The 144,179-nt window shown below is 35.6% G+C and overlaps 1 long non-coding RNA gene across 3 annotated transcripts; it reads left to right on the forward strand.

Moving 5' to 3' along the window:
- The first annotated feature begins 34,702 nt into the window (after positions 1 to 34,702).
- Positions 34,703 to 104,744, forward strand: LOC107129814 (uncharacterized). 3 transcript variants are annotated; one of them, XR_010586963.2, is made up of 6 exons: positions 34,703 to 34,793; positions 77,915 to 78,171; positions 82,366 to 82,416; positions 83,244 to 83,309; positions 91,591 to 91,693; positions 103,014 to 104,744. It is a non-coding gene; the product is annotated as an uncharacterized lncRNA (long non-coding RNA). The 3 variants fall into 3 exon arrangements; XR_010586964.2 differs by lacking the exon at positions 77,915 to 78,171; XR_010586965.2 differs by lacking the exons at positions 34,703 to 34,793; positions 77,915 to 78,171 and adding an exon at positions 35,755 to 35,963.
- Positions 104,745 to 144,179: the final 39,435 nt, after the last annotated feature.

Consider the following 144,179-nt stretch of genomic DNA (forward strand, 5'->3'; position numbering starts at 1 on the left):
AAGGCATAAAAGTTAACATTCACTTGAAAGGAAAAAAAGAAATCATAGACATGCATGAAGCTGGAAACCATCATTCTCAGCAAACTAACACAGGAGCAGAAAACCAAACACTGCATGTTCTCCCTCGTAAGTGGGAGTTGAAAGATGAGAACACATGGACACAGGAAGGGGAACATCACACACCGGGGCCTGAAGGGGGATGGAGGGTAGGGGAAGGACAGCATTAGGAGAAATATCTAATGTAGATGACGGGTTGATGGGTGCAGCAAACCACCATGGCACGTGTATACCTACATAACAAACCTGCATGTTCTGCACATGTATCTCAGAACTTAAAGTATAATAAACAAAGAAATTATAACAATGTTCATTTTAAAAGCTGATAAATTCCACAAACATCACAACGCTTAGAAAATTAATACTTGTATTATCTTTTATTATACATTTGTTACCATTTTTGGCTGTATACTCTTTGATAGTTTTTTTACATGACAACAATTTTGAAATAACTTCTGTAATAAACATAAAAGTTTTCTGGCAGGGTTAATTAAAATTCGTGCTTTTTTAATTTTTGGAGGTTTAAAAAATTGCTTTCAATGTAGCAAATTATTCTTGATGATGTCATGTACATTTTTAGGATAATTGTCAAATCTGGGGAATTCTCTATGAAGTTTCTTTCATATTTGAACTGTAATATTTACAGTGTTTGAAGTTTTCTTGTTTGTTGAACAATATTAACTATTTCTTGAATTGATGATACTTATTGCCATTTTGTCTCCAGTGTCGTTATTGAGGCGACGTATGTTTGTGTATGTTATCTTTAATGATATCGAAATTTTGTGTTAATTTGATATTTTATTGTGTTTACTATGATTCATAATTCTACCTATGTGATCTATAATGATTCACTATTCATTTTGGTTAATATTTAAGTTTTAGGCTCTCAGCCTTGCTATCCACGTATCAACAAGTGTATTGTTTTGTGTGTGAATTTATAAATGCAAGTGATCTTTATTAGAAAATGTCAGGAAACAAATCTTTAGAGAATTAAGAAGGTAGGAAAAATGATTTCTGCAACAGCAAGAAGACAGATCAATGCCATTTGGGGTTAAAAATTGAGACTAGAGAATCCGTATTGATTAATATTTATTGTTATGGCTTGTATGACATAATCATTCACATAAAATGGTTGTGCTAGTTAATTGGTTGTCTTGTATAGTAATTCTCAAACTGAAATCTTTTATCAATGAAGGCAGAAATATTGGCTTTTTTATCTCAGTAAATGAATCTTTAAAGTTTTATTTCCTTCCCATTTGTGTATAAATATGAATAAATCATGGCTCTGATGAATTCCTTATTTTAAAGGTATATTTATGAAAGTGCTTTTCATTCAAAGTAATATATTTGACTTTATTAATGTGGTACTGTGATTTTTTTAGTTGATATTTTATTTGGGATACTTTTGTTGATGTTTACACATGACATTGATCTATCTTTTTCAACATTTTCATTGTCAGGTTCTGGTTTCAGTGTCATAAAATTTCAAAAGAAGGAAATTGGAAATTTTATTTTTCAAACATTACAAAAAGTTTAAATAGCATTGTAATTATGTAGACATTATAGCACAGATAGAACTTTGGGCCTTGTGCTTGGTTTTGTTCTGTTGGGAGAGGAGAAAGTAATGTTAAATCCTTAATGAGTCTCTTCTGGGTCCTTGTATTGAGTTAATCTCTTCTGGAGTTAATTTAATTATTTTTTTTTTCCTTGAAAACTATTCATGGTCAGACGCAGTGGCTCACACTTGTAATCCTAGCACTTCGGGAGGCCGAGGTGGATCACTTGAAGTCAGGAGTTTGAGACCAGCCTGGCCAACATGGTGAAAGCCCATCTCTACTAAAAATACAAAAATTAGCTGGGCATGGTGGTGGGCACCTATAAGCCCAGCTACTTGGGAGCCTGAGGCAGGAGAATCACTTGAACCCGGGGGCGGAGGTTGCAGTGACCAAGATCGTGCCACTGTACTCCAGCCTGGGCAAAAGAGCGAAAAAATACAACTATTCATTTCATCCACATTTTCAAATTTCAATAGAAATAAGTAAATTATTCATATTAGTCACTGGTCAGGGAAATATAAACACTCCAGATATTTCAAACAGAGGACATTTAATACAGGAAATTGGTTGCATAAGTGATAGAAAAGCTGAATGACTAAACAGAATACAATATGGAATCCTCCAGAGAGCAATAGCATGATGCTGCTTCCCGGAGACATAGAGGAAACAGGTAATGTTACCATAGTCCCAAAGCCAGGGCTGTCAGGTGGGAACAAGAACTAAACAGAAGAGGCTTAGGAGAAGCTAGAACCATGGAAACCAGGGCCTGATGTGTGAAAGCAAGAATCACTGAGAAGATGTAGATGTTTTCTAAGGCACTATCTGAATGAAGGAGTAAGAGAATACCCTGGATTGTACTTGGTATTTTCCTAGGCAGAATATTCCCAGAAGAGAGAAAACCAGGGAGAAGGAAAAATACAGTTCCCACTGATAAAGAACAAAACAAGGAAAGACCAGGGAATGGATATGAGAAAAATCAGATAAGTTTTTAATTTTCTGTTTCCCCACTACTTTCTCTTAATTTATACATCAAAACCCAGAGATTTCACTCTATGTTCATGTTTAGGATAGCTAAATGATCTATTTATTAGCTTTTCTTTAAAGACCTAGGCAGTTTCCATTTCTAGCACTATAGTACAATAGATGCTGGATAAAACCTACTGTTTTAAAAATTTTACATATAATATGTGATTGCAGTTTGCAAATAGCTGCCAGCAGAGCCTAAGCCAGCATACAGTATTTGATCAATAGACAAAGGATTCTGCATATTATTACATGGAAACAAGAAATCCACTTTACAAGCGAGGATGTGTGGCATTGGGCATATTGCCATGGGATTCACTAGCTTATCACACACCATACTGCTCAGGAGCTGCCTGCCTAACAGATGAAATGAATGGCTTTTGGAAGGTGCATTTGCTGTCTCAGTTTAGACATGATGCCCTGAGAGGTTTGCACCCATCCACAATGATACAGAATACATATCAACAAACACTATATGTTGTGTGTTCAGCAACTATAATACATGATACTTGCAGCCAAGAGATGAATATAAACATTCCCTTCTAATTACAAATTCACATTGCCTGCCTTAGGGAATTTGTTCTTCCTATATCCCCCACTTTAGGATCTGTACATGTTACATACTATGTAAGTGTTCACAGTTATTTTATATTAATAATAAATTATTACATTAGCATTGTATGAAGACAAATTTAGATGAATGCTTTTCACTATAGTGAAGAAAATATTCTAGAAAAAATTCATAATATAATGAAATCACTAAAATGCAGTACTCCGAAATATAATAATATGTGAATATATTTCTTATATAGTGACTAAGTCGTCATAATCTCGCATTTCTTGCCCTCTACTTTGTCTTAAACAACTTTGTCTCTCTAACTGTTAATTTCTAACCCTAATCTTTTAGAAATAACCTCAAAACTTTTCTTGAAGACTTTGTTTTCCTATCTTGATTTTCTTACAATTTCATTTGACAAATGTATACTCTCACTCTTTTAATCACGTCTTGTTTGTGAATTGTAATTTATTATAGAATTAGTAATGATCAACTGGTAAACAATTTTGTCAGTGAAGATACAAGCACAGTTAGTCCTCACTTAACGTCATCAATAGGATTTTGGAAACAGAATTTAAGCAAAATGACATATAGCAAAGCCAATTTTACTAATGATATAAACAAGAGTTAAGTTGCTATGGAATATTTCTAGTTATAATAACATTGCCAAACTTCTAAATAAAGACCTGAATCATTCTTGATATTAAACATTGAAATAAATGTAAGCTACACATACATTTAAGAAAGATTAATAAAAACAGGTAAGATGGTTATGTACCCAGTTTGGGGGGAATCAGTGAGTGATGACAGTCACAGTGGTGGTGGGCGATATCAAGGAATCAATGTTGGCAAAGGAAAAATTGTAAAGAACACTTCCTCCCACCACAGTTCAAAAACAATCAAATACAGTAGGCTCCCTGAGTGCCTTCTTACCACATTGTTTATTGTTTTCCATTTGCATGAGTATGATATACTTTACATATTTCTATTTTGCAATAATCTGTATTTACTCATTTATTCATTTTTCAACCCATTTATTCCAGTTCAGGGTCATGGGTGGCCAGAGCCTTTCCTAGCAGCTCAAGGTAAAAGGTGGTAATCCCCACTCCCACTGCAAGACACACCCACACTCACTCAGACTGGGACCATTTAGACACATGGAAGAACCTAACATGCACAGTGCTGGGACGTGAGAGAAAACTGCAATACCTGGACAAAACCCACACAAACATGGGGAGAACATTCAACTCCACACAGACAGTGATCCAGGCCAGCAGGAAATGAATTTTTTTTTCATCAAACTTATAATAAAACAATGTGGTCTGAGGACTGGCAATGCGCTTGGTAGCCATAAAAGTATCATCAGAAGTTAAGGACAATAGTCACACCAGAACATATTGCATAGTTCAAATAGTTACTTCTATCTACCTTAAATTACCAATATGAGAATCCCTAAATACATATCTTGACTAAGAAGACACGTTTTCAAGAACATAACATGTTAAAAATTAGACTCTTAAGAAAAACACGCCAAGGGTAGAAATGAGCAAATAAACTGCCATAAGAATTATCTTTATCAATGCTAGTTATTGCAATGAAGGTTTTGTTCAAATATAGAAAGTATGTGGGAGGTTATAAAGAAAAATGTTTCACTAAGCCTGAAGGCTGTGTAGGGTTTATAAAAATTACAGCAATTTTCTAATATGAATAAGATGAAAAAAGATGAGAAGGAAGTGGAAAAAAGCAAGTTTGTCTTCCAAAAGGTCAAATGACAAGTATCGATGCCAATTTTAAAACAATGACCATTGTTTATACTTTAATACAAGCAAAATTTCAGACATAAGACCAGTTCCATATTTAAATTTAAAAATATATTTCTAATCCCCATGTGCTATTGATTGGCATGGGAATGATTTATTGACTTAGGAAATGGGAATTTTTAAAAGTTGGTCTTCTGATAAGTTTAAAATTATACTACAACATCTGTCTAAATGTTACCACATGATTAGCATAAAGTATAATGCATTACTTACAAAAATTTGTAATTCAAAATTCCAAAATCTCAGACTAACCATGAGGAAACACTAGACAAACCCAAATTCTACAAAATTCTGAACAAGTACTCTTCTAAAACTATCAACGTCATAAGAAACAAAGAAGACTAAGAAACTGTCATAGATTGGAGAAGATAAAGGGGATATTATAATTAAATGTATAAACACAAAATGTGTTATCCTGGATTGTATCTTAGAACAGGAAAAGATAATTAGTAAAAAATACTGACCAAACCCAAATAAAGTCTGTAGTTAATAGCACTGTACTCCTACAAGTTTCTTAGTTTTGATTTTATGTAACACGTTGACATTAGGGGAAGTTAGGTAAAAGGTACACAGGAACTCTCCATACTAACCTTGCCACTTTTCTGTAGATCTGAAGTTATTCCAAAATACAAGATTGTTAACTTTTTATAAGACAATAATAAATGTAGTGGTTTTCTTTGTAACATATTTCTGGGTAACCTTTGTCATTCAGGACTAGGTATTATTGTGGTTTCATGATTAAGGCATTTTATTCACAGTGAATTTTCACTATTGACACTATTATGAGGATAATGAATATGTAACACACAGATACACAAACACACACGCATATTACATATCCTGAGTAATAAAGATAAATAATCTTTGTGCACGGAACAAAATAAACATTCTCAATGACTTACAAAGTTCTTAAATTTTATGATAATAATTATTATTATTATTACCCAGCATTAATCAATATCACTGCATATCTGGCATTATTCTAGGCACTTTATTCACTGATTCATTTAACAAATTTTTAATGAGTTCCCACAACGTCCCTGATGCTTTTCTAGACAGTAGGGATAATCAGTAAACAAAAAAGCCTCTGTTATGAAACATAGATGCTAGTAGGGAGACAGAGAGTAAATAAATACATGACATATTTATAATATAAAGCAATGGTAAGTATAATCAAGAAAAGTCAATCAGGGTGATAGGGAGCAGTAGCTTTTCAATGAAGGTGTCATTGGAACAGAGACCTGAGTGAAGTGAGGTAACAAAATACAGAATATTTTAGGAAAAGATGTTCCAAGCAGAGAAATGAGTAAACTGGAAAAAATATATAAAAACAACAATACTTTTCATGATCTACGGTTGACAAATAAATCACTGATTAAACATAACAGAGTTTTGAAGGTCAGTACCAAAATAACTCATTATGGAAAATGCTTACAAATGCCTCCAGGAATTGAGAGCATTACTAAGGAAGGAAGGGTAGAGAGGTTTCTTATCCTACTACAAGTCCTTCTGAAATATTAGATGCTGTATTACAGGCCTATTTACTTTGCTAGAATTAAAACATTTTATCTAACTCTAAGTCTTCACTCAGTACTTCCACACATTTTATACATTAAAATTATCTTATCAAATTCATACCTAATAAGGGTGGGGCCATGTCTGTATCAAATATCAAATTTTAAGAGTTAAGAATCCTTACGAGTAATTTTTCAGAAATATATATATATATATGATTTTCCATCTATTCTTCCTATTCCTCTTTGTTCTCTTTTTTTTCTCTCTAATTCGGTCACGAATATGCCCAGCTCTTATATCCACTTCTTATTCTTCAATCCTACTTAGTCTCAGCTCCCTTCAGAAGTCTTATATGATTTATAAATTTCTGACTGAAATTCTCAATCCTCATTGGAACTAACAAACATTAACCAAAACTTTAATTCTCAAACACATTGTCTGGCTAGGAGTTTTAGACAAGCGCTGAACATATTGCGAATATATCAAAATGCATATTTTCTTTCCTCTGTGTCAGTGTTTTATAGAAGACTCTTAAAGAGTTCTGAAGGAGAACAGTTTGTAATAATCCATGCAAAATAAGAACAGGAAATATGATAATAAATTCTAAATATATTTAGCATGATTAATCTTTGTGAGTTGCACATGTACCATTTTCTACATAATTTTTTGAATATAGTACTTGGGAGAAATTTGTCATAGGCATTCAAAATTAATGTGTCAGGTTGTCATGAATAAATACTGAGATCTATAGAGCCAGTGCTTATTGTTTTGATTCTGCATCAAAGGCATTTTCAAATTGCCTTCAAAAGAGAGCACATCTTTTGCAGAAGCTTTCCAATATTAATTGACAGCAGGACTGTGCTTAAATATAAATTTTTTTTTCAAAAAATATATGAATAAGTTGAATTACTTAAGAACAAAAGTAAATAAAGTTAAATAAATTTTCATTACATTAAAATCTATGGGATGGAAAGAGTTTCTATTTTTTAACTCTTTACATAAAACTCCTTAAAGTTTTACTGTTTATTAAATAATATTACTTAAATATTTATATTAAATACTCATCTTTGTCTCTTTCCTAAAGTATCCAACTAATACTATATATTTATTCCCAGGTGTTCATGATCAAATTTCGTCTCTTTATTTTAGTTAAGTTCATATCAGCTTTTGTTAATTGTTGTTCAAGTAAAACAATCAAATAGCAGAAAGATAAATTTTTATTAAAGTGCAATCTATTATCTTAACAAAGCTAGTGTTTTCATCCTGTCATATCAAAAAGAAAGCTTTATTTTTAGCCAATTGGTGCAAAATTAATGGTTTTGTTTTGTTTCTAACATTGGTGTTTGTAAAAGCATGTTCGACTCATATAAAAATTATTGGAGATTAGTACTTATATCATACATTATTTTTTAACAATATGACCTTAAATATAAAGATATATGTACATAATCAGTGATGAAGCACTGTCACTTCTAGGAAGTTCACATTCAAATTAATGAGAAATTCAGACCAGGTGCTGTGGCTTATGCCTCTAATCCCAGCACTTTGGGAGACAGAGGCGGGTGGATAACCTGAGGTCAGGAGTTCAAAACCAGCCTGGTCAAAATGGCGAAAACCCAGCTCTACTAAAAATACAAAAATTAGCCGGGCACGGTCGTGGGCACCTGTAATCCCAGCAACCCAGGAGGCTGAGGCGGGAGAATCACTTGAACCCAGGAGGCCGAGGTTGCAGTGAGCTGAGATTGTGCCACTGCACTCCAGACTGGGTGACAAAGCAGGACTCCATCTCAAAATAATAATAATAATAATACCGAGAAATGATTTAAAGAATGCCTAAAATACACAAATGTATTTAATAAAGATATTCATTTATTCATCAAATGTACCTTATATGTCAAATATGGGCCAAGCATTATCCAATGTGCTACTGATTCAGTCAGCGAGGCTGAGCCCAATGTTCACAATCTATTTTAGGAAACAATCAGGCCAGGCTCGGCGGCTCACGCCTGTAATGCCAACACTTTGGGAGGCCGAGGCAGGTGGATCACCTGAGGTCAGGAGTTCAAGACCATCCTGGCCAACATGGTGAAACTCCGTCTCTACTAAAAATACAAAAAATTAGCAGGGCATGGTGGCGCACACCTGAAATCCTGGCTGTTCAGGAAGCTGAGGCAGGAGAATTGCTCGAACCTGGGAGGCAGGGGTTGCAGTAAGCTGAGATCTCGTCATTGCACTCAAGCCTGGACAACAAGAGTGAAACTTTGTCTCAAAAAAAAAAAAAAAAAAAAAAAAAAGAAAGAAAGAAAGAAAAAAAAAAGGAAGGAAAGAAAAGAAAACAATCAAAAAAGTATCTTCCCATCTTCCCAGAGGAAAGGTATTCTAAAATAAACTTTTGAGGAGTCAGCAGAGAAGAGCATTCAGGCAAAGGAAGCCACAAAACATGATTCCTGAGGTTGCATCGTACAGTTATTTCAGAGGTGCCATGGAGGGTGGATTTGGGTGAGCTTTAGAATGAAAAGTGGGAAATCAAGAATAGAAAACTGGACAAAACGTGCCTCGCATGCCATGTCAAAGAATTTGAACATTATCAGATACATGGAAACTGGTATTGCATTGCAAGTTTTTAGCAAGAATTTGACTTATGATATTCCAGAGGTTTCTAAAATCAAAGAAAGATTGAATTCATCTATGTAGGCAAATAAATTGTAACTTTAAGAAATTTATTTTTACAGAAAATCAATTGTACCTCTTATAAAACATAGCAGTTCATTCTACTTCCTCTTGTATTTCTTAGTTATTATTTATCTAAATAAACTGACATGTAAATGTACCTTTCTTTAAAATTATGATTGTTAGGGCTTCCAGAGTCCCTCCCACCTCAACTAACTCTTCCTAACCATATTTTCAGAACACTAAGTTGTACCAAAAGATGATATAGAAATTTGGAATTTTCTAGCCACCTTCCTCTTACTTTAAAGATCTGAAAACTGGAGGCCAAGAGGAGAAATTAATTTCCCCATGTCAAACAGCTTTGTATAAAAATCAAGTGTCCCTAAAAAGGGAAAGTTTTTCTATGTGTAAATTATGCCTCAAAAAACTTGACTTTTAAAAAAATAAGCATTATGTTAAGAGCATACATAGATCTGAAGGAATTGTGTAAGTCCATTTTCACACTACTATACAGATACCATCTGAGCCTGGGTAATTTATAAGAAAGGAGGTTTAATTGACTAACAGTTTTGCATGGCTGGGGAGGCCTCAGGAAACTTGCAAAGGGAAACAAGACATGACTTACATGGTGGCAGGAGAGAAACAGAGTGATGGGGGAAGTGCTAAACACTTTAAAACCCTCACCTTTCATGATAACTCACTCACTATCATGAGAACAACATGGGGGAAACCATCCCCATGATACAATCACTTCCCAGCAGGTCCCAACCCTGACACATGGGGATTACAATTTGAGATAAGATTCAGGTGGGGAGACAGAGCCAAATCATATAAGGAATATACTAGAGAACATTTAGACAGAAATTATAAATAAGATAACTACTTTAACTTGTATGACATTTTCATATTTGCGTTTTCTTATTTCTTCTTTTTACATACGCTGTTCTCAAAAAGCATGGGCATTGAGCAGAGAAGATAATATTATTTCATATTTACATGTAGAGATAAGTGAACCTCAGAAGGACATATATGCACCCAATACAGAAGCACCCAAATTCATAAAGCAAGTTCTTAGAGACCTACAAAGGGACTTATACTCCTACACAATCCTAGTGAGAGATTTTAACACCCCACCAACAATATTAGACAGATCATCAAGAAAAAAAAATTAACAAAAATACACAGGACCTGAACTTAACTCTGGATCAAGTGTACCTGATAGATATCTATAGAATATACATTCTTCTCATTGCCAAATGGCAGTTACTCTAAAATTGATTACATTATCAGAAGTAAAACACTCCTCAGCAAATGCTAAAGAACTCAAATCATAACAAACAGTTTCTCAGACCGCAGTGCAATCACATTAGAACTCAAGAATAAGAAATTCACTAAAAACTACACAACTACATGGAAATTGAACAGCCTGCTCCTGGTGATGAAATTAAGGCAGAAATCAAGAAGTTCTTTGAAACTAATGAGAACAAAAAGATAATGTACCAGAATCTCTGGGATGCAGCTAAAGCAGTGTTAAGAGGGAAATTTATAGCACTAAGCATGCACATAAAAAAGGTAGAAAGATCTCAAGTTAACAACTTAACATGTCAACTAAAAGAACTAGAGAACAAAGCAAATGAACCCAAAAGCTGGCAGAAGAAAAGAAATAACAAAGATCACAGCTGAACTGAAAAAGATAGAGATCCCAAAAACCCTTCAAAAAATTAACAAATCCAGTATCTGTTTTTTGGAAAAAAATAATAAAATAGAACACTAGCTAGACTAATGAAGAAAAGAGAGAAGAATCAAATAAACATACTCAGAAATGAAAAAGGCAATATCACCACTGACCCCACAGAAATACAAACCACCAACAGAGAATACTATAAACACCTCTATGTGTATAAATTTAAAAATCTAGAAGAAATGGGTAAATTCCTGGACACATACACCCTCTTAAGACTGAATCAGAAAGAAATTGAATCCCTGAATACATGAATAATGAGTTCTGAAATTGAGGAAGAAATAAAGAGCCTAAGGACCAAAAAACACCCAGAGGATGGATTCACAGCTGAATTCTACCAGCGTTACAAAGAAGAGCTGGTATCATTTCTTCTGAAACTATTCCAAAAAAATTAAAAAGGAGGGGCTCTTCCCTAATTCATTCTATGAACAAGCATCGTCCTGTTACCAAAACCTGTCAGAGATACAGTAAATTCAGAAAAGAAAGAAAGAAAGAAAGAAAAAACTGCAGGCCAATATCCTTGATGAACATCGATACAAAAATCATCAATAAAATACTGACGAACCAAATCAGCAGCACATCAAAAAGCTTATTCTCCACAGTAAAGTCAGCTTCATATCTAAGACGCAAGGTTGGTTCAACATATGCAAATCAATAAATGCAATTTATCACATAAACATAACTAAAGACAAAATATACATTATTTTCTCCACAGATGCAGAAAAGGCCTCCAATAAAATTGACATCCCTTCATGTTAAAAACTCTCAATAAACTGGGTATTGAAGAATCATACCTCAAAATAATAAAAGCCATCTATGACAAACCCACAGCCAATATAGTAATGCACAAAAGCTGGGAGCATTCCCCTTGAAAACCAGTACAGGACAAGGATGCCCTCTCTCATCACTCCTATTCAATGTAAAAGGAAAGTTCTGGCCAAGGCAATCGGGCAAGAGAAAGAAATAAGAAGAGAGGAAGTCAAATTATCTTTATTGCAAATGACATAATCCTATATCTAAAAACCCCATCACCTCATCCCAAAAGCTTCTTATGCTGATAAACAATTTCAGCTAAGTCTCAGGATATAAAATCAAAATGCAAAAGTCCCTACCATTCCTGTACACCAACAACAGGCAAGCAGAGAGCCAAATCATAAATGAACTCCAATTCACAATTGCTATGAAAAGAATAAAATATGTAGGAATACAGCTAACAAGGGAAGTGAAGGACCTTTTCAAGGAGAGCTACAAACCACTGCTCAAAGAAATCAGAGAGGTCACACACAAATGGGGAAACATTCCATGCTCATGGATAGGAAGAATCAATATTGTGAAAATGGCCATACTGCCCAAAGCGATTTATAGATTCAATGCTATTCCCATTAAACTACCACTGACATTCTTCACAGAATTAGAAGAATTAGAAAAAACTACTTTAAAATTCACATGGAATGAAAAAGAATTGGAATAGCCAAAATAATCCTAAGCAAAAAGAACAAAGCTGGAGGCATCATGCAACCTGACTTCAAACTAGACTACAAGGCTACAGTAACCAAAACAGCATGGTACTGGTACAAGAACAGGCACATAGACCAATGGAAAAAAAAAAAAACAAAAACAGAGAATTCAAAATAAAATTGCACACCTACAACCATCTGATCTTCAACAAACTTAACAAAAACAAGCAATGAGGAAAGTACTCCCTACTTAATAAATGTTGCTGGGAGTGCTGGCTAGCCATATACAGAAAATTAAAATTGGACTCCTTTCTTACATCATATACAAAACATAACTGTAAAACCTAACAGTTTAAAGACCTAACTGTAAAACCCCAAACTATATGAAAAAAAAAAAAAAAAAGAAAGGAAAAAAAACATAGAAGAAAACCAGGCAATACCGTTCAGGACATAGGCTCAGGGAAAGATTTCATGATGGAAACACCAAATGCAATTGCAACAAAAGTAAAAATTGACAAATGGGATCTAATTAAACTAAAGAGCTTCTGCACAACAGAAAAACTATCATCAGAGTGAACAGATAACTTACACAATGGGAGAAAATTTTTGCAATCCTTTCATCTGGCAAAGGTCTAATATCCTGAGTCTACAAGGAAGTTAAACAAATGTATAAAAAAACCACAAATGACCCTATTAAAAAGTGGGCAAAGGATATGAACACACACTTCTTGAAAAAGACATTCATGCAGCTAAAGACACGAAAAAAAAGCTCAACATCACTAATCATTAGAGAAATGCGAATCAAAACCACAATGAGATACCATTTCCCACCAGTCAGAATAATGATTATTAAAAAGTCAAGAAACAACAGATGCTGGTGAGCTTGTGAAGAAAAGGGAATGTTTTTATGCTGTTGAGTAAAATGTGTTTTACTCAAGTGTAAATTAGTTCAACCATTGTGAAAACCAGTGTGGTGGTTCCTCAAAGACCTAGAAACAGAAATACCATTTGATCCAGCAATCCCATTACTGAGTATATACCCAAATGAATAAAAATCATTCTATTATAAAGATGCATGCACATGTATGTTCAATGCAGCACTCTTCACAGTAGCAAAGACACGAAATCAACCTAAATGCCCATCAATTATAGACTGGATAAATAAAATGTGATGTGAGATATATACATATATATACCATGAAATGCTATGCAGTCGAAAAAAAGAATGAGATTATGTCCTTTGCAGGGACATGGATGGAGTTGAAATCCATTTTCCTCAGCAAACTAACATAGGAACAGAAAACCAAATGCCACATGTTTTCGCTTATAAGTTGGAGTTGAATGATGAGAACACATGGACACAGGGTTGGGTGGTGGAGTTGGAGAGCATCAGGAAGAATAACTAATGGATGCTAGGCTTAGTACCTAAGTGATGTGATGATCTGTGACAAACCACTATGGCATATGTTTACCTATGTAACAAACCCGCACATCCTGCACATGTACCTAAAATAAAATTTCAAGGAAAAAAAAAGATAAGTAAATAAAACAAAACATAAATGCACTTGAAACATTGCCTGGCACATAAACAATAAACAAAAAATTTAAAAAAACTTTTAGACAGAATCAAAAACAAGTGAAACCAGTTTATAACAACAGAACTCATACTAATAGTTACCCTTGGGAAGGGGAAATAATCAAAAGAGGGTGAAAGGGGAATATTGATTTTTGGTAATGTTCTGTTTCTTGATCTGGTCCTCAGACGGATTATTTCATTTGGGAAAATTTCTTGAACTACACACAATGAGTACACCTTTCTCTATGCATGTTATAGTTTAATAAAAAGTTTTTTAATTATAAGAAAACACAAAATAACAATGATACAATTTTATAGATTTTTTCCCATTATGTTTAGAAATTGTGGCTAAAGATATCCATGGTTTTATGGAGATGAATAAACATCGAATGGGCTGGAAACTTCCAATTCTAAACATGTGTATGGGTTCTAAAATTATACACCAAAACTATACATGTATTTGAAACAATTTTAAAACATCTGTAGAAAAACTAAAACTTTTTATGCTAACTTCATAGTTTTTGGTATTTACTTTTAAAAAATAGGAACTACTACTATATACTTTAGTACTAATTAATTTTACAAAACCAAATATACTTAATAAATGTATAAAGATGTATTTTAAGGATTCTGCTTTGTGTTTATTTGCTTATATGCCTCCTATCTTACTACACTAGAAAGCACTTAAAGGCAAAAGCTGCATCATTTATTTTGCTATTTCCACCATCTAGCATAGGTTCATAGTATCTTGCACATGTTTTTGAATTAAAGAATAGCATGGCAATAGGTGAGTTAAGATACAGAGAAGATGAGTATATTTTCTCCATTTTTCTTCTTATCACACCCCAGTCAATCTTCCTCAGTCCACAAACCATGAGGACAATCAAGCAGCACTATAGAGAAGGCATCACAGAAAGGAACTGAAGTCTTCGCCAACATCCAACACTAGCTAGACAGCTGTGTGAGGGAGCCGCTAGGTAGGTGGACCCACAATTCCAGTCAGTACTTCAAGTACTTGCAGCCTGACCAATATCTGGCTGAAACCACCTGAGAGAGTCTCAGCTAGAACTACTGAGGTAAGCCACATCTGAAATCCCGAGCAACAAAAAGGAGAGGTAGTAACCATTTTTGTTCTAATGTGCTAGTTAAGATAATTTGTTACAGATGAGGAGGCAATCACATGGCTCGAAATACAATACTTTAAGTACACAAATTCAATTATTTATAGCAAAGTATTAGAAACAAGCAAATTACCCAACCATAGAAGATAATAAATTATGGTACATTTGTATGACAGAGTACTACGCAAGCCATGTAGAAGAATGACAAATGTCTCCGTAAACTGATATGAAGTAGTTTTCCATATAAATAATTACATAAACTAAAGCAAAGACCTTTAAAAATACCTTAACAACATCACCCAAGAAAGCAAACAACTGAATAAATGAAGCAAATGTCGCAAAATCTGATTATTCTGGAATCTGTACTTTCATAACATTCTTGTTTCATTGAGTATTGTTGACTTTTTCATGCTAAAAATTTTAAAACCTAGAAAGTTAAACAAATTATGTAAAATAGTTTTATTCACTATGAAAACTTCCTTCTGCTTACATAAGATTAGATCTACAGTTTCAAGAAAAGGAATCATAGCTGTTTAGCTACCCACTCTTCCTTCCTTAAGGTTTCAAAAACAAAAAAGTTGAAAGATGCAAGATGGGCCAGGGGCTCATGCCTATAATTCCAGCACTGTGGGAGGCTGAGATGGGTGGATCACCTGAGGTCAGGAGCTCAAGACCAGCCTGACCAACATGGCAAAACTCCATCTCTACTAAAAATACAAAAAATTAGCCAGGCACAGTTATACGCAACTGTACTCCTAACTACTTGGGATGCTGAGGCACCAGAATCATTTGAACCCAAGGTGGAGGTAGCAGTGAGCCAAGATGTAGCCACTGCACTCCAACCTGGGTGACAGAGCAAGGCTCCATATTTTAAAAAAAGAAATAAAGATGCATACATTAATACCTAATCAGGTTTTAATTGTTCTCAATCCAAAATGGTAGAGAACCACTCATTTGAAAAATTAGGTTCCACCATCTTTTTACTCATAAGAATCTCTAGAGACCACCAGGCATTACTCCAGAGAGTGCAGGAATGAATGCATGCATCTTGGCAGCATTTGTTGACCCTGAAAATGTGCTATTAATTGCCCAAGCATTGAAACACATTCCACTCTGTAATTATTTTAAAAATAATAATAATAATCTCACTACTTTGGTAAAAAAATGCATTGGGTTTAAAAAGCATGAATAGTTAATGAGACTTACTAAATTTAATTATCTTGATTGAAGAGAAAATGTAAGTGCTTTACCTATAACTTTGTGGAAAATTATCTGTCAACTCCCTCCACTGGACCCACAAAATACGCAAAATCTATGACTTTATTTTTGTAAGAATAAATTGTAATAATTAGAATTTGAACACTGGGGAAAAGGAAAATCCTTGAATCTTATTATTTAAGAGATAATTGTCCTGAAATTTTGAAATAGAGTCTTTTTTTTTTTTTTATTTTTTTTTATTTTACTTTCCATGCACTGAGAAGGAGATATTCATATGTCACCCTTATACTACAATTCACAAGGCAAACATTCAAAATAGGTTAACCAGCAGGGCACAGTGGTTCATGCCTGTAATCCCAGCACTTTGGGAGGCCGAGACGGGCGGATCACAAGGTCAGGAGATCGAGACTAGCCTGGCTAACACGGTGAAACCCCGTCTCTAGTAAAAAAATACAAAAAGCTAGCCGGGCGAGGTGGCGGGCGCCTGTAGTCCCAGCTACTGGGGAGGCTGAGGCAGGAGAATGGCGTAGACCCGGGAGGCGGAGCTTGCAGTGAGCTGAGATCCGGCCACTGGCTCCAGCCTGGGCGACAGAGAGAGACTCCGTCTCAAAAAAAAAAAAAAAAAAAAAAAAAGCCTGGCCAACATGACGAAACCCCGTCTCTACTAAAATACAAAAATTAGCTGGGTGTGATGGCATGCGCCTGTAGTCCCAGCTACTCGGAAGTCTGAAGCAGCAGGATTGCTTGAGCCCAGGAGGCAAAGGTTGCAGTGAGCCGAGATCACATCACTGCACTCCACCTAGGTGACCCAGCAAGACTCCATCTCAGAAAAAAGAAAAAAAGGTTAATCTTTTATTGAAATATATTTAGTTAAACACATGCAACTGGAAGTCCAAAAAGGAATCACAGAAAAGAGACTGGCTTGCCCAAATACGGTAGAAATTTAGCATCCTTTCGATCCTAAAACATTCACAGAAGGAGCTGACCAAAGGACACGGATTTGGGATCAAATATTTCCATACCACGGGCGTTGTTCTAAGGTGAGAGTAGAGGAAGCTGTAGGCCTTAGTCCCAGTATAGGAAATGTGTCCATTAAAAAAGCAACCAATACAAACAGCTGAAATAAGTCCAGCATTGTTCTCTGTGATATGCAGTTGCTTCCTAGGTTTATTATCAATAATACCAGCCATTTATCTCCAGAGAATATAATGTCCTTTTGTGTTATCACAGTCGTGATTTTTTTATCATAAAGATTAATACTGTCTAAAAAGTCTTTAGCTCCTTTAACTTTACTCAAACAACTAAAGTATTTAATGAGAAATGTTCCAATCCTTTCTAGTAATTTGAATTATTAGACCCAGTACCATAATATTATAATCTCAATTTATAATAAACTCTTCTGAATATTTTACTCTAATTTTATTTGTTTATTTTTTCACAGATTTATTAAGGAATATTTGACAAAGAAAAATTGTGTAGATCTACAGTGTACTATGTGATGTTTGGACATAAGAATACATAGTGAAATCTTTAAATCAAGTTAATTAGCATGTTCATATTTTTTGTACATGGTGAGAACAGGTAAGATCTACTCTGTTAGCAATTTTCAAGTATGCAGTAATTATTAGCTAGAGTCACCATGCTATACAATGGATCTCAGGAAAGAGGAACATGTCAGTCAAAGAGCACAAAGTATCTTCCTTAAAGCAAGTGTTAAATCCTATAAAGAAAAACAAAAGAAGTAACAACAAAAACTGAAAGACCTATAGCTCTGCCTTTATATATGTATATTTGTTTGTTTGCCTATTCCTTTATTTCTTTTTTTTTTTATTATTATACTTTAAGTTCTATGGCACATGTGCACAACGTGCAGGTTTGTTACATATGTATACTTGTGCTATGTTGGTGTACTGCACCCGTTAACTCCTCATTTACATTAGGTGTATCTCCTAATGCTGTCCCTCCCCCCTCCCCCCACCCCACGACAGGCCCCGGTGTGTGATGTCCCCCTTCCTGTGTCCAAGTGTTCTCATTGTTCAATTCCCACCTATGAGTGAGAATGTGTGGTGTTTGGTTTTCTGTCCTTGAGATAGTTTGCTCAGAATGATGGTTTCCAGCTTCATCCATGTCCCTACAAAGGATATGAACTCATCCTTTTTTATGGATGCATAGTATTCCATGGTATATATGTGCCACATTTTCTTAATCCAGTCTATCATTGATGGACATTTGGGTTGGTTCCAAGTCTTTGCTATTGTGAATAGTTCTGCAATAAACATATGTGTACATATGTCTTTATAGCAACATGATTTATAATCTTTTGGGTATACGCCCAGTAATAAGTAATAAACTGGTAAAAATACCAGTAACAAATGGTATTTCTAGTTCTAGATCCTTCAGGGATCACCACACTGTCTTCCACAATGGTTGAACTAGTTTAAAGTCCCACCAACCAGTGTAAAAGCATTTCCATTTCCATAACTTACTTTTTAATTCACCATTCTAACTGGTGTGAGATGGTATCTCATTGTGGTTTTAATTTGCATTTCTCTGATGGCCAGTGATGAGCATTTTTTCATGTGTCTGTTGGCTGCATAAATGTCTTCTTTTCAGAAGTGTCGGTTCATATCCTTTACCCACTTTTGGATGGGATTGTTTGATTTTTTTCTTGTAACTTTGTTTAAGTTCTTTGTAGATTCTGAATATTAGCCCTTTGACAGATGGGTAGATTGTAAAAATTTTCTCCCATTCTGTAGGTTGCCTGTTCACTCTGATGGTAGTGCCTTTTATATTTTTAACTGATTTAGATTAATATGAATTGCAGGCTTATTGATAGTGATAATGCTTTTCATGTTCTGATTCTCCAAAATGATCTAAATCATTTTTAATAGTGTTGCGACAAAGAACATGATTCATTATTTCACTCCTTTTATGGTTGCATAGTATTCCATGGTATATAAGTACCACATTTTCTCTGTGCAATCCACCATTGATGAGTACCTAGGTTGATGTATTGTCTTTGCTATTGTGAATAGTGCAGCAATGAACATACAATGAACGTATGAGTGCCTGTGTCTTTTTGACAGAACAATTTATTTTCCTTTAGGTATATACCCAGTAATGGGACTGCTGGGTTGAATGGTAGCTCTGTTTTAAGTTCTTTGAGAAATCTCCAAACTGCTTTCCACAATCGCTGAACTAATTTACATTCCCACCAACTGCGTATGAGCATTCCCCTTTCTCTGCAACCTTGCCAGCGTCTATTGCTTTTTTTGACTTTTTAATAATAGCCATTCTGATTGTGTCTCATTGCAGCTGGAGGCCATTATTCTAAGTGAATTAATGCAGGAACAGAAAACCAAATACTGCATGTTCTCACTTATAAATGAGAGCTAAATACATGAACATAAAGATGGGAACAATAGACACTGGGGACTACTACGCAGGGGAGGGAGGGAGGGGTGTGGGGTGAAAAAATACCTATTGGGTTATATGCTTTCTACCTGGATAATGGGATCCATACCCCCACACCTCAGCATCACACATACACACCTGTAACAAACTAGCACATGTACCCCCACATCTAAAATAAAAGTTGAAGAAAAAGAAAAGAATGTTAAGCCTCTCATCCTTCTTCTAAACACTTCAGTACTTTGCCACTCAATATCTTGTTCTTGAAATTTCTTCTCCCTCTCTTCCCCTTTGATATCTTTCCTAATCATTCTTATATCAGCATAGAAAGTTACATTTTTGTCTCCTACCTCTTTTAATATGCTGTCCTGCGTGATAAGAAAATGAAAAACAAACTCTTTTTTACATTATAATGATTTACATTTCTTAATTAAGTGATATATTCCAGTGGCAGTGGGAATGGGGCATTTGGAGAAGGCTGGAGGGAAACATTTTGATCTGAAAGTACCAAGGGGAAATAAACATAATGATGGCAGTAACGCTACAGTGCTGATTTGGGGAGAATTTCAAAAGCCATAAACTTCATGGAAAGCTGTCACATCAAGAGTAATCATATTCATCATCATACACATGGCAATGACAAAGTATTAAGTGGAAGTATTATATTCAAAGAGAGATTTTTGGTCATCCTTAACTATGATTAAAACACTTTCTTAGAGGCCCCAAGTTAATCCAAGAGAAATAGAAATATGTTTTTATTAATTTAGTATGCAATGTGATTGGAGAATTAAAGAACATCAGATTGAAGCAAGCATGTGACATACATCCTTACTATGGATGTAGGCATTAATTGCTATTGACTACTAAGTCTATCCTAGTATATACAATTAGAATAAAATTAAATTTAAAAAAACTAAGTTATGAGTAACGAATGTATAAAAAGGCATTGTTAATTGATATATAATTTTATTTATATGATAAACTTAACACTAGGTGAGAAGTTCAGCACATTTGCAGAATATATCTGCACTTCTAAGTATCACTTAAAGGCAGTTTCACTAAAATTCACTACTAGGTGGCTAGAACTTTAATGTATATAAAAGCTAAACTTCAAATTTCTTTTGCTATATAAATCATAAAATGCCTTTGAAAATGTCTTTGAAAGCATCGACTGTTTTAAATAACGTGCAAGCTCTGTTATAAAATGTTAGTGACAAAAATTAATTTCAAAAAGTAAATAATTTCAGAAAACATGTGTGCTTATGTATGATTCATGATCATAAAAAGAATTAAAAATAACTCTAAAGTTATTGATTTTATCCATCCTCTTATAAACACTAGAAATTTAATTTCAGAATTTACAAAGAAAATGTCTTTAAATAAGGCAACAAATAAGAAATTTCTGCCTGTTTCCAAATTTCCATAATAGAATAAGTGTATCTCTAACTTATAAATGTGCATAATTTCAGTTATTTTATGATAACCCTTCACTGGCCTTCTAGATATTCTTACCATTGCATTTTGGTGCATTGTATTAATAATGTCTTGAAGTATCTTGTGGCTTAATTCAGTGTTGTTAAAGGTGACCTTTTGATTTGATTGTTTAGCTGACTTTGGTGCTAATAAGATAAAGAATGAGGTGTCTAATGAACCTTGTATATGGAAATAATGATAGATGGCTTATTTGGAATTCTACAGATGCAGCACTGCCAAGGCTACCGAGGAGTCTTTGGATCCTAACTAATTTTAGAGAGGTTTTATTGATTACACAGAGACAGGGCACATTTTAATCATTTTTACAGTACTGTATTGCCTGAGGTACCAAAATCCATTAAACAAGGATTATAAACTTTATTTTAAACTGGATCCTAAATTGTTTCTTGATGTATAGTCAACAACAGCTCTGTAATATCAATCACAGTTACTAAGGCATATTAAAATCAACTCGTTTAATTTTAATTGCTCATATGCCTGACCCTCTGAGATGCAGCTGTTCATGAAGCTAAATTACTTTTCTCCCAGATAGGAGTTTCATTTTAGTTTATGTTGCAATCATTTCTTTCCTAAGGCTACCAACATGTTCTGTTTTTTACATGTCTACTTTTAATTTTTTCTTCCTATCTTTAAAAATGTACTAGAAATGACTCCAACACATGACATTTTTTGTCATTCTCCACATCTTTTAATCTTTCTAGGGAATAAGTATTTCAGTGAAAGTATTTGAGTTGAATATTAAAATCATACAAGAACATATGCAAATGTTTCATGTCGATGCATTCTTATAGAATAGAAGTAGGATAACTAGATCATATACCTGGGAGCAAAAATATTTAGTTTGTTTAACAGAACGTGAGTTTTCTTATTTTAAGTCAGCACTTTATGTGTTTGATGTATTGCATAGATTTAGTATAAGCATGTGTACTCATTAAATCTTTATTAAAATGCAAAGGATTATGAATCAATACCCATATTGTGTAACACTGGAGAAACAAAAGGGGATAGAAAATAAACCTATGAGCGTGACTTCTCTGGGAATAGATTGCCTTGAACAGTAAGAATACCTGATTTGAGACCTGGTTTTCCCAATAAATTATTATGTGACCAACAGGTTAGCTAATTCATTTGGAAACCCATTTCCACATTTGTAAAATAAAAATAAAATTTTTCTTAAGTGACAGGGAAATTTGAATTTTATTATGTCAGTACATCTGACATATTTTAGAAATGTTAATGTCCTTTCTTAGTGTTCATGTGCATATATACACGTGTTGACTCAGATATAATATCTACTCAATTTGTCAAAGAGTTAATATATATACAAATACCTATAGAGAGGAAAGTGGTGGAGGAAAGAATGCAATATACGGAAGAATTAATTTAATCTTAAAACCATATATTTTATGTTAAAACGAGCTTCATGCATTTTCAAAGCTATAGGTTCAAAATAACTAGGTCAGCACTTAAAACCACTATCTTGCTAGTTTCATAGTGGCCTAAACACTAAAAGTGCGTTACCACAAAATACATCCATTACATGTATATGAAATGAAATCTTAATTTTCTTATTTTTTCTTCAACTCTTTAGCTTCAACTCAATAAAAGTGTTTAAAAATTAACTTTAATGTTTTGAATTTCAAATGAAGTTGAATACCACTGTTGGTGACATGTCCTTAAACATAAGTTGAGTAGGAAAATTACTAGCATTATCATATTTAGTAATATGTATATTACCTCACTTTTTTAATATCAAAGTGTGCCCACTTATGCATCAATTATAATTATGAGTCACTGATTATTCTGATCAAACCATTAAAGATGCCGGAATGAAATGTCAATGTTGGATTAAGGTTTTTCTTTTTTTGTCTTTAAATGCATTGCAAGTTAACATCAGTAAAACACTTTGTCAATTTCCTAAGGAAAAGAAATAAGTATAGCACAATATGGTGTACCACTTAGTGTTTGTTAACTGGTAACCATCTACCCCAAGATGTATTATGTATCGGCCAAATTTAACAAATAATTATTATTTTTCATAATGCGTAGGTTTGGTAGAGCAATTCTGGCAAAGGCAACTAAGCTGAGGCCGATGTATAGGATCATCTCATTCACATGTCTGGTGACTCACCTGAAATAGCTGAGGCTGCTTTCTGCATGGTCTTTCATCCTTCCGCAGGCCAGCCCAGGCTTCTTCACATCATTATAGAAGTAGGAGGGGGGAGTTATACCTGATGTAAATGACGAGTTGATGGGTGCTGACGAGTTGATGGGTGCAGCAGAGCAACATGGCACAAGTATACATATGTAACAAACCTGCATGCACATGTACCCTAGAACTTAAAGTATAATAATAATAATAATAAAAAAAGAAGTATTCCTAGGAATAAAAAACAATTCCTGAGGGGTAAGAATTTTTCTCACTTTTATTTACGTCACTTTTGCTGTGGTCCCATTTAGCAAGTCACATGGCCATGCCCAGTCAATGTGGGAGAGGATGTGGATACAAAGAAGCATGAATACATTAAGGTCCAGTATGATATAGTCTATCACACAAGGCATCATGTACTATTCTTACACTTTTTTACATATTTATATATGATTAATACTGTTCATGTCCACTTACATCCCTTTACCTGAGGGGTGCTTTTATACGCCAGCTGCCGTAGGCAGTACCTACAAAGAGTGCATAGTTTTGACTAGTTGGTTTGAGTTATTTATTTTTTACAATTATTAACAACCAAAAGAATTCTAACCAGTACTTTATTATTTCTGTTCTTTAATACAACAATAAATATACAATTGCAGCGAAGTATACCTTAAGTACCTAGTTTGATATCAATTTTTAAGACTAAAAGTAAGTTTTTATCATCTAATTTATTCTTCTAATTTTTTTCCATACAATTTAAGGCTGTTATTAAGCACTATGGTGGGTCACATTTATTGTTTATATGAAAAATCAGGAAAGTAAAAACAAAATTCTTACCAAGGCCAAGTGGTAAGAAAAGTTGGTATTAAAGAACTGAGGTCATATTTCACTTTTAATATGGTAATTGAGAAAAAATGAGTATATATTAATATGTAGAAATAGGTTAGCATTTAACTATAATTTAAGAAAGTTAAAAATAAAACTCAGAAATAATTAAACAATATAAGGACTTTTTAATATGCTTATATAGGACAGTATTTTATATAATCCTCTGTGAAATTAAATATTGAGGTACCTAAATCTTTTTGAACTCATCATATGTAACTGTCAACAATGCTTCTGGCAATAATATTAAAGTATCTTCTTTGTTTATATTTTGCTATTTAAAGGGTATTTTTTTCCCTTTGAGAGTCTTTCATTGCAATTCTAACTTCCCAATAAGCACCATTCACATAAGATACAACTTTTCCTGTGTATTAAATTTTAGACCTACGTAGATCCCTCTGTTTGTATAGCCCTGCAATGTTACTTTAAAGGCTTCATTTCTCTAACACTGTTTTGTTAACTCTTATCACTTAAGACTATTTTCTCACTTTATTTAAAATCATTCAAGAATAACATTGATAAGTTATTCTTTCTTAGGTTTTTTTGTCTTATTGAGCCAGATGGTGTCAGTGTGTCACAAATTAAAATTTCCAGAGCAAATACATTCATGATATTGTTGTTTGGAAAACAAGTTTGTTAGGAAATAAATAACTGCAGTTGTCCTTCAGTATCTGCAGGGGTTCCAGAACTGCTGGCAGATACCAAAATCCACATATATTCAAGTTTCATTGTCAAGATATCAGAAGCCACAAATACAAAAATCAACATTCCGTTGAGGGGGGTTTCACATTCCATGAACATTGTATTTTGGATCTGCTTTGGTTGCTGATGCAGAACCTGCCAATATGGATAATCAGCTGTATTTACTGAAAACAAAATAAAACTCCATGCAAGTGGATCTCTGCATTTCAAATCTGTGTGGTTCAAGGATCAACTCTGTATCTTAAATTTCCAGACTTATTCCTCATCAATGCTATTTTCTACATATAGACCAATTTCTTCAAATGTGGAGCAAAACTGTCTGTATTAAAACCTTTAAAAGAGTTTAAAATGTCTAATTAATCTGTTTCCCAAAATTTATGAGAAAAAGGAGTTTAAAATTAAACTGCACTAAAATAAGTCTTCTGAAACCATGCCTCTAAGGACGTTAAGGAAAATTCATTTTTTCTCTTAAAATGCAAATTAGATATCTAAATAAATAGTTTGCTTACCTCAGAGCTCCAGATCATTAGATAAGTCCAGCCCACATTGTGGCTGTGTGGATAGCCTCACACAAAATAGAATTTTGTTCTATCTTAACATTCTTGAAGGCATGTCAAAGAACACAGGACCAAAGAAAAATCAACATTATTATACTGTTTTTAAAGAAAAAGATTGTTCTACATTATATATGAAATATTTATCACATCTGATTCACAGCCTTGGCTTCTTAATTTGGAAAACTAATGCATACATTTGCCTAAGATATCAAGGCCCAACCTACTCCACAAACTGTGGTTTATAACTTCCAGTTTTAGGAAGGTGCAAACTCAGAACCAAAACTTGAGCTCTCCCACCTCTCATCTAGCATACTTTTAAAGACACTGTCAAATGATTTCCTCAATGGTGATTCTGACATCCAATAAAGGGGACATTTTATATATATATATGTATTTTTTTTTTTTTTTTTTTTTTTTTGAGACGGAGTCTCACTCTGTCACCCAGTCTGGAGTGCAGAGGCTCACTGCAAGCTCTGCTTCCCAGGTTCACACCATTCTTCTGCCTCAGCCTCCTGAGTAGCTGGGACCACAGGCACCCACCACCATGCCTGGCTAATTTTTTGTATTTTTAGTAGAGATGGGATTTCACCGTGTTAGCCAGGATGGTCTCAATCTCTTGACCTTGTGATCCACCTGCCTCAGCCTCCCAAAGTGCTGGGATTACAGGTGTGAGCCACCGTGCCCGGCCTATATTTTTACTTACTAAAAAATCTCCAGCAACTACCATAGTTTCTGGAATATAGTAAGTAGGCATTCAATAAATTCAATAACTGTATTAGGTTGGTACAAAAGCAATCACAGTTTTTTTTTCATTGCCATTAAAAGTAATACCAAAAACAGCTATTGTTTTTGCACCAGCCTAATATTATGCTAAATTAATTTAAGTTTGGCCAAAAGCTGCCTCTGATCTCCAAATCCCTGTATTCATACATTCCTAAACTGCGATTTAACAAGTATATCCTTGTAACAAATAGCTGAGTTTCAGCCAATTACAGGCAGCCAACTGACCAGGTCATGTGTGATATGATTTGGTTGTGACTCCATCCAAATCTCATCTTGAATTGTAGCTCCCGTAATTCCCTTGTGTTGTGGTAGGTACTCAGTGGGAGATAATTAGATCATGGGGGCAGTTTCCCCCATACTGGTCTCGTGGTAGTGAATAAGGCTGATGAGATCTGATGGTTTTATAAGGGGAAAGCCCTTTAATTTGGTCCTCATTCTCCATTGTCTGCCACCATGTAATACTTGCCTTTTGCCTTCCACCACAACTGCGAGGCATCCCCAGACACATGGAGCTGTCAGTCTATTAAATATCTTTTTCTTTATAAATGACCCAGTGTCAGGTATGTCTTTATCAGTAGCATGAATACTGACTAATACAGTAAATTGGTACCAGCAGACTGGGGTGTGGCTGTAAAAATACACAAAAATGTGGAAGCAACATTAGAACTGGGTAACAGGCAGAGGTTTGAACAGTTTGGAGGGCTCAGAAGAAGATAGGAATATGTGAGAAAGTTTGGAACTTCTAGACACTTGTTGAATGACTTTGACAAAAAAGCTGATAATGATATGGACAACGAAATTCAGTCTAAAATGGAGATGAGGAATTTGTTGGGAACTGGAGTAAAGGTGACTCTTGCTATGTTTCAGCAAAGAGACTTGCAGCATATTGCCCCTGCCCTAGAGATCTGTGGAACTTTGAACTGGAGAGAAATGATTTAGGGTATCTAGAAGAAGAAATTTATAAGCAGCAAAGCATTCAAGATGTGATTTGGGTGCTGTTAAAAGCATTCAGTGTTAAAAGGGAAACAGAAAATAAAAGTTCAGAAAATTTGCAGCCTGATGATGCCATAGAAAGGAAAAACCCATTTTCTGAGAAGAAATTCAAGCCAGCTACAGAAATTTGCATAAAAAACAAGGAGCCAAATTTTAATTGCCAAGACACTGAGGAAAATGTTTCCAGGTCATGTCAGAGACCTTTGAGGCAGGCTTTCCCATCAGAGGCCTGAAGGACCAGGAGGAAAAAATGATTTTGTGGTTCAGGACCAGGATCCTTCTGTTGTGTGTAGTCTAGGAACTTGGTTCCCTGTGTCCCAGCCACTCCTGCCATGACTAAAAAGGGCCAAAGTACAGCTCAGGACATGAATTCAGAGGGTGCAAGCCCCAAGTTTTAGCAGCTTCCATGTGATGTTGAGCCTGTGGGTGCACAGAAATCAAGAATCCAGGTTTGAGAAAATCCACCTAGATTTCAGAGGATGTATGGAAATGCCTGGATGTCCAGTCAGAAGTTTGCTGCAGGAGCAGGGCCCTCTTACAGACCTTCTGCTAGGGCAATGCGGAAGGGAAATGTGGGGTGGGTACCACCACACAGAGTCTCCACTGGGGCACTGCATAATGGAGCTGTGAGAAGACGGCCACTGTCCTTCAGACTCCAGAATGGTAGATCCACCAACAGCTTGCACCATGTGCATGGAAAAGCCATAGACACTTAATGCCAGACTGTTAAAGCAGCTGGGAGGGAGCCTGTACCATGCAAAACCACAGTGGTGGAGCTGCCCAAGACCACGGGAACCAATGTCTTGCATCAGCATGACCTGGATGCAAGACATGGAGTCAAAGGAGTTCATTTTGGAGCTTTAAGATATGACTGCCCTGCTGGAATTTGTACTTGCATGGGGCCTGTAGCCCCTTTGTTTTGGCCAATTTCTCCCATTTGGAATGGCTGTGTTTACCGAATGTCTGTACACCCATTGTATCTAGGAAATACGTAACATGCTTTTGATTTTATAGGCTCATAAGCAGAAGGGACTTGCCCTGTCTTAGATGAGATTTTGGACTGTGGACTTTTGAGTTACTGCTGAAATGAGTTAAGACTCTGGGGAACTGTTGGGAAGGCATGATTGGTTTCAAAATTTGAGGACATGAGATTTGGGAGGGGCCAAGGCAGAAGAATATGGTTTGGCTGTGTTCCCACCCAAATCTCTTCTTGAATTGTAGCTCCCATAATTCCCAAATGTTGTGGGAGGGACCCAATGGGAGATAATTGATTCATGGGGGCAGTTCCCCCTTACTGTTCTCATGGTAGTGAATAAGTTTCATGAGATTTGATGGTTTTATGAGGGGAAACCCCTTTCACTTGGCTCTCATTCTCTTTTGTCTGCCCTCATGTAAGATGTGCCTTTTACCTTCTACCATGATTGTGAGGCCTCCCCAGACACATGGAACACATTAAACCTTTTTTCCTTTATAAAGTATCCAGTCTCATGTATATCTTTATCGGCAGCATGAAAATGGACTAATACAATGCACATATATAAAGTAAATGTCTCATCATACCATGTTCAAACAAAGCAAATGCCAAGCAGTAACCAATCAAACTCTTTCTGTACCTCAGTTCCTTTTTCTGTCTATAAACCCTCCCTGTCAGTGTTGCTGGATGGAGACCTCTGAACCTCTCCTGGTTTTGACTGATGCCGGATTTATAAATTCTTCATTGCTGGCCAGGCACAGTGGCTCACGCCTGTAATCCCAGCACTGTGGGAGGTCGAGGCAGGCAGAATACCTGAGCTCAGGAGTTCACAACCAGCCTGGGCAACATCATGAAACCTCATCTCTACTAAAATACAAAAAATTAGCTGGGCATGGCAGCATGCACCTGTAGTCCCAGCTACACGGGATGCTGGGGCAGGAGAATTGCTTGAGTCCGGGAGGTGGAGATTGCAATAAGCTGAGATCACACCACTACACTCCAGCATGAATGACAGAGCGAGATTCCATCTCAAAATAAATAAATAAATAAATAAATAAATAAATAAATAAATAAATAAAAATTTGTTGCTAAATAAACCCTTAGAAATTTAATTTGTCTAAAGTTTTTCTTTTAACACTTCATTGTCTTTGGTTCTGTTTAGATGCTGGATTATGTTTATTGATTTGCATATGTTGAACCAGCCTTGCATCCCAGGGATGAAGCCTTGCATCCCCTTGATCCTGGTGGATAACCTTTTTGATGTGTTGCTGGATTCGGTTTGCCAGTATTTTATTGAGGATTTTTGAATTAATGTTCATCAGGGATATTGGTCTAAAATTCTCTTTTTTTGTTGTGTCTCTGCCAGGCTTTGGTAACAGGATGATGTTGGCCTCATAAAATGAGTTATGGAGGATTCTCTCTCTTTCTATTGATTTGAATAGTTTCAGAAGGAATGGTACCAGCTCCTCCTTGTACCACTGGTAGAATTCAGCTGTGAATCCGTCTGGACCTAGACTTTTTTTGGTTGGTAGACTATTAATTATTGCCTCAATTTCAGAGCCTGCTATTGAGTCCTGCTATTGAGTCCTCAATTTCAGAGCCTGCTATTGAATTCCTCTATTCAGGGATTCAACTTCTTCCTGGTTTAGCCTTGGGAGAGTGTAAGTGTCCAGGAAATTATCCATTTCTTCTAGATTTTTTAGTTTATTTGTGTAGAGGTGTTTATAGCCTTCTCTGATGGTAGTTTGTATTTCTGTGGGGTTGGTGGTGATATACCCTTTATCATTTTTTATTGCGTCTATTTGATTCTTCTCTCTTTTCCTCTTTATTAGTCTTGCTAGCGGTCTATCAATTTTGATTACCTCAATAGATGCAGAAAAGGCTTTTGACAAAATTCAACAGCCCTTCATGCTAAAAACTCTCAATAAATTTGGTATTGATGGAACATATCTCAAAATAAGAAGAGCTATTTATGACAAACCACAGCCAATATCATACTGAATGGGCAAAGACTGGAAGCATTCCCTTTGAAAACTGGCACAAGACAGGGATGCCCTCTCTCACCACTCCTATTCAACATAGTGTTGGAAGTTCTGGCTAGGGCAATCAGGCAAGAGAAAGAAATCAAGGGTATTCAGTTAGGAAAAGAAGAAGTCAAACTGTCCCTCTTTGCAGATGACATGATTATATATTTAGAAAACCCCATCATCTCATCCCAAAATCTCCTTAAGCTGATAAGCAACTTCAGCAAAGTCTCAGGATACAAAATTAATATGCAAAAATCACAAGCATTCTTGTACACCAGTAACAGACAAACAGAGAGCCAAATCAGAAATGAACTTCCATTCACAATTGCTTGAAAGAGAATAAAATATCTAGGAATCCAACTTACAAGGGATGTAAAGGACCTCTTCAAGGAGAACTACAAACCACTGCTCAGTGAAATAAAAGAGGACACAAACAAATGGAAGAACATACCATGCTCATGGATATGAAGAATCAATATCGTGAAAATGGCCATACTGCCCAAGGTAATTTATAGATTCAATGCCATCCCCATCAAGTTACCAATGAGTTTCTTCACAGAATTGGAAAAAACTGCTTTAAAGTTCATATGGAACCAAAAAAGAGCCCACATTGCCAAGACAATCCTAAGTCAAAAGAACAAAGCCAGAGGCATCACACTACCTGACTTCAAACTATACTACAAGGCTACAGTAACCAAAACAGCATGGTACGGGTACCAAAACAGAGAGGTAGACCAATGGAACAGAACAGAGTCCTCAGAAATAACGCCACACATCTACAGCCATATGATCTTTGACAAACCTGAGAAAAACAAGAAATGAGGAAAAGATTCCCTATTTAATAAATGGTGCTGGGAAAATTGGCTAGCCATAAGTAGAAAGCTGAAACTGGATCCTTTCCTCACTCCTTATACGAAAATTAATTCAAGATGGATTAGAGACTTAAATGTTAGACCTAATACCATAAAAACTCTAGAAGAAAACCTAGGTAATACCATTCAGGACATAGGCATGGGCAAGGACTTCATGTCTAAAACACCAAAAGCAACGGCAACAAAAGCCAAAATTGAAAAATGGGATCTAATTAAACTAAAGAGCTTCTACACAGCAAAAGAAACTACCATCAGTGTGAACAGGCATCCTACAGAATGGGAGAAAATTTTTGCAATCTACTCATTTGACAAAGGGCTAATATCCAGAACCTACAAAGAACTCAAACAAATTTACAAGAAAAAAAACAAACAATCCCATCAAAAAGTGGGCAAAGGATATGAACAGACATTTCTCAAAAGAAGACATGCATGCAGCCAACAGACACATGAAAAAATGCTCATCATCACTGGCCATCAGAGAAATGCAAATCAAAACCACAATGAGATACCATCTCACACCAGTTAGAATGGCGATCATTAAAAAGTCAGGAAACAACAGGTGCTGGAGAGGATGTGGAGAAATAGGAACACTTTTACACTGTTGGTGGGATTGTAAACTAGTTCAACCATTGTGGAAAACAGTATGGCGATTCCTCAAGGATCTAGAACTAGAAATTCCATTTGACCCAGCCATCCCATTACTGGGTATATACCCAAAGGATTATAAATCATGCTCCTATAAAGACACATGCACACATATGGTTATTGCGGCACTATTCACAATAGCAAAGACTTGGAATCAACCCAAATGTCCATCAGTGACAGACTGGATTAAGAAAATGTGGCACATATACACCATGGAATACTATGCAGCCATAAAAAGGGATGAGTTTGTGTCCTTTGTAGGGACATGGATGCAGCTGGAAACCATCATTCTCAGCAAACTATCGCAAGAACAGAAAACCAAACACCGCATGTTCTCACTCATAGGTTGGAATTGAACAATGAGAACATTGGACTCGGGAAGGGGAACATCACACACTGGGGCCTATTATGGGGAGGGGGGAAGGGGGAAGGATGGCATTGGAAGTGATAACTGATGTAAATGAGGAGTTGATGGGTGCTGACGAGTTGATGGGTGCAGCACACCAACATGGTACAAGTATACATATGTAACAAACCTGCACATTGTGCACATGTACCCTAGAACTTAAAGTATAATAATAAAAAATAAAAAAAAATTTTTAAAAAGGAAAGACATGTAAAAAAATTAAAAAAATAAAATAAAATAAAAAAAAATAAAAGAAAATGCAAACCAAAACCACAATGAGAAGTCACTTCATACCCACTCGGATGGCTATAATAAAAATAATAATAATTTTTGATGGCAAGTATGTGGAGAAAATGGAAACCTCATATATTGTTGGTGGGGATGTAAAGTGGTGTAGAACTGTGGAAAACTGTTTGGGAGTTCCTCAAAGCATTAAACATATTACTACTCAAAAAAAAAAAAAAAAAAAAAAACCAGTTCATTGTCAGACTGGAATCCTAAGTAGACATCTAACAATCCCTGAAACCACTCAGTGACCAAGAGAAAGTACCCACCAGGGCCCATTGTGCCCAGTGATCTCTCACAGCAGTGGGAGTGGGAGTGAGTTCTCTCGTCTTCAAGCTCCACAAACTTGTGTTTTGAGTTCTCTGAGTTTATATGTGCACTTTTGATCTAGAGTGGGTATGGAAGTCATGCAGAGACAGGATTGGGTCCTGCAGGGAGGCTTCAGGTGTGTGACTAGATTAGACATAAGCTAAACTGGGTTCAATAGATAGGTGGGTTTACTACAAGACAGAACCATGGGCTCATCTGGATCCAAGGAGTCTAGAACTCTTCCATCTGGGGCATCAGCCAATTACATTTATAAAATCTGTAGACCCAGAATCACTGCTTTTCTAGAGAAACATGTAAATCATACTAAGATAACTTTGAGTTACAATGTCCACAGTAGGAAAACTTCTTACAAAAGGTGAATAGATGCGTATTTTTATAGCTACATCAATACAGGTGTTAGCAGTGGTGAATTTGTATGGATCTGCAGCAACCTCAATTCTTGCTTCCTTGGAATAAAGAATTTGATGGAGGGACATAAAGTCAAAGGAGAGACCAAAGCAAGTTTTAGAGCAGAAGAGAAGGTTATTAAAAAGTTTAGAGCAGGAATGAAAGGAAATAAAGTACACTTGGACAAGGGCCAAGTAGACAACTTGAGAGATTGTGTAATGTTTGACCTTTGACTTGAGTTCTTATACATTGTCATGCTTCTGGGTTTGAATGACTTCTCCCCTGATTCTTCCCTTGAGGTGGGCTATCTGCATGTACAGTGGCCTGCCAGAACCAGGGAGGGGCTGCGTGCACAGCGTTTTTACTAGAGTTATACACATGCTCACTTGAGGCATTCTTCTTTTACCTGTCCGAATGTTCCCATAAGGTCATCTATCAGTTAAACTCTTCCCTTTTTTCTCTTAGTGTGCATACATGAGTCCACTCGCCCAACTCTTGAGATCTTATCAGGAAGCTACTGGTTACCAGTTTCAGATGGTTCTATCTATTGGGAGGCTGCCTTTCCCCGACACTGGCTGCAACCAATTATTATTTTAGAGAGACAGTTAACAATCACCCAACCATCATCTGGTGGTCCCTTGACATTCCTTGAGTGGGAGCCCTCTCCTGCTCTGCTCATATCTGCCTGACTACCTACCTACCAACTAGTCAGGCAGGGACCAAGAGAATGTCTTTGTACATATTTTAAACCTAATCCAGTGGGTCTTAAACTAAAACACCCAGTGCTCTGGGATATCTGCCTTTATTGTAAACAAGCCATTGGCAGAGTGTCCACTTTTACACCAGCCATCAGAGGGAGCCCTCCCTTTGTCACAAACTATTAATTTTATTTATTTATTTATTTATTTATTTATTTATTTATTTTACTAGAAGAAGCCCTCAAAGTCTTCACTCCCAGGAAAATAATTGGCCAAGGTCTCAGAGAGAAAAGAGAATACTTTTGTGGTGGGAGTTTCAAATCAAGTCCAAAAAGTCTCCATGTCTGAACCTATCCAATTGACACTTGGACCATTTTCAGAGAAAAATTTCTAAGAATTAGTTTTCCCTTTTCTCTAGTCAATTTTGCTTCTTTCATAAGAAACTCAAGGTTGATGGATACCCCTCTTCTCAAACCCCTGATGACTATATGGACTATATGCTCTGCCAACTCTGTTCAACACTTTCCTATTATCGTGGTCTTCTCTATGCCCCAACACTCCTTCTCATGAGGAGAGTGGTGGAAGTGGGTACCTGAATGAAACTGTGATAGGGTTTGACTCTGTGTCTCCACCCAAATCTCACCTGTAGCTCCCATAATTCCCATGTGTTGTAGGAGGGAGCCAGTGGGAGATAACTGAATCATGGGGGTGGGTCTGTCCCATGCTGTTCTCATGGTAGTTAATAAGTATCACAACATCTGATGGATTTACAAATGGGAGTTCCCTGCACAAGCTCTCTCTTTGCCTGCTGCCCTCCGGGTAAGATGTGACTTGCTCTCCGTTGTCATCTGCCATGATTGTGAGGCTTCCCCAGCCACATGAAAATGTAAGTCCAATTAAACCTCTTTGTTTTGTAAATTGCCCAGTCTCAGGTATGTCTTTATTAGCAGCGTGAAAATGATCTAAAACAGTAAATTGGTACTGGAAGTGGAGTGTTGCTGAAAAGTTACCTGAAAATGTGGAAGTGACTTTGGAACTGCATACCAGGCAGAGGTTGGAACACTTTGGAGGGCTCAAAAGAAGACAGGAACTTGTGAGAAAGTTTGGAACTACTTAGAGACTTGTTGAATGGTTTTGACAAAAATGCTGATAGCGATATGAACAATAAAGTCCAGGCCGAGGTGGTCTCAGATGGAAATAAGAAACTTGTTGGGAACTGGAGCAAAAGTGACCCTTACTATGTTTTAGAGAGACTGGTAGCATTTTGCCCCTGCCCTGGAGATCTGTGGAATTTTGAACTTAAGAGAGATTATTTAGGATATCTGGAGGAAGATATTCCTAAGCAGCAAAGCATTCAAGAGCTGAACGGGTTGCTGTTAAGGGCATTCAGTTTGTGAGGGAAGCAAAGTATAAAAGTTCAGAAATTTTGCAGCCTGACAATGCGATAGAAAAGAAAATTTCATTTCCTAAGGAGACATTCAAGCTGGCTGCAGAAATTTTTATACGTAATGAGAAGTCAAATGTTAATCCTCAAGACAATGGGAAAAATGTCTCCAGGGAATGTCAGAGGTCTTCACAGCAGCCCCTCTCATCACAGGCTGGAAGTCTAAAAGCAAAAAGTGGTTTCATGGGCTGAACCCAAGGTTTCCATACTTTGTTCAGCCTAGGGACTTGGTGCCCTGGGTCAGAGACACTCCAGCCATAACTGAAAGGGGCTGATAAACTAATACATTACTAATAAACTAATACATTAACCATAAACTAATACATTAACCATTACACATGCCAAAGTCAAATCCTCTCACAGTTCAAGGTAATATCTGGCACCCTCAAAAGCCAAAGAGGTCAGGTCAGGTCATGCAATACAGGAAAGAAGAGCTAAGAAGAATCTGTCCATGACTCTTGGAACTTCACAAAGCAAAATGAACACCCCAAAAAGGGATGAGCATCATCTTTTTTTCTGAGTTTTAGGGGTTCAAGTCATTAGAAGCCTTCTCTATACTTTTTCTTGGTACCAAAGATGATGATGAGGGAAGGAGAAATGAGGGAAAGAAAGGTAAGTGAAAGAACATTTGTTTTTTTTAAAGACAGGAAGCTAACACAGAAACCAAGTGCGTGGTTCTGTTTTTCTTTGCTTTGTTTCTCTTTTGCAGCTCAGAGGAATTTTAGCCAATTCAGAGAGGTCTTGTTATCCATAATCTGGAATTCTTATAAGGATTTGACCAAGTAAGGTAGAGGTGGTAAAGTCTGATGCAAGAAATATTGGAACAAACAATGGCAAAAAAATGATTGCTGAGTGTCCTAATCATAAGGAGAAGTTAAGATCTACTGGTTCTTAATCTTAACTTTACTCAGAAAAAATAAAAATAAAAATAAAACAACTTCAGCTACTTATCTAGGAATGGGTCTCAGGCTGAGGACTGCTCTCCATCATCCTAGATAGGAGTTACTTGCCTTCCGCCATCATGGAAGCAGGAAAACTTGCCTTCATTGTTGGAATCAAGTAAATCTCCAAAAAAGTTTTACAGCAAAATAAACTTTAGATCTCAGTCAAAATTTGGGAGATCAGGGATCCTCTTGGCATTGGGGGCAGGTCTGAGAAAATTGTGTTATTGGTTTGAGCCATAAAGATAGCTCAAGCTGGTACCAATAGGAGACATGTCAAAGGTCAGGGGAACCTCCACTCAGAGTCCCTTCATCTTCACCAAAATGTGAACCTCAAATATCTTAGACAGGACTCCGTCAGCTTAGAAAGTTTATTTGGCTACAGGATGTGTAGCCATGATATAGGCTCAGGAGGTCCTGATGACATGTGCCCAATGTGATTGGGGTACAGCTTGATTTTATACATTTTAGGGAGACATAACACATCAATCAATATATGTAACATTCACATTGGTTGATCTGGAAGGGCAGGACAACTAAAAGTAGGGACTTCCAGATCATAGAATTTAAACATATTCTAATTGGCAATTGGTTGAAAGAGTTATTGTCAATAGAAAAAAATGTCTGGGTTATGATAAGGGGTTGTGGAGACCTAGGTTTTATCATGCAGATGAAGCCTTCAAGTAGCAGGGCTTAGAAAGAATAGACTGTAAGTGTTTCTTATCAGACTTAAGATTTATGTTAACATTAACACTGGAGGGGAATAATGAGGAATGTCCAAACCCCACTTCCTGTCATGGCCTTAACCAGTCTTTCAGGGTAAATTTTAGAGTGCCCTGGCTGAGAGGGAGTCCATTCAGATGATTGCAGAGATCACTGAATGTTATTTTTGGTTTATAGAACTAAGAGTTCAATGTAAGAACAATGTGCAAATGAAGAAGCAATGTCCATTATTTCATGTATATCAAGCACAGCAATAAAACAAACAAACTAAAATTATGGTTTCAGGTGTTTGCTTTCATGATGACATTTACATGCTATACAAATAGCCAACGGGGAAAAAACTTGATGATGGCTAGCTTTGTTTTGTGTTACAATGTGTCTACTTAAAAATAGCTTCCCAAATCCCTTTGGCAACTTGCACCTTGAAGTTTTGCAAATTTAAATAATGAATATTAATTAAATATCTAGATTATTTTAATATATAAAATACTGAAACATTAATTGATGAACACAAGTTTAAATTTATTTACTTTGGACTTCTTGTTTTTTATATAGTATGAAGAATTTAAGTATATTTTGGTCTGTTAAGAAACAAAAAGAAATCATATTTTGATGACGCACATATTTTCAGAAATTGCAAAATGGTGTTAATCCACAGAATGATTTGCAAATGCTAATAATTAAAATTCTAATTAATATATGCTAATTAAAACTAAAAATAATAAGGGCAACAACTTCATATGCAAGGAAAGTAAGACAAGTTTTTGTTAATTAAAGCAATGAGGTAGGAAAGAATTGTTCTGTTAAGGGAAAAAGAGTCATTATTGTCCTAAAGTAGAATGACTAATTGTTTCAAAGTGGGAAGAGAAAAAGTATTAGCACAAAGCCTGAGGAAATAAGAAAGTTGTAGAAGGTTTGTGGAAGATGAATCTTGTGAAATAAAAAATTTTATGTGTTATGAAGCTGGCTAAGATTAAAAAGGAATTATTAAGTTTTTCTAAATATTTAGCATCAATTAAAAAATTCACTGAGGCGGAGCTTGCAGTGAGCTGAGATCCGGCCACTGCACTCCAGCCTGGGCGACAGAGCCAGACTCCCTCTCAAAAAAAAAAAAAAATAAAAAATTCACTGATGCAAAACTAGAATTTTGTTTTCTCTGTTAACAATTTGATCCTCTGTTAAAACAAACAGTGCTCTTGGAGTATTGGTTGGCTCTTAATAGGAAATTGTAAAAAGTGTTTACCTTTTAGGAAATTGGGCTGGGAAGTAAAAGTTTTCTTTTACCCTGTTTAATCTTGTGCTTTATGTGTCTTTATTAGATCTTTCATTACATTTAAAAAACTGAGTCCTCTCTACTAAAACAGGTTTTTTAATAACTATGTAACTTTCTGTATTTGCCTTTGAAGTCTTTAAGTTCTCCCTCTAGTTAAATGAATAACTATCATTTAAGTGGCCTATGCTTGTATTTTGATCAAGTATTTTAAACTCTTGATATTTTTGACAAACTTTCTGAACTCAAAATTCGAAATTAAGTTTTGTTTCTTGAGCTTGAAACAACTTCTGGAGTTTCCGGATGTGCTTTTGGAACATCTCCAAAGGATTTGTCTCTTTCCTTGTAAAAAGACATATTAAACTATTTGGGCTTATTTGATACATTAAATTAATAAGAAGCATTGCCTAATAATAAGTAATGCTAACTTTTTAAAATTGCATTTATATGGACATGTTATTAATATGTATTCCAGGAATTATAAAATCCATAGAAATCAGGTCATATTTTTGGACCTGATAAGAATTTCCAGAACTCTAAGAAAGAAACTGGTTGGCTCCACAAAACTACTAACCCAAACATGAAGCAGAACAGAATTAATTGAATATCAGGAATGTTAAACTAAATTTGGTAGATTTTCATGCTAGGCTGTAAGTGTGTGGCTTTATTATTAAAATATTGCGATTATTAAAATATGCAATTTGAATGAGCCTCATAAGTTTGATCCAAGTCAAATTACCTATGATAATCTATTTAAGAAACAATGTTGTATACCTGAATTGGAGAAACAAAGGTGATGTTTATGAAGATCTAAATCTAATGCTAAGTGTGATCTCATGAAAAGCCTAGACAACTGCCTGCTGCTTCCAGAGTCTTTAAAGCTTCTATTTTTCCATTAGGTCTACTCTATGACTCATCATAGAATAGATCAAATGATATTTTAAAAATTAAAAATTGGTTTGGTAATTGTTCTAACATTGTGAAAATGATTTATAACCAATATTTGATTTGTCAAATTCATATTCCATAAGACAGTACAAAACTCGGGTGATTAATTTCCAGCACTTGAGGGACCCTTTAAATACTAACCAATGGATTTCATGCAAGTGCTAATTTCAGTGTATGTTTTCTGGTTGTATAGAAACTTTCCCATGAAGAAAGGCTGATTCTATAATAGTAACTAAGAGATTATTACAAAATGTGTTTCCTTTATGGGACATTCCTGGAGAAATCTTCAGTGATAGAAGCATTCATTTCACTGCAGTTAAACAAGGCATTACAAACACAAAGGCATTAAGCAAAGCTAATTGAATCAATTGTATTGTCTTTGTCAAAGATATTAGCAGACTGATGATAATTAGATCTATTCTTATTAGAAAACAGATTGACCCCTAATGAAATAATTAATGAAAGGCCTATACCCCCTAATAATAAAATCATATGTATCTCCTGTTCTTAGAAACTCTGACAAAATTCAGCATTCCAAGACTTGAATGCATTATGCCTAAGTGTCTTTTTTACCACATAAAATAAGCCTTTAAATGGCCCACCAACTAATGACAACCACACCTTTCACAATCTAGAACCTGAAGATTACATCATATGGATATGACACCAGAGAAAGACCACTACTGAATTGCATTGTAAGGGATCATATCAAGTTATTTTACTTTTTTAATTTTGGCTTTTATTTTAGATAGAGGAGGTACATATGTAGAATTGTCGCATGGGTATATTGGATCCAGGTAGTGAGCATAGTACCCAATAGGTAGTTTTTCAACCCATGCACGCTTCTATTCCTCTTCCTTCTAGTAGTCTGCGTGTCTACTGTTCCCATTTTTACGTGCATGTGTGTTCAATATTTTGCTCCCACTTGTAAATGAGAACATGCAGTATTTGGTTTTCGTTCTTACATTAATTTGCTGAGGATTATGGCCTCCAACTCCATCCATGTTGCTGTGAGAAACATGATTTAATTCTTTTTTATGACTGTACGGTATGTCATGGTGTATATGTGCCACATTTTCTTTATCCAATTCATCATCAATGGTCACCTAGGTTGGTTCCATTTATTTACTATTGTGAATATCACGACAATGAACATATCTACATTCCTTTGGGTATATACCCAGTAATAGGATTGCTGAGTCAAGTGGTAACTGTTTTAAGTTCTTTGAGAACTCTCCAAACTGCTTTCCACAGTGACTAAACTAATTTATATTCCTACAAACAGTGTATAAGCATTCTCTTTATTCTGCAGCCTCACCAGCATCAGTTGTTTTTTACCTTTTTAGTAATAGCCATTCTGACTGCTATCAGATGGTATTTTACTGTAGTTTCGATTTGCATTTTTTGATGATTGGTGAAGATGAGCATTTTTTTCATGTTTATTGGCTCCTTATATGTCTTCTTTCGAAAAATGTCTGCTCATGTCTTTTGCCCACTTTTTAATGGTGTTATTTGCGGTTTTTGCTGATTGATTTAAGTTCCTTATAGATTCTGGATATTAGAACTTGGTTGGATGCAAAGTTGTGACTATTTTCTCCCGTTATAGAGGTTGTCTGTTTACCTTGTTGGTAATTTCTTTTGCTGTGCAGAAGCTCTTTCATTTAATTAGAACCCACTTGTCAATGTTTGTTTTTGTTGCAATTGCTTTTGGGGACTTGGCCAAAAATTCTTCACCAAGGCCAATGTCAAGAAGGGTATTCCCTAGGTTTGGTTTTCTTCTAGGATTTGTATAATTTGAGGTGTTACATTTAAGTCCTCAATCTATCTTGAGTTAATTTTTGTATGTGCTGAAAGGTAAATGTCTAGTTTTATTTTTCTGCATATGGCTAGTCCATTATCCCAGCATCATTTATCGTACAGGGAGTGCTTTCCCGACTGTTTGTTTTTGTCAGCTATGTTGAACATCACATGGCTATAAGTGTGAGGCTTTATTTCTGTGTTTTCTACGCTGTTCCGTTGATCTATGTGTTGTTTTGTAACAGTATCATGCTATTCTGTTTACTATAGCCTTATAGTATAATTTGAAGTTAGGCAGTGTTTTGCCTGTGGCTCATCCAAACCAATCCTAAGCATACCAAGTTCTTACCAATTATACGGCAGCAATAATTCAGGTTCTTGAGTCTTGGATCCACATTTCTCTCCTAAAGACAGCCCCTCCAGACTCTTGTGACTACACAGCCATTGGAGACCTCAAAACTAAAACTAGGCAGGGAGGTTTTTCCTCAGAAGCAGGGAACCTCATGTTGGATATGTTACGTGAAACCTAAATCCTTACATGAGCTTAAAAATTATCTGCTTTACTCTCTACCAAATTTTACTAATATCGCAACTGCAGTATCTATTCTTTTCTACAGGGTTAGGCTTTCAGATTTAGGTATCCAGATTCCTTGTTTAAATATAACAGAAAGCAGAACCTATAGTATGGGTTTTTCAGTAATATTATACCAGATATTAAATTTAAAAACTAAAATAAATGTATTTTGACCTTTTGCAGACAAATTTATAACCCTAATTCCCTAAATGTTGGTAGCCTCCAGTTATGCAATAATTCAGTAATGGAGTCTTGGATAAATATTACTAGTGCTTCCCTACTAATTAGTCCTAATGCATGAGGCATCCCACAGGGAACTGTCTGTTGTGCCTCTCTAAAACATATATTTACATAGAGAATGTAACAATATAATTATCATTTAACCATATGCATGGGCAACTCCATGTATCAATAAGTGAAAAATAAGGGACCACTATGTTTTAGAGATTTTAACAGTATCATTGCCAACCTATAACCAATGAGAAGCTGAACATTGTACACCTTTTAATTTGCACCACAGAATAAAGCAAAATTTGCCAGCAAATGTAAATCCCACCAAATTGGCATCTTTTTGTAGAATACTTCTTCCTTGACATGGCATACATGTAAATAAAGTCAAGAATCAAAATTTGTCTCAAACATTAGCCACTATAGTTGATTCTACAGTTGCCCAGAAAACTTCTTTAATTTATCTTGCTAAATATATCTTTAAATTAAAAATATCTTTAAATTATTTTAGATAACATGACTGCATTGAGCTATTTGTTGGCTGAACTAAGGTGTTAGCAATAGCTAACACCTCCTGCTACATTTAGATTAAAAAATCTGGTATGACAGAAACTCAGTTTCAGGAAATCAACAAAAAAGCTACCTAGTTAAAACAAGATTTTTGCTTCTGTCTCATTTTTTATATATTTGATATTTATATATCTGATTTTGATTGTTTCAATTTGTAAAGTTCATATACTTTAGTTTCTTAGTATTATCCTCTTTAGAGCTGTCATAATAGATTCCTTGGTGCACTGTGGTCTCTCAAGTCTCAAATGCTCTGGATGCAGCCATCCACTATATGTCAAATAGTCTGACTAAAGTTAGAACAATGACAACACAAAAGGTACATAAAACATCATTCAACTAACCTGATGTCGTAAATTGTGAATTCCATAATGAGACCAAACAAATCCATTCTGATGGTGACAGAGTATGGAATCAATGCCCAAGGTTTCGGTCAATCTTTTAAAACTGAGAGGATATCAAAAGGGTGACTTGTTAAAGCAGCCTACCACTGCTTTTGTATTTCGAATTTCTACATCATGAACTACAACCTAATTTGCTAAGTAAACAAACTGCAACCTAACTTAAGAATATATTTTTGTAACAAACTGCTGAGTCTCAGCCAATTATAGAAGCCAAGCTTCAGCCAATCATTGGAGGCAAACTGGTCAGACAATGTACACATAAGGCCAATGCCTCATCATACCATGCCCAAATAATGCAAATGACAAGTTGTCACAAATCAAGCTGTTTTTTTTACCTCAATTCCTTTTTGTGTCTATGAATACAGCCTGCCCTCATTGATGAGTGGGGCTCTCTAAACCTCTCCCGGTTCCGAGTGCTGCCTAATTCGTGGATCATTCTTTGTTTAGAAGAGTTTAGAAATAAACTCTTCTAAATTTAATTTGTATAAAGTTTTTATTTTAACAATAGTAACTGAATGAATGAATGAACTTCTTCTAAGGATTAATCTGATATCTATATTAGAAAAATAAGTAATATCAAAAGGTATTTTATTTAGTTTGTAGCCTCAGGCAAACATTCAAATATGATGTGTGATGAGGTGCAGAAATAGTGAATGTAGAAATAAAATAAAAAACTAGCTAAAGAGATGATACTTAGAAGTCTTACATGCTTGTCTTGTGGCTTACACCATTACCTCAATCAGGAGAGCTTAATCTCCTTTCCTTTCCTTTCCCATATCTAATTATTCTAAATCTTAGATAGAGAGACTTAAAGCCTATTTATTCCATTAGGTTTTCTCTGCTCACCAGATTCATATTACTCGTTTTCTTTTCTGAACTTTTTCTAATATGTGTTCACACAGTGGAAACAGCATTAGCTTTAAAGAACAACAGGTCTATGGTAAAACTCAGTCCTGTCAATCACTGTCTCTGTGGCTGTAGGCAATTTTCATAATGTTTCTGACACTCACTGTCTTCATATCTTATAGGATTATTGTCAGGATTAAAATTAATAAAATAGAACATTTAATTCATCTGAACCTTCATTCCTACTGTGCTTAAAATGAAGTCCCTACATATTGGCACTAACTCTTTTTGTCTAAATACTTAAGTTTGCCACTTAACCAAAGTGAGATATTTAATGATGGTCATATAGGTCATGTAGCCTCCATAGCATGGTTTATACTTAATAAGTTCTTGAGTTTATTTGAATTTTTTGAAACTAGTTCATATATGTTTTTATTCTATACTATTTGATTTGAGAAATACTCAGTAATGCCCCAGGCTTGTGGATGTTTAAAGTGTTGGGGTAATGGAAATAATAATGAGTTAATCCAGCACGAAAACCTTGATTTTTTTTCTGAATTCCTTATATGTCATACTGAATACTGAAATTCTGCACAGTAAGGATTAGTTTTTATCAAGTTCTGAGGAATATGACGTATACTAAACTTGAAGGTTTTTAAGGTTGTTTTTCTGCTAATGGTAAGTGAAAAGTTAACATTTGTTATCAAATAAAAGTGTCCTTTGGTTCTAGCATGTGTTTCTTCATTATTCTGTAGCTACATAACTCAACCAAAACTTTTTAGACATTAAGCCACATGCTTTAGTTGATGATAAAAGTGATTGAATTTTGATAAAAAGTACAGATAGTAAAACAATCTACATGTTTCAAAGTTTTTACAAATTTAATATTACAATAAAATATTTAGATATGATGCCAAGATTTTGAAGTATCTTATGTAATGCAAAAGGGTAGAAACTATTGTAAAGCACATTTGTATTTTGCTACAAATTATAATTTGTCTTCAGAAACCTGAAGTGTGTGCATTTTTTCTTAGTGACATAATGCATATATTCATTTTCCTGCTATCCTATAACTCACTCAGGCATATGAGGATTAAAGTTCTAGTGAGTTGAAACCACATATTTTACTATATTTTGTCAGATTGCTCTTTGCTAAACATCTACAAGGAAATTTATGAAGGCAGGGTGTCTACAAATCATATCAATTAACAGATGAACAAGATTTAAAACTGTGATCAATTATAGTCACCTTTATTTACAAATAACAAGCTTTATTATGTTTCATTCTAAGCTAGTTAGTTCCTTTTTAAATCAGAAAATTTAAAAATACATTGTATGAAACAGAATAATATAGTTTGTTATTTAGACTGGTAGAAAAATCATTCAAGTGAAAAATTGCACCATCTTGTTACTGTCATATGATTTCTTATTAGCTACTAACCTGCATTGCCCTACAGTGAATAAGGTGCTTCTATACCTTTCATGTCACATTTTGCACAAAAGTTCAGCTTTTCCAAAATGTTAAATGGTATTTGTTGAAAGTTTCTAAAAGAATCATGATTGTTTTTAAGACACAGGGTCTAATTCTGGAGTGCTGTAGCATGATCATAGCTCAATGGTAGCCTCGAATTACTGGAATCAGGCAATCTTCCCACCTAAGAACCACGAATTTCCGGAGAAGGTTGGCCAATATGAAAACTGTGGCAGAAAGCCTGATGCTCCTTGATGACCTGGGGTCAAGCTCATGTAACCCATTTCCAAAGTCTAAAACATGCTTAGCAACTAATGACAAAATCCCAACTCAAAATACTGGCAGAGTGCACAGGACAGATATTACATGAATCTGTACAGAATTCATTAACGATATATTTAAACTACAACTGTTTTAATAAAAATAGAAAAGTGAAGATGCTATGTAAATATCATTGGTGAATTCCAAAGCAAAAATTTTGGAAACATCAATACTTTTTAATTGAAGTATTGATGTAGAAGGTGAAGGGTTTGAGATTTAGCTTTATAATGCATATTGCATTTTAAAAACAGTCATAGGCCATTCTTAGATGAATAGGAAGTGTCTGTGATTATAAGATGCTGCATTATATGCCCAATAGTAAACCAGATAAATATGGACCCTGCTCTTGAACTCGACATATACTAGGAAATATAAATATTAAAAAATTTAGTTACTCTTATTTCAAAAGAGGGAACACTGTTTTAGAAACAAAAAGTAGGGAGGAATACTGGCTTGTTGTGCTGTTCATTAAATCGGCTGCACTACACTATACTCATACGTAAGCTTTTACATACAACCTTGGAAGGAATGTGTATGCATCAGCGGGAAGAGAAGTACTCTCCACTGGTCAGACAAAACATTCAAATAAAACCTGGCCATAAATATGCTGGAAGTCATTGTAGGCAATACATTAAGAGATTTAGGGGAGTCAGAAGATAGCGTCTGCCAAGAAAGACCACAAATTCAGTTTTTAAATGTTGATTATGAAATAACACAACATATAAGTGAAAATGTCCATGGAAAATCTGGGGAGGGAGAGCATGCCCAAGGATCAGAAAAAGGTTGGAAATGTGGATCCATATTTAAACATCATCTGTAAATACATAGATAAAGAACATGTCAGTGATTACAAGAAAAGGGAATAGAAAGAAAATAGAAACCTTTGTCTAGTTCTTATAAAAATACTATAAAATAAAAAGGAGTTATGTGTACTCCAGCACAATGTTTTCACTCAAGAATCCCTTATCACCTGTTGTGTTTGCACTGAATATGCCATAATTTTAAGATACTTCTACCCTATTCAGCTAATCATCAAAATTAAAACTGGTTGTATACCAGGTTGAAAACGTATTATTTCTATTTCATAATAAATGCCATTGTAAGCTATAAAAAAAAAATTCTAACATATACTTACCTAGTAAATACATATGAACTAAATTTATAGCAAACAAATGCACTCAAATAAATACACCCTAAAACCTACGCTCTGTATTGGTCTGAGTTATGGAAAAGGTGATGTCCCAAAGACTGAAAATAATCTCAGACAAGGCACTACAGACCACTATTGATAGGGACAGGAAGCAGACAAATTCTAAGCAGAAAAGGGCAGGTCCTTGATGAAGTCCCACCCTCAAGCCACAAAGCCTGAGACCATGGCACAAAGTGAGAACTTATATCTGTGTTTTCCTGCTCAAATGTTGCCTTTTTCAAAACAATGCATAGTCCACTCTGTCCCCCATCCTGTGCCTATAGAAACCCCAGACTCAGCTGGCAGAGCAGGGAAAAGCAGCTGGACGTCAGAGACTACGGCTGGATGTTGGAGAGAAGCAGCTTGACTTCAGAGGGACAGTTTGGCAAGGTAACTTCGGAAAAGAATCTGGCTGGAAATGGCCAGACTTCAGGGAAAGATTACCTTACTGCCCCTTTTCCTTTTCAGTTCCCCTTCCTGCTGACAGCCACTTTCACTAGCAATAAAATCCTCTGCATTTACCGTCCTTCACTTTATTCCTCTGACCTCATTTCTCCTGGACATTGAACAAGAGCTTGGGAGCCATGAGTGTGGATACAAAAGGCTGTCACATTGACCCTTTGCCAAAAATGCAGAGAGTGCACTGAGCTGTTAATGCTTAAGCCATTCGTAGATGGTAGAGCTGAAAGAGCACAGTAACACTCCCTCTGGGACTTCAGGGATTGTTGAGGCACCCCCTTTATGCTTCTGTGGGGCCTGTGTGCTGTTCGTTCCTGCCAGGACCCAAAAGCGCTTGCCCCAGCTCCTGCACTCTCTCACCTGCATGCTCCCTCCCACAAGGGATGTGAGACAGCAGGTCCAATTGAGCAGAGTTCACCCCTGCCAGTGCCAAGGCAGCCAGCTGGTTCCAGCACTCATACACCTCATACACTCCAGTTTCCACCTTGTTCACTCACGCACTCCCTCCCACAAGGAGTTGAGAGCTGTGGATTGAGTAAACGAGGCAACCTTGTTGTGCGTCCCATGAAGGGGTCAGGAAAATATCCTGCTTCACTAATAACAAAAGACTTTTAGCTATATATATTCCAGCAAACCAAGACAAAAACCAAAATTAACAGGTAAAAGCATGATAAAAAGGAATTTCAGTTGGTAAGAAAAACTGTAAAGCCAAGCAAAGTAACTATATCTACTACCGGAATAAGAAAAATGATATAAAAAATAATTTAAGCAAAATGATATATATATATAGTGTCCAGATTATATGTTCAAAATTGGTAAGTCAGAGACAGTTGGAAAAAATAAATTAGACAGATCATTTCACGTTACTTCATTATTTGTAAATAGTCTTTCATTCTTATTAGGTAGAGAAAGTAAGGTTCAAAAATCAATCTAATTAAAATGATGTTTTTCCAAATAAAAGAAAAAACCTCGTTTGGCAAAATCTAGGACTAAATGATTGGGTTGGGGAAGAGAGAACGTTAAAATCAGGAAAATAATTCAGTTTAATATTTATCTGATGTTGAATCCGAGAGAAGCTTTTCTAAAATTAAATGCAAATCCATAAAAAAGAAAAAAAAAACAGTAGATATGATTGCAGAAATTTTTAAAACTGTGTATCTAAAATAATAAAACATTACGTTGAAAGGTAGATGACAATCTGAGGGAGATTATACAATGTATACAAGGCATATAAAGATAATATATACATTATATAAACATATATTTATTTAAAATATATATTTCATATTAAAGTCTTATAATTGCTTTTTTAAAAGTTGTGGGAGGTGGAGAAAGATGGCCAGAGCCCTCCAGCGATTGCCCCTCCTGCAGGAAAAGCAAATTGAACAACTATCGACACCAGAAAGCACCTTTATAAGAACAAAAAATTAGGTGAGAGATCACAGTACCTGGTTTTAACATCACATCAAGGAAAGAACTACTTAAGAGGGTAGGAAAAACAGTCTTGAATTGCCAAGATCACCTTCCCTCATCCCCCTTCAGCAACCTCATGACACAGAGAGAATCTGGAGAATCTGTGTCCTTGGAAGAGAGAGAGTGCAGACATTATGGGACTTTGCATTGAAATTCAGTGCTAACTTGTCATAGTGGAAAACAACAGAGGGTAGAATTCAGTCAGTATCCAGAAAGGGAGCACTTAGATCAGCCCTAGCCAGAGGGGAATCATTCCATCCCAGCAGTTGGAACCTGAGTTCTAGCTAGACCCACCACAAAGGGCTAAAGTGCTCTGGGGTTTGAAATAAACTTGAAAGGCAGTATAAGCCATGAGAATTGCAATTCCTGAGCTAGTCCTGCAGCTGTGCTGGGATCAGAACCAGTGGATTTTGGGTGCACACAACCTAGCGAGACACCAGCTGGGTTGGCCAAGGGAGTGCTTGCATCACCCCTCCCACAACCACAGGCAGCACAGCTCAAAGTTCTGTGAGAGACTCCTACTTGAGGAGAGGAAACGGAAGTTTAAAAAGGACATTGCCTTGCAACCTGGATACCAGCTAAGCCACAGTAGAACAGGGCACCAGGCAGAGCCCTAAGACCTTATTCTGGGTTCTAGCTCCTGGACTTTTCTAGACACATCTTGGGCCAGAAGGGAACTGGCTGCCTTGAAGAGAGGGATCCAGTCCTGGCAGGATTCATCACCTGCTGACTAAAGAGTGCTTTAAGCCTCAAGTAAACATCAGAAGTACCCACGCCGTATTCAACACAGTTCTTGGGTGAGACCCAGGGCCATGTTGGTTTCAGGTGTAACCCAGCCCATTCTCAGCTGTGGTGGTCACAGAGAGACACTTCTTCTGCTTGAGGAAAGTAGAGGGAAGAGTAAAGGGGACTTGTCTTGCAGCTTGGGCACCAGCTCAGCCACAGTGGAGTAGAGAACCAAGCAGGATCCTAGAGTTCCCAGTTCAAGGCCTTGGCTCCTGGGTGAAACTTCTGGACATGCTCTGAGGTAGAAGGGAGCCACTGCCCTGAAGAAAGAGACCCAAGCCTGGCAGCATTTACCACAAGCTGACTGAAGAGACTTTGGTCTTTGAGTGAACATCAGCAGTAGCCAGGCAGTACTCACTGTGGGCCTTCTACACGAGGAAAGAAGAGGGAAGAGTAAGAAGAACTTTGTCAAGTGTCTTTAGTGCCAGCTTAGCCACAGTAGAATAGAGAACAGAGTAGATTCTTAAGTTTCCTGACTCTAGGGCCTGGCTCCCATATGGCATTTCTGGAACTGCTCCGGGCTGGTGGGGAGCTTGCCAACTTGAAGGGAGGGACACAAGCCTGACTCTTTACCACCTGCTGACTGAAAAACTCTTGGACCTTGAATGAACACCAATGGTAGCCAGTCAGTGGTCACCACAGGCCTTGGGTGAAACCCAGTGTTGTGCTGGTTTCAGGTCTCAATCAGTGCAGTCCAAGTTATGGTGGACACAGAGGGACTTGGGTCACCTCTCTCCCAACTTGAGGCAGCTCAGCACACAGAGAGAAAGACTCTGTTGGTTTGAGGTAAGTAAGGGAGAAAAAAGTCTCTGCCTGGTAATCCAGGGCATTTTCTTGGATCTTGCCCAAGACCATCAAGACACTGCTTCTACAAGTTTGCAAGAATCACAGTGTTACTGGACTTGGAGTAACCACTAATGCAGATATGACTGCAGTGACAAAGGACTTAGATCACAACACTCAATTCCCTTTGAATACTTGGAAAGCCTTCCCAAGAAGGAGTACAAACAATCCCAGACTGTGAGACTACAATAAATACCCAAACATCGACAAATATTCACAAGCATCAAGACTACCCAGGAAAATGTGACCTCACTAAACAAACTAAATAAGGCACCAGTGACTAATCCTGGAGTGACAGAGAAATGTAATTTTTCAGACAGAGAATTTAAAAATAGCTGTTTTGAGGAAGCTCAATGAAATTAAAAATAACATAGAGAAGGAATTCAGAATTCTATCAGATAAATTTAACAAAAAGATTGAGATAATTTAAAAATATGAAGCAGAATTTCTGGAGCTGAAACACTGAATTGACAAACTCAAGACTGCATCAGAATCTCTCAACAGCAGATTGGATAAAGTGGAAGAAAGCATTAAGGACAGGCCATTTGAAAATACATAGTCAGAGGAGACAAAAGAAAAAATAATGAAAAGAAATAAAACATGCCAACAAAATCTAGGAAATAGCCTCAAAATGGCAAATCTAAGAGTCACTAGCCATAAAGAGGAGGTAGAAAGAGAGATTGGGGCAGAAAGTTTATTAAAATAGATAATAACAAAGAACTTTCAAAACCTAGAGAAAGATATCAGTATTTCCAAACTCACTCTATGAGGCCAGTATTATCTTGTTACCAAAGTCAGACAAAGACGCGTGAAAAAAAAAGAAAATTACAGGATAATATCTCTGACGAACATTGATGAAAATGTCCTCAAAGAAATACTAGCAAACTAAATTCAACAACATGTTAGAAAGATCATCCTTATGATCAAATGGGATATATCCCACAGATGGTCCAACCAGCATATGCAAATCAATGAATGTGATACATCATATCAACAAAATGAAGGGTAAACCCACATGATCATTTTAATTGATGTTGAAAAAACATTCCATAAAATTCAACATCCTTTATGATAAAAACCCTCACAAAACTGGGTGTTAAAAAAACCATAACTGAACACAATAAAAGCCATACACAACAGACTAACAGCTAGTAGCATTCTCAATAGGGAAAACTGAAAGCCTTTCCTCTAAGAACAAGACAAGGATGTCAGTTTTCACCATTATTATGCAACATAGTACTGGAAGTCCTAGCTGGAGCAATCAGACAACAATACAAATATAGGGCATCCAAATTGCAAAGGAGAAGTTAAATTATCCTTGTTTTCAGATGATATGATCTTATATTTGAAAAAACCTAAGTTCCAACAAACAAACTATTAGAGCATACAAAAATCAGTAGCATTTCTATATGCCAACAACAAACAACCTAAAAAGAAATGAAGAAAGTAATCCTAATTAAAATAGCTACAAAGAAAATAAGATACCCAGGAATAAACTTAACCAAAATGTGGTTACAATGAAAACTGTAAAACACTGATACAAGAAATTGAAAAGGACACACAATAAAAGGAAAAATATTCCATATTTGTGGATTGGAAGAATCAATATTGTTAAAATAATTTTACTATTCCAAGCAATCTACAGATCAATACAACCCCAATCAAAATACCAATGACATTCTTCACAGAAATAGAGCACACAATTCTAAAATATATATGGAATGACAAAAGACCCAGAATATCCAAAGCCATCCTCAGTAAGAAGAATAAAACTGGAAGAATCAAATTACCTCACTTGAAATTACATTATAGAGCTATTATAACCAAAACAGCATGGTACTGGAAATAGCAAGACACATAGACCAATGTAATAGAATAGAGAACCCAGAAACAAATTCACACATCTGCAGGCAACTCATTTTCAAAAAAGGTGTCAAGAACGTATATTGGGAAAAGAATTGTCTCTTCAATAAGTGGTGCTGGGAAAACTGGATATCTATAAGAAGAATGAAACTAGACCCTTATCTCTCACCATAAACAAAAATCAAATCAAAGTGGATTAAAGACTTAAATCTAAGACCTCAAAAAATGAAACCACTACCAGGAAATGTTGAGAAAACTCTCTAGGACATTGATCTGGGTAAAGGTTTCTTGAGCAATACTCCACAAGCACAGGCAACCTAAGCAAAAATGGACAAATGGAATTACATCAAACTGATAAACTTCTGCACAACAAAGGAAACAACCAACAAAGTAAAGAGAGAGACAACCCACCAAATTGAAGAAAATATTTGCAAACTATCCAGCTGACAAAGGATTAATAACCAGAATATATAAAGAACTTAAACAACTCTATAGGAAAAACATCTAACAACCTGATTTAAAAATTTATTCTCAAAAGAAGACACATGAATTGCCAACAGGTTTATGAGAAGGTGGTCAACATCATTGATCATCAGAGTAATACAAATCAAAACTACAATATTATTTCACCCCACTTAAAATGGTTTTTATCCAAAAATGAACAATAATGAATGCTGGCAAGGATGTGGAGAAATGGGAACCCTCATACACTGTTGGTGGAAATGTAAATTAGTACAGCCACTATGGAGAACAGTATGGAAATTCCTCAAAAAACTAATAGTACAGCTATCATACGACCTAGCAATGCCACTGTCAGGTATATACCCAAAAGAAAGAAAATCAGTATATCAAAAAGATATCTGCACTTTCATGTTTATTGCAGCATTATTCACAATAACCAAGATTTGGAAGCAACCTAAGTGTCCATCAACAAATGAATGGATAAAGAAGGTGTGGTACATATACACAATGGCGTACTGTTCTGCCATTAAAAATAGTGAGATCCCGTCATTTGCAGCAACATGAATGAAAGTGGAGGACATCATGTTAAGTGAAGTAAGCCAGGCACAGAAAGACAAACTTCACATGTACTCATTTATTTGTTGTAGCTAAAAATTAAATGAAATTGACTCATGGAGAGAGAGAGTAGAATGATGGTTTCTAGAGGCTGTGAAGGATAGTTGGTGGGGGATGGTTCACAGGTACAAAAATATAGTTAGATAGAATAAATACGATTTAGTATTTGATAGCACAACAGGGTGATTACAGTTAACAATAATTTATTATACATTTTAAAATAACTAAAACAACGTAATTGAAATATCTGTAACATAAAGAAATGATAAATGCTTGAGGAGATGCATACCCCACTTACCCTGATGTGATTATTACATATTATATGTCTATATGAAAATATTTCATGTACCCCGTAAATATATATACCTACTATGTACCCATAAAAATAAAAATTTAAAATTTAAATAAATTACATAACCCCCAAAAAATCCTATTGGATAAATCAAGAATGATGCATATAAAAGGAATTTACAAAAGTTAAAATTATAATTGACCAATCTGTATTGTCTTATTATTTAATCAAAAAACATCAGATCAATAAATTAATGAGGTGTTTTTATTCCTTAATATTTGTGAAATTAAAATAATAATAATGAACATTCTATCCAGTGTAAGCAAGGACACAAATTTTAAGATCCTATACTGGTAAATTTCTATAATATTTTTAGAATTTATTTCTCAATATACATTAATGGCCTTTATTTTGATTTGAAAATTTTATTTATAGGATTTTATACTATTAGAATAACCAGACTCTCACTGTAATAGTATTACAATGTCAGTGACTACAAAATGATAAAACATTATAAACAACCTAAATGTCCAATGATGGGAAATGATTTGAATATTATAAATCAATCAAAGAATACTATGCACCCTTAAATATCATTTCATACTAGTAATATCATATATAACTGAACTATGTTTTAGTGAAACTGTATTAGAGTAGTGCAAAACTTGCAAGAGTTGGTTGATCTGGCTCCACAGACCATTAATTTTCCCCTATCAACTTACCAGTGGACATGTAAATTTGAGAGAATAAATTCATCTGGGTGGCTCATACAATATCAAAAGTGAAAAATAAGCTGAAAAAATTAGAATGAAAAGAGAAATTATAACTGCCTTAATGATTGCCTACAGTTCTACCAATAACATACATTTTATCTAGCTTTGCAATAAATTAACACATGCATAGATGGTAGGATTAGCATTGTTCTTTGGCAATCTCTCTATGTGACTTTCAGATATATTTGGACTGAATACACAGAAGTGATTCAGCTAGGACGCCACCACAAAATAATTCAGTCAGATCATTTCAGAAGTCAATGTGTTCTGCTACTTTTTTGACTAATATTACTTGGAATACATTTTGTCAAAATTCTAGTTTTTAGATTGACTGGGAATTTTGCCCAATCACATTCACAAGGTTTTGCATCACCCACTTGCCCAAAAGCCCAGGGACCCAAGCCTGCAAAGATTACCATGCACCAGCTTCATCAATCATTTTGACAGCCACTGGGCTGGATCAGAGACCCATAACAAGTTACATTCTTTAGGAAAATCAACTCAGTACAAAACTATTAAGGAGAAAGCTTTTCATCTTCACTGAGTCTGCCTATTATGTTTTTATGCTTTTTCTCATAAAAAGAGAAAATGAAATCAGTAAGTACAATGACAGGTAAAGACAGGTAAAAGTGACAATCTGTCAACTTTTACTCTTCTTACAGCACTTTTAAATCCTATCTGTCCTTTCTAAATCTTGTGTTTCAGGAATATTACATTTTCCATGTTTTTTAAACTTACATAATAGCTGTTTTAATTTATTTATTAGCTCCTCTAAACAAGTCAGATTGAAGATAGCTTGAAAATACTGTTTTGTTTCCTCGCACTGAATCCTCATTATCACATTTGTAGTTTACAGGCTTCATGACTAAGTTAATATATGTTAATTTTAGTACATATAAATTGTTATGAAAATAGTTTAAGAAAATAGATGAGAAATCATAAATCCATTTAGATAAAGTGTGAGTTATTTCTTTAATTATGAAATAGTTTTTGGCTTCTCGTAGTCAACCAAAACGACTCTTATCTGAAAAGTAAAATTGCCAATTTATCCAGTAAGGAACAATTAACTAATGTGCTGGAAACGCCTTTTAATTTTCACCGAAGTAGAAGATTTTCATTGTTTGCACTTAAAGCTCAGGACAGGATATACTGTTTTCTCTCCTAGAATATTTGAGACAAAATTATGTTTTAAAACGTGGCATAAGCAAGTTATTACACATAAAGAGAACTTTTGAATATTCCTTTCCTCAATATTATTATAACTTTAAGTATTATTAACATCAAATAATATTAGTACTTAAGGTATTTTTCTCTCCTTTGGTTTTAAAATTTTCTGAAGCCAGTATACTTTATCAAAATTATTAGTTTTAATATGTTTTTCTGGTAATAAGGCTACTTGGAACTCTTCAACTATGTATGTTTTAAAATTATGTTTTACACTGATAAAAACTACTTAGTGGCCTAGGATTAAATTATTCTACTTATTTGAGAACTTCAATTATTTCAAACATAGACCTATCCTGAAGCACACTTTTAATGAATGGTCAAAGTTGTAGGAGATGGAGCAGGGGAAATTCTCCTGATTCTGAATGATTCACCTTTACAACCACATAGAGTGGCAAATATAATTGCTTTAATGAGCTTGTATGATTTTTTAAAAATCTTATTGAGTACTTTGATGGAGTGAGGGAATAAGTAATAGATTTTAAAAATAACCTTAAAATATAATTTGAACAAATATCTCAGTAGAAAAGCAAAAATATGTTTAATAATCATAGTGAAGGAACAAATAACTTTTAAAATAACTAATGTTAATTACAGTTCAGGTTTCTTGACAGTCTTTTGAAAAACTGCAAGTGGTACTTGCTGTGGAAGAAACGCAATCTCCTGACAGTCTTCTTTCACAGTCATTGCCTGTGGGCTTTATTGTTAATAGAGTCACTTTGGTTACTGTCATTATGTCTTTCCAAGCTTTGACTCTGCCAGCAAGTATCGATCTGCAAATGAGCTACCCAAGGACAATGGCATCATTAATTGCTAAGTGATCTGAAAAACAATTAGAGACCTCCAGGCTCATGTACAAATGGATAGTCAGAGCTGTCAGCCTAATCAGATACGGTTGTGCTTGCCTGTGGACCAGTTGGACTCCTCAGAAATGTCCTCCACATCTGTCAGTTTCCCACTTCTCACAATAAAGCACATGTCACATCTCATAATTCTAGCTTCTTGTTTTCTAAGAAATCTTTGTGCATATACATAAGCAAGAATCATATTGGCTCAACATAGTCCTTCAGAGGGAGCTCAATTAGAAGCCAGGCTCAGAAAAAATATTAAAAATTCATGAGTGTAAGAAAGGTTCAATATTGATGTGAGTTGAAAAGGATAATGCAGTAGTAAAATCTAAAAATTATTAAAAGCCATGCATAGGTGCTATTGGCATCATAATTTCTGACCAAAATCAATGCACCACCATTCTAGAAATAGGCACACCATTATTTCCCACTATAGGCAAAAACACAATTACATTCAGCTTAAAGTTTAAAATCTCAAAAATTTTGCATAAGAATTTAATTAATTGTAAAGAATTGTGACACCTACCTTTGAAGTTAACATACAAATATCATTGCATTGGTTTCTTAAATAATAACCATTATAATTGTTTCTCTCATTTTGATGACATAGATAAAAAAAATATTTTATAATATAAACAGCAAAAGGATCACATACATGTACATGGTTTAAAATTTTGTGTGTAATTCTGACATCAAAGTGTGCAGTTTTTAAATCCTGTCCTTCAACTTCATTAGTTCACCTATTTAAAAAATGTTAAAAATTTACCAATTACTATCCTTTATTCCATCATCTTCTATTATTATTTACTTTGTTAGTACCTATTATATTTATCTTACAAACTGACCTATGAGAGCACAGAGGACTTATTTTATTAATAGTAAATTATCTACACAAATCCTAACCAAGTACAAATGCATAATTTATTTATTTAAAAAATATTTATTGCACAGCTAACTAAGATCAAGTTTTGTCCTAGCCTGGAGACATCAGTGGCAAACAAGAAAATGGGTCTACAGTGACAGATATGATTCAATTGGATGAAAATCTATAGATAAATTTGTGCAAGTAGCTTGCTTGCATTGTGTTTTTGTTCATTCTAACCTTTTTTTAAAAAAAAAAAACAAAAGATGCAGTATACAAGAAGACCATGAACCTGTGATTTGGGAAACCTGAATTTGGGAAGTCTGGACTCTCACCCCTGACACTAGCTAGCAGTTGAATTTAGGAGAGTCACTTAAACTATTTGTTTCCCATGTGGCTTAGTAGGAAATAATAAAAATTAAATTCAAGTTCTTTCAAATAATTAAACTCACAGATAAAATAAGAATTTCCACCAAACTACTAAGATTTCTTTAATATATAAATATTGCTATAGGAAGTATGGATTTTAGAACAATTTTTATGGGAATAAAATAAATAGCTAATAAATTTGGAATTGGTTTTATATTTAGGCACTTTTTTATGTGTTTTACATGCATCTATCTTATTTAATGATTTTAACAGTGCTACAACTGAAAATTAGTCAGGTGTAGACTGAAGCTTCACTCAAAGAATTTAGGACAGACCCCAGTTTATTTAAGTTCTTCCCATTAAAGTAAAAACTCCATCACACAACCTCATTTCTAAATAAGTTACTATCTTTGTCTTTGTCATTTTTATCTTTTCTTAACATTTTTATTAAAATTATCAAACACATAAAAACAGAGAGAATATTATGTTCCCATATATATATATGCAGTCATCACCAAGCTCTCTCCTCTGAACTATTTTAAAGCAAATCCCAGACATTATACTATTCCACTGTAAAATATCATTATCACACCTAAAGAAAATAAAAATAACTCAATAATGTCATTTAATACATATCTACTAAGCTTCAAATTTCCCTAATTGTCTCATAATGTTTTTAGCAATTAGTATTCAAACCAAAGTATACATTTTCATCTTTCAATATCCTTTGTATGATCTTCAGTCTTTCCACTCTACTACTTATTTTGTTAATAACTCATTATTTTCCCATTTCCTCATTTCACACTTCCAGCAACTCTTTTATCTTTATATAGGAATGGCCAGTCTTTCTCTGATAATTCGACTGTATTGCTATGCTGTTGGAATCCAATATAGTTGGACTAGGACTCTGTCCTGTCACCGTTAGAGAGAATAACAATTTACTATTTGATGATCACTCTTAACTATGACTAATGGAGTTACAGATCTTTTATGCAAAATGGTCAATAATTTACTTTTCTAGATCAATCTCAACAACCTATCGAACTAGGTCTATTATTGAGTTATAGTATATTTTTTCAATAAAAATATTTGTAACAAATGCTTAAGTGCTCAAAAATAAAGAAGAAAATAAAGATTATTTTAATTTATCCAGCCATATTAGAGAAAACTATAATTGTCATTTTATTATCTTCTATTGTCTTAGCTACATAACTACATAGTAAACAGAAAGAGAGAGCCAGGAATAAAAGATAGTGACAGAATTATAGTTATGAGAACAAACTCTAGATTTAGGTAATACTAATTCAAACTCTGCTTTAAATAATTATTTGCTTTTTAATCCATAAATCTTAATCTCTCTGAACATCAGTTTCCTCACCTCAAAAAATGAAAATAATGATAGTATTTTATTATTAGGCAGTTTAAAAATACATGTAGTATGGCAGATAAGAATGTTAGTCCACTCCTCATACTGTATAAATTTGATTCTAGGCTTTATTATTTACTAACTGGACAACTTACGTATGCCTTCCAAATGTGAACTTTCTCACTTGTCAAGTGGAACGGATAATAATATATAAATGAATATTTTATGGAGAATTTGAAAAAGTCTGTGATGTTTAAAATACATTTTAAAAAAACTCTCACTTCAGACCATTGCTTATTTGAGATCTCTGATTATTCTCTTTCTACCAAATCTATAATATTTTAATAACCATGAATTCAATTATATTACCGATTCAACAAGGGAAAATCATTTAGTACATATGGAACCTAAAATATAAAAAGCTCTTGCAATCTTTGTTCACTTTGTTTACATTTCATAATTTTTAGCAAAACTAGTGACCAGTCTGACATACTAAAATATAAGTTTATAACAGTTACCTATCTAAGAACTCTCCTGCCACTGTATGAAATAAATGCATATCACTGAGACCTTAGTGGATATAAAAAAATGCTCTTTAGCCTTGCACCTGTCTAAATGAAAATAAAATATTTGAGAATTTCCACGACTTAAACCCACTTTCAGACTTACAAAAGCCATTTTTCTGTCCCTCTAGAAAAGTAGTATACAAAACAGCTACAACAGCTTTTGGCTTTGATTTTTATTAAAATGGAAACATAATCAAAAGACTCCCTTGGGGTCAGAAATAATTCTTTTCATAATCCACAATAATCATTTTTCTGTCTGATCTAACTGCCTTGATCATTAGAAAGAAATTATAAAATGTGAGACAAAAATAGATATTTATATTTAGGGTTTCAATCTACATAAATGCTTCTGTGTAAATTGCTTTTGTCTAGTACACAAGGAGGACAGTAAGAAGTACTTCTATAAATAACTGATTATTTTAAATAATTTTACATATGTTCTAGAAGAATAAAAATACTTTGCTTTTAAAAAGATAATCTTTCAAGAAAGGACATTAAATACACTCAAGCGATTTTTTTAATGCAACTTCAGAAAGCCATTCAGAATCCCAGGAAAGAGAATTCATGGAGCCCCTAGGGTGGAATCCCAGATATGACACCTCTGGTTTCCACCTGGACAGTTCCATTAACACATTTGAAACACAGGTGCCTCCTGAGATTCAGCAGGCTGTTTTGTCTCACTGACTTCATCTTTTCCATTTGACAGCCATCCTTTGAGATCCAGGCCTGGGATGTGTCCAAACGACAACATAATATTACTTATATTAACTACGACACAGGAAAGAATGTGCTCTAAAGAAATTAAAATGTGTAATATAATTAAACAAATGTATTATATCCAAAGGATTTAGAAAAGAATATAAAGCCTAACAACTCAAGATTAAAGCAAGCAGTATCCCAGGCAAGCAAGTTTGTGTATATGACTGAACTGGGCAAGTGACTCACCCAGAAGGCAGAAAACGTCAGGCGTGGTAGAAGAGAAAAGAAAAGGCTGCTTTATGGTATTAGCCGGATCAGTAAGAAACCTGCAGTGATGTAAGGGAAAGCAGATGGTACACACTGGCTACACTAACAACAGCAAAACAACATCTAAAAGTGACACTCCTACTGCCTTTTTTCCCTTCCTTTCTCCATTCAGTCCAAATCGTCTGGGAATTTTCTCCTACTACTGAGACAAAAATACAAGGTTTTTAGAAAATTTTACAATGCTTCTCTCCCCTATTTACAATAAAGAGTGAGGGATTTTTAGTAGAATATGTGTTCTTACAACTAGAAAACTAATGTTTATTTTCAAATGAATTTACAAGTTTTACTGAATAATGATAAGCAAAATCTATGGTATAGTATGTCACTTGACCTAATATAAATTGTTATGTGTTCTTAAAACTTTTCTTATGGGACTAGCCATTAGGGTAGCTTGATTTGAACCTCTCCCTTATGTGAATGAGGAGTCAAAACTTTTTAAACCTCCTCTAACAATAATCTAGTCATCCTGTATCCGGGCCTGGTATACACAGAAAAACGATAGCATTGCAAAATGATGTCCTATGCTTTGAATGTCATTGTTGTGTTTTCCCTCCATGATTCTACCTCTCTCAAACTAAAAAAAAATTAAACCTCTCTCTACCTCTCTGAAACTAAAAAAAAATTTAAAAATAAAAAAAAGTCTCTGAAGTATCGAAAAAGAGTAAAATATCTGCAGTATTAATGCATAAAGAGTTAACACATGTAAAAAAGTTTGCACATGGGTATAATAGAAATATCTGCATGACTTTATTATGTTTCTGTTTATTCAATTCCACATATGATTCAAATTACAGGCCTACTATGAAGGGCAGTTGGGAAGTCAACAAGAGGTTAGGTAATTTTTTATTGTCATGGCAGATGATAAAGCAATAAATGAAGTTAGAGTGTTTTAAGGTCCTAGTGATGTTAGAGTAATAATAATAATTTATAGGAAATACCATTAAATCAAAAATGTATATTGTGACCTCTAAAATATTCAGAAAAAGAATAATAAGAAATGCATGACTAACAGGCTAATTTTGTGGATAGATGGAGAAAGATTAAATAACAAAATATTTGCATTTGGTTAATTCAAAGAAGACAAGAAAGAAGAGAAATGAATAGTAGATAATATATGAGACTAATAGGAGAAAAGTAATTTATAACTTTAAACAGAAATATATCTGCAATTATATTAATATAAAATAAACTATTTCAGAAAAGAAAAATAATTAGGCCATATTAAAGAAATAAATATAAGCTATTTATGAAGCATATCTTAAATATAAGGCTACATAAAGTTTGAAAGCAAAAGTAAAAATAAAGGCTCTAAGTAAAAGAAAAATGTTTATGGTTTTACTAATATCAAACAAAGTGGACATTGAGACAATATTATTAGGGATAAAGAAAGAAATTTTAAAATTTGTATAAAGCAGTTAATCTACTTGGAAAATATAAAAATTCTAAATCTTTATTAATCTAATAATTTAGCTTCAAAGTGTATTAGGCAAAGTAAACAAAACTGAAAGGAAAAATATATAAACCCTCAATTATTATAAGAACTCACATATTTTTCTCACTAAATAAACTGACAAAATATCAATAAGCATAGAAAAAAATGACAATAACAAATCTGGCCTAATTGATGGATATGAAATACTATACACCACAGAAGGACATTACAACTTTTCAAATAAATATTTATCAAAATTAACTATATGCTGGGGCCACAAAATAAGTCTGAACAAATTTCAGAAGATTTATATCTTTCAGATAAGGATCTCTGATCACAGCAGAACTGCAATACAAGAAAATCCCCAACTTCTAAAAAACAATCAAATGAAAAATCACGATGAAAAGTAAAGAGTATTTTGAATTAATTGATAACAAAAATACAACATGTTAAAGCTTGAGAGATACAGCTAAATCTGTGCTTAGAGGATAATTTATATCTTTAAATGCATACAATCACAAAAGAAAGAGTGAAAATTAAGGATCTATGTATTCATCTCTAGAAATAAAAAAACAAATAGCAAATTACAGACATAGCTTACACAAACTCTTCTGGAAAGTAAAGAAATAACTCCCAACTCATTGTATGAAACCAGCATAACCTTGACACAAAAATCTGGTAAGGTTATTATAAGAAAGGTATTCAAAGACCACTATCATATCATGAATATAGATGGGAAAAAAGATCCTTAACAAAAAAATTAGTGAATCAAAGCTAGTTATACAAAATAAATTACAACCTCTTTTAAAATTATTCAGCTTTTATTTTAATATAGAGAGTGCACGTGTAGGATTGTTACATGGCTATACTGGACCCAGTAGTAAGCACAGTACCCAATAGATAGATTTTTAACCCAAGCTCCCCTCCCTCCCTCTCCCTTTAGTAGTTCACAATGTCGATTGTTGTCATATTTGTGTCCATGTGTGCTCAATATTTAATTCACACTTACTAGTGACAACATATGATATTTGGCTTTCTATTTCTGTATTAATTTGCTTAGGATTATGGCCTCCAGCTCCATCCATGTTGCTGCAAAGAACATTATTTCATTTTCTTTAATGGAGTATGTGTACCACATTTTCCAGTAATCCAGTCTACCACTGATGGGCACCTGAGTTGATTCTGTGTTTTAGCTGTTGTGAGTAGCACTGCGATGAACACATGTGTGCATGTGTCTTTTTGGTATAATAATTTATATTCCTTTGGGCATATACCCAGTAATAGGATTGCTGGATCAAATGGTACCTCTGTTTTAAGTACTTTGGGAAATTTCCAAACCGCTTTCCACAGACACTGAACTAATTAACATTTCCCCCAATGGTGTATAAGCATTCCTCTTTCTCTGCAGCCTCACCAGCATGGTTTTGTTTTTGTTTTTGTTTTTTGACTCTTTAATAATAGCCATTTTGACTGATGTGAGATGGCATCTCATTGTGGTTTCAATTTCAATTGTTCTGATGATTAGTGATGATGGCCACTTTTTTATGTGTTTGTTGGCTACCTGTATGTCTTCTTTTGAGAAATGTCTGCTCCCGAACTTTGCCCACTTTTTAATGAGGTTTTTAGTATTTTGCTTGTTTGCTTGTTTGTATTTTGATTTGTTAAAGTTCTTTATTGATTCTGAATATTACACCTTTGCCAGATGCATAGTTTGTGAACATTTTCTGTCATTCTGTAGGTTGTCTATCTACTCTGCTGATAGTTTTTTCTGCTGTGCAGAAGCTCCTGAATTTAATTAGGTCTCACTTGTTAATTCTTGTTTTTATTGCAATTGGTTTTGGGGACTTGGTCATAAATTATTTGTCAAGACAGGTGTGAGAAAGGTAATCACTGGTGTGAGAAAAGTATTCCTAGATTTTCTTCTACGATTTTATAATTTGAGGTCTTACATTAAATCTTTAGTCCATCTCGAGTTAATTTTTACATGTGGCTACCCAGCTATCTCAGCACCATTTATTGAATCAGGAGTCCTTTCCCCATTGCTTGTTTTTATCAGCCCTGTCAAAGATCAGATGGTTTTAAGTGTGTGGCTTTATTTCTGAATTTTCTATTCTGTGCCATTGATCTACATGTCTGTTTTTGTACCAGTACCATGCTGTTTTGGTTACTGTAGCCTCATAGTACAATTTGATGTCAGGTAGAGTGATGCCTCTGCTTTTTTCTTTCTGCTTAGAATTGTTTCGGCTATTCAGTTTCTTTTTTGTTTCCATATGAATTTTAGAATATTTTTTTCTAATTCTGCAAAAAATGACATTGGTGGTTTGATAGAAATAGTACTAAATCTGTAAAGTGCTTTGTGCAATATGGCTATTTTAATGATATTAATCCTTCCAATCTATGAGCATGGGATGTTTTTCCATTTGTGTTTTCTCTGATTTCCTTCAACAGTGTACTGTAGTTCTTTAAGAGATCTCTTATGTATTTTTTTAGGTGTATTCCTCGGTATTTTGTTTTCTTTGTGGCTATCGTAAAGGGGATTGTGCTCTTGATTTGACTCTTGACGTGGACATTGTTGGTATATAGAAATGCTACTAATTTCTGTGTATTGATTTTGTGTCTCAAATCCTTGCTGAAATCACGTATCAATTATAGTAGCCTTTAGGCAGAGTCTTTAGGGGTTTCTAAGTATAAAATCATATTGTCAGCAAAGAAAGAAAGTTTGATTTCCTTTCCTATTTGGATGCCTTTTATTTCTTTCTCTTGCCTGATTCCTCTGGTTAGGACTTCCAGTACTATGTTGAATAAGAGTGGTGAGAGTGGGCGTCTTTGCCTTGTTCCAGTTCTCAAGGGGAATGGTTCCAGCTTCTGTCTGTTCAACATGATGTTTGCTGTGGGTTTGTCATAGATGGCTCTTATTACTTTAAGGTACATTCCTTCAATGCCTAGTCAGTTGAGGTTATTTATCATGAAGGAGTGTTGGATTTTATCAACAGCTCTATCTGCATCTATTGAGATGATCATATGGTTTTTGCTTTTAATTTTCTTTATGCAGTGAATCATATATATTGATTTGTGTTATGCTGAACCAAACTTGTATCCCAGTAATAAAGCTTACTTGGTCATGGTGAATTAACTTTCTGGTGTGCTGCTGTATTTTGTTTGCTAATATTTTGTGGAGGATTTTTGTGTCTATGTTTATCAGGGATATCGACCTGAAGTTTTCTTTCTTCATGTCTCTGCCAGATTCTGGTATTAATATGATGCTGGTTTCATAGAATGAGTCACAGAGGAGTCCCTCATCCTTGATTTTTTGGAATAGTTTCAGTAGGATTAGTATCAGTTATTCTTCATATATCTGGTAGAATTTGGTTGTAAATCTACCTGGTCTCAGGCTTTTTTTGATTGGAACTTTTCTTGTTACTGATTCAATTTCAGAGCTTTACAGTGGTCTATTAATTGTTTCAATCTCCTGACTAAATCTTAGGAGATTTTGTGTTTCCAGGAATTTATCCAAAATGAATTAAAATCTTAATACTTACACTGACAGTTTAATATACCTGAGAAATTAATGGCCTCTGAGAAATGCGAAAAAATAATGTTTGTGTAAAATGATTATCAAGCCCAATTCAAAATAGGATTTAAGTATAACTCAATGGTTTACATTTATAAATTAAATAATAGAGACTCTCAAAGAAAGAAAAATCTACACAAATACTATTACTGTTTTGGCCATAAAACGTACAGCTTATTCCCTGATGTAGCTTTCATCACTTCTCCATTTTTGTGACTCTGATACATGAAAGAGTACTTACATAATAAAATAGGATTTCCCAAAATGTATCCTGTAGCATTGCAGTACAAGTTTTAAACATTATGGAGAGAAATTTAAAAAATTAAAACCACCTTATGGTTAAATACAATTGACTAACAATGAGCTAAATACAATTAATTTGTTTCTTTAAAAAGAAAACTGGAGTACATCTTAAAACTGCATATGCTAACATGTGTTCTAACACCCAAAGAGAAAAATATCTACATAGACTTTTCCAAGTTTATTTGATCATAGACTCACCATCTCCCTTTCCTTGTTATGAAAGAACACACTTTGAGTAACTCTGTGTTGAATAAATTTTAAGTAAATCTGAGGAATCAAAAACCTCTTGAGGCTGGTATGCCAAGCACTATACAAAAGCCCATTATACAAATGAGGAAACTAAAGCTCATAAAAATAAGATTTGCCTAAAACCACAGGTCAGGCAGGTTGAAGAAAGTCTACATATTTTATTTTCAATGTCTTATTTAGCCGTTATACATATATCATAAATGCTGTTTTCTTCATTTAGACTATCTATCTTAACCTTTTGTATTCATTTCCTTCTGCCTTTTGACTATGTACATCTGCTTGCTGATTTCAAACTGTGACTCATAAGTCCATTTATTTTGTGACTTTTCTCAGGCTAATAAGAATTTGGTAGCTTATTTTCACAATTCTTTAATCAGGAGGGTACTCCAAAGCCACGTTTCTAAACAGCAGATCCCTTTATTTCATAGTTAGGGGAAATAGAGATCATCAAGGGCAAGTAACTTCAGACATCCTCTCTACCTCAAAGTATTCTAAAAATTTACTTATGTTGTTTTCTGTACTGGCTTTCTCAAAGAAAAAAGTTGACTCTACTTGCCAATAATTAATTCTGTATTATTATTGGCACACTCTAATTTTCTTAGAAAAATGTTCAGTATTTCCTGCCTCCTATTTCTCACTTCCATTCACTCTTCCATTCATTGTAATCTAAACTTTCACTCTGATCACTCCACTAAAAATATCCTTGAAAAAGCTCTCCTATTATCTCCTAATTGTGAAGTCCAAGGGCATTTTAACAGTCCTTATCCTTCTTGACCTCAGAGTCCAATTTGCTCAAACTGACCATGCTCTCTTAAAATTTTCTTCTTCTTTATCTTCTATTTTACCTCTTTCAGATCTTTACTAATCCTTTGATTACGCTTGGTCTTTTTTACCCACAAGTTGTCCCACTTTGCTACTAACATACCGGTGTCTCCTAGGGTTTTAAGGCTATCCACCTTCTCTTCCCTCTCTCTTCTTATGTAAAGTAATCTTAACATTCACTAAAATTCAACTATCAACTGCTTAGTTAGGATTCGCAAATTCACATCTTTAGGCCTTGCCAGTCTTCCAAGTATCAAAGATATCTTCCTAAATGACTGCTTGATCTAAATATCCCACTGTAGCTCCAACTTAGGCTGTTCAAAGCTGAAGTCTTTATCTTCCCTGTAAGCCTACTTCTCCACCTGTTTTTCTATATCATTATAAATTATCATTTACTCAGACACCAGCATAGCTAAAAATCCACCACTTGCAAATTCTCACTTGTCTTAACCTCTAATATCAAATACAGCATTTGAATCTGATTTTCTTAATTCACTTCTTTAAAGGATTCCATTCTGTCTAGTTTTATTATCCTAGTTAAAAAAAACTCATTTTCATGACTATTTTGAGAATATGATGGTTGCCTTGTTTAACTTTCTTTTACAACAAAATTACCCTTTATCTTGCTAACAGAGTTATGTCTTTCAATACATATTTCATTATATTCATTTTCCATTTTAAAAACTTACAGGTTTATTCACTGTCTACAGTATGTAGATCAAACTCCTCACTATAAAATTTAAAGCCATTTGTGGTGTAGCCCCAAATACCTGCCCAGTCTCACTTCTAAATCCTACCTTCATTCATTCCATATTCTAGTCATGAAAAGTAATTCATAGTTGTTTTAAAATATCAGTCATCACCACACTTCCATGACTGCACAAGCAATATCTGGAATGTGTGTATGTGTACTTACTATTCTTTGCTTTTAAAATTCTACTCTTTCTTTGTTCAAGACCTAGCCAAAATGCACTGAACTTTCTCAAAACAAATCCTGCTCATCTCTGCAATCTTTCCTTAACAGAATCACTTTCTTTTTCATCTAAAATCATGTGGCTATAGTGAGACTTTTCATGTTAAACAGAAATGGAGGTGGTGAAAATAAAATGATATATCATCTGTGAAATCAGAAATGTCTTAATTTTTAATTCCATATCTTCTTCTTACAAGCTGTGGAAACTTAGGGTGGTTATTTTTCGCTCTGAAAATTTGTTTTCTCATTTGTCAAAAGAAGGACAACAAATATATCTCAGGGATGTTGAAAATATTAAATAAAGCATAGAACTTAGAACAAATTATGTGTTTAATTTCATTCACTTTAATAATAATAAATAGGCCTGGCTGAGGCAGGTGGCTCGCATGAGGTCAGGAGTTCAAGACCAGCCTGGCCAATATGGTGAAACCTCGTCTTTACTAAAAATACAAAAATTAGCTGGGCACGGTGTCAGGCGCCTGTAATCCCAGCTACTTGGGAGGCTGAGGCAGGAGACAGAGGTTGCAGTGAGCTGAGATCACGCCATTGCATTCCAGCCTAAACAACAAGAGTGAAACTCCATCTCAAAAATACTACTACTACTACTACTAATAAATATGCATGTAAGGTGTATACTAATATTTTAAATATGTTTCTAAGCACTTTACATGTATTAATTCATTTCATCCTCACAACAGCCCTAGATGATTATTACTATAATTATTTCCATTTTATACATGATGAATCAAATACTTTAAAACGTTAATTAACCTGAACAATGTCATAGATAAAATACATAGAGGAGCCAGGATTTCAGCCCAGGCAGTCTGGTTCTACGTCTCCATCAGGCTGAGAAACACAATCTTGAAACATTTTTGCTGTTCGTGTTATTTCTCCAAGCCTTCTCCCTTTCTGCTTTTTTTTCAGCTCCAATTCTTCCCTTCTCCTGCCCTCACCAATCTCAAGTGATTCTGGTTATAAGAGTTTCTGCTGTAGCAAGAGGTATTACATCATTGGAAATACAAATAGATGAAGATTAAATGGACACACAATATTTCTCTTCTTACTTTATTTGCTATGAATAAGTTTTAGAAGAAACCATTAATCCACAATTCCAAGAGTAATGTTGAAGAGGTTGTCAATTAAGATATTTATTAAGCCTTAAGGGCAGATCAAAAGCAATTGCTTTCTTGGAGATGTGCAGAGAAAAAAAAAATATTGAAAGCCACAAAAAGAATCTGAGAGTTGGAAATGCCAACATACCCAACAAGCTTTCCCTTTGGTATCTACATCCCAAGCTAAAATACTCTAAAGATTATAGACCCTGTGGCAAACCTAACAAAGAAACATGATTTAGTTTAATATTTTTATGGAGTTTTGGAAAATGTACATATTGTTCAAAACTCTGCTTTCATGTCCAGGAACAAAAGAAAAAGTGAGATATTTGTGACTCACTGACCTAAAATTGTTTCAATCAGTATAATGATCACAAATGCTAAGGATATATCTAGAGGTGTAGGTAAGCAGATATCAGCATTCAGCACCTTGTGGGTATTGATTGTATGGAAAATAAAATTGCATATTCTACAAACCTAGGTCAAAGGAAAAAATAATTTTTGCAATAAGACGTGGTATTAATTATAACACATTTCTTAAGAGCTATAGTTTTTAGTAAAGTCAATAGAATTTGTCACCTTTAGTTGAAAATGTATAAGAAAAAAAACAGTAAATTCTTACCAGAAATCAAGGTTGAAATAGATGACCACTGTATTCACAGTAATACTCTCACAGTAGCATATTTTTCATCTTGTATTGTTAACACTGTGCAACAAAGACTGTCAGACTATAGGGAAAATTGATAGCTGGACCTATGCTATGGGAGAAGAAAAATGCTTATAACTGGGCCAAAATATTCACATAGACTCCCTTGGTCTATATTTAATCAATGTCATTTTCCAGCATAAGAAATCTTCATCTTTATTTACAGCTTCTACCTTGGTTGTTCATGATCTGTTTCACTTGTAATGCTTTCAAAATGCTTTTCTTTTTTTTTTAGAAAATAAGGTTTTCAATGTCATTCTATAGTAAGAGTCTTCCCTCTAGTAACAAAGCATCTTTCCAGGAGACCATTAATGTTCAACAATCAAAGTAGCTGTGAGTGAACATTTAAAATAAGAAATCTTATACCTTACCTGGAGTGTAAAGAAAGTCTATAGGACTTTCTTCCATTCTGAGTTCATTAGCGGGACAAACAGATTATTTTATTAAAGTAGCTAATTGTTGTCTTAGAGCTCAAGGAACAGGACCTTGGGGAAATAGATCATGGGAACTATAGAATATGAGTTTAATACTGGGAGATGGGGATCCAAGACAACAGCATGAGCCTTAGGTAACTGAGAGTGTGATGAAGGCAAGCCTTGAACAACAGGCATCTGTCATAGCTGCTGAATCGAGGCCTATAATTATAAAAGAAGTTCATCTGGCTGATTGGAGAGGATTGCGATTGCAAGTCAGAAAAGCATGTTCATGCTGGCCTGAAAGACAGAAACAGCCAAGTTATGAACTGTCTGTGGGAGCTGTGGGCAGCCTCCAGGAACCGAGAGCAGATTCAAGCCAACAGCCAGCGAGGAAATGGGGACCTGAGTCTTGCAACCACAAGAAACTGAATTCTGCCAACATGAATGACCTTGGAAATGAGTTTTGGCACCACATCTTCCAGATAAAAACGCAGCTTAGCCAACACTTTGATTTCAGCCATGAGAGAACATAAGCAGATAACCCAGCCACTCTGTGTCCTGACTTGCTTTACAGAACTGTGAGATAACAAACGGATTTTGTTTTAGCTGCTGTATTTGCAGTAAATTTTCCACACAGAAATGGAAACTAATACAGTTGAGAAAGTGATGATGATAATATTAAGAAGTAACTGTAAGGAACATGAAACCCACACATGTTGGCGTTAGACTTCAGGAGTAAAGGCAATATCTTATTAGGACTCAAACCCTCTGCAGACATGATACTTCAAAGAGCAATTTGGTAGAAGGTGACATAAATAAGATAGAACACAGAACCACAATGTAGTTGTGTTACTAAAGTTGACTTCTTGCATGGTGTTATCCCTGATGCTAAGAAAAAAGAAATTTACAAACACTGCCTTGACTTTTGTTCCTTGAAACTGAAGAGAAGCATTCTACATAACTGTTCTCTAGCCTTTCTGTGCATTAGAATTACCTAGGGAGATTTGAATAATCACAGAGTTTAGGCCACTCTCCTTCCAGTAAATCAGAATTCTTGGGAGTAGGACCCAAGCTTAAGTACGATCTTATAAACTGCCCCAATTTTTTCATTGAATGAACAGTCCAGTTTAAGAACCAGTGCTAAAAAGATCATGTCCCCAAAACTGAAGACTTTTGTTCTACTCTAATTTGTGGAGGATATTCAACTGAAAAATTATTATTGAATTTTCATTCAGAACAGAGTAATAGCTAATATCTGACAAGTACTTATTATCTATGTGTTTTTAAGCTTTATCCAACAAATGAATGAATAACTTGCTCAAAGGCACACACCAAGTGCATATTCAAGAATGTACCAGCAGTTGCTGCCCCCACAGTCCCCATGCTAAATCGGTTTTCTGTAATGCTTGTATTTATCCAAACTGTTATGTTTTCCCTTATTACCTGCAGATGAAAAGCAAACGGCATTTTCTGTAGCAATTCTTTTTTCTCTCAGTCATGTTTCCCTAGATATGTGAAACAGAGCTATTTAGGCTTTTCCCAAAAGATTAAATGCTAAAATAAACCTTCCTGACTCTTTAATAACAATTTGATACAAAGGTACCTGTTACCCACTTAGAGCCTACAATTAGAAGGGCATCTCTTCTTTCCAAGGGTAAGTCAAAATCTATAAAAGATATTCTAACAATATATAATACATTTCTCAAGAAAAGTATGTAAGAAAGCTTCTGTGATTATCAAACGAAAGATAGTACAGAGAAGTTAACATAATTGATCATTGGATGGTAGAAGGAGAATTGCCCTTATATCCCTTCACTTTTGAGAAAAATCTGTGATGGAGATTATCGACATAAGCATTGTTCATTCTGTTACGCAATGGCTAGATTGAAACTCTTTTAAAGACAGATTTGTATTTATAAAATTTCCAGTAGAAGTGTCTTGATTTCTGGGATTAATTAATTCATCAAACACCTTATGGTGTATGCGCACCTTAGGGAGGAATAGCTTTTCAAAGAAAGTTATTGTCAGACTGGATGCTTAAATACTTGGTTTGAAAACAGTGGTTAAAAGAGGACAAATAATTTTATGTCATTTTTAAAAATGACTCTGAAGCAAGAAACAGGCATCCTAGTTCATAAGATGCAAATTTTAAAAAGAGAATCATCAAAACTTGAATAAACAGAAATTCCATCAGATTCGAGAAAAATTTATTTGCCATTTTAGTTAAGAATTAATACCAGTTCCTTTCTGCAATCAAAAAAAAAAAAAAAGAATCAATACCAGTTCCTTTTAAATATACACTGTGTAGATCACCATCTGAAGGTTCTCCAAAAAATAAACCTTCAAAAGACAGATTAATTGGAGAAAAGGTATACAAATTTATTTAACATGTATATACAGAAGCCTTCAGAATGAAGACTCCCAGTACGAATTGTGGAGGATGCTAATTAATAGAAGCAAACCATCAAAGAGATTATAACCTAGAGGAGAAAATAAGCAAAATGTACACACACAAGGCTAAACCCGATAATTACGATAGTAAGGCAGCAGGAAAATATGCCATAGGAGTTCAGATAAAGAGACGTGACTTCTGACTAGGCAAAATTAAAGAAGGGTCTATGAGTATTTTTATTTATTTAAGTCATTTACTGGCAGTATCATGGTGTGTAGAAAAACATATGTCACTTGCATATATTATAAAATAATAATTACTATGCTTGCTCTTTAAGAATTCCATGAGAATCTATTTTGGCCTTTCATTAGTATTTACTTTTCATTTTTAAAATTTTAAAGAAGTTCTTTGTGACACTGCAGTTTCATCCATAAAGCATGTGTCCCAAATACAGAGCTTTGTAAGAGAAACAGCTATAAAGTTTGATTTCTATGCATTTACATTTTCAGTGTCAAGGATTCTAATCTTGGAAAATTCCACTTGTAAATTCTCAATTTTATGAACTAATTTGTCTTACATATACATGTTATTTGACAATGTCCATTGAGTTCAAATGTACTGTAAAGTAAAATGTATTATGTCTTCTATTTTATAAATGAGGAAACAACAGGGAGTTTGTCTTCCTAATAACCCAGTAAGTCACACCACATGATTAGTATCAGGGACCATAACTCCCCTCTAACAGTGTAATGTGTAGCCCACCATACTGTGGTCCTGTCCCTTCTCTTCTCTGCCCACTAATTCCCCATGAGTATCACAGGACAGAGGGCCTGAAAGTGTTAATAAATCATCCTTGCCCTATTATTTGGCATTAAATAAGATGAGTCATGTTGAACAAAATGGGAATCTATTTTGAGCATGTATTATGTCAAATATAATATGTAATTTTCCTCCCACAAAAGAAACAAGGAAATGTTTACCTTTGCCCCACGTGCTGGAAAGAATAGGTAACTCAAGGAGAGAGCGCTGCTTATGGTTGAGAGACATAGGCTGGGTAGAATGCTCAAGTGAAAGAAGGAATTAAAAGAACAAGTGAAAACAGTAAAAATATTTATAAAGTTAATTAGTAAAAAGATCATATTGCCATTGTTTGCAGAGCTTAGGAGGCTAAAAGAAAGACTTCCACAGAAAGCTATTGTAAGACTGGGTGCTTAAATATTTAAATTGAAAACAATGATTAAAGAAAGACTAAGATTTTTCTGTCATCTTTTATAATGACACTGAAACAAGAAACAAGCATCCTAATTTACAAGACGTAAATTTAAAAAAGAGAATCATCAAAACTTGAATAAACAGAAATTCCATCAGATTCGAGAAAAATTCATTTGCCATTTTAGTTAAGAGTTAATGCCAGCTCCCTTTAAATACACACTCTGTGGGTCACCCTCTGAAGGTTCTCTGGAAAATAAACCTGCAAAAGGCAGATTCATTGGAAAAAAGGTATACAAATTTATTTAACATGTAGACACAGAAGCTTTCAGAATGAAGACTCAAAGATACACAGAAAATTGTCGATTTTGATGCTTAGGTTCAACAAAGTATGGACAGCCATGTAGAAATATAATTGGACAAAAAGCATATGATCTAATGCTAATAGACTGGCTGAGGAAACCCAGCAAGTATTGTCTGTCTGGAATCTTCTTGGCCTCGCTGAGCGTGCATTTCTTCCCTCTGGGTGTGGGGCAGGAGCTTCTCTGGAATGAGAGTCTCTGGAAGCTGTTACCAGAACATATCAGAACCCTGGTTATTAAATATATTTAAGCCAAATTGCTATAAAATTGGTATCTTTAATATTTCAAAGTCTGCATTCAGTTATCCTCAGTCTGCTTTTTAAAAAACACCTTTTTTAATGCTCTACATTTTTAAAAAGTGTATATTATTTTATTTATTTAAAGAATATATTTACATTTATCTTCTGTTGAAAAAAATTAACATTGATTACAGAGTTATATATAAACAGAACAGAGAAAAATATTAGATTCAAATAATATTAGATTCAAATAATTATTTCAGCTACAACAGTGCTCAGTGAACATAAAATGAGTAAACAACATCCTGTTAGAATATGACCTTAACAGGGCATAGGTTTCATTCAGTGTCATTGCATCTTGTATTTGATCACCAAAACAATGCAATAACTAGCAGAGAAGTTGTCTTAAACTACTTGAAAATTAGCATTTTATTGCATTTGCTTATTAATAGCATGGCCTTCCTCTCCTACAGGACAAAGCCCTATGTCTGATTTATGACTTTGTTCCTCAAGCTTGGCATATATTTAGCAAATGAGTAAATGGGCATAATAAAACTCTTCAATGGAAATGGACCAATTGATGCTATGAAGACAACAAGCATAAAAAATGTAAGGAGTCACAGATTCCAAACTCAATACAGTACTTGCCTGTTTCAAATCATGTTAATATTCATTATCACAAAAGCAGAATTCAGTCTCTCTGAATTAAAAAAAAAGAATTCCAGTATTTTAAAACATAAAAACGCAGGCAAATTTCATTCAATTTAATGAAACTTAATATTCAAAAAAATGGAAACCTTACCAAAAAGTAGCATGGACTTTAATTTACAAAGTATAGATTTCTATGATGAAGAAAAACTATACTTCAAAAATATTAATACAGACTTTTCCTTCTGGCAAAGAAGAGACCAGATTTAACTTCCTACCTGAAATAAATTGAAAAAAAAAAATTTTTTTTTTCAAGAAAATGGACATGAGACAAATAAGGACAGAGATCCCTAAAAGAAGGGCGACAAAAGAGGTGAGATCTAAGATTGTCTAATTTAACTGTTTTAAGAGTTTTCCGTCTGCAGGGTAAGGAATGGAAACCCAGGAATCAAAAAGATAGAGATGGAAGTGGAGGGGAGCCAAAGCAGCCAGAGTTCACAGTGCAGAGTACCAGAAAAGGGAGGACAGCAGAGAGAGGAAACTCAGAGATCCGCAAGGCTCCTCCTCAGTTCTTTAGTTGAGTACTGCTTAGCACATACATTTTTTAAAAATTGCCCAAGATTGGGAAAATAACTTGTAGAAAAGATAAGGAAAACAAAGAATATTACTTAAAAATTGCACAAAGCCAGGAAAGTTTCTTTTTTCACCAGGCAGAGTAGAAGACTTAACTGTTGAACTTAGGAAGAAGGGTTTTATCTTAGCAATGTGGAAAATTAGATGAAAAGGTTGTTCTGGTATTGCCTAACAAAGTTTAAAGCAGACCTGCAAGAATAAAAGCTTTATTCCAGAAATACAAGCTTGTTTTAACACTTTAAAAACTATCAGCGTAATTCACCGTATTAACAGACTAAAAAAGGAAGAACTGGATTAAGAAAATGTGGCACATATACACCATGGAATAGTATGCAGCCATAAAAAAAAGATGAGTTTGTGTCCTTTGTAGGGACATGGATGCAGCTGGAAACCATCATTCTCAGCAAACTATCGCAAGAACAGAAAACCAATTACCGCATGTTCTCACTCATAGGTGGGAATTGAACAATGAGATCACTTGGACACAGTAAGGGGAACATCACACACCGGGTCCTATTGTGGGGAGTAGGGAGGAGGGAGGGATAGCATTAAGAGATATACTTAATGTAAATGACGAGTTAATGGGTGCAGCACACCAACATGGCTCATGTATACATATGTAACAAACCTGCACGTTGTACACATGTACCCTAGAACTTAAAGTCTTAAAGTATAATTTTTTAAAAAAAAAGAAAAGTAGGGTGTCAGGGCCCACCCCAGACCTGCTGAGTTAGAACCTGTGTTTAACGAGATCTCAGGTGACTTGTGTGCACATTAAAATGTTCATAGCATTTGTCTCTATCTAGAGGGATACAGGCCAAAAGGATATTGAAATGAGACATGAAACAGGGGGCTATGTATGTGTGTGTGGTGGGGGAGTGGTGATGTAGTGAGAAGAAGATTTTTTGAGTTTTTCTTTTACATGTCTGTATTGTTTGACTTTGATTCAACAAATATATATATATAACTTTTATAATTTACAAAACAGAAAAAATTTAAAATGATGGTGAAATTACTATATAGGTGTATGTTATTAAAATGTTTAGTGAAAAGGAACATATCAAGTAAACCAGCAGTAAAATATAAACTTGTGGTCAAGGAGGAAAGTTTCTTGAAGGTAGGGTTGGTTACTCTCCACTTATCTCTCCTAGTTCCAGGCCATGCCTGCCATATTTTACAAAAAATTAACGATTCCATGTCTCAGCATTCTGTTGCCTGCCATAACTGCATCCAAGAGTGTTAATAAAACTCACCTTCTCTGAGCCAAAAAAAAAGGAAGAACGAATGATCATCCCCATAGATGCAGAAAAAGCATTTGACAGAATCCAATATCCATTTCTTATAAAAACTCTAAACAAAGAATAGAAAGAAACTTAAAATGTTTTCCCTCTAGATCTGGGATAAACCCACATCCATTATTATCACTTTCATTCAGCATTGTACTAAGGTCCTAGACAATGCAACGAGGCCAAAAAATGAAATTAAAGGCATACAGACTGCAAAGGAAAATCAACTTTTTTACTCTCATATATGATGTCTATGTAGAAAATTCTATGAAATCTGTAAAAAATGCTTCTAGAAATAGTTTAACAAGTTTACAAAATACAAGATAAATATAAACATCTATAATATTTATTTATACTGAAAGCAAATAATTGGAAAATAAAATTATTAAATCATAATTTATAAATCAAAAACATAAAATTCTTAGAAATAATTCTGATGAAAGCTGTGCAAGATCTGTAGACTGAAAACTACCAAATTTTGTTGAGGGAAAATTAAAGAAGATCAAAATAAGTTAAAAGATATACTGTGTCTATAAATCAAACAACTCAATTTTGTTAAGAAGGTACTTTCCTCCAAATTGAGCTACAGACTTAAAGCAAATCCAGATCACAATCTTTACAGGGTTTTGTTTTTGTTTTTTTTTTTTTTTTGTAGAAATTAACAAGCCAATTCTAAAATTGACACAGAAATAGAAAGGACCAGCAAATAGCCAAAACAACTTTGGAAAAGAACAAAAAGTTTTCAAGAGTTGCACTACCTTTCTTCGAAACTCATTATAAAGCTACGGTAATCAAGACAATGATTTTAAGATAGACAAATAAATTAGTTAAATAGAAAAGAAATTCTAGAAATAAATTCAAATGTATCCAAATAATTGATTTTTGGCAAAATCAAAGGTCATTTAGTGAAAAAAAGATAGTGTTTTCAACAAATGATGCTGGATGGGTTTGGCCCCAGAAAAAAATAGTACATGTGTAATAAGTAATAATAAAAAATAACCAGTTGCTCCTAAGAACAGTGGCTGACAGTTAGGAAAGCTGACTGCCGACCTACTTAATAGAACCTTTCTCAGCATACTTTTTTTTATTAATTTTTTTCAGATACCACACAGTGCCTGATATCACTTTTATTAACCGTCTTGTCAGCAGTGGACTCTGCACAAAGTTAAAAGCAAACTAGAGTCCCTAAGAAAGGAAACAGCAGGCCACTTCTCAGCAGCATGCCAATCTTCAGGAACTCGAATCTCTGCTATCAACAGGTCTAACGTTGATTAGATCTTCAAACTGTATGTAGTTAGTTGCAAGGCGCATGCTTTACAGAGGCAGAGCAAGAAAGGATGATGTTGAAATTTAGAAAGGTAAGACAAATGAAATGTAAAATATTGCAGGAAGTATTACAATTAAAATTTATACAGCCATATGCAGGCACAGTAAGTTTCATACAACATGCCAATCCCTAACATGCTACCAAATACAACCTCCATGAGTTCAGGGGCTTTTGTCTGTTATGCTTACTACTGAGATAGAGAGGTAGAAATCATTTTCTTAGGAATTTATAAATAATCACATATTTTGACCTCAATGACGCTATGAGTAGATTTACATGAAAATTTTAACAATAATTTAGAAATACACACACACAAGCCAATCCTCATTATGTGCAGATTCTGCGTTTTCAAATTTGTCTACGTGACAAAATTTATCTGTAACCAAAGCCAATACTCTTGGCACTTACAAAGGCATTTGCAGAGGGGCAAAATATTTGAGTTGGCTGACAGCTGCAGGTTCCTGACATCGAACAAGACAACACTCTGCGTTGTTGTTTCAGTTTTCATACTGTAAACATGTGTCTGATTCAGGATCTATTTAGTACCACATTTTTTACATTTCTGTACTTATTGTTGGTGATTTTGCTGTTTTAAATGGCCTCCAACATGGTGTGGAAGTGCTATCTTATCTAAGCACAAGAAGACTATGACGGGCCTTACAGAGAAAATATTTGTTAGTTAAGCTTCATTCAAGCGTGAATTATAGTCCTATTGACTGTGAGTTAAATGCTAATGAATCAACAAACAGTATATCCAGAAAAAGGAAGAGGAAATTTGCTGATTTGTACACAAGACCATTCCAGAAACTGCTGAAGTAACGTTTATAGCATATAATGAAGCTATGGAACAGTTGGAAAAAAATGGCTAAATTTGTGAATTCATGAGATGACAACTGATTAGGAAAAAACCATAGTGGACAGCACTATTGTAAGGCTCAAAGTCAAAGAAAATTACAATAATGTTACCCAGGGTCAGGAAAATGTTAAATCCTTCTCAGCTAGTGCTGTCTGCCTCACACATTTCAAAAGGTGATATGGCGTGAAAAATGCTAAACTTGCAGGCAAGCAGCCTGTTCAGTTCAGGAGGCGGCAAAAGAATGTTGAAAATATCTGCTAAGTGTTATACAGGAAAAGGGTCATGGGGAAGAGCAGGATTTTAATGCAATTGTGACTGGTTTATTTTACATAGACTTGGGCAAAGGAACCTGTATAACACAAATGACCTCCAAAGCCACCGGCTCTAAATCATTCAAAGACTGTTCAATCAATTATTTGTAAGAAATATATATACATATATATATATATAAAACATAAGGTGCTTTAAACAGAATAACACATAAAACAAGGTTATGCATTGATTGGCTGATGAAAATATGATCAGAGACTCACAGGCATCAAACCTTCTATTTCTCCTAAGGGCAGTGGTTTCATATTTGCTAATTAAATGCTCATGACAGCTTTATAGAACCGAACTACCATGGATAATGTAATAATTGACACTGTGTGTTTGTGGGTGTGGATTTGTGTCTGACACTAGACCATTACCAATACAGTTGGATAGTCAAACTAAATAAATAATTTTATGACAACTTATTGTCAAAGGAAAAACAGAAAACACATCTGTGTGGTTCTTACTTTGATAAGTAATTCTTCTGTGCTGCCCATTATTTACACCTTTCCAGACATCAGGGTCAGCTCTCCTTTTGTGTGCTCCTTTACTTCTGTGGTGAAGGCTCAGGAGTAGGTGGGCAGGCCTGCCCCTTGCAGTGTGTTGACACAGCTACTCAAAGGGACATTATGAAACTGACTTAGTATACCTTCTATATGTTCTAACTTCATCTGTAAAGGGCAGTGACTTTTCTGCTACTGTAGTTCTTTTAGCACCCTTTGCCCTGGACACTCAACATAACATAGAAATTCCATTTTCACTGTGGAAATAAAGAGCAACTTCTAAACAAGAACAGAGGATTTTTTCAGAGTTTGGTATAGCAAGAGAGTCAGCTACTATTATTTTTGTGCTCGAGTCAAATAATTACACCCCAAAGATGTCCATGTCCTAATCCCCGGAACCTGTGAGTATGCTATCTTACATATTTATACGAGATATCTTATGCATCTATGTTACGGAAAAAGGGACTTTCCTAGATGTGATTCACTTTTAAGGATCTTGAGATGAGGAATTACCCTGGATAATACAGGTAGGCCCATTGTAATCAGATGATCCTTATAAGAGAGTCAAGACAATCACAGTCAAAAGAGACAGGAAAACAGAAGCAGAGGTCAGAGTGATGCAGCCAAGTCTCAAGGAATGTGGACAGCCTAGAGAAGCTGGTAAAGACAAAGAATGGATCTCCTCTAGAGGCTCGAGAAGAAATGCTGCTCTGATAGGCCCTTGATTTTAGCCTTGTAAAATGCATTCAGACTTCCGATCTCCAGAACTGGAAGATAATAAATTTGTGTCACTTTAAGCTGCTAAATTTGTGGTAATTTGTTACAGTCACAATAGGGAACTAATACAACTTGCACTTGGCACAAATTCAAAGACAGGCAAGGAGTAGGAAAACTCTGTAGTGAGAAAAAGGAGGGCTTCAGGTATACAGATGCTCCTCAACTTACAATGACGTTATGTCCAGAGAAATTCATTGTAACTTGAAAGTCGGGCAAGGCAAAAATGCATTTAATATCCCAATAAACACTTTCTAAAGTCAAAAAATCAGAAAGTAGAACCATTGTAAGTCAGGGATCATTGCACTTTGACTCAAGGTTGTTGGTATGGGAAAGCTGGAGTTAGAGTGACTCAAAGTGAGGCATCTCACGCGATTGGTTAGAAATCTTATATTTTGTCCTCTACTTGGTGCTGAGTCAGAAATCAGTAAACTAGGGAAGCTGGCAGTCACTGATGACGTCCTTTTTGTTGTGGACCAGCTGTTGTAGAGAGTGTGATTTGGCTTTCTGGACTGCTGGCTGCAGAAATTGTTGGGCAATGCTCTATTGTCATATTTGATTATGAATAAAAGTGTCCTCCAGAACCTCAACAAATAGCCTATCTGGTGTACATTTTATGATACAATTCCATTGTCTCTGATGAGAAGCAAACACCAATTATTTTTCCACTGAAGGTAATATCTTCTTTTCTCTCTGAATCTCATATTTCTTTTCTACTTTCTCTTTCATCTTTAGAAGTCTGACAATGATGTCACCAAGTATGATTTATTTTTCTTCAGATTCACTGAATTTCTTGAATATGTGGATTGATATGTTCCAAAACTTTTGGAAAGTTTTCAGCCATTATGTGATCTATTAATTCAGTTATCATTTATCTTAACTTCTGGAACTTCAGTTACATATATGTTAGATCCTCTGACATTGTCCCATAGTCTCTGGTGCTTTCTTTTATTTTTTCCCATTCTTTTTCCTTAAGTTCTTGTAAACAGATTTATCAGAAAAAAAAAATCAAATAGACAATTAACATACTATGAAAAAGTGTTCAACCTCAGTAAACATCAGAGAAATGCATATTAAAAGCAAAATTAGATTCCACTATACATCCAAAAGAATTTCTGAAATTTAAAAAGACAAAAAATACTAAATATTGCTGTTGACATATAATAGCCAAAATATCTTGATCCTACATAATGCTCAGACTTCTCTTTGTGAACTAGATCCACTCTCATATTAATCCAGGAATTGAAATACTATTATATAATCAATGTATTTTTCTTTTTACAGGATTATACTAATCAGAATACTAATCAAAAATAAAATTCTTTTCTTAACCCTAAATTCCTCTCTAGTAACTGCCTCCCTTCTACAGTTACATTTACGTTAGTGACTTCTTTCAACACCATGGGTCTAAATACATCTACATCTTAATGACTTGTAAACATATTTTTAATTCTAATCTGTCTCTTAAACTCCATATTAATACATCTATCTCCATTTCCACTTGAATATTTTGTAGGTATCTCAAACTTGAACTCTTGAATATCTCCCCACCCCTGAAAAAAACTATTTCAGTTAGTAAATGGCAATTCCATCTATCCAATTGCTTAGTCCAAACACCTTGGAATTATCTCTGACTTCTCTTTTACACTTCACAGGTACTCTTTCCCTCAAAATGCAAGTTTTACCTTAAAAAATGTCTAAAATAAGATCTTTTATTATCATCTTCACCACTTCTATCCCTTTTAAGTCATAACCACTGACCTCATTCATTTCATTTTAGACCTTGCCCTCCAACCAACACAGCAGCCAGAATGATCTTTCTAAAACTCAAGTAAGTTTCTATCATTCCTTTGCTAAAAGTCTCCAGTTACGCCTCATTTTTTTCAGAATAAATGCCAAAGTTCTTAAAATTTCCATAAGCATCTAATGATCTGGTTTCTACCTCTCTGACTTCATCTCCTATTACTCTCCTTTAATTATTTAATGATTGTTAAGAATTGTGTCATATAAACCAAAACCTCAGAAAATATATTATCCTGAAGTAATATCAGACAAGACAAAAAAATCATTCCAGTAATAAGTAGTTAAGAATTTTGATTAAATCATTTTTTAAAATGAGAAGGTAATTGTATCATTACTGGCCTATATTTAATATCAATGGTAAGGATTAAAATGTTATAAAAGTAATTGGCTCCTTATGAGTTACTATATATCTCTAAACATCTCCAAGACACAAAATCAGGTCTGAGGTTGAAGTCTTGCATCTTTAAATTAACAGCGAAATCTCTTTTTGCAATATTTTGAAGTCCTTAATTTTATGTTCTTTTATAATGATTATAAATAATGTTCACAAGTAATCAATATTATGTTTTCTGATATTTGTGAGCAGAATAGATAAATGAAATGATTTCTCCTCTAAGATAAGAGCCTTTTAGTAATAGTATTTTTAGTTGATTTAATTCTCTTAAATCAACTTGTGCAAAATCAATGCTATCTCTCCCTTATATGAGATGTTAACGACAGACTGTTGAGCACATTACAGTTGACCCTTGAGCAGTAAGGGCTTGAAATGTGAGTCCACTTATATGTAGATGTTATTCCTTGTCTGCCACCGCTGAGATAGCAAGACCAATGCCTTCTCATCCTCCTCCTCTTTAGACTACTCAATATGAAGACAATGAGAATTGAAGACCTTTATGATGATCCAGCTCCACTTGATAAGTAGTAAATATATTTTCTCTTTTTTATAATTTTCTTAACATTTTCTTTTATTTAGTTTTCTTGTAAGATTTCAATATATGGGCCAGGCACGGCGGCTCATGCCTGTAATCCCAACACTTTGGGAGGCCAAGAAGGGCGGATCACCTAAGGTTGGCAGTTGAAGACCAGCCTGACCAACATGGAGAAACCCCGTCTCTCCTGAAAATACAAATTACCCGGGTGTGGTGACACATGCCTGTAATCCCAGCTACTCAGGAGGCTGAATCAGGAGAATTGCTTGAACCTGGGAGGCAGAGGTTGCAGTGAGCCGAGACCGCACCATTGCACTCAAGCCTGGGCAACAAGAACAAAACTCCATCTCAAAAAAAAAAAAAAAAAAAAATGCAATATATCTTACATGTAAATATACAAAACATGGGTTAAGTGACTGTTTATGTTTTCAGTAAGGCTTTTGGTCAACAGTAGGCTACCAGCAGTTACATTTTTGGAAAGTCAAAAGTTATATTCAGATTTGCAACTATGTTGGGGGGTCAGTGCCCTTAACCTCCACATTGTTCAAGGGTCAACTGTATTTAAAATAGTAAAAAAGATATAATTATAAGATCTGAATATTGAACTTGAGTACATTCTTTTATTTCTTCAATCATTTAACAACTGAGCAACTACCACAAGTCAGACACCACAATGCACATACAGCAGTCTGCAGAACAGTCATGGAAACGCTCCTCACAGGCTGACAGCCTAGAATGTTCTCACTTTTTTGTAACATTCCCGTTGCTGAGTTCTCTAAAAATATCTGAAACGTCAAATATTTTAAACCTAAAATACATACAATTTTTACTTGTCAGTTATACCTCAAAAAAGCTAGAAAAATCTGTAACATATAAATTTTATGCTAAGTGAAATTTAGTTAAGAAAGACATACTATATCTTATCCATCTAAGTGCTCCTTGATTAGCATACTAATTAGCATGTGTTAGGCCCTCAATGAATATAAGTTGAGAAATTATATTTAAGGGAAGATATCTTGTTTATTTGTTTTGTATCTCAACCAGCTAGCTTTTATTATATCATTTTACCATGCTTTATAAGTATTATTAATGTTAATAAAGAGAAAAAAGAAATGACATTTCTTCAGCACTTGCATTGAGCCAGTCACCATGCAAAAATTTCATGCCCATTGTGCCTTTTAATCATCCCAATATCACTATAAAATAGCAACTATTATTTCCATTCTACAGATGAGAAACTTATGGCAGGTAGTAACCTAGATTTTCTGGCTCTAAAACTTGTATTTTTAAGCCACCTAAGTCTCACTCACAGTGTTCATTAAGTGCACACTCTGGCCAAGAAACATATTGCTCTCCTTCCTTCATACTAGTCTCCTCATCTAGTTCGATTTCAAATTCCACTTGCCAAGTTCAGCCAGGTATGCCTATTACCTGGCTTAATTTTACTAGTGTCCCCTTTTACTCTCAACGGTGTCTGCCTGTGGATGATGCGTCATGTGATCACCATACCTCTTATTTCATCCTGGTTGTCAGTCCCCATTATGTTTTATCCAGGTGGAGTAACTTCTTCATAGATTGTCATGAAGATCTCTTCCTCTCTTCAAGTCACTTTACCTTTTCTCCGAGAAGAGCTTGGCTAAAGTTTTCATAGAGATTTATTTGGCTAACAACAGCATGATGGCATTTTCCTTACTTTACAATCTTTCAGTGATTTTGCTGTTGCAGCAAATTACCACAAACTTAGTGACTCAAAATTACACAAATATATTACCATACAGGTCTATGGATCAGAAGTCTGGTATATATCTCACTTTGCTAAGATCACAGTTTTGGCAGTTCATTAATTTCTGGAGGCTCTAGGCAAAAATCTATGTTCTTGCTTTTTCTACCTTTTAGAGGCCATCTTCTTTCCTCAGCTCATGGCCCCTTCCTCCACCTTCAAGCAGGCAATATCAGGCTAAATTATCACACTGCTCTCTTTCTGATACTCTCTTCCTATTCCCTCTTTTACTTTTAGGTACCCTTGTGATTACACTGAGCCTATCTAGATAATCTCATTATTTTAAGTCAACTGATTTGCAACTTTAATTCTATCTGGAGCTTTAATTTCCCTTGACCATAACCTAATGTATTCATGGATTTCAAGAATTATGACATAAACTTCATTGGGGAATCATTATTCTCCCTAAGACAGTAGTTGATTTTCAAATTTCACTCTTAACTTCCTAACTACCAAGACAACAGAATAAAAGGAAATTTCAAAAACAGGTAGCAAGATAAACTCTATAAAATCAACATATGAGTTCAGTCCCAAAGGACAAGTAAAGTTTTTCTTAGCAATATTTGTAGAAAAAATTCATCAGAAAGGTCTTTAATATAAGACAGTGAATATTATAGTGAACCATGGCATCACATCACTGTTTTGTTTCTAAAAATGGAAAATCATATTTTATATGCCTTTTTTGCTAAGGTACCTTGCAAAATCATATTGAGCAATATTAAAACATTTTTTCTTGCTTAAAAAAAATTTCTTCATGCTAAGTCCTTGCCCTGCAAAGAAAATACTTGTTGAATTGATTAAACCTCTAGTGATACACATCTTGAAACAATCAATGGAAAATATCATTAATAAAAATCAGCTACAGAAAATTTAAACAGATCTATTAATTCTTTCTTTCTGTTTTATATTCTAAACGAGTGGTCAACTAACTCACTTTGATTTAAGAACAGCTCATATCCTGCTTGATCTGAGAATAGAATTCACAAAATAAGAACAGATGCAAATTCTATTTCCAAAATACTACATAATACAAAGACTTCATGAAAATGATGTAATTTACCAATTAGGGCCTACAAATACTATGCAAAACAAAATTCTCTTAAAATTGTAAGATTTATTTCCTTTATTTGTGCTATTTTTTATTAGTGTGAGCTACCAAATAAAACAAAGTAAACAAGCCATATAAAAAGAGTTAGATGAACATGAAAACTGGAAATCGAGTAGCCGACAGGGAATGTAAATAACAAAGAGGAATTAACAAAATAAAGTTTATTATGTACTTGGATCAATCAAATTACAAATTACAAATTTCTTCTGCCATGTATCTTGTCACTCTTCTGAGAGATTTTGTCTACAGGGTTTTTTGTTTCTGGTTTTTTTTTTTTTTTTTTCAAAACAAAATATTTTTTAAGAATAAAACTTTTTGTTTTAAATTTTAAGAAGGTAGCCAAACATTCAAAAAATTTTAAATTTTTGTTTGATTTTAAAGTCAAAACAACCAATGTTGAGAAGTACTTATTTTAAACCTAGCTTTGGAAGGTAAAGGTGTTACCAGAAATTAGCAGTTTTATAAAACATATCATCTACTTTTATAAAAAATATTTCAAGTAAAATGCTTGTACTCCTGATTTCTAATCCAGCATGTAAGGAGTTTGGAAGTCATTCTGTGAAGAAGCTAACGCTGAATAAAAAGAAAAATCAACAACTCTTCTTAGATCCCTCACAAAGGATACAATTTTGTTCCTGATTCCAGGACAAACCACTATTCTCAACATTAGAGACAGACATAGAACACATCTATCTCTCTCAATATAGAGAATTACAATTTACCAAAGTAGAAATCTAGGAGTGGAAATCACTTTGGAAAGCAGTGCTGGACTTCTTTTTTCAATACCTCCTGTCCAGTTATGAGGAAAAAAAAAAAAGACATTCCAAAAGGCAAAAAATAAAATTTTAAGAGACAAAACAAGTGTCAGAATCAGAATCAGATATGCAGGATGTTGTATTATCAGTCCAGGAATTTAAAGATACTACTGTCAATATGCTAAGAGTGCTCATGGATAACGCAGACAGTATGCAAGAACACACTGGCAAAGTGAGCAGAGTAATGGAAATTTTAAAATAAGAACCAAAAAGAAATTCTAGAGATCAAAAATACTGTAACGGACATGAAAAATGTTGTGATAGGCTTATTAGCAGACTGGACACATTGAGGAAAGAATCTCTGAACCTAAGAATATCTCAAAGGGAACAACTAAAGCTGAAAAGCAAACAGGAAAAAGACTGAAAAACACAAAACAGACTAACAACCATGGAACAATGTGATACAAACAATTAGTGGCACCCCAAAACAATTTCAATAGTAACATGTAAGATTGCACATTGCAGATCACAATATAGGATATAATAATAATAATAAAGTTTGAAATCTTGCAAGGATTACCAACATGTCACACAGAGACAGGAAGTGAACCCATGCTGTTGTAAAATGGTCTCAAGAGACTTGATGGATGTAAGATTGCCTCAAACTTTCAATTTATAAAAAATGCAATATCCTCAGAGTGCAATAAAGCTAAGCACAATAAAACAAGATATCCCTGCATTTCATTAACAAAACTGTGTTCATGAAACATGTGTCTGTTGAGTTACATTCAAACTGCCCATCATGAATACAGCATTTTTTTTTTCTTTCTTTTTTGCGAGGGGGTGAGTCTATTTCTGATGAGTGTCAAGGAGAGGGAGGTGGATTATACTCTCTGAGGTCACAGGAATTCATTAACTATAGCTGACAATGCTATAGTAAAGAAAAAATATATACTTCTAAGTCTATATCCACATTAAATTCACAAAGTAGTTGTTTACTCCCAAAAGAATCCGAAATAAATACCAAGGGAATATGATTCTAAAGAGTGAAAAACATTTTTCAGTGATTGTGGTCCTTTGCATCATATGGGTGCCAGAATATAAATTGGGTAAATTCATTCCTTGGGGAACGAGCAGAAGTCAAACCATGTGGCCAGGCCAAGCAGGATGGATTTAATTAGGAATACTGCAGCATAATATTCACATAAACTCATAAAATTTTATTTTGCTCAGTTACGCAATAGTTATTTTCAGAGCTCACTCACCAGTGGGGAAGAGTTCCCAAAAGGCTACCAGAACTTGTCTCATTAATTCAATCCCAAAGTGGAGCTGGGACTGTATGTGTTTTGTCACTTGTGTTGACACTGAGCTGGGCTAAAACAGGCAGAGCTAGTATTGACTGAAAAAAAAAAAATCCCCCAAATATCTGACCTTATTTAAAAATGCAGCAGTACTTCCACACAGCTTTATGTGGCTCGCAGATAGTCTTTGAGTACAGGAATAATCTAAATATATTTTATTAAGTGTCAACTGCTCAGTAATGCTTACTATAAAAACTATTCAACCTGTAATCCCAGCACTTTGGGAGGCCGAGACAGGTGGATCACGAGGTCAGGAGATCGAGACCATCCTGGTGAACACAGTGAAACCCCGTCTCTACTAAAACTACAAAAAAACTAGCCGGGCGAGGTGGCGGGCGCCTGTAGTCCCAGCTACTAGGGAGGCTGAGGCAGGAGAATGGCGTGAACCCGGGAGGCGGAGCTTGCAGTGAGCTGAGATCCGGCCACTGCACTCCAGCCTGGGCGACAGAGCGAGACTCCGTCTCAAAAAAAAAAAAAAAAAAAAAAAACTATTCAAAATTACAGTTCTGATGCCCCATACCCTGGTTTGCTTCATTAACTTACTATTGCATTATATACTTTTTACTTGTTCATCATACTTTTTATTATATTTTTTTCTCTACTGGAATTGTGACATTTTATATTTGTTTCATTCATTAGTGTATCTTAAGTGTTTAAAATGGCACCTGACACATAAATGATTTTCAATGTGTTAAAAGAATAAAAATTTTGAATTTTCAAGAATTTCTCTTGGGCTTTCTCTTCAAAGAGGAGCTCCACAGTGAAAAGCATTCTGGAGATGTATGAAGTCCATGCTGACATTTTCCCCAGCACATTCTGACCTCTGTGCTCTCATCACATAAGGAAACTCTAAGGTCAATAGCTGTTCACATTTTGGCACTGAGAAACGTGAAAGCTGAAAGAAGCATGGCATCTTGGAAAAGAAATAAGCGTGGAAGTACAAAAAACAAGCTTCACCACCTCATAATTGTGTAAATTTAGGCAAGTTTTGTAACATGTCTTAGTCTTGATTTTCTCAAAACGGGGATATTAGTTACTCGGTAGATTTGCTGTGATAATTAAATGAAATTATACACATTAAGCATTTATTGAGGTGCTAGGCACATTCAGAAAATGATTATTTTCTTGACCTCAAATTCAAATCCACAAGAAATGAATTCCTGTCATTCTTCTACCACCAATAAGTCCTAGTTTGGAATTCCAATGCTCAAGACTGAAGCCCTGGCTTTGTAACTGGGTGCCAGCCCCTAGCTCCCGGCTCCAGACTATCTACTACCCTGAGCCTCTTCCTGTTACCAACTACAAGGCTTTGAAATAATTGGTTGTCATCCTTCTGCTTAGATAGACATTCTGCTCATTTCTAGGACTGTTTGAGAAATTCTAGCCTTTGCTTCTTGGGTCTCGTGTCCTTTCCCTTTCTTGGGATTCAGAAATCAATTGCCCAAAATGAAGGCCTCAGTATCAGAAACAAAACTTTTTCTCTGACTTTTTGCTGTTGCTTTCAGTCTCATTTTCCACCAAGGGAAATCTTAAAAACTGGAATCTCTTTTTCCTAAGGTGGGTCATAAAAACAAGAACCCCTTTTCCCCAAAGCCAGCCATAAATCCTAAAATTTTTACTCTGGCTTTTCTTCTGTCTGTATAAAAACCAACCATTAAAAAAATTATCTGACCTACCTTGTTTGACTGTAGGTCATGAGCCTCCCATACCAAAGAGGGTCCTTCCCCATATACCCAGAAGGAAGAAATACAAGCTCAGAGAGACCAAGAAGAATATGGACAGACAAGACTTGAGTTTCCCCGCTCAGTCCATTAATGTTAGATCATACTTTTTTGGTCTAATCATGTTTTTGCACAGCTATTCATACTTTGTTGAGCCTAAGTGTAAAAATGGACACTTTGTCCTGTATCTTTGGGTCTTTATTCTGAAGGCTCTGGAGTACATGTTAATAACTTTTGAATGCCTTTTCTCCAATTAATATACCTTGGCTAAATAAATAACTATAATTTCACAATGATCTGCGATCCTATTTCGAGTTTTTTAAACTTTTGATATTTGACAGACTTTTCAAAATCAAAATTTCAAATTCTACATTTATGTTCTTTTAACTTCACACTAACTTTTCAGATATTAGAGCTCCTGGAAGTCCAAGAGGGACATATCAGGCATGTTTGGTATGTTAAAATCATGTGGGGAACATTGTCAAATAAGATATAGTGTTTAACTTTCTGTTGTTTATATTTACATAAATGTGTTGTTAACTTATGTTCCAAAATTATATGAGATTTCTAAAATTCTGATAAGTCTTAGTATATGTTATCACTAATAATTATGATTATCATGTTAACATTATTATATACCACAAAAATAACTAAATTTTCTTGTCAATTGTCTTTCCCCTTGACTATTCTAGGATTTTTGTCATCCACAAACAATCATTGCTTTATTTTTTAATTCTTCCCCAAAAGTGGTTTATAATTACCAACAGTCCAAAATTTACTTCTTCTTTTTAAAAACGCCCATGTAAAGGACTCTCTGACAGGTACTCTGGACAGGTTCCTAGTAACTTTGGAGATCATACCATTAGACTAGGTAAAAACTTCCAGGACTTCAATTAAAATCTGATGCATTCATGAGGAATACTAATCCAACATCAAACACAACAAAAGGTAATTACATGCGACTAAACTGATAAAAGACTAAAATAGTTTTTATATTTTTTTATTTAAAATACTGCTGATTCTTTTTATTTATTTATTTATTTTTTTTCTTTTTTGAGATGGAGTCTTGCTTTGTCACCAGGCTGGAGTGCAGTGGCACGATCTCGGCTCACTGCAACTTCCACCTCCTAGGTTCAGGTGATTCTTCTGCCTCAGCCTGCCTCCCGAGTAGCTGTGACTACAGGCATGTGCTACCACACCAGGCTAATTTTTGTGGTTTTAGTAGAAATGGGGTTTCATCATGTTGATCAGGATAATCTCAATCTCTTGACCTCGTGATCCACTTGCTTTGGCCTGCCAAAGTGCTGGGATTACAGGCGTGAGTCAATGTGCTTGGCCTTTTATTTTTTTATACTCAATAATTTTTTTTTTTCTTTTGAGCAATTTATAGCTGACAACAATTTGGTACAATATACCTTTGTAAAAAACCTGATTTTCTTTGTCTATCTGATTTTTCCAGAGTTTAGAAATAATTTGTGAGTATTCTTAATTTATTATGATATAATTATTTACGTAAGTTCAATACAAATCTATTTTCTTATGTAACAGGACACGATGAAGGACATCAGTTATTTAATGAAGGATTTGACAGGAACAGAATATATTCCAATAAGACTGAACTGCTTTGAGGAATCCAGGTTGACTTTCTAGAGTAAGTAAAAAGCCTCTTTAAAAGGCTGGGTTGGCACCTTGTCCACACAGTTCCTTTACAAGGTTCCTGATCTGTGATAAGTTTAAAAAAAAAAGAAAAAAAAAAAAAAAGTCACTTTCTGATAGGCCCAGAAAACGAGTTATTTGGGGATCCACTCCCCCCAAAATAGAAATTTATCCAGGTATTACAGACAGCCTGATGATAAATGCTTGGCTTGGCTTCAGAGCCTTAAGAGACTTTTAAAAGTCTAATCTGAGATTCCTTGTAAAATTTTTCCAACAAAGCCAATTTAAAAAGAATCTAGATGGCCAATCACTATTCATACTACATTTTATACAAATAATCAGGCTGGCCGGGCACGGTGGCTCAAGCCTATAATCCCAGCACTTTGGGAGGCCGAGACGGGCGGATCACGAGGTCAGGAGACCGAGACCATCCTGGCTAACACGGTGAAACCCCGTCTCTACTAAAAAGTACAAAAAACTAGCGGGGCGAGGTGGCGGGCGTCTGTAGTCCCAGCTACTCGGGAGGCTGAGGCAGGAGAATGGCGTGAACCCGGGAGGCGGAGCTTGCAGTGAGCTGAGATCCGGCCACTGCACTCCAGCCTGGGCCACAGAGCGAGACTCAGTCTCAAAAAAATAAATAAATAAATAAATAAAAAATAATCAGGCTAAGTGTAATAAAACTGTAACTTATTTTACAAATAAACTGGTCCTGCTATGATTTGTCTTTAGTAAAAATTGGGGACTAGAAAAAAATTGTTTAAAATAAACTAAAACATACCTGTTATTAGATTCTAGCCTTAATCATTGTTTTTGAGTTTTTATTATTTTGCTACAATTCAGATTAAATCCTAAATTCCTTCCTGGCTATAAGTCTCCCAACTAATGTTTCCAAATGTTTTCTACTTTCTGACTTAAAATTACTAAAATTAATACTGCGTTTTCCTAAAGCCCTATAAGCTAAGGGTAGACAACTTGATAAAAACTTTTTTTAAAAAATCATTATAACACTTAATAGACAAACAGCCTTTGAACTTGACAATGTGTAGACTACTCAAAAGTTCCCTTGAACACCTGATACAAACTACAAACAGAAAAAAAATTGTCGGATTGTTACTATCTGCTCTCACTTTGTCTAAAGATGCTTCAAGCCTAACATCTAAAAATCTTAGCAATGGGCTGCCTCTTAGAGTCAAAACCTAAGTTTATAGTTTTTTTTTAACCGTTAACTTTTGTTTTTATGCTGTTTCCATAAAAATGTCTCTTATTCAATATCTGATTGCAAAAATCATAAAGAAACCCAACTTTGGTAAAAGCCCATCTACACCACCACTGCCTGAAATAAGATGCTAGCATTAACTGTTTCACTTGCTGCCCTGTTCTCAAGACTGAGAGACTGCTTCAATTAAACAGCTCATACAACAATCCACCAACCCAAGTCCTGGCCTGTGAAACTTCTCTGGGAAGTTTTAGACCAGAGAATGTTGGAAAACAGAAAACAACATTCAAAAATGGCCTCAGAAACAGCCTCAGGGAAAAAAAAAAAAAAAAAGATGTTTTCTCTGACCTTCTCCCACCTTCCTGCCTCCTGTTTTTCAGCCCCATTCTCCCCCAAGGCTGGTCTTACAAACTTGAATCCCTCTTCCACAAGCCAGGACATACAAATCAGAACCTCTTTTCCTCAAAGTCAGCCATAAAACCTAAAAATTTGACTCCAGCTTTTCTTCTGTCTTTTTGTATAAAAACTGGCAATAAAAAATGATCTGACCCCCTTTCCAGAGAGGGTCCTGTCCCACATCCGGAAGGAAGAAATACATGCTCTGAAAAACCAAGACAAATCTAGACCCAGAGGCCTTGCTAGATTGCTCCACTCAGTCTGTTAACGTTAGATAATACCCTATTTTTCCAAACATACTTCTATGCAGCTATCCACACTTTCTTGAACCTAAGCATAAAAATGGACAATTTTTTCTATATCTTTGGGTCTTCAATCCAAAAGATCCTGTTTAAATGTTAATACATTTTGAATGCTTTTTCTCCAGTTCATCTGACATATATGAGTTCATTTTTCAGTAAACCTTCAGAAGGACAAAGTGAAAATTTTCCCTTGACCCCTGCACCCTCAAAGCTCATTCCTTAAACCATGAACTCTTGGCTTTGCCCCATGTTTCCACACAAGATACTTATTTAATAGAGAAACAACACTTCACTTTCTTCCAGCCCCGCAGATCATCCTGCACTCCTTAGCCCCGCCAGTCTTCGTCCCACTTAAACTTGGGGCCTAAAAGGAGCTTCACTTCAGCAAAATGTTTAATACATTTTGAAAGAAAAATATGATTTTGATTTAAGAAATACATAGATGGTAACTTTTGAGATAGACATTTTAAAATATTCAATTTAGAGGAAAACAGAGCAAAGAATCACAAAGAGCTGTTTTAGTGGAAGTTGAAGATAAGGGAATCATCTCCATGGACCCAGGCCAGATATAGCTCTCAAGGATTTCTCAAAACCATTTACCCCTCACTTTTCATTACTACCTGTACAGCCTCAGTTTAGGCTCTAGTTATCTTTGGCAGACACTACAATCATTGATTCATAATTGGGCTCACTGTGATCAGTCATAGTCTCTAGTTCATTTTCCATAAAGAAATTAATACTTAAAATGCTAACCTGCCCATCTGAATGGATATACCCTTAATTACACCACAAGGTACAAAGTAAAAAATATAAATCAGTACTACTCAAAGTGCTAGTCCAAAATTGTTTGATATAAATCAATGATTACTAAAGCACAGAAATTGAGAGTAAGCATTTGGAATCCTTTCTAGCAATTTGAAATTGCCTTGATATCAAAGTATGTAATTTCATATTTTATAAACATATCTATCCACATCATATTTGAAATTAAAGGATAATAATAAAGTATAATTGTCCCCTCACCATACATAGTTGAGAAGTCTTATTCTAACCATCTTAGCATGACATACAAAGTCAGTATCTGCCACGTATCAGTCTCTGCAACTGTGCCTTCTGCCTTCTCCAAGTTAGAATTTTATCCAGTAATTTCAACTCACTTGTTCACTACACCTATCAGTAAACCATAGCAAGGGGCTATATAGTATGGTGGTTAAGGATATGGACTCTGGAGTCAGATAGCAGGGTTCCAAATCTGTCCTCTATCATTTACTGGCCATGTGACCTTAGGTAATTCACTTAAACATTCTGTGCTTCAGTTTCTCCATACCTAAAACTGGGATAGTAATAACTGCCTCATATGTTTGTGGGAGACATGAAATGATTTCATGAATCACTTAAAATGGTGCCTAGAATAAATGTTAAGATCATTGTCGTTTTTATTATTTTAGTTTCCATGCCTTGATAGTATGTTTTCTCTGTCTTACTTACTTGCCTTCCTCTAACTTTGCATCTGGCTACTAAGCAGCTTTAAAGACAAATTAGACTTCATCTTCTCCTGGAGGCCTTCCTTGATTTTCCCAGACTGATTTATGTGTTCACTTTGTGCTACCTCATCACGCTGAACTGATGCCTCTATCATGGCATCTATCACATGATATAAGGACCTCTTTATGTGTTTGTTCCTTCTACTTTGTTTAAGTCTTGATGAATACTTAACACTTATAAAATACTTAATACATATTAACAGACCCCATAAACATACATATTTAACAGATCCCATTTTGATCCTCAGAAGGATCCGTGTTCACACCATCTTGTCATTTCAACTGAGCATTGCTTCCTGGAAGAAAATCTGGATGGGAAGAGATAGCTTTAGTGCCCAGAGTAAGATAAATGGGGATTGGAGCCTCTTGAATTGCCCTCCCTGCGCTTAGCATTGTCCTTGAGGCTTGCAACAGTATATATACCAATCCCAAAGAAACTAGCCCAGGTAAAGGCTATGTACAGCATGACCTATGCCATAAAAATATGCCCCTTTCCTCATCGAATTCTATTATACTGTTAATAATACAAACAGTGATGAGAAAAGATTTACAGTTTTCATCATAATCTCTTTTCTACTTACTATACTTCTGACTACAAGCACGATTATTTGATGAAGCAAAGAAAGGCTCCAAATTTTAAATTGAACTAAAAATGAGTTGTGCATTGACAATGGTTATAGTATTCTTGAATTAATTACAATCAGAGGTGACAGTGTTTTCAGAAATCTCGTGTTGTCAATATAAAATAGCTAAAACCCCAATTATCAATGACCATGTGAAAAAAAAAAAAAACTGGCACTCAAATACCATTAATAGCCATAATGAAATCTCAAATAATAGTGCTACTGTAAGCCTCTTCATAATCTTTATTAAACAGAGCCTAAAAGGAAAACAAAGATTAATCTGGGCACAGGTTTCTCAGACAATGGCTAAAGAGCATGCAAATTACCTCAATAGGTGAAAAGCTATAAGGAAATCAGGCCTCTGAGGAAAAAATAAAATGCAAAGTACAATCAGGTGAATTGATAGGTACTTTTAGTTATCCAGCATAAAGGAGAAAAGCAGGGAAAAGTGAAACATTTTAAATTGTAAACAATCTAAAATATTGTAGCAAATTATTTCAAGTTTTCTCATATGACTAATATACTTTTATAAGGCATGAAAAATATAATACTTACCTGTTTGAGCTTAAGCACTTTTTCATGGTCCTCTTCAGTGTATGAGTACGTACAGGAGCTGTAAGAACAAATGTGCAAAGAGAAAGGATGAAAGCTGGAGACTGACTGAGCCACTGAATACTGAAGCTTACAGGCACTTTCCTATCGAAATGCTCACAGATTCAAGGCCCCATGTACAAGGCAAAAAAAAAGCACTAGAATTTTGATAATCACATCTAAAAGAGTATTAATACGATGCATGATTTTAGAAAACAGGCTTTTTAAATTGCTACTTTATTGAGCAATTTCCATAAAAGATTTCATTATGTTAATTTAAAGATACAAACAGCAAAAGCTGAAAGTAAAATAATTTTAACTTCTCATTTTGTAACATATGGTGATAAAAAAGTGAAGCAGTCAAAAGGAAAGACATTTGAAAAATAGGAAAATCTTACAGGTGGTACTTAAGTCAGAAATGTTTCTTTTTTATCTATATTTAGGGATATTTATTAAACTCCTTCCAGGGCAGCAACGCTAAAAGAGATTTTGTCTTACACATTCTTGCAAACATCTAGTGCAAATGTTAAAAACTTGTGCTTCTGGATAATCATACCTCCAGGGTTTTAGCATCGTGTGGATCTGTGTGAATTATTTTGCAAATGCAAATAATGTATCATCTAGAGAAATAGGAATTCAGTAGTTGGCATTTGACAAGATCAAAAGGAAAAAAGGTGTTTACTTTATCAACTAAATATTGAAAAGTTTCAGGTAAAGAGACACGCTTTTTATAAAATTAGTTTGGCAACCCTAACGTCAGTAAGAAACAATACAATACCAACAACATTGATGTGCAAAAGGTCATCATTTGTAAGATAAATGATATCCCACATGGTGAAAAAGGAAAGTTATGCCAACTGAAACAAGAACGAATATAAATCAGGTTATTCCTGGCTGAGGGTGTCATCAAAACCTTCGTAAAGAAAGAATGGTAAGAATAAGGCCAGCACCAGCTCGTTCTCTTCTCACTGAAAAAACAAAATAAAACAAAACAAAAAACAAACAAAAAAACCCCACCATGGTAATCCCCAAAATCAATAGACCTAATGTGCTATTTTTAACAGTTTAAGCATTCTGCTACTGATAGACCTTCACGGTTTCTTCTTCTTGTTTTGCCACTGTACTCAACAGGACATTTATCATCCTTATATATTTACACTTAATTCGTTTTACTTTTGTTTGTACACATCTGATTCCCAAAAGTGGTTTACATGGTATGTGAGCTATTCGTGCCCTTTTTTATCCTGAACGTGTGTGTGTGGGATGGGAGGAGTCAAAATAATTAAATTAGTAATGACTTGGTTGTGATTACGAGAGTTCAGCAGCTTCATGAAGTACATTTCCAGAAAAGCATTTAATTCAACAATTTGGTTTACTTAGTGGACCTCTCCTTATTAAAGTGGTGAGTGTAATTTCACACACACACACAAAAAGAAATGGACCAGGTCAAAGTGCAAGGGTAACAATTATAAATATGGCACATGCATTTTAGAAGGTCACAGAGAAACTTTCATAAGCTGCCTTCTTTCTTATTCTGTTCTCATCTTTCTTCTCTTCCCCAGAGTTACCCCATGTGCCAGTCATATTTTGTTTGTTTAAAGCCACTACAGTTTAATGAAATTTCACACTTTTTCACAAGCCCACTTAGGCTGTGAACAAACTATTTCCTCTGCTAGAAGATTCACCGTATACTACCCCTGCTCCATACCCACCAGATAAACTCTTCCTTCAGCCTTGAAAACTAGGTTTCATGTCACTCTGGTAGGGTAAAGTCCCCCTCCTGGATATGCAAACTTGAATAAAGCTCCATCTTTTAGATAACACATTATCACACTCTATTGTAATGCCTTGTCTGTTTCCCTCATTGCAATGTGACTTTTTGAAGGCAGAGCTGCCTTTTGTCTCTGATAACTTAATACTTATTATAGTGCAGACTTTCAGATTTTTTTTTTAACTTAACTGGATGAAAGAGTAACATAGAAAGCAAGAGGGCCAAGAACATTGGCTATTTAGGCACATACATTGAACTGATATAAAGAGAAAAAAAAAAAAAAAAAAAAAAAAACCTAGTGAGTTGCCCTAAAAAGAAGTATTTAAAGAAGTAAATAGAGAAAGAGGCAATAGATCTGTGGGTATGAGAGTTTAAAAAGGAGAGTAGAAAACATTGTCAAATGCTATAGAAAAAGGTTGAAAGAAACAGAAAGGAAAAGAAGAAATACTAAAGAAAGCCCAAAGTGAAGACACAATATATTTAATAGCTTTGGTTGGCTATGAAGGCTGAAGGAATAGGTGTTAGCAACACCTGTGTCTTGGCACTGGCGAATCAACTAAAAGAATTTTTAGAAAGGCAATTAAGGGGTAAGAATGGGGCAACTGAACTTGAGTAGATGGAGATAAACTGAAATAGAGGCTGAGAAACAATAAGAAGAGGTACAAAATAGAGACACTACGACAATGACAAGCTAAGTCTGTGTTCCCACCTAGCCCGTATACTCCACATCACCCCATTCCCCCACCTCCCCACCCTGCTTTACCCTTGGGTAGTGAGTATTCCAACAAATTCAAGCTTCAATCTGCCTGGCAGTATGTCTAGTCACATTCCATGTAAATGGAGATTTCTATTCCAACAAAAGTTTATTCATCATTATTATTATTTAGAAAGCCCAGATTCACTTGTTATAAAACAGAAAAATTAATAACAACAATAAAGTACAATCTGCCACTGTAGCTTCATTTGTTATGCTATGCTTAGAAAAACAGATATTTATGAAGAGCTACTTGAAAGATAAATTTATGTTAAACACTTCATTTATTTATTCATATGTCAAAAATTATACACATAGCTGCAAAAAATAGCTTATACAGGAGATGAGACCAACTAGTAGGCTTTTTAAAAAATGTTACAGAATTATAACCTCCCTGAAGGTGATAAGAAGTGGAAAAATCACAAGATAAAAGAGAAAATCATTACAGAAAATGATCCCTGATAAGCAAATCGGTTCTGTAAAGTATAAAATTACTTTTTAATTTTTAAATTTCATATTTTATAGAGAAGGAATGTCTTATACAGAAATGCAGCTACTTAAAAGTTGGAGTACTTCTATCTATGATATTGAAAACTGTATTGATATATTTTCCTTTACTGCAAATTATAATTACCAGAGTTTTCCTGCTAAAGACCAGTACATTATCATTAAAATAATCATAGCTCTGTCATAATTTATATTGTTTTGTTTAATTTATGAATGAATAATTATGTAATATGCTTCTCACTTTTTTTTAGTAAATTATAAATTTGGTTGCTGAATAAAAATATCAGCAAAAACCATTCTATTGCTCTCCAAAAGCTATAGCCTAATGCAGTTCTTGGCATGCTTCCCATATTGTCTTATGTACCACAGCTCAAATTTTTTCTAATTCTTAAGACTTACAATTAGGAAGAAGAATGAAATGATAAACTAAAATAGATGTTTTCTAGTGTGGTTTTTAACTTCCTCTGACTCACGCTTTTTCTACTTTAGAAAACGAAGTGCTTCTTAGAATGAGCATAAGTCAGAGAGCATCACTAAACTTCTAATAAACCTTCCACACCACCACCTATGATTTAAATTACTTATCTAATGGTGAAAGCTTTCACATACCATCCCCAGTCCCTTGAACATTTGGAGTGTCCTTCATTTTCTGTAGAACAATTTGTTCTTCCTAAGTACAGAATAGTTTGGTGAGATTTGATCACTTAACATATATGGTAGAAAATGTTAAACATGAAATGTATTTTATATTTAGTACTATAAATACTATACTATTAATACAAATTAACGGGCATCTTTATATTCAATGTCTTAATAGTATAGCAATAAAAAGATCTTGTGATTAAAGACCAAATAATAATAATTTCTCTGGAATTATCAAGCCATGAAAACACATTGCAAAGCAATCCAGATTCAAATATTTGTGTTTAGAGATTATTTTAAGTTTGTTTTATGCCCTCTCAATTTGCTAACTAGGAGAGAATTCAGAAAATAATTTTAAGACAACCATTCTGTGATACATTAAGGCATTTTTTAAGTTGACTAGCAATCTAATAGCTTTATTATTCTCAAAGCATATTTGCCAGTTTTATCACCACTCTTACAAGATTTTCATGACTTATATCTTCTCTTTTTAGCTTGGGAGAGTTTTAGAATTGTGCTCCCTTAAAAGAGAACGAGAAAAAGATCATTTTGCTCTCCTTTTAATCTCCAGATTTAGATGTTGCTTGCAATGGTCAATTTTCTCACTGTCAGCACATTATGTATTAGAGATAGTTTCTAGGCATCAAAAAAAAAAACACAGAGAATCTCAGAGAGAATCATAATAAAGCTTCCCTACACATTTTATCTAGCAGAGAACAGGTCACAATGCATATAGAGCAATAACTCTCTTTCCTTTAAGAAATAAGTTGCCATTGAAGAGCAGCAATGCCAAATTCCCATGGAGTTTTACTAAAATAATTTGTATTTGTAATAGAACTACTGGAAATAAAAATGTGCTGACCTCTACCCATTCCTGGCCTGTTCACGTAATTTAATTTAGAGAAAAGGGAACCATTCAGTGAGATCACGATTAAATGAAATAGAAGTTATACTTTCCTCAATGTGGTTGAGACATAGAAATTGTGATGGTTAATATTGAGTGCAAACTTAATTGTGTTGAAGGATGCAAAGTATTGTTTCTGGGTGTGTCTGTGAGGGGTGTTGCCAAAGGAGACTCGCATTTGAGTCAGCTGACTGTGTGAGGTAGACCCATCCTCAATCTGGCTGGGCACCATCTAATCCGCTGCTAGCATGGCTAGAATAAAGCAGGCCGGAGAAGATGCAAGAGCAGACTTGTTGAGTCTTCTGGCCTTCAACTTTCTCCTGTGCTGGATGTTTACTGCCCTGAAACATCAGACTCCCAGTTCCTCAGCTTTTGGACTCTTGGGCTTACATCACTGGTTTGCAAGGGGCTCTTGGGCCTTCAACCACAGACCAAAGGCTGCACAGTAGATTTCCCGACTTTTGTGGTTTGGGGACTTGAACTGGTCCACCACTGTTTTCCTTGCTTCTTAACTCACAGACAGCCTATTGTGGGACTTTACCTTTGTGATCATGTGAGTCAACTCTCCTTAATAAACTCCCTTTCATATATACATCTATCCTATTAGTTCTGTCTCTCTAGAGAACGCTGACTAATGCAGAAATCAAGGACAAAAGGAGTTTGGGTGAAAGAAGAAAGTTTGGGTTGAAATAATTTTAATAAACTAGAATTAAGGTTAAAGAGATCTTGAGCTCTGTCATCATTAACTTCTGTGTGAAATAGTGAAGAAAAAGTGAGAAAGCAAGGTGAATAGGAAAGAGATAACAAAATGTGAAAAACTGATCACTTGTGCTTTTTTTTCTTTCTCTAAATAATTTTTTAAATGGAGAAACACACAAGGGCAAATAGAACTGGAGATAAATATTCTCAGGTGAGAGTTGTCAACAAAGGTTTGGACTTTCTCAGAGGGCAGATAGATAGAAGTAAATGACTTGCAGTACAGACAAAGTTGAGACTTAAGTGCCTATTGAGGAGGATGCCCAGAGGAACCAGGCTTTTTGGGTTACAAAAATCTTTCTGAAAGGCTCAGAATTTGAGGCACAAAAGTCTTGGGAGCAGGAGGATTGGGGGCCAGCCTCAGTTTAAAGTCTACATAGAGGTTAGGTTGCCTAGATTCCATCTCTCACCTAACACAGACAACTAAATACTCCTTTCCAACCAGGCAAGAGATGAGTGATTTATTCCCCCAGCAGAACAGAGCAGCAAGTTCCAAGTCTCTGAAACACTGGAAGAGAAATGCAAACCAAAGCCACAAAGCGATTTAAGTTCACATGAGTTAGAATACTTAAATTAAAGATTGACAATACCAAGTATTGGTAAGGAAACTGAAACTCTCATGCATTGCTGAAAATGTAAATGTACAATCACCTTGGGAAACAGTTTAATAGTTTCCTATATGTTTAAACATACATCTGTCTTTTGATCCAGTAATTCTACTCCTAAATATTTACCCAAGAGAAGTGAAAACATACATTCACTCAACTATTTCCACAAGAATATTTATAACAGCTTTACTCATAATAGCTCCAACTGGAAACAACTCAAATGTCCAATAGCAATTGAATTCATAAACAAGTTATGATTTAATAATATTATGCAATAATACTTAATAATAGAAGAGAGTAGATTACTTATGCAACAGCATGGATAGATCTTAAAATTACTTTACTGAAAAAATATGGCAAATCCAAAATGGTGCATATTATATGATTTCATTTATATAAAAACCCAGAAAAGACAAAACATCTATAGAGACAGAAAGCAGGTCTTTGGGGTCGCCTCTGGCAGGGTTTGAGATGGGGATTGACTACAGATTGGCATTAAAGAACTTTCTATGGCAATTAAATATTGATTCTGTTAGTGGTTATATAAACATATATGTGTCACAAAGACTAAGCTGTGCTTAGTATGAGTCCATTTTATTATCCATAAATAATACTTTTGGAATGTTGATTTTTAAAATAGATCAAAGTAAGTTGCAGTGTGTACTGTTTTACTTAACATTTAAATATTTGTTTTGTAACAGAGATGTAAATGCATTTGAAGATTGAAGGAAAGAGTCTACTGGATTAATAAAAACATGTTGATATGAGCAAAAGAGGGAAAAATTGATGAAGCATCATTCTGGAGCTGATGGGAAGGTTCAAAATAATTGGTAGAGGGGCTAGCCCTATAATGGTGACCACCATAGTAACCATTAACTTTGTTAAAGACTCTATTAAAAAATTTTATGAATTATCTCAATTCATCATCACAATAATCTTATGATGCAGGCAGTATGATTCCCACTTTACAGATGACAAACTTAGGATTCACAAAGATTAATAGTATGCTCAAGGTAGCACAACTAATCAGTGGTAAAACTGGAATTTCAATTAATATTTGAGAGCATTTATTTTAGAAAACTTGTCATTGTAAACTCTCTGTCTCTTTGAAATGTACGTAAATCTTTTCTAAAGCTAAATAAAACTTGTCAGCTTTAGGACCCTGGAATGTCTTTCTCAAGGACCTAGGAAGCATATTTTTGAAATGCAATCATCAAGGAAGATAGGAACCCTACCTCTCACCTTCCGTGGGAGAGTAGGAGCCTAAGTTCATTGAGTATCTTGCTCTGAGCTCTAAAGGTACCTATTGTCATAAAGATATGAGAAGTTTATTTTTCCTTTGGATGCAACCAGTTTGTGAACACATATGGTCCCCCTAGTTGTGAGGTGAACTTAAGATAAACTATGTGTGATAAATGGTGCTGTCCAGTCCTCTTACTTATGGACTAATTATTGTTTGTCTTGAGAAAATGTATATATAATGGTCTGCATCTGCTTAGTTATATAAAAGACAGATTTTTTTCTGTCTTCAACCTCTTTGTCAATTGCTCATGATGTTCATCACACTCTGGTTTAATGTTTATTCAATAATAAAATTGTTTGTCTTCTACCTCTGCAGAGAGCTTTTCTGGGCTAGGAAGAGATTTTGGTTTTAATTATATCCCCCTAACAAAGATTCATAGCTAATTCCATGTTTTTCACATCTGAAGGCTTGTTTTCAAAAATTTATTTAAAGTTTTTCTGAATTTCTAGTTAGCTAAAGCAAGCACTACAAGTTAAACTTACTCTCCCAGAGCAATGGAGAAAAGATGGAATGATGTTTTTAAGTGAAATATTTGACATTTCTGCTCATTTTATAGAAACCAGATGATACATAAGCCTGCAACTCACTACCTGGCATTCATCTGACATACCTTCTTCAATACCCACACTCATCATGCTATTGTATTTGTACCAAATGTTTAATCACCATTTACTTTTCCTTAATTTCTCTCTTAAATGTCAACACAATGAAGAATGAACCTGCACAATCCATTAAAGAACAAAGCTATATAAAACATTGTTAATAAGTTACTTAATATCTGCAATCAACTGCTTCCTTGCCTCTAACTCATTTCGTATGTAGATTGTATCCACTTTCTGTTGATGAATTAGCAGCTTTTACAAGTGAATGGGCAGACAAGAGAAGCTAAATTGGCTAATAGACACACACACAGTTAGAAAAGTCAATGTATTTTGTGCAGTGAAGAGATTTCTTTACAATTCAAAGTAACGAACTAAATTATACATATTAACGTAATGCAATATTTGTTATTGGATTGTTATGCATTTAAATATGCAAGAGATACGCTTTCTCAATGTTGTGTTTCCAAAAAACTGCCATATTAGCTCAATTCAATTAAACAGTGGCCATTAGCAGCACCTTTAATAAACATGTTTGGTTTCTTTATTGCATAGTGACATGTACTGACATTATAAAGATTACCAGGTGCAGTGGCTTACGCCTGTAATCCCAGCACTTTGGGAGGCCGAGGCAGGCAGATCACCTGAGGTCAGGAGTTCAAAACCAGCTTGACCAACATGGCAAAATCCTGACTCTACTAAAAATACAAAAATTAGCCGGGCGTGGTGGTGGGTGCCTGTAATCCCAGCTACTTGGGAGGCTGAGGCAGGAGAATCACTTGAACACAGGAGGCAGAGGTTTCAGTGAGCCAAGATTGTGCCACTGCACTGCAGTCTGGATGACAGAGCAAAACTCTATTTGGAAAAAGAAAAAAGAAAAGAGAAAAGAGAAAAGAAAAGAAAAAAAGCTTATCAGGGAACCACAGATATATGAAGATGGCATTATCTGTAAGTCCAAATTCTAACTTTCATTTAGGCCCCAAGAAATGACTGTTGGCTTTGGATTTATGTCAGTAACATCTAACAAAAGGAAATAAGAAATGCACATAAAATATTTGGTCCAGTAGTAATTATACCTGGACATTAGGAGTTGCCATTCAATCTGCACAGGAAGAGCCTGCCTTATTGAATTGCGGTCACCAGTCTTTCTGGCAACATAAAATCAGTAGCCTTATGGGTCAGTTAGAACCAACTCAACATTGCACTTCCTATGGAAAAGAGGCTGAGTCAAAATATGTGACAGCTCTGTGTCAGCTTTTCACATTATTAAAATACATGATTCCTCTCCTTTCACACTCTGAAATGACAGAAATATGGAGTTGTCAGATATTTGGAACTTAGCCCTTCATTAAACAAGAAGTATTATATTAAATCAGTGATTTTGCCTGCCTGAAATGACCTAGAGTCTAAACAATCTCCCAGGAATGTGACAGCTATCATTTTTCTATATATATTTAACATTAAAGTCTAATAATTATCATTATAACTATTATCTGCACTCAGGACTTTCCTGTCTCTTGCATGTGCATGTGTACATATGTGTATGTGTGTGTGTATTTTCATGCCCTATGTTTAAAAGTTTATTTTCAAAATTTGTAAGAAAATTGTCCCACATCTCAGCAAAGATAAAGCATTGTATTTGTTTTTTAAAACACTATACAAAGCAGAAAACTGTCTTTAGTGAAGAAATAACTCATTGTTGTTTTTTCTCTTGATTCATTAATCATTTACCTGGATTTCCAAGAACAAATGAGTGGATGCCCTCTACCAAGAAAAAAAAAAAAAGATGTTGGCAAAGCTACCTGTCAGATATTCATGACATGGACAAAGACTGACTATTAAAAATATACCTTGTAAAATTAAGATATGATCTACATATTTCCAATTGTGCCTTCTTCCAATATATCTTCAAAAAAACTGTAAAATTTAAATGTAAAAATTAAATTTAAATGTAAAAGTTAAATGAACTTAAAATTCATAGTCAAACATAAGCATGTTAAAACTAAATCTTCCTTCTAGTACATAAAAAACTAATGTACTATTGGGAAAGACAAAACGATAAAGCTAACTTAATCACTACTTTTTTTCCTCCACTAATAGTGATAGAGGCAGGAGGCAGAGAACCTCAAGGCAGATAGGGGTGGGTCTCCAGCAAAACCCCGCCTTCAAGCCAAAAAGCCTGAAACCCACAGCCCACAGTGAGAACTTCCATCTCTGTGTGCCTGCCCTTTCCCAATTGGTGCTTTCTGAATAATGTCTTTTTACAAATGAAATGTTGCCTTTTCCAAAACTACCTATGGTCCACTCTACCCCCACACATCCTGTGCCTATAAAGACCTCAGACTCAGCCAGTAGAGGAGAGAAGCTACTGGACATTGGGGAGAGGTGACTTGACTTCAGAGATGGCAGCTAGATGTCAAAAAGAGGCAACTTGACTTTGGAAGAGAGAGGCAGAGCGGAGGCTTGACTTCAGGGAAGTGTGACCTGCCCTTCCTATCTCCTTTCCAGTTCCCCTCTCCACTGAGAGCTGCTTTCACCACTCAATAAAATTATCCTCATTCACCATCATTCAATTTATCCGCATGACCTTATTCCTCTTGGACACCAGAGAAGAATTCAAAATGCACTAATTGCAACTACTCAATAAGACTGTCACACTGACCCTTTGCCCTTGCTGGCAGAGGGCAGCCTCCCCATGTGATGAGAAAAGGGCCCATGAGATGGTAACACACTGCTGTCCATGGGCAGCAGAGCCAAGGGAACACTGTAACATGCCCCCTGGGGTCTTGGGGTTACCAGACACCCCCACCTGGATGTTGCTGCAGGGCCTGTACAGAGCTTGATCCTGCCAGTGCTGAAGCAGCTAGCCAGTTCTTTCATTCATTCGCTCTGTTTCCCATACTGGTTCATCTGCACTCTGCCTCCCATGAGGGGTTGAGCAGGGCAGCTGAGTAAATGGGACATCACTGTCATGTGTTCCATTGTTGCAGGAAGTCAGGGACCCCAAACAGAGGGACCTGCTGAAGTCATGACAGAAGAACATAAATTGTGAAGATCTCATGGACATTTGTCACTTCTCCAATCAATACTCTTACAATTTCCTATGCCTGTCTTTACTTTAATCTCTTAATCCTGTCATCTTCGTAAGCTGAAGATGTATGTTGCCTCAGGACCCTGTGATGGTTGCATTAACTGCACACATTGTTCGTAAAGCATGTGTGTTTGAACAATATGAAATTTGGGCACCTTGAAAAAAGAACAGGATAACAGCGATGTTCTGGGAACAAGGGAGATAACCATTAGATCTGACTGCCTGGGAGCCAGGCAGGACAGAGCCATATTTCTCTTATTACTGAAAATGGGTAAGAGAAATATTGCTGAATTCTTTCCCCAGTAAGGAATATTAATAATCAACAGCCCTGGGAAAAAGAATGCATTCTCAGGGTGGGGGGGGGTCTAAAACGGACGCTCTGGGGGTGTCTCTCTTATGCAGTTGTAGATAAGTGATGAAACACTCCCTGGTCTCCTGCAGCACCCTCAGGCTTGCTAGGATTAGGAAATTCCAGCCTGGCGAATTTGAGTCAGACTGGTTCTCTGCTCTTGAGCCCTGTTAAGATGTTTATCAATGAGAATGCATGCACAGCGGGACATGGAACTTCATTAGTAATTCTAGTTTTGCCCTGACCTTGTGATCTCGCCCCGACCTTCTGCCTTATGATCTTTTGTTGCCCTTGAAGCATGTGATCTCTGTGACCCACATCCTATTGGTACAGTGCCTCCCCTTTGAAAATTGGTAATATAAACTTGCTGGTTTTGTGGCTCAGGGGATATCACGGAACCTGCCAACATGAGATGTCTCCCCCAGACACCCAGCTTTAAAATTTCTCTCTTTTGTACTCTTTCCCTTTATTTCTCAGACTGGCCAACACTTAGGGAAAATAGAAAAGAACCTACGTTGAAATATTGGGGGCTGGTTCCCCCAATATTCCACAAAGGGGTCAAGAAAACATCCTGCATCAATAGGAATCATTCCTTTTCTCACCATTGCACTGAGAAAAAAATTAGGATTTCTAATGGTCTTTTTATGTATTCAACAACTTCACAGCAGGAATGAAAAACCCATTGGGTCAGCAGCTTTTGGCTGTTTTCAAAGAGGAAAGGTGGTTGTAGTGAAAGAATTACTGCTACGGCCTTCTCAGTGACCTCCCTGTGACACTTACCTGACATGTCACCATTAGTGATTCATGTGGGGGCCACAAAAACCTTTATGCAAAAAACTATGCATGATCTTGCCAAGGAGACAAGAGTCCCAATGATTCTTTTCCTCTCCTGTGAAAGTCTGCATGCATTCAGTGTGGAGATAGGAGAATTATGTCCTATATAGCTAATTTTCATCTAACAGTCACTGAAAATCTATTACATGCAAAGATGTTCATAGTCATTTCTGGACAACTTGAAAAGAAAGGTAAAGAAACTATTATAATATGATATGATATGAGATGTGATAGACATAACACAGGTGTATGGTAATCTTCTCCCAAATCACATGATTTCTAGTCACTAGTCTCCACTCTGGAATCTGTGGATTACTTGTTTGATCCAAACAAGTAATTAGAATGTAGCAAATTTAACTCTCTTAGGTTCCATAACCAAACTGTCACCTTAAGAATGTGATATCATAAAAGGCCATGTCCATCTTTCTGCCAAAATTCATTGCCTGCATACAAATGTAGTCACACTCTATTTACCACAAAAATATCATCAGAAATATAATACTAAAAATATCATCCTGATGTTGCAATATTTACTTCCATTAACACTTTCCATTTCAATTTTTTTCAACCTCAACCCGGGCTAATTCAAGCTGTGATCATCTAGGTTCTTACATCAGCAACATCTGTCACCAAAAATAAATATTCTGCAATCAAAACTTAACTGGCCTAGCAATTTGTTGGTGATGCATGAGGCAGAACTGAATTCAGCTTCATTCTTCCTCAGCTAAATTGACTTTCCAGCACTAAGAGTAGGAAAGATTTATGTGTTAGTAAATTAAGCAGAGCTACCCCAGAGAAAACAAAAGACACAAACACATGAGGCCTACAATATTCTTTGATATTCAGTTTTGCTCCTACACAATGTAATATATTTTAACAAGCTGAGAAACATAGATAAAAGAAGAGACAATGCTCCTACTAAAAATGAACTTTGAATTTCAGATGTAAACTGTTTAACAGATTAACATGTGATTTGTCATCTTACTAAATCAAGAAAGAGCTGAATACTCTTACTAAACGGTGGTAAACATTAATAATTATAAAATCTCTAGCATATTTTCTTCCCTTTAAATAAATAATGCTGTTTGTTCCTGTTGCATCATTTCAGTTTACAAAGCAGTGTTATAGATACTACTTTATTCAATCTTGAAAACAACACTTTCAGACTGTGGCTCTGGAATTATCATTCTTATTAAACAGCTGGAAAACTGTAGCCTAGAAGTTAAATCAAGATAACAAACTTAAGAACATGCAACAAGAGCCTGGAGAAAAATTAACACTCTCTCTTCTTACTCATACCACATACAGTTGTTTCTTGTTATTCATGGTAATTATGTATGTTGTGGTTACATAAAATCACCACAAACACTGAATTAATGAATACTGAACCATTATTTCTATGGGAAACGCAGAGTTAGGTTCAAGTGAGCCTGTGGTCACATTTTTATCAACTGACCAATATAGAATTTTGCTTTATGTATATTTCTGTTTAAAATCACATTCAGTATATATTGTTGATTCAGTAACATTGAACTTATAGCCAAGCACTATAATTAATGCCTGAATGAAATTTATCTAGCACACCTACATTCTCCATAAGGCACGTCCCAATCTTTTGCACTCAGAGACACTAGAGAGCACTTCAGAACTATGCTTGGGGACCATTAAACAAAAAAAAAAGATGACGACGAAAATGCAAAAAAAAAAAAAAAAGAAAGAAAACACACACACAAAAAATAAACTAACAAAACACCCACTTGTTTATCATAGGGGAACAGAAACAGGAAGGCAAAGTGTCTGTTCACCTTCAGCTGGAAACATGTGCTTTGGGTGACTCAAATTTTTTGCCACTCTTTACATATACATGCATGTCTGCAGATAACCAAGCGTTGATTCTGGGGTTCCAAATAAATTTCAGTAAGTAAGTAAATTCACAATATACAGTTTATCCTCATTACCTATGGAAGATAGATAATATATATAGATAGATATCTATCTATCTTCTGAATATGTTTATATATTCATCTTAAATGACAACTTTAGAGAAAGAAAAGGTAAAAATACATTTACCTGTCTATACTCTTAATGCTAACAGCAATGTTACAGTGATAATTGAAAATAGGTTGGAATACAGATGAAGGGTGTGATTGCCCAAGAAGATGTTGTACATCTTTAACCCTTCTCTTGACATTTGACTGTTTTATGCTGAGGGAAACCTGGAGATGAAGGGAATAATAATAGATGTAGAGAGAGGGAAGAGTTTGAATTTGGATTTACCCAAGCTGAACAGTGATTAACTGATTCTGAACAGATTCTAAAGAAAATAATTATATATTAGTCTGGGTTCTCCAGAGAAAGAACCAATAGTTCTTTAAACTACATAACTGTGTATTTATAATAGAATACATATTTCATAAATATATTTATCTAGATAGATATACAGTAATGTATCACTGAATGAAGATACATTCTGAGAAATGCATCATTTGTCATTGTGCAAACATCATAGAGTGCACTCACACAAACCCAGACAGTGTAGCCTACTACACACTTTGACCATATGGTATAGCTTATTGTCCGTAGGCCACAAACTTGAGCAGCATGTTACTGTACTAGATACTGCAGTCAATTCTAAAACAATGGTAAGTATTTGTATATCTAAACAAAGGAAAAGTACAATAAAATATGGTATAAAAGATTTTTTTAAGTACACCTGTATAGGGCACCTACCATGAATGTAGCTTGCAGGACTGAAAGTCAGTGAGTGAGTGGTGAGTGAATGTAAAGGCCTAGGACATTACTTTGTACTACTGTAAACTTTGCAAACACTTTACATTTAGGCTATACTAAACTTATTTTTTTAAATAAAGTAACTGCCCTATGATGACAGCTATGATATCACTAGGTAATAAGAATTTTTCAGCTCCATTATAATCTTACAAGACCACCATTGTATATGCCATCCCTCATTGTGATGTCATTATGAAGCACAAGATTTCATGTCTATTAGATATGCATTTATTGTTTCTAGATAAATAGAGATTTGTTATAAAAAATTGGCTTACACAATTACGAAGGCTGAGAAGTCCTAGATTCTGTAGTCAGCAAGCTGGAGACCCAGGAAAGCTGATAGCATAGTTCCAACCGGAGTCTGAAGGCCCGAGAACCACAAGATCTGGTGAAGTAAGTTCCAGTCCAAGTCCAAGTCTGAAAGCAGTAAAAGATCAAAGTCTCAGCTCAAAGGCAGTCAGAGGAGAGGAAATTTCTCCTACCTGGCAGTGTCAGCCATTTTGCTCTATTCAGGCCTTCCATTGACTGGATGAAGCCCACCCCAGTTTCACCGGGAGGGCAGTCTGCTTTCCTTGGCCTGCTAATTCAAATGTTGGTCTCATCCTAAAACACTCTCACAGGCACACTCAGCATGATGTTTAACCCAATATCTGGGCATCTCCTGGCCCAGTTAAGTTGACATACAAAATTAACCATCACTAGATTACATTCTTTTATTCAGAAACATGTGAAACACATTTAAAAACAAATCTGCAGAGAATAGTAAACAAGAACGAATGGAGCAGAAGGGAAGAATGTAACTAACTGACATATAGCTTTTGATGTTATTAGGTCAAGACCTTCGCAAGCTGGACCTTCAGTTTGAATTGGTGTGCACACTTCATATATCAGGAATAACAATTCACAACATAACACATAATTACATTCCATTTTCACTGGTCTTTTTTTTTTTTGAACTATGTTATTCTTTCTCTATATTGTCATGATTTTATCTTTCAAAATAGAAAAATCTTTTGGTCATACTCATTCACAGCTTTCTTAGATTTTTATTCCATTTATGAACAGAATAATTCAAGAAATAACTTTGCAAATCTACTATGTTCAAGACCCCAGAACCAAATCACATATAAAAGTTAAGGATATTACTAGCAGGTTATCCTAAAAGATAGAATAATATTTTGGCTTTATCTCTTTTCATTCATCCAATCAAAAACCTAAAAAAAATTAATTACACATATACTTCTTTGAAAATTCAGCAAAATATATACCAACTAATTTTCCTAGAGGGTTATGGTCAGTGTGGAGATGCTTCAATGACTGTGAATCAGAAAGTCAGTCATCAGCCTCTAACTTGTCTTCTGCTGACCAAGGGCTATGGCTTTGACACTGAAGTGATCTTGCTCATCTCTGGATTATGAGGACCTGGAACTACGTATTTGCTAAATGCTTTTTTGAATCACAATGAATTAAGAGGTAGGAACTACAAGAAAAGTCTGGCTTTCTGCTCCACTAATGTAATTTCCACTTTAAGAACAATAGTAACCTACTTAGTGACCATGCTTTAGAAATCACACTTCCTGGGAATTTGAAAAGACATAAATAACAACGAACTAAGAAGAAACATGTCACTGTCAGTGAAACTGTTGCTTGAGAAAATACAATTACACTAACCATGAAAAGTGAGACCTCAAAGGTGGGAAATTCTCTTTATCACCCCTGTCTCCAAGGACCCATAAGGAAGCTACAGAGAAAAGTAAAATAGCTGAATATGGTACCTGTAATGTCAGGAAAATGAAGAAATCATCCAGGAAATCATCTTATAAAATCGCAAGAACTGCAGTCTAAATAGACATTTAACAGCAGAAATGAAATGGGAATGTGTTCATATGGAAAGGTGCTAGAATGGTCAAAAATCAACCAGTAAGCCTTGGGGTAATAAAGAAACAAGTCACTGTGAACAGTGTTGTCATGATTGATGTAAGACTTTGAGAGCATAAAGCATTCTATTTAAAGAATTTTTTCAATAATTATCTATATCCCAGACCTATAACTTTCATAGTAAGTATTAACTACAAGGAAAAGATAAAAATTTCATTGAGATGGTTTGCATTTTAATATGTTAATACTTTGGATAAGAAATATGAGTTAAACATAAAAAAAAAGTTTATTATTTTTAGGGGTCTCGAAAGGAAAACTAAATAGATTTCCAAAAGAACAAATAAATACATAGGTTTTGTATTTAATCACATATGTGAGATTACACAGGACACAACAATAGACAGTTGAGTGTTCAGACTGATTTTTAAATAAATATTCTCATTTCAGTACAAGTAAAACAAAGAGAACATTGATCAATGTTGGGCATTCAAGATTTTTCTTTATTAAAACATCAGCAAGTTACTATTTCTCTATCTGGAAACTGTGTAAATATAAATCCTTCCAGGAGCTTTAAATTTTTTTCTATTACCAAACTTTAGAAATTTCTGTATAAACTCTCAAATTGTTTCTCAAAATTATTATTTTGGAAACAAGTTTCCTGTGATTTACTTAGCAGTAATGACAGAGAACATTACAGATAGTAAAGTCATTGAAATTACAACTTAAAGTTTAGAACTGAAATGAAGATTCATTTTTTAAAAGCTGTGAAAGAAACTTACTACTAGACTGAAAAGCAAAGACTCCTAAAACAAAAAGCAGTATTTAATGTCTCGTCTAAATGACCAAGTGAAAACTATATATCAGGTTGTTGCAAAAGTAATTGCATTTTTTACATTAAAAGTAATGGCAAAAACTGCAATTACTTTTGCACCAACCTAATATATACTAAGCAAAATGAAACCTACTTATGCAGGTTCCAGGATATATCACTCATTATTGAACACTTGACTGTCAACTGCTTTCCAGGGAATTTTACAGACTACAGGGGTAGATTATAGAGACATATTCAACCCAATGGCAGAGACATTATATTGTGCTTAAAAAAAGAAAAAAAAAGAGACATGCTTTCTCCCTTAGCTATAAGACAGCAAAGAAATTCTAACAGAGATCAGTCACCATCTTCAATGAAATTAATACAAGAATACTCAAAGGCAATCTTCACGATTACTTCATGTTTCCTTCATCCTGCAAAATGAACAACATCTACATTTTCAGGAAACGTCTTGAAATTTTGCCCAATTATCTCATTCTCTGTATTTCTCATATGATTCCTTTTGTTGTCTATACCTCTTTTTAATATCATCTACGGTTAGAAACAAACAACTTTTTAAAAAGTTTCTTTTTTGCACAACTCTATTGTTCATTAAATGTGAGTTAGCTGGTTTCAGCACCTGAATGGCAACTGGAGTCTGTTCCTGTTTCACTATGTGTGCTTCAACAATCAGGGACACTATGGGCGTGTAAGAAAGTCATATGATTAACTAACCTTGCATTCAACATACTTCAGAAGGCTCATGAAGCACAGTACTAATTAATAGTCAGGAGTTCTTTGCCTCTGAAAATACACAATATAATACAGAAACTGAAAGAGGAAAAGTTCCCTAATCCCCATCACAAGGCATGTGATGGGGTGTGGCTCACTTCTTCGGTGCCCCACTGCTAATATCCCTACGGGGAGCATGCAAACAGGCAGCTCATAGGTGGAGCTGACCCCACAGCGGTACCTAGGGTTGAGTGCTCACAGCTCTCAAAGCCCCAGCGTGCGTGTGCTACAGTGCACTCTTTCAGTTTTGCTGTCTGCAGGTGGCATGTGTTAATCAGCTCTATTAGACCCTCTGCCTTATTAAAGGACAGAGGACTTTCTGTATCCCAGGTTCTTGCCTTAGTGTACTGGAAAAATCGGATCACATGTGGACCTAGAGAAGGAGTGCATGGTTTTATTGAATGACAAAAGAAGCTCTCAGCAGATGGATGGGAGGCCAGAAAGGGAATGGAGTGGGAAGGTGGTCTTCCCCTAGGGTGGGGCCACCCAGTGGCCGGGCTATCCTCCGACCACCCTTGGCCAAACTCCACGTCGTGTCACTGTAGATGGTCTGCCAGAGTCTGCTCATGTCTGTTGGTGCGTTCTTCTGCTGATGTGTTCCTCTCAACGTCCAGTCACTTGTGTCTGTGCCCGCTAAGGTCCTGGGGTTTTTATAGGCACAGGATGGAGGCATGGCAGGCCAGCGCTGTCTTGGAAAATGTAACATGTAGGTACAAAAACAGGAGTGCCTGTCCTCACCTAGGACTGTGGGCACAGGCCCGAGGATGGGGCCCTCACCAGGAACCCTGCCCTTCTCCCAGCACTTCCTAGTCCCTCTCCCGTATCATTTCCCTCTTATGAAGAGGTATATCTAACTGCCGTTAAAATATGGATGGCGGTTGGTCTTAGCTGCTTCCTGCTGACAGCGGCATTGTTTTGGATAAAATGGCAGTCAGATTCCTCCCAGAGGTTAATCTCAGGGTTCCTCGCAAAGGGGAGCCATCATCTGAGGCTCTGGTTGCCCGACCATTTGAAGTTTGATGGCTTCTACGCATGAGAGAAGAAAAAATTTTTACAAGGTTAAGTATGCATGGTTTAAACATGGGTATTATACAAGGAAATAATTTAATGCCAAAGATTACAGAGATAAGAAGTGAAATACACTAACAAGAACATTAGTGTTGCAAAACCCAGAGCTGTTTCACCCTGGTGAAAGAAATTAAACCTTGTGGCCAGGCACAGTGGCTCACGCCTGTAACCCCAGCACTTTGGGAGGCCGAGGCAGGTGGATCATGAGGTCAGGAGATCGAGACCACCCTGGCTCACACAGTGAAACCCATCTCTATTAAAAATACAAAAAATTAGCCAGGCATGGTGGCAGGAGCCTGTAGTCCCAGCTACTGGGTAGGCTGAGGCAGGAGAATAGCGTGAACCCGGGAGGTGGAGCTTGCAGCGAGCGGAGATTGCGCCACTGCACTCCAGCATGGGTGACAGAGCAAGACTCCATCTCAGTAATAATAATAATAATAAAATAAAAAATAAATAAATTAAACCTTGTATGAGAGCGGTTAAACTTTAGAAGAAAGATAACTGTTCTTGCCATATCTGTAGCAGTTAACAGGTGTACACTGGGAATTCTAGGGTTTGTGGCCTTGCACAGTGGTCATTCAAGCTTTTGCCTCTTTCTTGTGTTTCCCTTTCTCTATTGTAAAAGACTGAGGTGGCCACTTTCAGGAGGTCTTCTAATGTGCTATCTGGTCCCAGGTCCTGTTTTTGTAGCTTCCTCCTGATGTCAGGAGCTGCCTGAGTAATACATTTATCCTATAGGATTAGCTTTCGCTGAACTGAATCAGGAGATAGAGAGGTGTGCATTACCAAGGCCTCTTTTAGCCTCTCCAGGAAGGCAGTGTGATTTTCATCAAATCCCTGGTCAATCATAGACAACTTAGTATAATTGAGAGGTTGGTCTTAGTCCTATGTAAGCCCTCCATTATGCACACATGAAAGTGTCTCCTCTTCCAGTCACCTGTTAACTGCCACATCACTGGGTTCCCATTTACGGTCATTCACTGGTACTGCTTCTCTTCCAATTGGATACTACTTGCTACCTTCTCTGATGCTATATGTGGTGCAAAGCTGATCACCAAATCTCTCTGCTGCTTGCAGAGTGGCCTGTTTCTCAGTGTCTGTTAGGTTCTAATTCAAAAGTAACATAACGTCTGTCCAGGACAGTTCAAATACTTGGGTGAAATTCTGGAAAGCCTCTATATAGCTATCAGGGTCATCCAAAAACTTGCCAACATCCCCCTTAATTTGCTTTAACTCCTGTAGGAAGAAGGGGACCTGGACCTTACTGGGTCCAAATTCACTGAGCATTTGTTGAAGGGGCAAGAGTGCGACTGGGGCTTATTCAGGGTGAGGATTTTTAGGAGGGGATGAGTGAGACACCGAAGCTGAATAGGGAGATTGAGGTGGACCCAGAGGAGCAGGGCTTGAGGGAGCTCCTTCCTCTGCTAGGAGTGCCTCCAGAACTCTTTAATTCCCCAGGTTTACCCCTTGCAGTCTTTCCTGAGATGGCAAACAGGAGGGCTGGATCAATTCCACACTATCAGCAAAGGTCTGGATTGCCTTGCAAAGTATAGAAAGCCCGCACATTTGGGGCCTCAGACCATCTGTCCTCACGTCTACAGAAAAGTTCCAACTGCTGGATAATATTGAAATGAATGGTTCCTTCCTGAGGCCAAGTCTGTCCTTGCTGTAAACCATAATTTGGTCAAACCTTTGTTCAGAGGGGTCTGAATCATTTTTCCTACAGATTCCAAGGGTCAAAGCAGTCTCAGTAGTTCAGGATACACTCGAGAGGAATATGAGTTGGGGCTGGTGAGAAGAGCCAGTTGCCCATTCTGAAAGACAGGGAATAGAGGTGCCCCTCATTCCCCTCCTTCTTTTAGCGAAAACACAGGGTGTGAGAGAAAGCAAAGTAGGCGTTGTCCCTTCCCTTCCACCTCTTATCCCTGAGTCCTGGTGACCTTGACAGGTGCCGGTCATAGGTACCCATGACGTATGTGCCCACAAAGCAGGGAAAACCTAGATAATAGGAATTAACCGCCATCACCTATGCCTCCATTTTTTCCTGCTGCTGACAACCTTTGAGTTCCCTGGGCCTGTTTATGCCATGGGGTTTTTCTTTCTTGGGTCACAGCCTGAAGCTTTGAATCGAGTTTGGGACTGAAAAGGTATTTCAGAGGCTGTTTGTATCTGTTTAGAGTGTTTCAAATGAGCCTGGCCAAATGTGCAGTTATCAGCCAGAAGGGCTGTTCCTCCAACTTCCCTATGAGAAACAGAGTGCTGGGAGGGGTCAGTCCTCTCACACAAAAGGGAAAACGAGAAAAACACTATAATGGGCAAAAAGGAAGGTCCTGGGAGAAGAATCCCTTGTTCAGTGCAAGTGGGTCACTTTACTCCTGCATCCTTCCCCAGTTCAGACCAGGTTGAATTCCTCCGCCAGGGTAGAAATGCTCTGTTGGCACAGTGGGCAAGAAGTGCCCTGTGGGTTCCTGGCCACCGCCATGGTTTTCTCCTGCCCCCCAATCCCTTGTGGCTGTGCTCAGGCACCCGAGCTGGGAGGGGAGAGGGTAAGGGGAGCTGCCTTGAGCTGCGTGGGTCTGCAGCTGTTGGGGTGGAAGTGAAGATGGCACCTCTAGGAACAATTGGTCTGATTTGCACCTTTGATGGCTGAGCCAAACACTCATTTTACTTAATAACATGGTGGCAGCCTGTAGCAAAACTTTAACATTATAAAAGAAGAGATAAGAGCTATTTCAAACCATGAGAGAGAGAAAATAGACGAAGTCTAGGTGTTTTGACCAGCTCCGTTAGGGCAGTTTAAAACTCCGTGAAGGTAAATAGAGCCTACCACTTGCACGAAACAGAAAGAGATGGTAGGGGTTTTGGAAAAGAGACACATCTGACAGTTTTGTATTATGTAACAAGAATTGGAGAAAAGTATTCAGACATTTTATGGACTCACTAGTAAGTCTGTAGGGAATCTGAATCCCAAAGGAGTGTCAAAGAGTTTTAAACATGTGATCCTACTTGTTTGTGCTAAAGATGACAAGAAAAGTCAATCTGCAAGGTACTTGAAAAACAAAGATAACTAAGACTCTGAGTGGGAAAGCATCAGCATAATTTATTAAATACACATTCACCACTTTGGAAGACTGAAGTAGGAGGATCACTTCAGCCCAGGAGTTCAATACCAGCCTGGTCCCCATGGTGAAACCCTGCCTCTACAAAAAAAAAAAACAAACAAACAAAAAAATTAGCCATGTGTGGTGGCAGGTGCTTATAGTCTCAGCTACTCAGGGCAACAGAGGAGACCCTGTCTAAAAAGAAAAAAAAAAAAAAAAAAAAAAAGACACATTAACTTCTTATTTGCCTCATGCTTAATCTTATTTGCTTCATGCTTAATCAATAAAAATCTATAAAGCATGAGACATAGAATCGGGAACATGGTAGATATGTAAAAATGCTCATCGCCAGCCTATTCACCCAGGTGAGAGGCAGAAGATACCTCTCTCTTCCGTTTTCTTTATCTCCCTCTGTTCCTGTTTTCTGTGTATTTATGTGTACATAATAACATCCTTTCCAGAACTAGCAGCACACTCACCTCTGCAAAGCCTTCCCTTGATCTCCAAGCCACCTTGTACTATTTAATACCGCAAGCATTTACATAGTTGTACCTGATTGTGTAGTTTGTCCCAAGTAGTTCTTTATGTCTAGGTATCTTATTGTGTCCAGAATTGGTTCCTTCCGGTGGGTTCTTGGTCTTGCTGACTTCAAGAATGAAGCCGCGGATTCTCACGGTGAGTGTTACAGTTCTAAAAGATGGTGTGTCCAGAGTTTGTTCCTTCAGATGTTCAGATGTGCCCGGAGTTTCTTCCTTCCGGTGGGTTTGTGGTCTTGCTGACTTCAGGAGTGAAGCCACAGACCTTGGCAGTGACTGTTACAGCTCTTAAAGGTGGCACATCCAGAGTTGTTCATTCCTCCCAGTGGGTTTGTGGCCTCGCTGACTTTAGGAGTCAAGCGGCAGACCTTCACAGTGAGTGTTACAGCTCATAAAGGTGACACGTCTGGAGTTGTTTGGTCTTCCCAGTGGGTTCGTGGTCTCGCTGACTTCAGGAGTGAAGCCACAGACCTTTGCGGTCAGTGTTACAGCTCATAAAGATAGTGAAGACCCAAAGAGTGAGCAGCAGCAAGATTTATTGCAAAGAGCAAAAGAACAAAGCTTCCACAGCGTTGAACTGGACCCAAACGGGTTGCCTCTGCTGGCTTGGGTGACCAGTTTTTATTCCCTCATTTGGACCTGCCCATGTCCTGCTGATTGGTCCATTTTACAGAGTGCTGATTGGTCCATTTTACAGAGTGCTGATTGGTGCATTTACAAACCTTTAGCTAGACACAGAGCACTGATTGGTGCGTTTTCACAAAGTGCTGATTGGTGCATTTACAAAGCTCTGTGTTAGACAGAAAAGTTCTCTAAGTCTGCACAGGACCCAGAAGCCCAGCCAGCTTCACCTTTCATTATCACCAAATGAACTTCTAAGTCTTTTGAATACAGAAACTATAGATTCATTGCATTCTATAATACCTACATTTAAATGGTTAATGTACTCATAAAGACACACATGCATACACACACAATGCTTACTCAAAGAATAGCATACTACCTGATTATACTGCCTCTATAACTAAAGGACAGAGGTGATGGACTGAAGACAAGTTGTAGATGTGATCTCTGCTTTACTAGAGTAAATGTGGTAGTTTTGTTACATACAATACACATCAATAAACTGGGAAAGTTACTTCCTGAAGATCAAAAAAGAGGAAATGGGTTCTAGCTATAAGAAAGAAGATTTTTTCAGTTTCCTGAGAGTAAAGTGCAGCTGATCTTTGAACAACATAGGTTTGAACTGCATGGGTCCACTTTTACATGGATTTTTTTTTTTTTTTTCAACCAAAGTGGATCAAAAATGTATGTACTGTATCTATGTATGGGAAACCCACCTATAGGGAGGGCTGACTTTATATGTACATGAGTTCCACAGGACTGACTTTGGGACTTGAATATGTGTTGGTTTTGGCATATGTGGAGGTCCTCGACCAATCCCCAAGTATACAGAGAAATGACTATAATTATTATGTGATCTGAAATGACTACATCTTATATGAGTAGTTTGATGATTTACTCCATCAATGTGGTCAATTTGATATACTAATCAAAATTATTACAAGTTAAAAATTTTGATGCAAAAAATATTATATACTTTTAATAATATCTTGAATGGAGATTTGTCAATACTTCAGTGGAGACACTCTCCTCTGTTGATTTCCATCGGTACTAGATTCTCAAATGACTCATTTCTAAGTCAGAAAAATTGAACTGCTTTAAAAGTTCTACCACAGTTTTAAGAATCTACAAAATTTTGTTTCTAGGCACACTATTTGATGTCCATCTCAAAATCAAACAGCATAAAGAACACTAACATGATGTAATTTTCTACATGTTCAAAAACATGTTAGATGAGAAAACATCTTTAAATGTGTTAAAATTTCTTTTTGAGATGCATCTTGTTTTTAAACAAAATTTCAGTATATGATTATAAAGTTCTAAATGCAGTATTTTAATCAAGTTTAGGAGTAAATCATGGACTTCAGGGTAAAATGTTATTTCATCCAGTGCAAGTAGAAAATAAACAACTCCCAACAGAGAAAACAAATACTATAAACATGAGGTAAAAACCAAGTCTCAATGTATTCAAAGAAAATAAGGAAAATTCATATTTCCCTTCTGAAATCCCTCTTGACTGATGGTCCTTCACTCTTCTATGTAGAAAATCACCTCAAGAACCAAAAGAAATTGTAGTACCTTTTGAGATGAATTATCATACATCCATTAAAATAATAACTATAATGACTATCAAAACATAAAATTATTAATAAAAAATACAAAATCAAACACAACGTTAATAAATATGTAAATTTGTAAGTGCATTTTGTATTAGTTTAACAAAATTGTTTATGAAAAAATGTATATTTAAATAAAAGAACAATGAAAGTAAAAAGTTATGTTAGAATGACATGCCTCTGGCTTTAGTTTTTACTTACATTTTTAAAAATACTTAAATATTGTCTCCTAATTGAAGTTGACACTTAAAAATATTAACTTTAAAATAAAACTGGTTTTCTAGAAATATGTCTCATTCAAGTCTATATTTAATATGTTTTTTTTTTCTTTTCAGAAAATTAAGTCAGTACCACCTTTAGACTTTTGACATATCTATTCTCTAAGATTTACAAAAGATGGTAGCTTTTTAATCACCCCAAATAAGCTGGCTTTTAATTGCTAGTCCAATAGACTTCTCAGTTTTTGTTCATAAGTTTCCCTGCAACCATTGATATTACTGAACACATTAGAGTTTATTAAAGATTTATCTTCTCAGTCGGGCGCGGTGGCTCACGCCTGTAATCTCAACACTTTGGGCGGCCGAGGTGGGCGGATCACAAGGTCAGGAGTTGGAGACCAGCTTGACCAATATGGTGAACCTCATCTCTAGTAAAAATCCAAAAATTAGCCGGGCGTGGTGACACATGCCTGTAATCCCAGCTACTAGGGAGGCTAAGGCAGGAGAATTGCTTGAACTGCTTGAACCCGGGAGGCAGAGGTTGCAGTGAGATGAGATCGTGTCAGTGCACTCCAGCCTGGGCAACAGACTGAGACTCTGTCTCAAAAAAAAAAAAAAAAAAAAAAAAATCGATCTTATCTTGGTATCTTTCTCCATTGTTTCTTTACACCATTCCTTTTCTGCTTACCTAGTACCCTAAACCTAAACCTGCTTCATGAATGGAAACAGACTTCAGAGATTCGTCCTCTTTCCTCAGATATTTCTTCTTCATTTAAACTCTTTACTTCAGCTATATATATTACATCGAATGTGAGGATATACAGTTTGAATTTCCAACCACACAATGTCACTCCTAGGTTCCAATGCTGAAATTCCAATTTTCTGCCAGATTGTTCTGCCTTACCATTCACTAGAAATCTGAATTAATGTTGCCAAAAACTGGTTTACTATACTCCCCTCAAAACAATATTCTTACACCAACAACACATTTCTGTTACTTAAACTACTATTCTATTTTTTTTACAAGTCTGAAATGTGGGAGTCATTATTCCACCTCTCTCTCCCTTACGCCCAAATCATCGGTCAAATGTGACAACCTTTACAGTTGTCCCCAACCCTGGCTATTTTTACCTCCACAATTGTAGTAAGATCGTTGTCACCTTCTCTCTAGATAGGCAGTTTTCAAAATGGTCAGAATATCCTAAAAAGGGTAATATTTCAATAAATCAGGGCATTCATATTTCTATTTTTTTGTTTTGTTTTATGGAATCTTCTGTTGCCCAGACTGGAGTGCAGTGGGGCAATCTCGGCTCACTGCAGCCTCTGCCTCCGGGGTTCCAGTGATTCTGCTGCCTCAGCCTCCTGGGTAACTGGGATTACAGACACATGCCACCACGCTTGGCTAATTTTTGTTTGTTAGGGTTTTTTTTAGTAGAAATGGGATTTTGCCACGTTGGCCCAGCTGGTCTCAAACTCCTGACCTCAGGTGATCTGCCCACCTTGGCCTCCCAAAGTGTTGGGATTACAGGCGTGAGCCACTGCACCTGGCCAAATGTTTTATAATGTCCATAAGATAGATAGATGATAGACAGACAGATAGATAGATAGATAGATAGATAGATAGATAGATAGATAGATAGATTATTATAAACAAACAATCCAATATGGTAGTGTGGTAGTGTGGGCTCCAAATTGGTGTCTTTTTTCTTTTTCTTTTTCTAGAAAAAAATAAATAAATAAAACATCCTGCTGTCTCACTAAGACTGGAATGCAGTGGGGTGACCATAGCTCATTGTAGCCTCAAACTCCTGGGCTCAAGTGATCTTCCTGCCTCAGCCTCCCAACTCGCTGGGACTGTAGGCATGTGCCACTACACCCACCTAATCATTTAAATTTTTGTAGAGACAGAGTCTGACTATGTTACCCAGACTGTTCTTAAACTTCTGGCCTCAAGTGATCCTCCCGCCTCATCCTCCCAAAGTGCTGGGATTACAGGCATGAGCTACCGTGCCTGGTGTGCTTCAAATTTCTCTCATGAGAGATGCACAATCAAAAAGTTTTGGACACTCCTTCACTAGAATATTTCAACAGCCTCCTAAAGTAATTAGCTTTCTTATCTTCAGTGTCTCTCCTCTCCTTCATGTACACATAACTGCCAGATAAAAGGTTCCTAGGAATAACAATGGTCACCTCACTGTCTGAACAAAGCTCTTTAAGGTCTTTTACTTGCCACTGCAGTGAAACTCACCTCAATAACATGACCGTGAAGGCAATCACAAGCCGACCAGCCCCTCCTCCAAACATGCGCACATGAAACGCACTATTTTTCCAGGCATGATTTTCACTTTTCATTTTCATAATCCCATCATCCCAATGAAATGTAACCATCTATCCTCATCTAAAACATACCAAGTGCCTCTATATAGTATATTTTGCCATTATAATAGTATATTTGTTTGAGTTCTCTATAGATCTTTGAGATAAGGTCTGTGATAATAAACCCAATAAAAATCAGGTCCTCATGCAAAAGCCTCTCAAGTCATATCTATGGAAACTCACTCCAGCAGCCACATGGTCATGGAAATCCACTCTGCTTTCCTCTCTTTAGAAACATTAAAGGAAATCCCATTTCTAACCCATAGAAACTCATCTCAACTTCTTCCACTAATACCCAGTTCTCTTGTGCTCACCAGTGCTCTGGAGTTCCCTACATACCAAATCCCCAACAACCCTCTCTGCTTTAACTCCTGAAGCATGCCTTTTTCTCTCCCCATTCCTCATTGTTTCTCAGCTTCTTACCATGTAGCTTCTTTATGTAAACAAAACTACATAATGGTAAGAACTTTTTCTTGTCTGATGTCCTTCAGTGCTTAGTCTGTAAAAAAATAGAACTTCTCTTAGAGGATGAGAGTCAGAAATGGAGGAAGATGTACCTAGTCTGGGTGGTGATTTGGGGATAATGGAGACAAGAACCCTTATACATTAGCATAAGTGATTTCCCTTCTCTACTCTCCCTCCTGATATACTTTCAGTTATGCAAACTTGTTCGTTTCCTAATGTTGAAATCCTCTTCATTTTTAAGATATGATCATATTTCATTGGCTCTGTGATTTTCTATAACCAGAATTGATTTATTTCCTCCCAATGCCCATTGTCCTTGATCGCTAATACATTTATAACACACATAGTTTTTCATTACAGTTACCATCCTATCCAAATTTTCCTAAAGCATTGGTAACTCTTTAAGTCAGAGATTAAACCCTTATCTTTAAAACCACCATGGTATTTGTCCAAGAACATTGCAAACAACAGGTAAATGTTATCATACGAAAGAAACACCAAATGTTGTCATGACATTGTCTTCAGCAAAGAGTCTCTTGAACATAAACTGTTATATTTTCTTATTTGTCTTTTTCTTATTTGTCTTTTATTTATAATACCCCATCTTTTGGATGGGGTATTACTCAATGCTATTATTAGTAATATTTGGTAGTATTGGGCATAGTTTGCCTATTTAGAGGATATTCATCTAAATAAACAAACACATTGCAATAATTATTGCGACAATACCTATGATTACTTCAAGCCTAGATAAAGAATGTTGTATCCTCAAATACACCACTTTAGTGAAGGGTGTTGATAATGGAAGAAGTTATGCATGTATGGGAGCAAGGGGTATATGGAAAATTTCTGTTCCTCACAATTTTACTATGAACACAATAGTGCATGAAAAAATGACATCTAAACATGTTATGTTCCGACTTTAAAGATATTATTTGAAAGAGGTACAAACTAAAAAAAGGCAGGGAATAGGTTCAGATTTTGTCATTATAATAGCATATTTGTTTGAGGTCCATATTTAACATTCAAAAGAAACGGTAATGAAATCAGTAAAACTGAGTTTTGCAAAAATTGCATAAGATTCTTAAAAGTTATGATACAATGAGATAGTCATAAAAAAGAAATCTAACAGACTTTCCTTGTGGGGTTTCAGAACTGCATCAATCAAATCATTCATTTATTACAAAAATATTTATTGATTATTTAGTGCTTACCATGTCTTATATTGTAAGAACCTATAGTAAATTATAGGCGACTGACAAGTCTATTTTACAAAGTGCCAAAAAAATTAGAGTCAGTGAAACAGGTTAGTAATTTAAAGTAGACTAGGCCGGGCATGGTGGTTCACACCTGTAATCCCAGCTCTTTGGGAGGCCAAGGTGGGCGGATCACGAGGTCAGGAGTTCGAGACCAGCCTGGTCAACATGCTGAAACCCCATCTCTACTAAAAATACAAAAAATAACCGGGCGTGGTGGCTCATGCCTATAATTCCAGCTACTCAGGAGACTGAGGCAGGAGAATTGCTTGAACCTGGGAGACAGAAGTTGCAGTGAGTCGAGATTGTGCCACTGCACTCCAGCCTGGGTGACAGAGTGAGACTCAATCTAAAAAAATAACACTACTAATAAAGTAGACTATAAACATATAATTATTCACTCACTCAAAAGTCACAATTTATTGAGTGTTGTGTGATAAGCAATTGGCTAGGCTAGATGCTGGTAATAAAAGATAAAGAGAACACAGACTAGATCCTAAAGGAACTCATAATCCTGTGCTACAAGAGATGTATTCACAATGTGCTAAGAAAACATAAAGAAACCCCTAACTAAGCCCAGAGATGACAGAGAATGCACTCAGGAGTTAACCTTTAAATGGTGCCATGATTGATAAGCAGTGCCTCTCTTGGTGTAGAAATAAAAGAAAGAAATTGCAGCCAGCCAGATGTAACTCAATGAGCTAAAGTCGAGAGGAATGAGAAAGCATGACGGTTCTCCTGAACAAAAAGGCTGTTAACCTGGAACAGAGCAGAAACATAGGCGAATGGCAGAGAAAGAACTGTGAAGGGTCTTATAGCCACACAAGGAGTCTGGTCTTTAATAAATCCTGAATGAATGGAGTCCTTCATGCATCTTAAGAAAATCAGTAGCATATTCACATTTATATTTTAGACAAATAAATAAAGATCAGGGAAATGTTTAGATATTAGAATCAGCTGAACTTAGTGACACATAATATGGTATAAGGTAAAGATGACAGAGAAAGGGAAGATAAAGTGAAAATTCATTTCCAAGTGTCATACTTGGGTGACCAAGTGGTATATGGAGACAAAGAATGTGTCACAGTGAGATCGATAAAATTTCTAATTTGTACTTGAGTATTGTTTCCAAGTCTAAATCATACATACAGTCTTATCCTGAAGATTTACATATTGGCAAGTAAAGGAAAATTAAGGCCAACTCAAGACAATAGATATGATTTAAAGTGTATTCCCTGATTCATTATTTATATTACATACTTGTATAAATTAATAAAGGGTTTCCTTTCTTAAACAAACCTGATACAATAAAATTGGGATTTATGTAAAGGACTAATGTTACTATTTCCTCTTTTAAAAAATGACATATTTGCCTCAATAAGAAATTTTCTTTTTATTTATTTATTTTTTAATTAGACTTTAAGTTCTAGGGTACATGTGCATAACGTGCAGATTTGTTACATATGTATACATGTGCCATGTTGGTGTGCTGCACCCATTAACTTGTCATTTATATTAGGTATATTTCCTAATGCTATCCCTCCCCCATCCCCCAACCCCACGACAGGCCCCAGTGTGTGGTGTTCCCCACCCTGTGTCCAAGTGTTCTCATTGTTCAATTCCCACCTATGAGTGAGAACATGTGGTGTTTGGTTTTCTGTCCTTGTGATAGTTTGCTCAGAATGGTGGTTTCCAGCTTCATCCATGTCCCTACAAGGGACATGAACCCATCCTTTTTTATGGCTGCATAGTATTCCATGGTGTATATGTGCCACATTTTCTTAATCCAGTCTATTATTGATGGACATTTGGGTTTGTTCCAAGTCTTTGCTATTGTGAATAGTGCTGCAATAAACATACGTGTGCATGTGTCTTTATAGCAGCATGATTTATAATCCTTTGGATATATATCCAGTAATGGGATGGCTGGGTCAAATGGCATTTCTAGTTCTCGATCCTTGAGGAATCGCCACACTGTCTTCCACAATGGTTGAACTAGTTTACAGTCCCACCAACAGTATAAAAGTGTTCCTGTTTCTCCACATCTTCAGCACCTGTTGTTTCCTGACTTTTTAGTGATCACCATTCTAACTGGTGTGAGATGATATCTCATGATGGTTTTCATTTGCATTTCTTTGATGGCCAGTGATGATGAGTATTTTTTCATGTGTCTGTTGGCTGTATAAATGTCTTCTTTTGAGAAATGTCTGTCCATATCCTTTGCCCACTTTTTGATGGGGTTGTTTGATTTTTTCTTGTAAATTTGTTTAAGTTATTTGTAGACTCTGGATGTTAGTCCTTTGTCAGATGGGTAGGTTACAAAAATTTTCTCCCATTCTGTAGGTTGCCTGTTCACTCTAATGGTAGTTTCTTTTGCTGTGCAGAAGTTGTTTAGTTTAATTAGATCCCATTTCTCAATTTTGGCTTTTGCTGCCATTGCTTTTGGTGTTTTAGACATGAAGTCCTTGCCCATGCCTATGTCCTGAATGGTATTGCCTAGGTTTTCTTCTAGGGTTTTTATGGTTTTAAGTCTGACATTTAAATCTTTAATCCATCTGGAATTAATTTTTGTACAAGGTGTAAGGAAGGAATCCAGTTTCAGCTTTCTACATATAGCTAGTCAGTTTTTCCAGCACCATTTATTAAATAGGGAATCCTGTCCCCATTTCCTCAACAAGAAATTTTCTTTAGTGTTAACTTAGAGTGTTTTCTAATGATTTAAAGTAAGATTACAAGTTAGTGAAAAAATAGATTAATATATATATGTATTAATGAATAAGACAGTTGGTTTTCAGTTGGTTTTCAGCAGAATGGGGTACTGGCTGTTCATTACTCATGGCTGTTGTGATGAGTCAGTGGTCACACTGCATGCTTGTAGATACCATGAATGTCACCACTACCTATTGCACAAACTAGGAAAGAGCTGTCACACTCGAATTTAACAGAAATCTCTAAAAGGATAAAATAGCACTCTGAAAATGAGTTAATAAATCAGAAAAAAATACATAACTGTGTCTAAATATTTTTTCTATTAAAAAGAAAAAAATGGGTTGTTGAAGAATTATTTATGCATTAGTTTATTAAAGTGTCAGGAAATAGAATTGCACTGTCTTTCTTTTAAGTATTTGTCTGTATTTTGTGCCCTTTGATAATTAATTTTATTTGGTTTTCAAGGTAATTATATAACTTGTCTTAATTCAAACTGCAACAACAAGCTAAGAAACAGTTATGGGGTTTCTGTAGAGAGTCTCTTTCTAAGTATCCAAAAGCCGGACTTTCATGCCTGTCTATGTAGCAGTAGTAAAAACTCAACAAGGCTTCTAACTGCATGACAAATATAATTCCTGGAATTTTCCTTCTTAAGTATTCACATCATCACCATTTCATGTAACAAACATTTTGAATTCCTGTAAAGTCAAAAAGAATTCTTAAAGGAATAGCTACTACTCAAACAATTTTGACATGTAAACACCTACAGACTTTCATATCTAAAGATAAAAATCTAAAAGAGTGTGTCAAGAAGTGTTGCCTAAAAGCAAACCCTAAGACAAGGATTCTCATGAAAGTGATTTATAGTATTTAGGAGGTGGAGTGTGTGAAGTTGGATAGGGCAGGAAAGGATAAACAAGGATGTGGTCTTGGCTGGAGCTTCACTTCAGCCTGACCCCACTGGGCACTCAGGAGTATATATTAAACCTAGTTGGTTGTGCTTTGATACAAGGGACCAGTTCTTTGTACTGTCATATTATCGAATCACTGCTACTGCCCACTAAAGTGAGTGGAGGTAGAGGTGGGTGTTATATCCAGGCACACCCGCTCTCACTGGGCCAAAGGGATGAGTGCATTGGCCTAGTGAAAGCAAACTGGATGAGACAACAACAATATCTACTGCAGAGGTATGTTTTTTAAATATCTTGGAGAAAGAAATATCTTGCACAAGGTCCAAATGAGCAGTGAATAAACACACGGATGACAGCAACACAGTGCAGAGAAGAGAAAGTAAATAGAGGCATGCCTTCTCCTTCAATTGCACATTGCTTTACTATGCTTCACCAACACTGCATTTTTTACAAATTGAAGGTTTTTGGCTTCCTGAAGCTAGCAAGTCTATTGGGACATTTTTACAACACCATGAGCTAGCTTCATGTCTCTGTGTTACAGTTTGGTAATTCTTACACTATTTAAGGTTTTCGTTGTTATTATATATGTTACGGTTATCTGTGATCAGTCATCATTGCTGTTACTATTGTAATTGTTTTGGAGCGCCATGAACTGCACTGCTACAAGACAGTGAAATTAATCATTAAATGTTGTGTGTGTTCCAACTGCTTCACCAGCTGGCTGCTCCCTCATCACACTCCCTCTCCCAAAGACTCCCTGTTCCTTAAGAAAAAACAATGTCGAAATTAGGTCAATTAATAATCCCACAATGACCTCTAAATGTTTAAGTGAAAAGAAGTTACACATCTCTCACATTAAATTAAAAGCTGGAAATGATTAAACTTAGTGAGGAAGGTATATTGAAAGCCGAGATAGGCCAAATGATAGGCCTCTTGTGCCAAATAGTTAGCCAAGTTGTGAATGCAAAGGAAAAGTTCTTGAAGAAAATTAGAAGTGCTACTCCAGTGAACACACCAATGATAAGAAAGCGAAACAGCCATATTGTTAATATGGAGAAAATGTGAGTGACCTGGACAGAAGATTAAACCAACCACAACATTCCCTTAAGCCAAAGCCTAATCTAAAACAAGGACCTAACTTCAATTCTGTGATGGATGCCTAGGAGAGGTGAGAAGGCTTCAGAAGAAAAGTTGGAAGCCAGCACAGGTCAGTTAATGAGATTTAGGGAAAGAATCTCTATAACATGGAAGTGCAAGGTGAAGCAAGTGCTGATGGAGAAGCTGAAGCAAGTTATCAAAAAAAAAAAAAAATCTAGGTAAGATTATTGAAGAAGGTGGCTACACTAAACAATAGATGTTCAGTATAGGTAAAACAGCCTTGTAAGGAAGACGATCCCATCTAGGACTTTTATAACTAGAGAAGAGATGCCAACGACTGACTGAAAAGCATCAAAGGACAGACTAACTTTCTTGTTACAAGCTAATACAGCTGGTGACTTTAACTGAAGTCAGTGCTCATTTACCATTTAGAAAACCTGGGAGTCCTTATGAATGATGTTAAATCTATCTTTGCCTGTGCTCTATGAAACACGGTTTACTGAGTATGTTAAGCCTACTGTTGAGAACTACTGCTCAGAAAATAAAAGATTATTTCAAAACATTACTGTTCACTGACAATGCACCTTGTCACCCAGGAGCTCTGATGGAGATGTACAAGGGATTAATGTTGTTTTCATACCTGCTAACACAACAACCATTCTGCAGCCCATGATCTAGAAACAATTTCAATTTTTGAGTCTGATTTTTTAACAAATATATTTCATAAGGCAATAACCAGCATATACAGTGATTCCTCTGATGGATCTTGGCAAAGTAACTTTTAAAAACCATCTGGAAAGGATTCGCCATCCTAGATGTTTAAGAACATTCATTAAGAACATTCATAATTCATGGGAAGAAGTATCAATATTAACAGGGATTTGGAAGAAGTTAATGCCAAACCTTACGGATGACTTTGAGAGGTTCAAGACTTCAGCGGAGAAAGTCACTGCAGATGTGGTGGAAATAGCAAGAGAGCTAGAATGAGAAGTGAAGCCTGAAGATGTGACTGAATTGTGGCAATCTCATGATAGAAGTTGAACAGATGAGGAATTGCTTCTTATGCAGGAGGGAAAAAAGTGGTTTTTCCAGTTGGAAACTACTGTTGAAGATGCTGTGAACATTGTTGAAATGACAGTGAAGGATTTAGGGTATTCCATAAACTTAATTGACAAAGCAGCAGCTGGGTTTCAGAGGATTAACTCCAAATATTAAGGAAGTTCTATTGAAGATAAAATGCTTTCAAATAGCATTGCATGCTACAGAGAAATCTTTCATTAAAGGAAGAATCAATTGATGCAGCAAACTTCACTGTTGTCTTATTCTATGAAATTGCCACAATGCCTCGATCTTCAGCAACCACCACCCTGACAGCAGCCATCAACAGGTAGGCAAGACCTCCCACCAATGAAAAGATTAAAGCTTTCTGAAGGCTCAGATGAGTGTTAGCAATTTTTAGGAATAAAGTATTTTTTAATTAAGTTATATACATTTTTTAGCCATAATACCATAGCACACTTAATAGAATATAGCATAGTACAAACATAACTTTTATATACATGGGAAACCAAAAATTTCATCTGATTTGCTTTATTGCAATATTTGCTGTATTGCTACGGTCTGAAACTGAACCTGCAATATCTCTGAGGTATGCTTGTACTAAACCTAGATGTACACAAACTGCTAAAACTTGTTACACACAGAAGTAAAATTTAATCATAAACTCCACTAAGGTTAATATAGTACTTATGCTTTAGGAAGCTGTGATCAGCAGAATTCTAGGATGGTCCCATGATCCCCACTCCCTAGTATTAAGCACTGTATAATCTGAGTCTGGGTGAGACTTGTGATTCGCTTCTAGCCAAACAAATATGGCAGAGCTGGTAAGATGTCACTCCCAAGATTATGTTTTATTATGCAAGATTCCATCTTAGCCAACTGAAGATAGAGGCTCTCCTGCTTGACATGAGGAAGCAAACACCCGTGCACGAACTGACAAATGAGAGGCCACATGGATATGGCAAGTAACTGATTTGCCTTTGGGACTTGAGGACAGCTTTCAGCCAACACGCAGCAAAAGACCAGTGCCCTCAGTCATACAGCACAGGAAAATGAATTCTGCTCACAACTTGAATGTGCTTGAAAGCAGATTCTCCCTGATCAAGCCTATAAATAAGAACACAGCCCAGCTGAAACGTTTATTGCAGATTCTGAAACAGAGAACCCAGTGAAGCCATGCCTGCACTGACTCCTGATGTACAGAAACCATGAGATAATGAAGATATATTGTGTTTGCTGCTAAATTTTTGGTAATGTGCTATGTAGCGATGGAGAACTAACACAAGTGTGTATTTTAAAACCAAATATTCTATGCTCTCACTTATAAATGGGAGCTAAGAGGTGAGGACGTAAAGGCATAAGAATGATATAATGGACTCTGAGGACTCGGGAGGAAAGGTGGGAGGGGTGAGGCATAAAAAACTACACATTGGGTTCAGTGTATGCTACTCAGTTGAGGGGTCCACCAAAATCTCAGAAATCACTACTAAAGAACTCATCCATGTAATCAAACACCACCTGTTATAGTTCTGTAAATGTTTGGTAGTTTTAAGCAGTGAAGTCATTGGTTCCCAGGGTTTAGGATAATTTGATTATGGCTTCAATCTTGTTACTTCTTATTGGCCTGTTTAAGTTCTGGATTTATTCATGTTTCAATCTTTGTAGGTGGTATGTGTCTAGAAATTTATCCATTTCTTCAAGATAGTTGACTAAAGACATTTTATACTAGCTTCCTCCACTTAAAAGAACTAAAATAGCAAGTAGATAATCACACTTTGAAGATATCATCCAAGAGAAAACACTGGAGTTCAACAGAATATGAATAGCCAATACCTAAGCAAGGAAAGAAAAAGAATCAAAGCAGTCTGCTCAGCCTGGTTCAGTTGGGAGCCAAGAGAGACTCCTCAACACAAGAAAAGGGTAAATGAAAGATTCTCAGTGGTCCACATTTTCACCATAGATTCCTGCAATTCTAGCCACAAGATAGTCCTCTACCCTCACAGATTATGAAACTAATAGAGGGTGTGGCTGGGAGATTTTATTATGTCATTGCCCCAAGAAGGATGCTCAACTGCATCTTTCATATTTCTTGAGACCTAAGCTGCTCCAGCAAAATGCCATTTTATAACTCCACTTCTAACAGATGGTACACTGCCCTGGAGCCCCACAATGCTGTTGCTGAGATACAAGAGAAGCACAGGCTGCTGCTCCTGGGGCTTAGGCAAAAGTGACCCCAGGTTATCCTATGCAGGGCAGAGACACGCCTGAAACACAGACTGCTGTTTTTAGAACTGAGATGTCAGTGAGACACTATTCTAAAGCCCTTTCCCCCAACAGACTATGCACTATATTGAATTCCAGCAATGCTGCAACTGAGGTGCAAGAGAAGAGCTGGCTATTAACTCCAGGGCTTAGGTATGAGAGACTGTGACTACCACACCCTCAGATGAGGTGTAAGTGGTATGCATACTCCTCACCTGCCAGCCTACACTGCTGTCACTAAAGTGGGCACTGCTCTTTCCCAGGGAAGGGCACTGTACAGCTGCTATTTCCATCAACCTGAGAATTTCACTGGTGGCCCACGGATTACCCCACTTCTGCCTACCACAGTGCACCTAGACACACCATAACATGCTGAAGACAAGCCAACAAAGCCCAACTTTGCCCCCTCCCCCGTTATACCAGTGTGCACAGTCCAGAAGCCAGGTGATTGCCCAGCCAAGTCAATCACTTTTGGCACCTGAACACTCCTCCTGAGAAACTGAGGTTGGGCCTACCCACCCAGCCACTACTACCACAACAATCATCTACCTGCACATGCTACTTGCAGGCCTGGAGACTGGCCACCCAAAACCCACTGTAGCCACTGCCAACAGCAGCACTGCTCAGAACCGAAAGGGTCATCCTGCCACTGCCACTTTGATCACCCACACCACACCATATGAACAGGGGCCAATAATCCACCGACCTGTAAAGGTTATGGCTGCCACTACCAAGCATCAGAGTAAGCCACTTGGAGATTCAAGAATCAACCAACTTGGGTACAATAACACCAGTGTCTGTGTAAACCACCCTGAGCCCAAAAGACAGCTCACTGCTGCAACTACTGAAACCTGAAGACTGGCCTACCTAGCATCCTAATTCCCAACAAAACTTCAGCACAGCCTCCACTAATAACTGCACCCTAAGCAACTGAGGAAATCTCAGAAACCACTGACACTTTTTACAGCCAAAGAAATCGAACAGAGACTACATTCCTGCACATAACAAAAATCAAAGGCAAAGTGACCTACACAACCAACATCGCAGATAGATCTTCTGGAAAAAGTCCTCTCCTATGAAAGCAAATTCAGAATGTTGAAAGACGTGACTGATGTACCAGATACAATGGAAATCAGAAAAACAATTCAGGATATGATGAGAAATTTAACAAAGAGATAGATATCATAAAATAAAAACAACATAAATTCTGGAACTGAAGAATTCACTGAAGGAAATGTAAAATGCATTCAAAAGTTTCAACAATAGAATGGATCAAGCAGAGAAAGAATCTCAAAACTTGAAGACAAATCTTTTGAAATAATCCAGTTAGACAACAGTAAGGAGGACAGGCATGGTAGCTCATGCCTGTAATGCTAGCACTGTGGGAGTCTGAAGAGAAAGGATTGCTTGAGCTCAGGGGTTGGAGGATAGCCTGGGAAAAATAGTAAGACTCTGTCTCTACAAAAAAAAATTAAATTAGATAGGCATGGTGGCACATGACTGTAGTCCCAGGTACTCAGAATGTTAAGGCAGGAGGATCACTTGAACCCAGTAAGTCAAGGCTACAGTGAGCAATGATCATGCCACTACACTTCAGCCTGGGTGACAGAGTGAGATTCTGTATCAGCAAAAAATAAAATAAAATTAATAAATAAATAAGAAATAAATAAGAAAAAAGAATGAATAAAACTTTTGTGATATATGAGACATCACAAAGTGACCAAATGTATGAATTTTTGGTACCTCAGAAGGAAAAGAGAGCACAAAATCTATTTAATAAATTAATAGACGAATCTTCCCAAGTCTAGCAAGAGATTAAGACACCCAGATACAGAAGGTGCAACAATCCCCAAACAGATACAATGTAAAAAGCCACTACTTAACATTACAATCAAAATATTTAAAGTTAGTAACAAAGAAAGAATTGTAAAAACAGAAAGAGAAAAATGTCATCTATAAAGGAACCTCCATCAGACTAACAGTAGATTTCTCAGCAGAAACCTTACAGGACAGGAGAAAACAGAATGACATATATACCATGCTGAAAGAAAAAAAAAAACTGCTGATCAATTATACTACATCCAGCAAAGTTATCTTTCATAAGTGAAAGATAAAGTCTTTCCAGAAAAACAAATGCTCAGAAAATTTATCACCACTAGACCAGTCCTACAAGAAATGCACAAGAAGGGCTTAAATCTGAAAGCTAAAGGATAACATTTGCCAGCATAAAAACACACACAAGTATAAAACTCAACAGTAAAGGAAACACAAAAATGAGAAAAAGAAAGAGACATAAATGATACAACTACAGGTCATTGCCAATACGCAACGACAAGTAATAAGAGAAAAAAACAAAAATATAAAAAACAACCAAAACTAATTAACAGTATAGGCCGGGCGCGGTGGCTCAAGCCTGTAATCCCAGCACTTTGGGAGGCCGAGGCGGGTGGATCACGAGGTCAGGAGATCGAGACCATCCTGGCTAACATGGTGAAACCCCGTCTCTACTAAAAATACAAAAAACTAGCCGGGCGTGGTGGCGGGCGCCTGTAGTCCCAGCTACTCGGAGGCTGAGGCAGGAGAATGGCGGGAACCTGGGAGGCGGAGCTTGCAGTGAGCCGAGATCGCACCACTGCACTCCAGCCTGGGTGACACAGCGCGAGACTCCGTCTCAAAAAAAAAAAAAAAAAAACAAAAAACAGTATAACTGGGACAAAACGTCACATATTAATAATTACCTTAAATGTAAATGGATTACATTTTCCACTTAAAAGATATACTGGTTGAATGGATAAGAAAACATAATCCAACAAATTCCACTATATGATGCCTATAAGAAATGCACTTTCTCTGTAAACACATATATAAACTCAAAGTAAAAGGATGAAAAAGGGTATTTTATGCAAAAGAAAACCAAAGTGAGCAAGAGAAGCTATACTTATATGGAGCAAACTTTAAGCCAAAAACAGAAAAGAAAATTTTAAAAAAGTAAGGAAGGTCATTATATAATGATGAAGTGACAAATCCAGCAAAATAAAATAACAATTCTAAATATATATGCAACAAATCCTGGAGCACTCAGATTCATAAGAAAATATTACTAGATCTAAATAGAGAGAGAGACTCCAATACCCCCACTCTCTGCATTACATAGAACATTTAGATACAAAATCAACAAGAAACATCAGATTAAAACTGGACTTCAGACCAAATGGACCTAATAGACATTTACAAAACATTTTATCCTACTGCAGAATATACAGTATTCTTATCAGCATATATAACATTATTCAAGATAGATAATATGTTAGGCCACAAAACAAGTCTAAACAGGTGTTTTTTAAAAATAGAAATCATATTAAATATCTTCTCAGATCACAAGGCAATAAAACTAGAAATCAATACTAAGAGGGACACTGGAAACTATATGACTACATGGAAATTAAACAACATGATCCTGAATGACCATTGGGTCATGAAGAATTTAAAATGGAAATCAAAAGAAATATTGAAACAAGTCAAAATAGAAACAAAACATATCAACACCTGTGGGATATAGTAAAAGCAGTAATACAAGAAGTTTATAGCAATAAACACCTACATTCAAAGAACAGACAGATGTAAAATAAACAATCTAACATTGTCACTCAAAGAACTGAAAAAGCAAGAACATATCAAACCAAAAATTAGCAGAATAAAGAAATAATAAAAATCAGATTAAAATTATAAAAAATAAGGAATAAATATCAATGAAACACAAAGTTGGTTATTTTAAGAGATAAACAAACTTTATAAACCACCAGCTAGACTAACCAAGAAAATAAGAGAGAAGACAAAGAGATAAAAAATGAGACATTAATACTACAGAAATACAACAGCTCATCAGAGTCACTGATGAACAACTAAATGCTAACAAATTGGAAAACCTAGAGGAAATACATAAATTCCTGGATTCATACAACCTACCAAGATTGAATCAGGGAGAAATAGAAAACCTGAATAGACCAATAATTAGTAGTATTGAAATACTACTAATTGAAAAGCCCAGGACCAGATGGATTCACTGCCTTTTCTAACATACATATACACACCAATCATCCTGAAACTATTCCAAAATATTAAAGAGGAGGGAAATCTTCCTAATTCATTCTATGAAGCCAATATTAGCTTCATGCCAAAACCAGAGAAGGACACAGCAACAACAACAAAAACTACAGGCCAATATCCCTGATAAACATAGATCCAAAAATTCTCAACAGAATACTAGCAAACGAAATTCAACAACACATCAAGAAGATAATACATCTTAATCAAGTGAGCTTTATAGGAGGAATGCAACAGTATTTTAACATACACATACCAATAAATGTGGCATGGCACATCAGCAGAATGAAGGACAAAAACAATATGATTATCTCAATAGGCACAGCAAAATCGTTAGATAAACTTCAATATCTTTCATGATAAAAACTCTCGACAGACTAGGCATAGAAAGAACAGACCTCAAAATAATAAAGGTTATATATGACAAACCCACAGCCAACATTAAACTAAATGAGGAAAAGTTGAAATCATTTCCCCTAATTACTGGAACAAGACAAGGATGCCCATTTTAATCATCCCCATTCAACACAGTACTAAAAGTCTTAGCTAAAACAATTAGGCAAGAGAAAGAAAAAAGCCATGCAAACTGGAACAAAGGAAGTCAAATCATATCTATTTGCAACAAATTTAATAAAGCTGCAGTACACTTACAATCAATATACAATATTTAGTAGCATTTCTATACACTAATAATAAAATAGACAAAAAAGAAATCAACAAGGCAATCCCACTTACAATAGGTAAGAAAAAAATCTAGGAATAAATTTAACCAAGGTGAAAGATATCTTCAAGGAAAACTGTAAAATACTCATGAAAAACACTGAAGAGGACACAAACAAATGGAAAGCTATCCTGTGCTCATGAATCAGAATATAATTAATATTGTTAAAATGATCATACTGTCTCAAGCAATATACAGCTTCAATGCAATTTTCTCAAAATACCAATGTCATTTTCCCCAAAATAGAAAAAATAATCCTATAATTCATATGGAACAAAAAGAGAAGCCCAAAGAGCCAGAACAATCCTAAGCAAAATGAACAAAGCTGAAGGTATCACACTACCTGACTTCAAAATATATTACAAAGCTATAGTAACGAAAACAGCATGGTATTAGTATAATAATGGACACAGAATATAGAATCAAAGAAACAGAATACAGAACCCAGAAACAAAATCACGTATTTACAGCCAACTGATTTTTGACCAAGGCACCAAGAATATATCCTAGGGAAAAGACACCTTTTTAACTAAATTGTCCTGGGAAATTTGTATTGCAATATGCAGAAAAATGAAACTGGACCCCTATCCTCAACATACCAGAATCAACTCCAGATACATTAAAAACTCAAATGTAAGACCTGAATCTGTAAAATTCTAGAAGAAATTATAATGAAAACACTTCAGGACATTGGTCTATGCAAAAAATTTTATAGCTAAGACCTCAAAAGCACAGCAAACTATAACATAAATGGACAAATAACTATAACATAAATAGACAAATAAGACTATATTAGACTAAAGAACTTCTCTGTAGCAAGAAAAAAAAATTAACAAAGCGATGTGCTACTCTATTCAATGGAACAAAATGTTTGCAAATTATTCTTCCAACAAGGGACTAATATCTAGAATATACAGGGTACTCAAACAACAGCAAAACAAAAATTTTAAGTGGACTAAGGACATGAATAGACATTTCTTGAAAGAAGACAAAGAAATAGCCAACAAGTATATGAACAAATACTCAACATACTAATCATCAGGGAAACACAAATCAAAACCACAATGAAGTATTATCTTACCTCAGTCAGAATGCCTATTATTAAAAAGCCAAAAAAATAATAATAACATACTGGTGCTGATGTGGACAAAATAGAACTCTTATAAGCTGTTGGTGGGAATCTAAGTTAGTACAATCACTATGGAAAATGGTGTGGAGATTTCTCGAAGAACTAAAGTTACAAATACCATAGCTCCAGCAATCACACTACTGGTTATCTATTCAAAGGAAAATAAATCTATATATTAAAGGGACCCCTGTACTGGCATGTTTATTGCAGCACTATTCACAATAGCAAAGACATGGCATCAACCTAAATGTCCATCAATGGATAAATGAATAAAGAAAATGTGGTACATATACATAATGGAATACCATTCAGCCATTTAAAACAAGAAGGAAATCATGTTATTTGCAGCAACATTAATGAAACTGGGGTTATTATGTTAAGTGAAATAATCAAGTCACAGAAAGAAAAAATCACATATTCTCACTAATTTTTATGAGTTAATTTTTTTAAAAAGTTGATTTCGCAAAAATAGAGAGTTGAATGACAGATACTATATGCTGGGAAGTGTGGTTGCATGGGATGAAGAAAGGTAGGTTAACACATATAAACAAACAGTTAAATAAAAGGTATAAGTTCTATCGTTCAACAGCAAAGTAGAGTGACTATAGTTAATAACAATGTATTGTATATTTTAAACTAGCTATAAGAGAGGACTTGAATTGTTCTTAACACATAGAGATGAGAAATAACTCAAAATGATGTACACCTCAAATACCCTGACTTCATAATTACATATTTTATGCATGTAACAAAATAACATGTACTTTATAAATACGTAAAATATTATGAATTAACAATAAAACTAAAATAAATGGCTCCCACTAGAACAGTTACAAAAGCAAAATAAAATTTAAAAATTATCTGTTTAAAGGTATTAGAGAGCTGCAAAAGCTTTGAGGATGACAGGAGTGTAGGTATCAGAAGGCAGAAAAACATAAAAAAGTTAATAGACAAACTACAACCCTGATTCCTCTGATGCCATTTACTGATTCTATGCACACATAAGAGGATATCTACATAGTAAAAGTAACTTTTAACACAATACTGTAAAATCAATTCTAGATTGTTTAATATTGAATTCTGGAAAGTAAAAGGGAAAGTTTTTAGAAGAAAACATAGGAGACAAAATTCATGACTTTGGGTTAGACAAAAACTTATTAATTAAATAAGCTACAAAACATACTAAGCATAAAGAATAAATTATAAGAAAAACTACATTAAAATTAAGCATTATTATTAACTATACCATGCCACTGAAACAGTAAAGAAATCCTCTCAGTCCATAAACAATAGACTCAAACCTATAGATGAATAGGCAAAAGACTTTAACAGACATTTGGTAAAAGAGGATACACAAATGGATAGCGAAATATGAAAATGTGCTCAATTTCACGATATCAGGGAAATGGAAATTAAAACCAAAATGCAATGTCACCAAAATGGCTAAAATTAAAAAGTAAACAAAACTAAGTGTGGTAGGCAGAAGTCTAAGATCCATGAGTTCAGCATCTTTGTATCCATGGACTTTGTGTAATCCCCAACCTTAAAGCATGGGCAGCATCTCTAATTTGCTTCTAATACAATACGACAAAAGTGAATGGCTTGTGCATAGATAATTAAGGTCTCTAATCTGTTTACTTTAAGTTAATAGAAAAGATTATTCTGATTTCTTTTAGCAGTGTTTTGTAATTCTCATTGCAAATATCTTTTACCTCCCTAGTTAGTTGTATTCCTAGGTATTTTCTTCCTTTTGTGGCAATTGTGAATGGGATTGCCTTTCTGATTTGGCTCTTGGTTTGGCTGTTGTTGGTGTATAGGAATGATAGTGTTTTTTGTATATTGGCTTTGTGTCCTTCAACTTTGTTGAAGTTGTTTATCAGCTGGAGGAGCTCTTCTAGATAAGAATCATGTCTAGAAATAGAGTTAGCTTGACTTCCTCTCTTCCTATTGGGATGTCCTTTATTTCTTTCCCTTGCCTGATTGCTCTGGCGAAGACTGTCAATACTATGTTGAATAGAAATGGTGAGAGAAGGCATCCTTGTCTTGTGCTGGTTTTCAAGGGAGAATGCCCTTCAATGCAATGCTTTCAAGGAGCTTTTGCCTATTCAGTATAATGTTGGCTGTGGGTTTGTCATAGATGGCTCTTATTATTGTGAGTTATGTTCCTTCAATACCTATTTTATTGAGAGTTTCTAACATGAAGGGGTGTTGAATTTTATCAAAAGCCTTTTCTGTGTTTATTGAGATAATCATGTGGTTTTTTTCTTTAGTTCTGTTTATGTGATGAATCACATTTATTGATTTGCATGTATTGAACCACCCTTGCATCCCGAGGATGAAGACTACTTGATGATGGTGGATTAGATTTTCGATGTGCTGCTGGATTCAGTTTGCCAATATTTTGTTGAGGATTTTTTCATTGATGTTCATCAAGGATAATGGCCTGAAGTTTTCTTTTTTTGTTGTGTCTCTGTCAGATTTTAGTATCTAGTAGATGCTGGCCTCATAGAATGAGTTGGGGAAGAGTCCCTCCTCCTCAATTTTTTGGAATAGTTTCTGTAGGAATGCTACCATCCCTTCTCTGTATATCTTGTATAATTTTGCTGTGAATCCATTAGGTCCCAGGCTTTTTTTTATTGGTAGGCTATTTATTACTGATTCAATTTTGGAGCTTGTTATTGGTCTGTTCAGGGAGTCAATTTCTTCCTTGCTCAGTCTTGGAAGGGTGTATGTGTCCAGGAATTTAACCATCTCATCTAAGTTCTCTAGTTTATGTATGTAGAGATGTTCAGAGTAGTTTCTGATAGTTGTTTTTATTTCTGTGTGGTTGGTAGTAACATTGTCTTTTTCATTTCTAATTGTGTTTATTTGAATCTTCTCTCTTTTCTTCTTTACTAATCTAGCTACTGGCCTATCTGCTGTATTATTTTTTTCAAAAAACCAAGTCCTGTTTTTGCTGATCTTTTGAATGGTTTTTCATGTCTCTATATCCTTCAGTTCTGCTAGCTTTGGGGTTGATTTGTTCATGCTTCTCTAATTCTTTCAGTTGTGAAGTTAGGTTGTTAATTTAAGTTCTTCCTAACATTTGATATGGGCATTTAGTGCTATAAATTTCCCTCTTCACAGAGAAGACACAAACAAATGGAAAAACATCCCAAGCTCATGGATAGGAAAAATCACTATGACTAAAATGACTATACTTCCCAAAGTAATTACAGATTCAACGCTATTTCTACCAAACAGCCAATGGCACCCTTCAAAGAACTAGAAAAAACTGTTTTAAAATTCACATGCAACCATAAAAGAGCCCAAATAGCTGAGGCAATCCTAAGCAAAAAGAGAAAAGCTGAAAGCATCTTGTTACCTGACTTCAAACTATACTACAAGGCTACTGTAACCAAAACCACAAGGTACTGGTACAAAACAGGCACATAGACCAATGGAAAAGAATAGAGAGCCCAGAAATAAGGCCACACATCTACCATCTGATCTTTGACAAAGCTGACAAAAACAAGCAATGGGTAAAAGACTCCCTGTTCAATAAATGCTGAGATAACTGGCTAACCGTATGTGAAAGACTGAAACTGAATCCCTTCCTTTCACCATGTACAAAAATCAACTCAAGATGGATTAAAGACATAAACATAAAACCCAAAACTATAAAAACCCTGGAAGATAACCCAGGCATTACCATCCTGGACATAGAAACAGGCAAAGATTTTATGACAAAGACACCAAAATTAATCACAACAAAAACAAAAATCGACAAATGGGATCTAATTAAACTTAAGAGCTTCTGCATAGCAAAAGAAACTATCAACAGAGTAAACAGCCAACCTACAGAATGGGAGAAAATATTTGCAAACTACGCATCTGACAATGGTCTAATATTCAGCATCTATAAGGAACTTAAACAAATTTACAAGAGAAAAATAACTCCATCAAAATGTGATCAAAGGACATGAATGGACACTTCTCAAAAGAAGACATACATGTGGTCAACAAGCATATGAAAAAAAACTCTATATCACTTTCATTAAAGAAATGCAAATCAAAACCACAATGAGACACTATCTCACACCAGTCAGAATGAATATTAATAAGAAGTCAAAAAAATAACAGATGCCAGCAAGGTTGTGGAGAAAAGGGAACACTTATACATTGTTG

The sequence above is a fragment of the Macaca fascicularis genome, chromosome 5 (genome assembly GCF_037993035.2).
Source record: "Macaca fascicularis isolate 582-1 chromosome 5, T2T-MFA8v1.1".
Taxonomy (NCBI): domain Eukaryota; kingdom Metazoa; phylum Chordata; class Mammalia; order Primates; family Cercopithecidae; genus Macaca; species Macaca fascicularis.